General features: G+C 45.0%; 5 protein-coding genes across 7 annotated transcripts; 2 read left to right on the forward strand and 3 right to left on the reverse strand.

Moving 5' to 3' along the window:
- Positions 1-1,784: 1,784 nt before the first annotated feature.
- Positions 1,785-10,993, forward strand: LOC119448778 (uncharacterized). The gene is made up of 2 exons (XM_049666496.1): positions 1,785-2,963; positions 10,920-10,993. The coding sequence occupies exons 1-2, from the start codon at positions 1,829-1,831 to the stop codon at positions 10,991-10,993; spliced, it is 1,209 nt and encodes a 402-aa protein (XP_049522453.1). The 5' UTR covers positions 1,785-1,828.
- On the reverse strand, positions 9,891-34,242 carry LOC119450420 (nucleobindin-2-like). Of its 3 annotated transcripts, XM_037713860.2 has the most exons (14): positions 34,155-34,242; positions 33,850-34,116; positions 33,065-33,197; positions 32,838-32,939; positions 29,422-29,548; positions 26,805-26,902; positions 22,099-22,284; positions 21,572-21,662; positions 19,901-19,959; positions 19,733-19,825; positions 19,363-19,452; positions 17,597-17,771; positions 14,218-14,753; positions 9,891-11,356 (listed from the first exon to the last, which is right to left on the reverse strand). In XM_037713860.2, the coding sequence occupies exons 3-14, from the start codon at positions 33,194-33,196 to the stop codon at positions 11,267-11,269; spliced, it is 1,779 nt and encodes a 592-aa protein (XP_037569788.1). In that variant the 5' UTR covers position 33,197; positions 33,850-34,116; positions 34,155-34,242; the 3' UTR covers positions 9,891-11,266. The 3 variants fall into 3 exon arrangements, with proteins under 3 accessions (XP_037569788.1, XP_037569790.1, XP_037569789.1); XM_037713862.2 differs by lacking the exon at positions 34,155-34,242 and having other exon boundaries at positions 26,805-26,899; XM_037713861.2 differs by lacking the exons at positions 33,850-34,116; positions 34,155-34,242 and adding an exon at positions 33,445-33,796.
- An 11,819-nt stretch (positions 34,243-46,061) lies between these two features.
- On the reverse strand, positions 46,062-121,258 carry LOC119450421 (NPC intracellular cholesterol transporter 1-like). The gene is made up of 25 exons (XM_037713863.2): positions 120,995-121,258; positions 111,928-112,096; positions 109,211-109,374; positions 107,621-107,846; positions 106,180-106,470; positions 104,852-105,131; positions 103,788-103,920; positions 99,698-99,903; positions 96,341-96,541; positions 94,408-94,468; positions 92,932-93,060; positions 90,262-90,444; positions 86,217-86,331; positions 85,334-85,461; positions 82,492-82,635; positions 81,311-81,400; positions 79,021-79,211; positions 75,535-75,653; positions 73,675-73,798; positions 70,747-70,808; positions 67,722-67,869; positions 61,304-61,535; positions 57,925-58,038; positions 54,649-54,811; positions 46,062-46,659 (listed from the first exon to the last, which is right to left on the reverse strand). Exons 1-25 carry the CDS (start codon positions 121,037-121,039, stop codon positions 46,619-46,621), a joined length of 3,759 nt encoding a protein of 1,252 aa, XP_037569791.1. The 5' UTR covers positions 121,040-121,258; the 3' UTR covers positions 46,062-46,618.
- Positions 121,259-122,021: 763 nt separating this feature from the next.
- Positions 122,022-124,542, reverse strand: LOC119450423 (elongation factor 1-alpha). The gene is made up of 5 exons (XM_037713864.2): positions 124,518-124,542; positions 123,828-123,996; positions 123,494-123,673; positions 122,555-123,395; positions 122,022-122,486 (listed from the first exon to the last, which is right to left on the reverse strand). Exons 2-5 carry the CDS (start codon positions 123,969-123,971, stop codon positions 122,263-122,265), a joined length of 1,389 nt encoding a protein of 462 aa, XP_037569792.1. The 5' UTR covers positions 123,972-123,996; positions 124,518-124,542; the 3' UTR covers positions 122,022-122,262.
- Positions 124,543-124,729: 187 nt separating this feature from the next.
- LOC119450424 (28S ribosomal protein S14, mitochondrial) lies at positions 124,730-142,317 on the forward strand. The gene is made up of 3 exons (XM_037713865.2): positions 124,730-124,858; positions 125,157-125,318; positions 141,940-142,317. Exons 1-3 carry the CDS (start codon positions 124,796-124,798, stop codon positions 142,120-142,122), a joined length of 408 nt encoding a protein of 135 aa, XP_037569793.1. The 5' UTR covers positions 124,730-124,795; the 3' UTR covers positions 142,123-142,317.
- The last annotated feature ends 1,862 nt before the right edge of the window (positions 142,318-144,179 follow it).

Here is a 144,179-nt window from a genome sequence, read left to right on the forward strand (position 1 = left end):
ATTAAACAAAAGTAGCGCCATGTTTTGAAGATCGCCGCTTTCCTCCTCTCCTGCCCGTTCTCTCGGCGCTCGGCCCTCCGATTGTCCGAATGCTGTCATGTGCTTTCGCGCGCTTTTTTTCTTGCTTGTTTTTTGCTCCCGCCGCCATCGCGGTGCCACACCACTGCGAGCGGTGTATGGAGGCACCACGCAACGCGTCTCCTTTGCGCTTTTAAGGCGTAGTGTTCGCGATGACGTTTCGCTCGGCATTCGGGTGCAGAACACTCGAAACAGACGGCAAGCGACTCTTCTAGATTCCATCTGCCAAGCGAGACGCGGCGCAGATGAAGGTCTGGCTTCAAAGAATCAGCCGGGCTGATTTCAACCCAACACAATGGTCCCGGCTGTGTGAGGTAAGCGAGCGATTCTTCCGCAAAACGGTGCATCCAGTGCGTGGAAAACTACCTGGTGGGCACGGGACTCACCTGCTCGGCCGAAAAATCCGAATGGCTGCTATATAGACCGGTCAGAAAGGGGCGCCCACCTAAAGGCTACACCCCCCCGGAAAAGGAAGAGATCCAATTAACGGCATCAAACGGCCTACGTGGGGGAAATAGTTTGAAGCGCAAATACACAGACACAAAAGAGCACACGAGACACGGACGAGCGCAATGTACAACCAACAGGCCCAAATCGATGTACAACCAACAGGCCCAAATCGCTACAATTCTACGTGGGGGGTCGCCCTCCGTGATAGCGCGCGTCCCGCGCGCGCTTTCGCTCGCGCATACGGCAACGCGGCGACGATTTTATCGCCCTTGGAATCTATACGGAACCTCACGGCGACGACGACGGCAGAAATCCGGTTGAAGTGTCCATATAATTGCTATCGCAATAAAAAATTAGGGGCAGCGTCACCCTAGTGGTGCGAAGACTGGGCAAACAGCGAAGCTGCTGACGAGCCCACCTAGCTTTACCTCGGTTCCGCCAAGTTTTTGCGAGGTAATGCTTCGACTCAGCCACGTTTTGCGCAAGATCACCCCGGAATCATCGACAGCCCAAGCAGCAACGAACACTCGATCATTAAAGTATCTGGACGCTCAATTGCTTTAGCTCGGTTTCGCGGGCTCGTAACTCCGGATCTTCTGCGAATCGCCGACGTTTCGCAGCCGCTTCGGCGGCGCGATACTCGGGACCCGACCGAAGTCGTCTCACTCGCTCTCGAGTAGCGGCGCGGCGGCTTTCGCGCCGCGTTTCCTCTTCTTCGGCCACCCCATCTTCGCGGCGATGTGCTCGGTGCGGGGCTTTTGTGTCGCCGCGGCGGCAACGCGGGGCTATTGACCCCATAGAGTTTCTAAATAAAAAATAGTTATAGTAATATGAAACTCTATGATTGACCCTTTTCGCGGCGATCCCGTGGGCGCTGCCATGTTTGATCACGTGGCGACGCGTCCATAGCTTGCCTCAACTGCCTCCGTTGCCCCCTTGTTTACAATGGAACTGTATGACGCGGGCGCGGTTTAGAAAACCTGTTTTGGGAGATATAGTAGACGGTGACTGGGTGGCGTATTTCTATTTGCGCCCTATGACGCGGGCGCGGTTTAGAAAACCTGTTTTGGGAGATATAGTAGACGGTGACTGGGTGGCGTATTTCTATTTGCGCCCCCGTACAGCGCTCGACCGCTGGCGCCACGCTGCGCCGCTCGCGCGTACCGCGTTTTTAGGTGGTTGCTTTCGCCGAGGGCGCTCGAACGCAATCATATGGTTCGCATGATTGCAGGTATTGCAAGTGTGGCTGTATGGCCGAGGAGAAAGAAGAAGACGGCGTTCCGAACGGTCGCGTTTTTTCATGTTCTCCGCTCCAAAGGATTTATCGGCCCCTGGCCGAGGTGCTGCTCAGGCGTCAGCCAGCAGCAATGACTACCGTATTGTGCTACCTCGTCTTCCTACCGGTAAGCTGGTTGTGGACTCCGTTTTCCTGCATGCTGACTTAGCTGGTCGACCGTACAGAGCCCAAGACTTCAGAGACGCCCTTCGGAATGTTATTGACCTAAAGGAAATAAGTTCCATTGGCCAATTTCAGATGTCGCACGTGTGGATGGTGACGTGCAAGTCACCAATGGCAAAATCAAATCTAGTCACGTGCGGGGATTTATCGGTGAAAGGAAGACGCTGCATCGTCATGGACCCTGAGCCCACGGAAGTAAAAATGAAGCTTTTATGGCTACCTGAGCGTTTGGAAGACGCCTACATTCGAGATTCACTCCAGGCTTACGGGAAAGTGAAATCTATATCAGCAGAAAGCTGGAGAGTATCGGAGATGGAAGAAATGCGTACTCTAAATCGTGATGTGGTGTTGTCTCTTGCTGACGGAGTAGGTGTGGGTGACGTTCCACATCTACTACCTGTCTGTGGAGTGCAGAGCCTTGTACTGATTCCAGGCAGACCCCCGCTTTGTCTCCGCTGTAACAAGGTTGGCCACATTCGTCGCAACTGCAGAACTCCACGTTGTGAAGACTGCCGGCGCTTTGGCCACACAGCTGAAGAATGTGTGGTAACATACGCCGACAAGTTACGACATAGGACACGACCTCCTGACGAATGCGTGCAAGAACACATAATGGACGCCACAGAGGTTCTCGACGCGACCGGAGATGTTCCTTGTGCCGCGGAGACCAGTTGTGCCGGCAAGTCTCGTCTAGATGTAAAAGACAATGTCATCGCACAACCGCCCAAGGACAAGGAAGGTAGCAAAGCGACAGATGATCAGTCCAAGCAACAGTGCAATGAGGCGCCCGTAATCAAACAGCCAGTTCCTGCCCAGCAAGCTAAAGAGGCAGCCGAAAATGAATCATCTGCTTCACCCAAGCTTCTCGACACGTGCCCTGTGCTGGTAGAGGACAGGCGAAGTAACGCGGATACATCAATTCCGAAGCGCCGTGCGACAAACACATCGGAAACAAGCACGGACAGCGACACGAACAGTACCACAAGAAAAGCACGTCGCCGCAAGACATCGAAACACTCAGGAAAGTGCCGACGATCACGGTCCAGGAGGCCTGGTGGGGGTTCGGAGGGAGCCTCACCGTTGCCCTCAAGGACCGACCACATAGATAATTAGGTCCGTATAGTGGTTAGTCACCATGGCGCTGACACAGCAACTTCTCTTCGCAACTTTGAATGTACGGGGCCTTAGGTCTTTGCAGAAACAGGCACAGCTTCGCCGGCTTTTATCTAGGCATCGCCTCGACTTCGTCGCCGTGCAGGAGACGAAGATTGAGAGTGATGACGAAACAGAAAGGGCCTTGTGACCTTTTCTGACTGAATATAATGTCTGCGTTTCACACGCCCTTGGTTTATCCGCGGGCTGCTTCCTGTTTCTGAAAAAGAGCCTACTTTGTTCAGCATTTAGTTACCATGTGGACGCTGAAGGCCGATACATATACTGCGATTTTGTGTTGCAGGGTGTTCCATGGCGAATAGTTAACCTCTACGCATTTAATGACGCTGCCAAACGAATTCTTTTATTTGATACTGTGTCTAATCTACTGGACTGTGAACGCTGCATTGTGTTAATGGGAGATTTCAATTGTGTATGTGATCCGAGTGATCGAAGTGGGATTAACATTCAGCGAGACAGGAGTGGTGAAGTTTTGTCTAACGTGATAGAGAATGCAGGGCTCATAGATATAGGAGCGTCGGGACAGGGTTCTTGCTCTTATACACGAATTCAAGGTCACTCTTACGCCCGCCTTGATCGAATTTATGTCTCTTCATCACTCCTCTCCCGAAGACTGTCTTGTAGTACTATCCCAGTTTCGTTCTCTGATCATTGTATGGTTATTGCAAAAATTGGTGAGAAATCTGTAACCAATTTCCGACCACAGTGGGCACTCTGGAAACTTAACTCTGAGCTCCTAAATGATCAGGAATTTATCAATCGTGTGCGTATGGCCCTAACAACTTGTTTTTCTACAGACTTGCCATTATTTGCTGCTTGGGAACTCTTTAAGCAAGAGGTTCGCACAGTGGCTATAGAAATTGGGTCGGTGAAATCGTTTTATAGAAAGAATTAAGAAAAAATGCTCCTCAAGAGCCTAAGTAGCATTTACGAGATGGAATGCGAAATGCCAGGCACTTACATAGAAGATATGGAAAATATTAAATGTGAGTTACAAAAGTATGACGCACTACGTTACCGAGGTGCGCGAGTTCGATCTCGAAACAGCCGTGCTTTGCACTCTGAACAGCCAACACGTCAAGCTTTACTTGATGAGCGACGTCACGGTACTTCAAAAGTAATTTCGGAAATCTACTCCAAAGGTAGTCTTGTAACAAATACGAATGACATAATTTCACAATTTGAAAGTTACTACAATGCTTTGTTCAGTGCACCTCCCGAAGATCATGATGCAAAAGTCTTAGAGAGTTTTGTGTCTCTAGTAAAACCTTTACAGAATGAGGAGTGTGCATTCATCAGTGGTACTGTTACCATTCAAGAAATTGAGCAAGCTATTGATCAGCTGCCTTTATCGAAAACCCCCGGCCCTGATGGACTTTCAAGCGAATTTTACAAAGCGTTCAAAGGGATTATCAGTTCCATATTATTGGATATATTTATTACAAGTTTAGAGGTGGACGCCCTTCCACAATCTTTTTGCAAAAACCACACAGTTTTAATCCCAAAAAGCTCAGATAAGGAAAAACTGCGTTCTGTTGAAAGCTACAGACCAATCACGCTGTCAAACGTTGATTATAAAATCTTTGCAAAAGTTTTATCTAATAGATTACAGTTTGCGATGTCGATTCTCATTGGTTCCCATCAGACGTGCGGAATTAGAGGCCGATCAATTCAGACCAACATACATATCGCCCGTACACTTCTTGAGTACTGTTACGGTTCCACTGAGCAGCTTGCAATGCTCCAAGTAGACCTTGCTAAAGCTTTTGATCGAGTCAGTCATTCCTATTTATTTTCTCTTCTGGAACACGCCAATGTTGGCTCCATTGTGCTTAAAGGAGTTAGGCTTTGCTACACCCATTGTTCTACTCGTTTAGTTATTAATGGCCATCTGTCCAAACCCATTGCTATCTGCTCTTCGGTAAAACAAGGATGCCCGATGTCCCCACTACTCTTCGCCCTTTACCTGGAACCACTATGCTTAAGCGTAATTCAGTCAAGTTCCATCCATGGCTTCAACATACTGGGTAATGGGGTTAAAGTGTTAGCTTATGCAGATGATCTAGCGTTTTTCTGCACAGATAAGCCCAGTGTTGAAAAGGTTGTAGCTACAATAGAGAAATTTGGCAGCGTATCAGGAGCACAAATGAACTCCTCGAAAAGCTTAGGCTTATGGTTCGGCTCCTGGTGTTATAAGCCAGAACAGTTTGCAGGCATTAAGTGGACTCATGTTCCGCCAACGTATCTTGGCGTGCCGCTAGACGCATATAAATTAAGCGCGCACTATTGGAAAGAACGGGTTTCAGCCTTGCAAAGTTACGCTCAGACATTCGTTCCATACCGACTTTCTATTTTCGGAAGGGCTGAAGCCTGCAATAAGTTTTTAGCAACTAAAATTTACTACGTATTGCAAGTTATTCACTGTGCCAGGCTCTACATCCAACGCTTTCACCGAATTTTTGCAACTTTCATATGGTCTTCCACTTTCGAGCCCATGAGGAGAGACAATGTTTTTAGACCAGTTAGTGAGGGTGGGCTCGGCTTAGTGCATCTTTACGTGCGGCAAATAGTGTCCCGTTTCTTCTTTTTTCGCGATCCTTCACATCCTATAATTCGGTCATTCATGCAAGTCACACTTGTTGATGCTTTACCTGATTTAGTTGTTTCATCAAATTTTTCTTCGCCTTTATGCTTGTTGGGGTTCATGCAGGAGGTTTATTTGGCGGTTCGTTTCCTGACAGTTCGGTTTTCTACTGAATACTTGTACTCCGTGTCGCGTAAAAAGTTATACAAAGATTTACTGTCCATGCTTTTTCCACCTCCATTTTACCGATCACTATACATTGAATGGCCAGGCCACGATGTACTAAAACGAGTTCGTAAAATGTATATATCCCCATGCTGCAAAACATTCTTTTACAAACTTCATAGTGAAACTTTACCGGTAAAAACATGGCTACAGAAAAAGGGTATATTTGTGACTTCTGTTAATTGTCGTCTTTGTGATGTGCCAGAGACAATTGAACACTGTTTTATTGATTGCAAAGATGCCATTCTATTTTGGGACATCCTCCAACGGACTCTAAAGAAAGACCTTGAAATCAACCCCCATACAGTGCGATATCTGCTGCCGACCCATGATGACAGTGTACCTTTCGACGTGTTCTTTCTCATGGGAATGCACAGTCTGTGGAAGACGCGAATGATGGACCGCAACGCCGAACCGGTTGTACCCACAAGAGTAAATTTCATCCAGATGACTGTGCACCTAAAGAATGTTTATGATAGACTTGATGTTCAACCGGACTGGTACCCCATTTTGGTGAGGTGCTTAGCCTTACCACCCTTTTAAAGCGGAACAGTGCTTCTTCTGTTTTTCTGTGTGGGACTCATTGTACCCACCTTTCTATGACTATGCACAATTAGTGAATGTTTTATTGGATGACATGTTAATGTATTAAATACCATGAAAGAAAAAAAAAAAAAAAAAGTGGCTGTATGGCCGAGTGGTTACGGCACTCGCTTCGAGATTATGCGTGCGCGGGTTCGAATCCCCCCCTGGCTCTATTTTTTCTTTAATATCACGCTTTTTCTTTTGTTTTCCTCCACGCCACGGCGGAAGCCGTGGTGCCGGGCGCCGACGCGAAGCGGCGGTCGTTGGGGTGTTGCGGAGCGCAGCGTAGCAACACCCCAAATAAAGAAATACTGCTCCAGTCAGGTAGACTGCTCCCTCCCCGATAGTGAGATTATATTTGGATCATCAAAACAGTGATGCGTTTATTTAGGAATACGACCGATCCCCTAACAGCAGGCTAGTCACCCCCAACCCCGCGTGTTCTCCGTCAACGCCTCCTCCTCCGTTCCAACGGCGGCGGCTAGAAACATGGTACGCGCGAGCGGCGCAGCGCGGCGCCAGCGGTCGAGCGTTGTACGGGGGCGCAAATAGAAATACGCGACTGGGTAGACGACACGAAGCTTTGGTCACAGCTTCAGAGAACATGCAAAAGAGCTTTCGGAGCTGATTAAGCTGTGTCCAGACGGCGCAAGCAGCATATATTGTGCTTGTTCTAAAAGCGGGGCTAAATGTGTATTCCAAGCTATCCAAACATTCCGCTCATGAATTAATTGAATCAGGATTAGTATGTTTTGCTCTTTGTTCTTTATTTGGCAAATATTTTGAACCAGCGGCTTGTCAGTTCCTGACTCAGTGAAAGTCCCTAGGTGCGGCCCTAATTGTTTTCTGCCTAATCGCTCGCTGCTGTGCTCCGTTCCGATATATTTGTTCTTGCTGCGCACAAGACTTGAAACGTAGCCGTTTTGCACCTTGTAGCAAATATATATTACCGCTAGTAACTCGCTTACTCTTGTGGACCATCACGGAACATTCAGCTTCAACCATTCGTGCGCCATCGGTGTAGTCAGTCATTTATTGTGCGTATATAGTGCGCATATATTCAAGTGTGCGCTCATTCAGTTATTCTTGATACGTCGGCAATAGAGTGGGCGTAAGTTTTCCTGCCATTTGGGACAAACGTGCGCAAAACTTATTGTGACAGGAAGAGGCGCTAATCTCTTTGTCATTGTTTAACGAGTGGTACTTACTCTTACCAACATTCTGGATATGAAGCCCTTTCTTTGAAGGTTAGCGATACAAGGCTGGCGGATGAGCAAATTTCTGTATCCTCGAGGAAAGCCGTACATCTCGGAAGTACCGGTAACACGTTCGGACAGTTGCAGCAGCGGTCCGCGAACTTGGCCACACAGATTCATTCCATTCCTTAACATGCCAGTCACTATTTTTTCAGCTAACTACTGCACACGTCTTCAACCCACATGATTCAATCTAGCATGATTGGAGCGCAGTACATTAGCGAAAACTCAGTTGCATTTCCGACCGCTGATCGCACAGAAGCAAGGTAGAAGCGGTAATGGTTTCGTATTCATGTGCGGTCGCTGAGGAGATGTATGGCGCGCCGCCGTAAGCGCCATCTCGTTTCTCTAAAACAAACTGCTCCACGAAAAGGGTCAATATATCCCGTGGGTCGGCGCAGTGACGTCACGGCTTAGCTTCGCCTTTGCGCAGCCGCGGCAACCACTCCGCACGGCGCGGTGACTTCATGGCTCGCCAAAGCTAAGGCAAAGAGATGCGACGCGCGTGATGACGTGATGGCTCACGCAGCTGGGGCGAAGCGTTGCTCGGCGATGCGTGGTGACGTCATCGCTAGGTGGAGGTTTTGCGGCGTACACTCAACGAACCATCCTCAAGCTTAAACAGCTTCGCTAGTTCACAGGGGTATGTGCCATAGCACTTGGACCCTTTCTGCACAAGCAGCAGGATCGGCCCACATTTCGGCGTTATACCTTACTGCAAACGCCCAGGTTAAACAGCTTCGCTGTTAAAAATGCTGGCTGGAATGTTTTAGGAAGCAATAACATGCAGCTTTCCCATTGGAAGTCGCGCCCCTGATTCAGAAATAAATAACTCACATTCTAAAACTTTTCTTGTTAGCCAGGTAATTAGCAAATAAAAATTATCTTAAATTAAAAGTTATAAATAAAAATATAACTGAACACCGTAGGGCCTGATAATTATTTGCTCTATTCTTAACGCTACAGTGTTAAGGGCCCCGTGACGCAGAAAACCAGGTGTCGGCGCCATAGACAGCGTTGGCGTCCCATGAGCGAAGAGTGCCGTATATACTCCATGCGGCACTAAAGTTCTTTTTCTACCACTAACGTTGCTCGTACTTTGTCTTACATGCTTGAAAAAGTTATTCCTCGGAATTTTGACAATGACAGCCCACAAACAAATGTCATGAAACAAAACCCCGGCAGCACATGCCTTTTATGTTAAATCTTGTCAGACTGGAATATTAAAAGTGCAAAATAATAGCAGAAGACCGGCCAGCGCAAGACGCCGCGTTTCTACCAGAAAGGCCGCCTTCTTGCATAGCGTTCGTCGCCAGCGTTTCCCAGTAAACATTACGGTTACATACGCTGCAGTTGCCGGGAAGCGAGAGAAGCAGTCGGGGATCTTTGAACGTTTATGGTGTTGCACTCTTAAAGGTGAAGCTTAAGCGTTTTTTTTTTTTCTTTGCGCAACGTGATCAAGTAGTTAGAAGCTAAATTTTTTGTTTCCTATAACACTTCACAACTTTCTCAGAAGTTATGGCCTTAAGTTATTACTTGCAAAGTAGGTTCATTAAGCTAGACTAAGTATGTAATTAAGCAGACTACAAAAAATCGCAAGACTTGCTTCATACAATAACCAACAACATACATTTGGTTGTGTCCTCCTAGAGTACTTCGGCAGCTAAAGTTAGCTGGGGCACCTTGTATGATCACTGAGATAGAGAAGCTTTTCCAGCTCTGTAGTCACTTTTGATAACACTGGTATGTAAACTAAGTAGGTGCGATAAAAAATATGTATTGTTTCTGAAATGTGCTTCTACAATGCTATTTTTTCTTTTATCTTCTTGGGTCCTGAAGAGCAAGCATACCTTTTGAGTATTTCCGTGCAGCTCAGGAGCACTTTCAATGTTTGTAGAATATAAACTTAAGCTGTTTTCCTTTCATTATTGCTGGTTATGCAAACAAACATGGTTTATGTTTGTTTTGGTCACTTTTTTAGCTCGGAGTTAACAGGAACTGAACCATTTTTACTGACCCGGAACAAGACTATTTCATTTTGACACTCCGCTCATAACAGATCGAAAGTAACGGAACCAGAGCTGTGAGAACACATTTATTAAAAATTTAGACTTTAAAACAAACTTGAGAATTTGCATACAAACTTCAGTGGCACTGTTACACTGCACAGTTCTAATTTTGATCTTGCTGGCCTCATACCCTGCTGTGTTCGGAAGAAAAATTATGGGTATTTTAAAATGCCTAACAAATCTTGCATTTCTAAGAAAGCTTGTTATGACCAGACAATAATGCAGCTACACTATGGCAAAGTGTTAGCCCCCTTCATCAAAGTGAAAGTATTTATTTTTGGAAATAAGTTACTATGGCATGTCATGACATATTCCTTTCAGCCACTTGAGACAAACATATTTCTTCTCGCTCACTAGGACTATCGGACACCACTGTGTGTATAACTATTGTGATCTTACAAACCAGCACACGAGGCTTTTATAGGTCATGTTTAAAATTCAAGGAGGAGAGACACTGCTGTTGGCAGTGCCAAAGTCAATTCGTCACAACACTAACGAAGTCTATCTTACGTACCTAAAAAGTTGCACCACAGTCACAAGTCTGAGGTTTACAATGCAAAATCCATTGTGAACGCCACACAAATGTGAAAAGAATACTTTCCCATTTCTATTTACATTCCCTCGTGCAATATATATGTGCATGAGGGCTTTGCCCTCCTTACATTATCATCAAAGCCACTGCCACTGTACAGTCATCGAAGTGCATTAATAACATGTATAAGTAGAAATATATACAATTGGCATCCCCTTTTACGATTAGAGGAAGCAAAAGAGTTGAAGCTATTGCATGAACTGTAATCACATTAGTACTGTCACTAGAAGTTCAGAGCCTTTATGCAGATATCGGCGACTTTGCATCGTAAATGAGCCCCGTAAAATCACTATGCATTTGTTACTGTGACGTCACAGCAAAACAAAAGTATATAACCCTGCCGCCAAGTAATAAAAAGTGCAGCAGTGTCTCCCCTCCATTTCGAATGTAAAAAGAGTGCAGCAAGAACGTTGCTTTTGGTTCACACCACATTTACCACATTGTGCAGACACGGGGCAGAACGCAGCAAAAAGCACGCTCCTAGTGTCACGAGTTCAGACCCCCAAATCCAGATGTGGTTGACTGAAGCACACACCAGCCCATGTCGCAATTCATCTCCCCGACTCGGATGCAGGAAGATGTGCAGTGCGGTCCCAGTGCTGCAGTGAAAACCTCACAACCCAATGCCAAGTTGTGTGTTGTTGTAATGACGCCATGTCGCGGAAAGTAAAGCCCCCAAAACACCCACTACCTGCATCCTTTGTCTGAGGGTACCTGCACGGACAACAACAGCAACAACGAGTGATGTGTTCACTTCACAAGTAGGCAGTCCTTGAGTTTCTATCGACATGGAGCTCAGTGGTGAATTGCAGTCGGAGCTGCAGCTGCTTGTGCAGAGCCTGCTGGAGCTTGCACTTGCTGATGGTGCTGCTGCTGACTTGAGTCCTGTTGACAAAAACACAGTCGGCCATGAGAGGTCTTGAAAGCAAAGATCTCTCCATTACAGATCAGCTCTTCAAAGCTTCAACAGTAAACTGCGAGGAATGTATACATTTCAACTGCAACATATGTTAACCCTAACTGCTCACTGTTTAACCTACAACTTCCACAGTAGAAGCTCAGTAACACAGAAAGTGCATGCCTTAGTCCCTCAGGGAAGCTTTAGCTGATATACAGAATAGACCACTTATAACCTAACTGCTTATAGTGCAGGACTGGATATAATACGGCCTTTTCAGACTCCCGTTAATTTTACCATAGCACTCTATGTATACGCGTATCGCTTATAGAAGTTATAGTGCAGTTGCGGGAGACAAATTACCGGTTACAGTGCGGCTGCCTGGAAGTTCAGCAGTCAACCGAGACGGCGAACGCTCCACTCAGGCTACTGATATACTCTCGACGTAATGTGAGCGTCAAGCTCCACGACTTAACAGTGGCAAACAATCAGCGTCTGTACTCTAACGACACAATGCAGCCGGCGTGTCTGGCACTACTGGGCGCGTTCCAACGTTGCTGGCGCATGAATAGCTCCGTTCCTATTTCTCACACACCGCGCCGGCCGCACATGCCGGCCGTACATCCCAGCATTCCTAGTGCTGAGTGGGCAGAATGACGCGATCCCGCACGAAAGCGCGTCTGCTGCCACTCAAGCAAACATGAACACATCTCACTGGATGACCATGAAACTCACTGTCAAAACACTATAGTGAGGAAGCGTGGCTGCAGCAGTGAGCAAATTGACCTTCGTGTTGCGTCTCGCATCAACACGAACTAAGCCACGAAAACACAGCGCACGGCGGACTGTACCCTCGTTGCAGAGGACTTTCAAAATACAGTGGCCCTGGTAGACGCTCACAGCCGTCCGGAGTAGAATGAGCCCCTCGCGTCCTTCCCTCCCCCTGGAGCCATGCGCGTGACAGAAGACAGTGCGCTTCCTTCCCGCTTTCCTCCCTTTTGTGCGCAAGATTGAGCCGCGATCGCTGGCTCACCCTCGCAAGGTTTCATTTGCACATACAGCATATGGCACGCGGCAACAATTTTATCGCCCTTGGACTTTATACGGAATGTCACGGCAAGAGCAGAAATGCGCCTCGAGTGTCCATGTTATTGCTATCGAAATAAAATCATTGTTTTGGTTATAGTGCGGTACCGCTTCAAGTGCGGATATTCACGACTCCGGCGACTTACGTTATAAGCGGTCTACACTGTACTAGCGCTTGTCAAGAACCGATCAATGCCCGCATGCAATATTAGAAGGTCACGTGATCTCCTACGGGTGAGAGGCCAAGCACGCGACATCAAGCTGTGAAGGCTGGTGGCTTGATGCAGGCCATCTTTCCGTATGCTAATTGTTGGACTTCATGCAATCAAGCCCGTGTATCTAAACTTACACATGCATGGCGCATGTTGGATGCCACGCTGCAAGTGTGAGGGCGGAAAGCGGGCAGAGAAAGCTGGTGGGTTCACGCGAGCATTGGAGGTCACGTGATCTGCCGAGTTTTGTAGACACCTCATAGTTGAAATGGTGAAGACAGCACGGTACATATGCTTTTGGACAAGCTTGCACGCACGCTAGCATTGTGATGGCGAGTGCTCGCAGTCATCGGGTGAACTCTGTTTATGTGAATCTTTTGGCTCCATAATAGCATGCTTATTTAGTTAGTGAGTGAATGTTTACCGCAATTTATACTGGCCATAAAACTACAAGTCTTACTTTGTGTGATAGCCCAATACTTTGCTACTGCTATCAATGCTTCAACTTTCAGGTGGAACTGCAATGTTTTTTAGTGACTTTTGATAGCACTTTTTTTATGCTTGTTTTCACAGAACATATGAATGGGGTTCTACTGTAATCTGTGGTATGAAATATGTCAAACAATATTTCCCAGGTAGAGGCACATGTAATAAAACAATGTTTAGCAAGATTTGATGATGCAAATAAGCTAGCAGACCATTACACACATTGCGCGTACAAATTTATGACAGTTCTGCAAGGGAAGAAGAATCAATTGATGCAAGTGCAACTTAGAATGTGAGACAAGCACCTTAAGGTCTCATTGTAGGAGCCAACAGTTCTCACTGATGAATACAAACACTAAAAACCCTTACGCTACCTGAAGAATTGTGCAGTGAACCATGAGTGGCGAAAAGGCTGGCCGAAAGTCATCTTTGAGGACTCATGTCCCATCAAAAATAACAATGCAGACAGTTTCAATTTCTTTAACTGAGCCTCTGTTCTGACAATTTCAGTATCATTTTACCCATCTGGAGAAAGTGCCACTCTCTTGCTGTCAATAAGTTAAGCGCCCCCCTTTCAGGCGCTGTCCTCAATTTCAACGTAGCAACAGTGCATGCATATAATGGCTTAACCTCAATCACTAGGAACAGCAGTCATGAGCACTCAACACTTCAATATGATGAGGGGGACTAAAGCGATCCTAAGAAGGACCATCACTGATTCTGAAGGACTTTGGCAAAACTCCAGTGCTGCTTGAAGAACTTCTGGACAACCATAGCGATGTTCAAAAGCACAAAGTTGCTACGGGTTAACTCTTGCAGAGAAAGAGAAGAGGAAATATTAATGAGAGAAAGGTAAAGAGGCTGTCATGAGTGATGTGGCTTAAGCCTACTACTCCACGCTGGCTTTGTGGGAACGACAAAGACTGGGTAGGAAGATGACGGAGGGTGGCATGACAAAGATGATGATAAGAGCTGCACAATCTACAGCAAAGAAGCTACGACATGCCGCATGGTCACACGAGTGCCTGTCGATTCCCCGGACTATATGAAACTGCTGGTCGTACCTGAGGAATGACAACTCCAGGAGCCACTTGGGCCGCTTGGTGTACTCCAGCCGGCTGTGCCACGTGTGGCTGCACAACCTGCGGCTGAACCATCTGTGCATGCTGGCCCGTCGCAACATGCTGAGGCTGTGCAGCCTGTGGCTGTACAACATGCTGCTGAGTGGCAAAGTGCTGCTGCTGGGCTAGGTGTTGCTGCTGGGCTAGGTGCTGCTGTTGGGCTAGGTGCTGCTGTTGGGCCAGGTGCTGCTGCTGCTGCTGCTGAGCCATGTGCTGCTGAGCCATCTGGTGCTGGGCTGCGTACTGCTGTGCTGCGGCATGGTCATTTACATGCGGAGGAGGCTGAGGCACACCACCGCCGGCTGGATGCAGCTGCTGCTGCTGCTGTGGGTGTCCCTGTTGTGGCTGGAATTGACCCTGCTGAGGCTGGAACTGGCCTTGGTGTTGTTGGAACTGACCCTGCTGAGGTTGGAACTGGCCTTGCTGATGCTGGAACTGTCCCTGGTGCTGCTGTGGCACACCTTGGTGGTTAGGAACACCTGAAACAAGGAACAAAAGCATTGGATGCAGGATGTCTCAAGAAAGCTCAGATGTGAATGAGATGATGTCAGAACCAGCACAAACAGAACTGTTAAAGCTTCAAACTAAAATGCTCTAAGGCAATGGCCATATTTGTGGTGCACATACATAGCATGTGGGTTGTGGGAATGCTCACATTCAATACAGACAATAAGAAATGCAGGGCACCCCCATGGTACAAGTACAGGCGAGTGCAGTGTAACATACATAAATAATTAGGCCTGACTGTGGCACTTCTGATATGACGCAACGAGAGCATGTGCACAGCTACTGCACTAGGTGTAGATAAGAACTGAAGCTGTCGTTAAATGAAACTTACTGGAGAAACTCTGCCAATATTTTCTCCTGCTGACAATTGCAAGCTTTCAATGGTCAAAGGATGCTAATAGAGGATTTTAAGCATGCGCCTGAAACTTTTCCTTCTCTCCACCTTCGCGGCAGTCATTTCAGTGGTTCCAGCCAATTATATCAACAAAGCACATGGGTCTAGCTAAACTAACAGGAAGGTAGAATTCTTGACATTCAGTAAAGATCCCCCCCCCCTTTTTTTTCTTTTCAGGGCAAATTCAGTTACATAAAACAGGAATGGCAACTCATAACAAGGTATTGTCATAAGTCGCCGATCTTGTTGAATATTCTCATATTCAACAAGATCTAACGGTGCACAGACTAACCACTGCATAGTGAGATATGTACTTAGTTTAAATATCGATGTTTTTGGACAAGCAAGACACAATATTAAAGGTTTCGAGTAACACTTTCTGAATATGATAAATAAGCCTGCTTGGTCATTAGACAATGATGTCATGAACATTTGGGCCAAATACAGTAGAACCCCGCTGTTGCGTTCCCGGGTGCTGCGTTTTCCCGGCTGTTACGTCATTTTCGGCCGGTCCCGGCACAGCTCCCATAGAACTCAATGCATTGGTAACCCCGCTGTTACGTCGCAACTGTGGGACCGTTCCCGCATCATACGTTGCGAACTGCCACACCGCGCCGGCCCGAGCGGCCATTTTAACTTTTCATGTCGCTTGACTTGGTTGCTTGACGATGGCATTGGCCGCCCAAAGTGCCGGGGGCGATACTTATTACGTATTTTCGGTTTCCTGCTAGCAAAAGTATGGCCCTTGAGATCCACATTTGTAATCTAAAGATGGTGTCTATGATGCATTGCGGCCCTAAAATTGGTTTTAACTCATAGATGTTCCGTATAAAGTCCAAGGGCGATAACACCGTCGCCGCGCGCCGTACTGCTACATGTGTGAGTGAAAGCGTGCGAGGGGAGCCGACGACCGCGTCTCGCGCGAAAGAAAGAAAAGCAGGAAGGAAGCGTGCTTTCTTCCGTTGCGCTCGAGGCACCGGCAAGGCAACGAGGGGGGAGGGACAGCAGGCAGCATTGTGCTCTGGCATCATACTGCGCGGCGGCGCGCGGTCGCGCGGGCCGTATCTTGAAAGCGATCTGCATGGGGGCAGAGTCTACGCAGTGTAGGTGCGGCGGCGGCTCGTAGCTTTGTGCGTGCTGTGTGTTCTCGGCGCTTAGTTTGCTTTGAAGCGATAGACTACAGCACGAAGGTGACTTCGCTCGCTTGAGTGTGATGTGTTCATGTTTGCCTGTGGGCGCTGGCACCATGCTTGTTAATAAGTTAACAAGCCAATGTTTACAAGTTTATACGGACGATAAAACTACTATTCTTACTTTCTATAGCTTATCACAATCAATACTTCGGCTGTCAGGCGAAATTACTTTTTTTTCACACGTAAGCCTTAAAATAATATTGTGTGCAGTTCAACACTACTCCCCCCCATTTCTCAATTTTTCCTGTTTCCCGGCTCTTGCGTTTCCCGGCCCTTACTTTTTTTTTTTTTTTTACTGGTCCCAAGAAAAACATAACAGCGGGGTTGTACTGTAATTTATTTCTGTACATGCAGCAGGAAGCTCACCTATTGACTTGAAAGACCACCCGATCTTCCCATTAACTTCCTGAAGTCCCCTCCAGTTTTGCTGTTAATGGTTCAACACTAAAAACATGATGGCTTTTGCCGGAAGTTTCTTGGGCCACCAATAAGGCAACAGCACCACCTGATGCCGGAGAACTATACCACGGCATCAACAGCACAGCCTCCAAGGTTAAGCGGCATGATGAAGCGTTGCACTGCTCTATCATGGAGGCCACACCGAAAACAAAGCAGAGCGTGATAATGGACGGTGCATAGTAGGAATTGTTCCACTTGAACACAAACTTCATGCGCAGTAGGTGTGCCTTCAACTTACTTTCTGGTAGTAAAGAAATAAAAGTCAATTAATCAATGAACGACTAAAATAATCAGAAAGCCGTGAGTGTTTGGCAACAACAGCAGCATTTCACTGCTGAAAGCTCGACTTATGCAAGGCATACCGTATAGACTCATGTATAGGCCGCACCCCCAACTTGGCAGTCCAGAATTTGGAAAAAACTTTTCCAATGGTGCAGCAATCGCGTTCGGTGCCTCGATGCCGCGCGAGCATCGCCAGATAGCGGCGCGCGCATTGCCACATGCCGCTACTAGATGACGACAGCCGGCGTGTGCACAAGTTGCTGGCTGCGCTGATACCATTTGGACCAAAAGGTACGGTCCTATGTAAGGGCCACACCTCATCAAAATTGCGAGAAAAAATGTGGCCCTTACACAAGTCTACACGGTATGCAAAAAAGCTTTCTGCCTGGAGAAGATTCACAAGCTGTTCTCAATACCAGGCACATTCCACACCTTTAGAAAAAGGTGTTGCACGTCCGCTATAAGTGTCACCTAAACTGTTCCTGACCTTGGTACTGGGCTCCCTGAGGCGGCATATGCTGGTACTGGGGCTGTCCCTGGTACTGAGGGGGCATGGGACCGCCATGGTACTGCTGGTATGGGTACTGTAGCTGAAGGTCTGGGTGCTGCTGCTGGAACTGGCGCAGGTCATCTTCAGAGTACACCTGCTGTTCGTCCAGGCCCTGCAAGCAGAAGGAGAGAACAAGTGCACTGGACCATTGCATATCTCCTCAACAGTAGTGTTAGAGTGAGGAACAGCCACAGAAGCAGAACGTCCATGCAACTTTCACAGTGGCAGCTATTCCCTCCCTTGACTTCTCCAGTGACTTCGTTTCATGGCTGATTGCCAGGACTAGTTGCTACAACTACCTTGTAACTATGGTAACCTTATGCATAGCTCAGGCCCGAAAGAGCAACAGTTCCTGCTTCTTTGACACTTTATAAATTTCTTTTTTCCAGACTGGGGTCAAGCTAGCACACATCCAGAGTAGTTAGTGTCCTTCTACTTCACTGTAGCACAGTTACATTGCTTTCAAGATGGGCATGTATGTTCACTTCCATTAAAATTGTTGTGGGTACCAACACCCTGGAGCCACCCGTTTGTGCCACTCTTTGTGATCACTTTCACTGCAACACAGGGTTCTCCCCACGATGGGCAGCAAGGAAAATGCTGCCCACTATTCCGGTTCATCGCTGCCACTCCAGCTGACCCCTTTGAAGGGCGACAGGACAATTAGAATGGTGTTTTTTTTTTTCCAGCGATCCTCAGGTGTTCCCATGCACTGTGGCCATTCCATTATCAGGTGGGAAATATTAGAAGAAAAAAAATGTAATAACGCATTTCTAGTGTGCTGTTGACAAAAATTTGGCAGAAAATGTGCTTTGGGACGTGCATTGCACCGCAGACCATGACACAATGCCACCACCTTGGTTCTGCCATAAAGCCACCACCTTGACACCATCATAAAGATGGTGCAAAGAGGAGCTATTAGAAAGAGATCGGAGCTTTAGATAGTTGCAGCACCATATTTCACTGTGCAAAAATAAAAGCCAGTGAAAAAGTTAAACTAGCATCACACTTCATTACTGCTGGCACGTGTGCACAGGGAAGCACTCCTATTGGCTGATGCAGATTTAAATCCGAAATGCAAAATTGTTGAACTCGCCATTAAAAATAGCAGAATAGTCATATTCGAAAAAAAAAAAAGGAAAGAAAGAGCTTTGTTGCCTGTGTGTGGGCAAACCCACACACAACTGTGTAGATCACTACTGTTAATACTTTTAGCCATTACAGGTGTTGGAGAACCATTTCGACAACTTAATTAACACAACTACACAGGTTGTGTGCTACAGTCAACTTTCTTTATTTCACCCTTGACAGGAGTGACGAAATTTATCGAATTATCCAGCGAGTCGAATTAAAGAATACTAAAAAAAAAAACGTCCAAACATACCACCTGCTTTATTTGGCAGAATTTTCCCAATTCTAATACATGTCTGAATCTAATGCACACCTGGTTTTAATGGGTTCAAAGCAGAAAACTAACAGAAGGAATTGACTAGGTGAGCAATTATACTGATCAATTGGCAACCAATACAAATTTACCACAGAAAAACAAGATATCGTGCTTCTTTTCACTAAAAAGGTATTTCCTCTTCACTATGCAAATTACATGCAACCTGCACGTGTGTTAATCACACTTTTCATTCTGAATAATTACCAGAAAGTAGTATTCAAAAAAAGTTGTAGCCCAAACAAGGAAGTTTCTGTACCTTCCAGCCTTCGTCGTTCTCAAAATCACGACGATGGGTCATGTCCAGGAACTCCTGATGGCTTAGCAGGCCATCCTTGTTCGCATCTCCCTGGTTGCGAAAGACAAACAAACATGCAGCTCAACTCTATCCAACTTGGTGAGATACTGAAAGCTAAGGAACATACATAGTAACACAATTGTAAGCAGTAAAATTGATCACAAACTTCAAAATGCAGTTGGCAGATGATGCAGCTGAAAAAAGAACACTTCAGTGCTAAATGGCCAGTTGTAAAAAGGCTCACCTATTTGGCATTTCAAAAGTGTACGCAATCAATCTAAAAGTAACTCAGCATTTCTCTATGGCGTTCCTTAAAGAAATAACATCTCACCTCTTTAAGAACATGCTCCCGCATGCGCTCTATTTCTTCATTTCTTTCCACCAGGTCGGTGTCATTGTCACCAGGCTTGTAGATTTTCTTCACCTGAAAGACAATGCATGCCACTTGTTACAGAGTGAAAGGCACAGGGAGGTGAGATTCAAGAAGAATAAAGCCCACCTCCAAGTTCAGAACAGCAGCAATTTCATCCGAATCAAGGTATCCATCTCCATTAAGGTCTGCAAGAAACAAGATAAATAAGATGCATGAAAGCCAAAAATGACTTAGCGGCAAAAAGCGTGTATCAATGCTGATTTCCCTCGCTGCTTTCTGCCTCATTGTGCCCAGGAAGAAAGCCTCCATTGCTTCACCGCAGACCTTACAGCCAAAGTGGAAGAGGTGCCTCATAATTTCCAATTAATGCAGATCCAATACAGAAAGTGTGAATGGAGGCTAAATAATAGTCAAACGAAATGAATGAGACCGAAAAATTCCCAAATATGGAGCCCATGTGTCAACATGGAAACACATTCTTGCCACAGTTTCCTAGCAAAAAAAAACAAAAAACATGCACACGACGAAAAAAGAAATGCAGGGACCAAGTACACACGACAAGTACCAATAACACTGCTGAAGCCCAATCGAATTTCAACAAGGCACACAGTACATTAAGCCAAACACATATACTGACTTGCAATATATAGGCACAATCAAATCCAAACAGTACTGTGAAAACTTCAGTTACTATTTGGAGAAATGCCATGTACATAATAAATAATACATACTTTTTTTGCCATTCTAGCTCACTTCTGCTGAGGATTACACTTTTCTATATTTTTCCTTTTTTGCAATTCAGAGAAATAATTTAGAATAGAACTTTCAAATCAGAGCAGAATTTACAAATTTGCACATGCACACGGCCAGCTTTCAGAAGCACGTGCAGGTCAGTCTGTCTCTTTGTCAGCCAGCCGGTTTATCGTGTTCAGTGACCTAAAGCAACACCTGGGCTACGAGAGACATAGGTAAGGCCCCACATTAATTTTGACCACCCAGGATTCAGCCAGACCAGGCAATTTTTCATTTCATCCTCAATGAAATGCAGCCGCTTTCTATGGGAGTCAAACCCAGAATCTCATGCTTAGCAGCAATTCACCAGAAACAAGGAAGCTTCGCTGCAGCAGAAACAAACTGCACGAGCCACTGTCAGCAACTTAGCGAGAGTCACTAAATTGAGCAACTTTTTTGTCACATTAATGACAACTTTGTCGTTGTGGAGTCTTAACAACTTTTTTGCAACATTTTTATTAACATAAACAGCCAGTGAATTGCCCTGGTAAAATTCCTCAAGAGACTTTGGCTAAGTTCAATGCCTTACCCCAATTTTTTTTTCCCATGGGATATATACGTGCTTACATTTGTCCCTGCTCTTAAACACATACTGAAGAGCTTATTAGTGATCAGTCATCAGAGAAGCATCAGAGCTACTTTTCTAGCCAAAGCACAGTCTTGACATCTGATACTGTTTTAGAAAATAGGGGGTGGTTCTTCCTTTTCACATTCTGACTGTTGACTCAGAGGTAATGAAACTTGAAGCTATAGTTTTAAAAAGAACAAAAAAGACATCTAGGAGCAATTAAAACAAAGGTAAAATTCTTAGTCATTATTATCACCACTTAGTGACTTTAGACTAAAGATGGAGTGTTTTAGGCAGCGACCTGGCACAACTTTGTAAATAAATAAAAAATAAAATGTTACCAACCCTGAAACGAGCAACAGTTGATTGGTATCAAAAAGTGGAGAGCTGTACAGAGTGCATTGCAGCAGCATTGCAGCAGAACATGCGTAACTCACCATGCATGGCAAAGAATGTGTTAGGGTTGAAATCCTCAGGGTCCATGTGATCCTGCTCTTGCCACACTTCCTCCAGTTGAGGCTTGCTGCCCTGCAAAGGATTAAGCGCAAAATAGAGCTTAAAGGGACACCTAAAAGGAAATGCTACATAAACTTCTACTGATGAAATAGCCTTTCAAAACTCTACTTGTGTTAATTGGTTCACTTCTAGGCAATGGGTTGATTATGGGAAGAAAAAAATGGAGACCAAGGTTGATTTGTTGTTGTTGTTGCACCGGAACTTCAGCGCTCATAAGTCAGAGTTATGTCAATGATGTCAAATTATTTTGCCGTATTTGGATCCTTGTGGCTCGATACAATTTCTTAAAACTTGCCGAATTCAGTCTTTCATTCTTTAGAATTAGGTGGGAAGACAAAGCACCCCCCCCCCCCTCCATTTCTCTGACCTCCCACTTTTGTCACCAGTGTCAGCAGGCAAAAAAGAAGCAGACTAATCTCTCAGCGCTGGCACCAGGCTTGTAACGCACCGGCTCGTGAACAGCAGGGTGCTCCTTGTGCTTCTTGATGGTCTCATTGTGGTGCTGCTCCAACTTGACCCGTTCCTCAGCCGTCACATTCTCCAGGGCCTTACGGTACTCGAGCTCCTTGCGCATCTCGTACTCCTTGAATTCAGCCTTACGCTGCTCATCCAGTGCTTCCAAGTCTTTTGTCGCCTGCAGGCAAGAAGGGCAGCATAGTAGTCGCATCTGCCATGCACTTCCCAGCAAGAGCAGCAGGTCACTATTACAGCTAAACCATTACTGGCAAATTTCTATCACATAACTTTTGACAAAAATCAAATTGTAAGATTTCACATCCAAATGCAACATACATGTTATGAGAGACGCTAGAGTGGGGGAGCACTGGATTAGTATCCACCTCCTCGGCTTCTTTAATGTGACTAAGTGAACTAGTGAACATGTTTTGGGAGCAAATGGTGCTAAACACTGCGCACAGAACAAGAGGACACAGTGCCGCATTCTGTGTCCACTTGTATTTTGTTCTACGTTCCTTAATGTGCACCTAAATGTAGGTACATGAGTGTTCTTACGTTCTGCCCCAACAGAAATGCAGCTGTGAATCAAATCCACAACCTTGCGTTCGGGGGCTGAACATTGGTGCCAGTGAGCCACCACGGCAGATTCAATAGCATGATCAATCAAGCACAAGTTTCCTCAAATGCTTTCTTCAGAACACTACGTATGTGCTTACTATGTGTCCACCAACCCACCAATGCACATTTACTTGTTTAATGCGGGCACTTTTCAACAGCATGGCCTCCTGCCAGTTCATGAAACTGATCAACAATCCACTCGACTAATACCAAGCAGTGCGACATCTCAAAATGAATGTGCAAGTGACATAAGATGTGTAAACATGACCGCTCTGACGCACACATGTGCAGTTTAGACAGCCAGAACACGAGTCCTTGCAAAAAGGACAAAAGCTCGACTTTCGATGTTTCCACTCCTTTAAACTATTAATAATAAACCTGCCAGATCCCACATATGTAGTTCTGTGGTACCGTATTTATTCGAATCTAGGCCGATAGTTTTTTTCAAATAATCACATACGAAACTCTAGGGTCGGCTTAGATTCGAGGATTTAAAAAAACGCGCCAGTTTTTCACTGAAACTGATAAATATGGTGCATAGTTAGCGCCATCTAGAAAAGTCAGTATCGCAGCCGCTACTAGCCGCGCCAGTAGCCAACTTAAGTACACGAGCGACGTCGCCATTTTGACCTACGTCGTATCGGTAGTATCGGTATGGTGCAGCATCGGCGCGCGGTGTGGCGTTAGCGTAATGGCACCAAATGGGCGATGCCACTATAGTGCCGCTTTCTAAACGAATACTATATTTACTCGAATCTAACGCGCACTTTCAACACGACCCTAAATCTGTGTCGTCATTTCAAAATGGGCACCTCGCACGCGCGTCGAGCCTAGCTACCGTAGCATGCGGAAGCTTCCTCCGTGTGCTGCACTACACGTGCTTAGGCAATAGTCTACTGTCTGTCTTCACGTTCCCAGCGTCTGCTCTATCTATCAGCATGAAGTACAGAGTTCATCATGATGCCGCATTTAAAAGGAAAGTGATCATCTGTGCGGAGACGGACGGAAATCGGGCCGCATCACGGGCGTTCGGGGAATCCGAAACTTGCGAGCGGGACTGGCGCAAACAGAAGGAGAGGATTTTCGCCAGCAAAGCAATGCGGAACGGTTTCAGTGGACCGAAGCAGGACGTAATCTGCGACGATCCACTCCGGGGATACGATCGCCTTGGCCCTATCTTGAAAGCAATCTGCGACGGGTAAAGTCCGCCGCGTGCCGTGTTTTCGCCGCGTTGAAGTGAGAGGCATGCTAGCACGAAGGCGCGCTTCGTCTCCAGCGTTCTGACAGTTCGTTTCCGCGGTCAACGAGCGAGATGTGTTCATGTTTGCTTGTGCGCGCGTGACGCCGTGCTTGTTAATAGCGGTCTACTAATTTGCTATCGCATTCGATGCACCGCCTTTCGGGCGAAACTGCGACTTTTTTTTTTATTCATCACAACTTCAGTGCATCGGGAGGAAATCTATTTTTCCAAATGACAGAAAGTTGTATTTATGTTTGAAAGCATGAGGTGCGCGCTACTGGTAAAGGACTTTTTTTTCCTCATGGAAAACGGGTGCGCGTTACAATCGAGGAAGCGTGAGAATCGAGTAAATACGGTAGTTGTGCTAGCTGCAGAAGCATCGTCAAACGTTCAAGCCGGGCGGAACTTCGGCATCGGTCTGTCGCTGGAGGGGGCCACGGGAGATGGTTCTTGCATGCGCCGCAACGTGCGCTCCTTCCAAAAATGCAGCATCTCTAATGCGGTGGGTGGTACTGAACATAGCGCACTGTTTGAAGATGTCAGCAGTAAGCAAGATAGCGACGAGGCTAGCAGCGATGGTGACATAGAATGAGCTCGGCATGTTCAAATTTAATAAATGCTGTTTCATTTTGCGAATGCTGTCCTCGCTTTTTCGTTCGGCCTACATTCGAGGTAAGTTTTTTTTTTTTTTTTTTTGACTTCGAACTTTTAGGGGGTCGGCTTAGAATCGGAGTCGGCCTAGATTCGAGTAAATACGGTAACTGCATTACCCGAGAGCAAAAGGCATGCTCTGGACAGCCACTACAACATGGCCCCCAACGCAGCAACATTTGACCTAAACTTGAGTGTGAGCCTACGTGCTTGACCAGCACTTCACAACTGATGCCTGTTACGTCTCAAAATGGCAATGGGAATTCTTTGGGTGCTTCCCACGAAGCGGCCAGTTGACCAGCGCCCACCTAGACGGCGACGGAGCTCAGCGCTGGCTATTGATGGGTCAACAAAGAAGCTCCCTTTAAAGCGACAGTAGCTGCAGCACTCTGTAAAAGCGGTAACGACAGTCAAGGCCAGGGTTCCCAACTCACTACAAGCTGACCGTCACGGAGAGCCCACTATTGATGCAAGGGGCCAACGTTGACGACTTTCATAGGAACAGTGTCGACTTCAGATTCCCACATGCCATATGGTTGCTTCGTATGCGGGTTCGATCGCGCAACCTCAGAGCGCGGAGTCCGGTGGAATGGTGCAACGACATGGCTCGGATTTTGCAAACAGTTCGACCCTTATGATTGGCCGAGACACGGTCATCAAATTTATCTAGTTACTTAGGAAAAACGACTGTTTTAAAAGTGGACATCTTTGCTGCAATGAGGTCTGTGCTCATAGATGTAGTGAGATCAGACATTTAAAGTGCTCCAGTATGGAGTTAAAGTGCTCCGACGCTTAGTCAGCTTAATGTGATGCCCCTGTATAGCGCAGGCCAGCTACCACATTTTAGGCATTCCAGTGACATAGGCAAGCGACCCTCTGAGTGACGCCCGAGTCCAAACCACGAACCCTAGAACTGGATAACAACATACCATAGCAAATGCTATAGAAGATTCAGTTTTGAGCATGTGTCCGGATACTGCACACATTTTTAATGGGACACAATAAACAAAATACTGGTAAATAAATTTACACAAGATCATCGCTTTTTGTCGAAACATTTTGGATGTTACAGCATTGAGCACCTTCGGGTTGTTTATGAACAACGGTGATGAAGTTGAGCCCATTCACACAGAAACAGGCACACAACAACCCTCCTTCCCCCTACAAGCACACAAGTACTAGTACAACTGGCATCATAACAAGAGTACACACAGCATGCGAAACAGAACTGTCAAAACCGTTTCGACAACCTCTCTCGTTCTTCACCTGTATGCCAACAAGCTTCTGGATAAAATAGCAAATTCTGCTTTCCAATAGACTTTAGCAATCACTGTTAAATGTAATTTACAGCAGAAATGACCCCAAACGTTTACCTTTTTGCGCCAACTATTACTGCCCAACCGGCTTTCTATTTATTTATCAGAAAAGCCATGGACAGTGGACCGCTGATGGACATTGTCAAGCAATTGGTACTATGTCTTTAGTTAGCACTATAAGCAACACTATGCTAAAGAACTAGCACTGGCCCACTAGACGTTTCATACACTGTACCCTGTAGAACTTCTGTCAAACAGGAAATGCATTGTTAAATGCACACCTTGCATGCACACCTATTAAATGCACACCTTGCAGATTGCCTGCAAGGTATTTAGCCTGTCCAAATTTTGCTGACAGTGTAAAAAAGGGTGAAGCCCTTCTTTGCGTAGGAGCAAGCTTCGTCAAGAAGAAAATAATCAAGACCTTCACAGAAACAATGAACGCCTTTATGAAGACCCAGAAACACACATTATCTGGTCCATTACTTTCTATGAAGGCCTTCATTGGCCCAGAGACACAATCGACATCTGGTTAATCACTTTGACCGCTGCAAGAATATTGTTACTTATACATGTAGAGGTTGGCAAGCCCACCACTCCTACTTTACCATTCTGTTTGTTTCTTCAACTCACACAGCAGGTACATTTTATGGACAACATTTCACACAGATGTTACAGCATAAGGCTTGTTTGAAACACTGTTTTCATTGAAGGTTCCATACTGTAAAGGAAGCTCAAAACATTGCTTGCCTAAGTAATGAACAGTGCAGGAATAACCAACTTACTTCCTATGTATCCATGTATTTCAGCTTCCTCTCATAATTAACAATGTACAAGGCGAAAACAGAAAGAAAAAGAGAGAACAGTACTTACAGTGACAATCAGCTTTTTCAGATCTTCAATTTCAAAGGTATGTGGGTTCTGGTAATCAATATGGTGGGGCATCTTGACGTTACCACGGTCCAGGCCTGCTAGGTAAAATAAAAGCATGTAATTCGAAACATGGAGAAAGTAAGGCAAGCAAGGATGAGTCTGACATCACAGGCAGCCAAATGCAGCTTTTAAATATGTTTATGACAAAATTCTGCTATTATAACTTGTCTATCTTGTTGGCAGTACTTTTCAAATAAATACAAATATACAATACATTCAATGAAATAAATATTAAGCTAAAAGAGCAGAATGAGTAAATGACACAAAAACAAGTTTTACCAGACTGTGCTGTCATTTTACATACTGAATCAAAAATGTGACATCAGTTAGAGGCATGTGTAGCTTCAAATATTCCCACCACTGGGAAACTACAATAAATAGCAACAGCGTTCTGCCAAGAATGCTGTCGCTCGTGGATGCCGATGTGCCTGGTGCTAGTCACGCATTGTGAAAGCTGAGGTATCCACGAAAGTGATCATCCGGGAATACGACACACCTTTCTCGACCACTTGTGGAATCAGTCAATCATTTGCTGCTAAATCCGATACTTCAGATTTCAAGGCAGTCCCCTTCGAGTCCAAATCATCGGTCTGACTGCAAATCCTTTAGAGGCTGTCGTGCATAGTGTCTTTGTTTTATTATTTAACAGCATGTTTGTGCGATACATTTCCCGGGCACTACTTTTTTTTTTTCTCATGGACCTGTGGAAAACATATTGGAGGGGTTATACTTTAATATTAATCTATCCTAGTGTCCAAAATAGGGCTGAAAGTCAATGAAAACAATTCACCCAATCGTCCACCAACATGCTGTCATAGGCTGTCATTGTTGTCATCATCACTGTTGACTTACACACAACATATAAATGAACAAAACTGTACCTTTTGTGTCGGACAACTAGGCTAGTTGCTCATTAGATTTTACGTCACAAAATTTCATCCTTTATACAGTATAGACCACTTATAACGTAACCGCTTATAGTGCAGGACCGGATATAGCGCGGTCTTTTCAGACTCCTGTTAATTTTCCCGTAGCACTCCATGTATACACGATACGTATCGCTTATAGTGCAGCTGCCTGGGAGTACGGAAGTCAGCGGCGACGGCGAACACTCCCCTCAAACAGGCGCCCCAAGGAGTGCTCGAAGAAGAAAGAGAGACGAAGTGGAGGAGAAGGGCACGTGGTGCAAACGAACAGCCAGTGAGTCTGAAACCAGAATCTTGAGTGCGAGTCGTGAAACATCACGGCGCGCATAGTGAGCGAGGGCCACGAAACTGCCAACGCCGGCCAACACTTGCTTCACGATAACGGCAGTAAACGAAACTTCAGGGAGCGGGCGGCGCCGGTACGGCACGGCGAAGGGCACACACGGAGACCGTGGAATGTGAGGGAGGAGGGCGGCAGAGAAACGGATTTCGCCTCGGCAACTCCGCCGCTTCGGTGGCTCCCCTCGCCCTCCCTCGTAGCTCCCTCACTTGCGACTGTCACCGCGCGCGCCCGCCGCCGTGCAGGCGCCGCCGCTGCAGCCGGCCCGGCGCCAGCTCCCCGAAGTTTCGTTTTCTGCCATTATCGGGAAGCGGGCGTTTGCCGGCATGGGCAGTTTTGTTGGCCAGCCTGGGACAGTGCCGCTGCGTGCAAGGTCAACACGTGACTAGAAAGTAGAGGAAGCATAAAGGCGAAAGGAGGGCTCACTGCCATTTTCTACGCGTGGCTACAGTAGCGTGGCTGAGACGTCGGCATGTATACGCATGTTCCGGCGCAACGCAGAATCGGCGACCTTGCCATTTGAGAGAGGGTGAAATTGCCGCCGCGTTTTTTTTTTTCTTTCTTTTTTTTTGTTTTGTTCGCGCGCGACGTTGAGGAGGGTGTCCTAACCTTTTACTCTACAGCGGTGCCGGAGCAATGCCGGTCGGAGGCGCTGCCGCGTGATTTGGAATTAACGAGATTCGACTGTAAATTGAATGCAAACGTTCTAGCCGCATTCCTCGACTGTCGCATACGCATGGCGGCTCGGTGCACATGTTTTGCATATGTGCGGACCTTGAAAATTGTTTCTTTGGTTATAGTGCGGTACCGCTTATAGTGCAGATATTCGCGACTCCGGCAACTTACGTTATAAGCGGTCTACACTGTATTACATCATGGCACTAGCAAACAATAACTACAATCTATATCCTGCTACAAAAAAGAGCAGGCCACTTGCATTTGAAAACAATGCCAGGTCAACTGCATGCAGGACTTTAAAGATCACACAATTGGCTACTCTGACTCAGCCAAGTTAAACTTATGAACTAGATCAAAAGATTAGGGGTATTCATTTATTAGTGGAAAAGTTAAACGATCAAACACTAAGTTTATAACTTTTACAAGGACATTACATTTTCCTGCAGCTTGTTTCCAGACCAGACCACAGGTCTAACGTTTGTTAATTAAAAGCACTGACTGCAGCTGACACATCAGTTGGTGTCAGCTGTCATCAGAATGAGCGAACAAACACACAAGAATAACTATTACAACCCGAAAACCCATAAACAGGCAAGCATGTAGCGAAGCTCACCAAGTTCTTTCTCCTTGGCCTGCACAGTGAGCTTTCGCAACCGGTCCATTTCAATTCTTTTGAGCTCATCTAAGCGGTTTCGGACATCATGCTTCACAAACTCGAGTTCACGAGCCACACCGCCAGACTGTAGGAAGAGAAACAGATTTCTTGCTGCTGCCATAACCACCTACACGCATGCACCAACAGTCTACACAACAGAGTGCATGTCAGCCAAATATAATATTTGGCAGTACAGGTTGACCATATTCCACTGTGGTGCTAAAGACAGATCAGAAGAGAGCAAGAAGGTAGTGTTTGTATGTGTCTTCTTCTTGTACTTTGTCTTTTTCCTTACAGTTCAATATCGTCAAAAGAATGCATAGGATAGAGTAGTAAACCTGCTTAAATGCTCTTATCAAGACAACCTACATTTTTTTAAAGGTCGTTTTTCTCCCCGATATGCCCCATACTCTCGCTAGTGTTCACATAATAAAGGCCTGGATTGGTCTCTGAAAGTGCCCCAGATGCATCCCAAGTGCAAGCACACTAGGAAGCAGACAGAATATTCTACACCACGTCAGTTGGCTATCATGTTACTGTAAACTATCACCAACTAGATCACAATCATGAGAAGCATGCAACTGTGCTCCACCCTGCCAGATAAATCCTAATTAAATTAAATTCTGGGGTTTTACATGCAAAAACCATATTGGGGGACTCCAGATTAATATTGACCACATGGCTTTCTTTAACGTGCACCTAAATCTAAATACACAAGTGCTTTTGCAGTTCGCCCTATCGAACCTGCAATCTTGAGCTCAACAGTCCCAACGCCATAACCACCGAGTTGTCACGTTGGGTTAGACAAGTCCAGAGCAGGACAAACATTTGGCACATTAGCGTATTCTACCATAGTATTACCATTCTACCCTTTACTCTTACCGATGCTACCTGCCACCGCTACGCATTCACGCAGCTTACCAAAAATGCACAGTTGGGAGGAAGAGGTGGGATGGCAACCCTATGCTAATATACTATATCGTGTCGTGGAACAACTGCAACACCTCTCATGCCAAGTACATTTTACGACATCCGTATCTCCTGACCATGGAGTTTTACTTAAGTCTGTTTGGCAACTTGTTTAAGGAAGGTGGATGTATTCATTGACAAAAACAAGCCAGTGTACTGATGCTGGGCTTTCATACACAGTGCACAGAAATGTGTCACAACAGCAACAGCTTATGGCACATGGTGCAACCTTTTCTTCATGAATGTCCTCTTCATTTGGCTACTTAGAGCATATCAGCAAGTCTGCTATCCGTGCTTCAGAGTTTACTCAAATGTGAGCCTGTTTACCAGCATGGACAAATGCATGCTAAGAAATGAGCATCAGCAGAAGTACGCAAGATCATATCACAAATCAGTACCCTACACCTTGCAAAGAATACCCTTAATTGTAATTCTTCTCATGTAGTATCTTCATTTTGATTTCAAGGATGAGTACAGCCACAGAGTCAATACACACACTCTTCCCATAATAAACTCAGCTGAGATTCCAGCAATGTATTGCATCCTTTCTTGATTCTAGGTTTGCATGTATTTTATTCGCTGCCTTTTTTATTGCAGTAATATTGTGGTTTCAAAGGCAAATCATATTCAGAAACAAAAACTTCCCTATAATCACGTTATACAACACCTGTTGACAACTTTGAGATCTTTTGATTGAGTGCAATGGCTTCTGAGTGTAAGTCAATGAGATTTTCACTTTTCTTTATAAAGTGACAAAGCATGCAGGTACTGCATATTGCAAACATTGGTTAAAGGGACTGACAACCGATTTTTACGGACCTAGTTTTTTATGGCGCAACAAAAAGCTCACCCTCGGTAGTGTTTACATCTGCAACAGTTACTTCCAAAAGCGCAAGGATATTTTGTAAGCAGAATTTTTCGATCTGAGCAGCAGCCTCTAAAAAAATAAGAGACCCTCCTCCAGCAATGCTGAGAAGTGATAGCGATGTCGATAGCCAGCCTCGCAAATTGTGAAGGCGCCCATATTCCTGCTTTCACTGGAGGAAGTGCAACTGTGGTTAACCACCCATATTGTCACCTTTCCAACCACTTTTAAAGGTAAGCAGACTGGTACAATAAGTTTGCGCTGTTGTACAGACCTTTCTTACAGTTGCACCGCATTTTTCTCCCAACTACACGACTACGTCATGGCTGGCTGGCCCCCAGCATCGTTATTCCGTCGATAGACTAGGCAAGCCAACTCATCGAAAACGAAGGCAGCGCCACTTTTCTGCTCACTACAAACGAAGGCTTATCTGCACATTGTAAGTTAGAAAAAACTTATAATACAAAGAATGTTACTGCATTTCAATATTAATAGAAAGACCAGAAACCACGTACACTAGTAGAAGGTCATGTGGTAGACCTCATAAGTATGTTCATGTTTTTGCCACGTGGGGTGCCAAAGATAATTTTTCGCGACTTTTAGTGAAGAATTGAAAATATAAAATCACGTTTAATGAGAAAAACAGGGCATGTTCTAGCCAATAAAATAGACTATCTTTCCATCAGCAGGGTTATCTCAATTCATGTTCTGAGCGGTTGTCTGTCGCTTGAACAAAGCAGGCAATATTGATGAACGAGCAATCAAAAAAACAAACAAGGAAAAAAAATTGTGAATCGTATGTCACTTGACATGCCTTTTCCGCTGAGGCAAGACCTTTTCCAGTAAAAGGCAGCTTCACAAAAGAGCCCATCGCTCACAATAAGCAATCACTCACTGCCAATTGCAAACAAAGCACGATAGATAACTAAAATTAACTTAAGTTCTTTGTTAATGCAAACACAAAGATGAATCTACAGTTCAGATGAAATTTACATGCCACAAGCAAGATACTCCGAGGCTGCTTCTAACCAGAAAACAAATAACATAACTTATAGGCGTACTACATACCACCAAAAATTAGATTAGAGCAGCCTTTGTTACACTACTCTGCAGCAAGATGCCAGCCAATAAACAACTGCGCCAGTGCACCATGAATCACTTAACAGGCAGTCTAGAAATCAGACTACATGCACATGTGGTCAGTTACAATTTATTTTCAAAGGACTATGTTTCCAATCTATGGAATGACTTTGTAGAAAGATAGACAAGGCACATATAAATTAAGTCAGATTAAACAGTAAAAATTAAAGCAGTACTTCTGACGGCAGGCCGAATGAAAAACAAGCTTTGCTAAAGCCTCTTTCAAGGACATATTACCGACTCAAAAAAGAAACGTTGAGTTGGCAAGTGTGTGATGCAATCTGAACAAAAATGATAAAAGACAAACTAACAGAATGCACTAAAAGAACACATGAAATTATGTGTATGCTGTGCATAGATTTGGAAGAATTAATGATATACAGAAGATTAATGTACTTACCCTAATGTCATCTACGTTGACAGCTTTTAGCTTAGAAGAGAAATCTGGGTCCTCCTCAAGTGTTTGCACTACTTCCTGAAGGTAGCGGCTGTATTCCAGGCCCTGTTCGAACGACGAATGCAACGTTAGCGCAACCGGCAATTTGGTCAGGTAATTTCCGGACACGTTACTATGTCCGTTGGCAAAGGTGGCATGACGAAAAAGCTGAAGGGTTGGTCGATACGTACGAAATCAGGAGGCTCTTCTATGGTGTTAGCCTTCGCTGGATCTTCCTTTTTCCTCTTGTCTACTGGCGGACCAACAACACCTTGCAGAATAAGGAGCAAAAGGCAAGCTGCTTGGTACGCTTTTACAGCCATGCTGAAAACAAAAAAAGTTCGAGTGGTATATAGGTCATAGGGTCAACAAACGCGAGCGAAAACTGGAGCCTCACAACAATCACACGTGTAACAGCGGGATTCGAAGAGCTAAGGCGGAAGTTATGCCGAGGCCACGATCTGACAACCGCTGACGAGGGTTTTCACACATTACACAACCGATGGTTCACTGTCAAGGCGAGACACAAGCATTGACCCACAGACGCATTGACCAACCGATGGACACTCACAGAGAACTGCGCTGGCGTTCTAAACGAAGAGATTAGAACTGGGTGCCGACTATAAGGGCAAAACGACTGTACGAAGACCGTCGAGTGACAAGGAGAAATCGGGTCTGATGCCAGACGCCGATAACTGCAGGAGAAACTGGCGAAAACAAACCGGAGTTTCGTCCCATTTAGAGCGATCGATCGCTAACAAACGCGTCATAGACCGGTTTTCTCCAACGCAGGGAATCCCCAAGCGCCAACAGACGCTGACGACCTACGGTAATTGCGTTGATCAAGTCAAACAGATGCTAAGAGCTGAACAGCTGTAGAGCTTGAAAGCGCAGATAAAGATCAATGCGCGATCCGTCATGCGCATATGCATGTCGCGTGCGTGAGGACAGCTGTCTGAAAGAACGAAGGACTCACGTTTTACTTGAACTTTAACGAAGAGCGGGAACGGCGTGCTTTTTAAACAGCCGGCGGCGAGGACAGGTATCACGACTCGCCTCATACGCTACGTGGAACTAGCGAGCTTCGTCCTTCGCTACCCGCTGGATACATTGCAGGCAGGCAGGTAACAAAGGTAGCCGCCGGGTGTCGCCTGTCTCGAAATTGGTATCAATGCTTGAGGTGCTGCCGGCAAGACACAGAGCCTTTTCTGTACTATCAGGCGCATAAAGCGAGGATTAATCACTGATCTGTACTATAGTGGAGATCAGTGGGTATAATACCTGGTTGAAGGTACAATTACCTGATTAAAAGTACAAATTACGACAAAAATAAGATATATTGAGGAATTAATTGCTCATCTTATATATGTGGTCGTATATTCATGCGACTGTACTTACGTGTCCTTATTAATGATAATAAATAATTGTATTAACAGAATAGTAGCACAAAAAGTATATATAATTAAAGAAAGTCTCAACTATCGCTCAATAACATTCTGGGTTCCAGTGTTTGAAAGTATTCGTAGTCTGGGCTCGCGGTTTTGGTTTCGATCATTTTCGCGCACTTAAGGCGGTGGTCCCACTCTGGCGGCACGAGCCCCCCGTTTTCAGTACTTTTGGTGTAACCGTGGCGGCTCTTTTACTTAGGATATAAAGTTGTGGTATATACCATAAAAAGCTTAATTCTTGCAGATTCCAACTATATATAATATAAGGAAATTGATTAACGTGATTTAGAAATAAATTCTCAAGAACAAGCATGAGATACATGGTTTTTGCGAACTGTGTCTCAGTTGTGACCATATTTAGAAGAAACTACCGCAGTTACTGCATTGCGGCTTGCTCTGTAGCTTTAGGACATATTTATCTAGTTCCTAGACGTAGCAAATTAATGTTTAATTTTTACTTTTTGGATAATTTGCTTTTGAAAATTGGCAAATATTGCAATCTTCTGTTGTAAACAGCCCGGCAACTACATGCTCAAGGAAGCTAAATTTTGGACAAAGTGGAGTTCAAGGAATTTCCATTTAGGACACAAAATTTCATTCATGTAACTTTATTAGTTTTCCTAATAATTCGGCCGAAAATAAGCAATATTTAGAATTCTGGTTTTATTTTTGCCCATTTTTGCGGGAAGGTAATAAAGCTGCGAAGCTGCGCTTTAAAACTAATAAAGTTACATGAATGAAATTTTGTGTCCTAAATGGAAATTCCTTGAACTCCACTTTGTCCAAAATTTAGCTTCCTTGAGCATGTAGTTGCCGGGCTGTTTACAACAGAAGATTGCAATATTTGGCAATTTTCAAAAGCAAATTATCCAAAAAGTAAAAATTAAAAATTAATTTGCTACGTCTAGGAACTAGATAAATATGTCCTAAAGCTACAGAGCAAGCCGCAATGCAGTAAGTGCGGTAGTTTCTTCTAAATATGGTCACAACTGAGACACAGTTCGCAAAAACCATGTATCTCATGCTTGTTCTTGAGCATTTATTTCTAAATCACATTAATCAATTTCCTTATATTATATATAGTTGGAATCTACAAGAATTAAGCTTTTTTTATGGTTTATACGACAACTTCATATCTTAAGTAGAAGAGCCGCCACGGTTGCTCCAAAAGTACTGAAAACGGGGGGCTCGTGCCGCCGGAGTGGGACCGCCACCTTAAGGCCCATTCACACTTGCGACTAGGCGAAGTCGCGCGACCAAGTTGGTCGCAAAGCGACCAGTCTCAAGCACGACCTACTGAACTACGTCGTGGTCTCAAGTAGTCGAAAATGGTCGCTTTTCTCGAAATGCGACCATTTCGGGCCAGTCGCTCACTGCTCGATTTTTCAGTCGCGCGACCGCAGTCGCAGAACAGCTGAACCAATCAGATGCGAAGGAACAGGACGTCCGTATACGCTGACGCTTATTTTACGCGGCGATGGCATTTCAAGCAGACGTGAACGGCATATCGTGATACATTTCGGTTTAGCGACTCGTCGGTCGCATTTGTAAGTGTGAACATCATTCGTCTTGAGTAGTTTTCTGGTCGCCAGTCGCAATTGGTCGCGCGACCTCGCCTAGTCGCAAGTGTGAATGGGCCCTTACTGCCAACTTACTGCCAGCATATATTATTGTAGGAAACTCTACGGACTGCCAGCAAATGATACAGCCGTGAAACTACAAAAAAATCCAAGGTCAACTAAACACTTCTTATGAGTTCTTAATGCGAAAGCATTAACGTAGGGAGTCTACACGCAAGCGCTGTCTTATTGCGATAGCATATGGACACTCCAGGCGCATTTCTGCCGTCGTCGTCGCCGTGAGGTTCCCTGTAAAGTCCACGGGAGATAAAATCGTCGCCGCGCGTCGTATGCTGTATGCGCAAGTGAAAGCATGCGACAGTGGGCCGGCAATCGCGGCTCGCGCACGCAAGGGCGGGAAGCGAAAAGGAAGCGCGCAGTCTGCCAGTCGCTCTCAACGCGCCGGGGGAAGGGGGGGGGGGGGGGGTAAAGCCCCTCTATAGACGTCAGACTCTGGAGTTTTGCAAGACGCGTAGCGCCACCTGTCGGTGCGAAGAGGTAATAATTGAGTAGTGCAAAGTCCGACTCCCTTGCTAAGTTGCCTAAGCAGCTAGCGAGTGCGAAACAACGATTTAACTTAATTTTGGTTCATATTGCGAATGTTTTGCGCATTTAACAGCCAGAATGAGAGCTATGAATTTCTCCGCTAGTCGGACGTGCCGCCGAACTGCCGTAAAGTTCTGTATGGGTGTTCTGTGGCTCACTCCTTCTATGGCGATGGCGAGCACGACGGCAACCGCGACAGCTCCGCGCGCTACGAAGAAACGCCGCAATCGACGTTACTGTTGCGTTGTTAATTGCCATGAACGTGAAGGACTGAATAACAACGTTCAGTTTTACCGATTTCCATCGCGGTCGTATGAAGGAGAAAGGAGAGAGCGCTGGATACGGGCCGTTCGCGTGTTGGGTAAGCGAATTACTCGCATTCTCCACAACACAGCCGCTCACATGAGAAAGTGTGATAATGTTGTTCTGCTGTAATTGTGTTGCGTAGCCCTGACGGGGGACTATGGCAACCAAGCGAAAACTGAGGAATCTGCAGCCGCCTCTTCGTTGGCAACAGAATAAACAAAGTTGTGAACCATCCTGCGTATGTGCCATCGATGTTTCTACCTGTTTACACACGTCCGCCTCCACTTTACTCAGCAAGTGGAACGGAGAGATGTGGCAGGTCAGTTTAACCAAACATTTTGGTTCCTTTATGAATTCAAAATCATGTTCTAGGGCATTGTGGTATCGCGAGCTTATTTCTAGTTTCGGTTTTTCGATACAACGAGCACGTTTCGCAATGCACTAAGCCCTCTTGACAGCGTTTTTTTTTTTTTTTTTTTTTGTGATCTGAGCATTAAAGTTGCTGTGGGAGCACTGGATGAGTAATTGCGAAGTAACGCACGTGTTTAGAAAAAAAAAATGTCGTGTTTATTTACATTAATTTGTGCGCGTGTGTTGTTTTAAGCGTCTGCTGGTTTGTTTTGCCTTCGGTTGTAACCCGCGAAAGCGGACACGCACGTATCTCCATTTGCAGTAAATACAAACGGAAGACAACCGTGAAGAAAACATTCGAAGATGCGCGATAACACGCCCGAACGCCCAGGAAGCGAGAGCTGAAGCGAGAACGCAACTGAAAAGGCGAAGGTCGCCAGGGCCATTCGCCCCTGATAAAGCGAGCTTTGCACCACTGACCGTAAGCTACAAAGCTAACTGACTTAATCATATATGTACTTCATCGCTTTCACATTATGTACGTACCCAAATTTAACACATTTAGGCGCTAGAGAACGGACGTCGGAGTGCTTGACGTCGACGTCGTACGATGCTCGCTGTACTTTCGAGTTGCAGCGCGCCGAAATAACACCTGAAAGTTCTTTTACATTGTACACGTACTTCGCTCTGCTCCCTTTCCGAAGCGTGGATGGGCGGAAGAAGCTTTCCAGGTCCTTGATATTTAAGAAACCGTGCCTCAACACAACCGAAAGAGGGGCCTCCACCATTGTGGCCTATGCAGCTTCGCTTGCGGACAGCTCTCTTTGCACTACTCAGTTTGCGCCAAGGCTGCGATGGGGGCGCTGGTGGCGGGTTTTTCCGCAGCGCCGCCTGGGCAGAGTCTGAAGTCACGAGGGCGCTTCCGACGGTCTGGCGTGGAGAGTATGTGTCAGTGTTGCCTGTTCGGTCTGGACTGTGAGCTTGCCTTGCGCTTGCATTGCGGAGTGGTAGCTTTCCTTCGATCTTTCCGTTTATTTTTGTCACGAATTACTTACGCTCGTAAATAATGGCATATATACTCATCAAAAGGCTACAGGCCATCACTGTGCAGTTTATGGGTGCACAAACAACCAGCGGAAAATAACGATTTTGGGGACTATAATATAATTATGTTGTGTCCACAACACAGCACTCCGCGAGACCACTGCCGATGTGATATGTTCACGTTTCGCCGGTTTCCTGCATCACCTGAGGACTTGGCATTTCAGTCTAATGTGAACCCATGCACACATCAGTAAAATAACGCATTTTGGTAAACCTTTTTCGGCACATTTCCCAATAGGTTGCGAGAATTGTCAGCTCTTCGATGCAATATTTTCTCGTATGTAGTGGCAGAGGCTACATTTGTTATTCTTTCAAACACGACTTCATTCCACTGCCTAATACGGGGGCCACACGGCGCACTTTTGATCGTGATCGAGGCCGATCTGAGTCGAATTTCTTGGTCGCGATTGGCTTCTTTGCTCAATCTGCCGAAGGGAGCCAATCGCGGTCGAACATTCTGATCCAGATCGGTCTTGATCGCTATCAAAATGGCCGTGTGACACCAGTATAACACAAATTGAAGCACTCTGCTAGAGAACTAGTCGGTAAATACACTTCGCAACGATCTGGAAAAATCGTGTCCTGTGGAAGATGTATGCAGACCCTGTGTCCACCAAAACATTGTCTCTGCGTTCACACGCACCCTGCGCGGCCCTGCCCATAAATTAATAACTTCAACAGTGTGGTGCTGCATCGAGCTCACCCATCTTTGAGCGTTGTCTATGTGCTTGGGCAGCAAGAGAATGCAAAAAGGAACGTGTCAACCTCATCAGCGTGGCCTAGCGCCAGTGCGAGAGTTCGGGAACCGTAATGCGCTAACTGTGCATGGCGTAGAAACGCGCTAAATGAGCCCGCGCAAGTTAGAACGTAAAAAATGGTATTCGCATGGGTACGCGCGGACAATAGCATCATACTTTCAAGAATAACAGCAAAGAAAAAAATTAATTATTCGCACAGTCGATCAAGTGAAATACTTACGTGCATGCAGTGACCACTTCGCTGACCACTAAGCGCTTTTCACTCACGGTCAGTAGTGGTTTACAATCATATGCATATGTATTTATTCGACAATTGTTAAGACTCGACATTACTTTATTATGAACATAGCACAGTGAGACGGTGTAAGGGAAACAAGAGAAAGAGCAGAGATGGCCCTAACGCTGCAATATTATTGGCTTATTTCGCTTCAGAGATAGCGCACACGAACAATTCTTGCCGTACGTGATATCTTCAATACAAACTTCGCGCACGATTTACGCTCAGGTTCACCGTGAGCGAAGCTTGTTCCAAATTCAGACATTCGAAAGAAAAGCCATTCCAGGTAAACAAACGTAAAAAAATAGATAAAGAAACGTATCTTTATAACAAGTGCTGTTATAATCCCTATTTGGATTGACAGTATGTATAAATAAATAAATACTAAAAATAAAAATATAGCACCTAGGCTGTATCAGTTGCGCTGGCATCTGTGATCACTGTCGCGCGTCGGTTCGCTGCAGGTACCGCGCTGCTCGATCGCCACGCTTATGCTTTGACATTTGGTTATAAGCACCCTGCACCGCACCAGATCCAATAAATTTTGCATGATTGAGCTGTTCAGTTGCATCGGAAGCCTATGGAGTAACCACCGCATATCTACCAACCGCTGACACGCGTTGTCGGGTCGCCGGCGCCTGGTTCTAAGCATTGCCCGACAGCTACGTACGCGCCTGCTTTCGCTAAATGAGGCAACCCTCAACCGCGAAACGTAATGGTGGTCATATTCAATCGACGATACGGTCACATGTGCCCAGCAATAACAATGAAATATACCGCTGATTAGCACGCCAGGCCTCGACGAAGCAGACGCGGCTGCTGCCGCTACCGACGACGAAACACCACATCCACTGGCTGGGCTTGGTGTTGCCATGGCACACTACACTGAGCGCTCACGCGAGCACTTGAAACATGTAACAAGTCAAGCGGCAAAAGACAAGCGAAGCGGAAGAAAACAATCGAAATAATGCGCGGCGAAGATCACACAACCGAAGTGCGGCCGGCCTGCTCTCGCAAGGCGCACAGTCCAAAATGGCGGCATAACATGTTCTGACGCTAGACGTCGCCCGTGTCGGCCAATGGCGCTGATGATAAGTGGTTCTTGAGGGAAAGGGAAAGGTTGGCGCCATCTTCTGCAGCCCTTGAGGGAGCACGGCTCAGCGCCAGAACCAATGGCGCTGCTCAAACGTCGGTTTGCGCCACGCTTTCAAGAATGCCGCCTCCTCGCACGCGCTGTCCGAGGCGGACGCCGCGTCGGTATTGGCCTAATGGCATCACGTGGGCCGCCGCGCCGCCGCGCGCTGGCTGCGTTTGTTTACGATCGCGCTCCATCGCCATTTTCGCCCGAGAAGCATCTACCATAGCCTCCTATATATTATATAGGAGGCTATGCCTCTACCGACTGGCCAGGAGCACAAGGATAGCGGCGAACACAGTCGGCGATCGTCGAAATCTGATCAGCGGCGAAACGCGTCTGCTTTTATACACGAGTCATCGAAGGTTCGACAGTAATCCCTGGTGCCCGCGTGTCTTTCAGAAAGTACTACACAATTCGCCACACTCAAACAATCAGATTCTATAAGCGTCGGTGACAACAGAGCAGACAATGGATGGACGCATCGATAACGTTCGAGAGAGAGAGAGAGAGAGAAACAACCTTATTTATCACATCTTAAAGGGAAAGGGGCTGCGAGAAGAAGGCGAGAGAGGTTGTCCTACTCGCGGTAGGCCGCCTCTACCACCTCAGCCCACCTCAGGATAGCTTCCTGAAGTTCGGGGCTATGGCTGCGCATGGCAGCCTCCCACAGCTCCCGACTACTTAAAACTCTACAAAGGTGAGGGGGTGCGAGTGGTTCTTGTATTGCCACATAATGTGGTTTAGGTCCGCTCTGCTAGCGGGACAAAACTTGCAGGCTGAGGTAGGGTATATTCCAGGGTGAATTTTGTGACGTAAGGCAGGGGATAGAAAAGTGCGAGTCTGCAGTCTACGCCATAGCACTTCGTGTATGCGTGACGACCGACACATTAAAGGTGGGAGGGTTCGGCGACCTAGGCGGTAATGCCCGCAAATGTCGTGGTATGAAAGTAACTTGTGAATGAATGAACTGAATGAAAGAACTTGTGAATGTATGAAAGTAACTTGTGAAGTAACCAGTAAAAGGTGAATGCTGGAGGTAGATTATTGGCGTCTGAACCGTCCCCTAGCCTAGCCTGCGCTCGGTTCGTGAAAGCTCGAGCACTTGCGTGGGCCGTTTCATTAACGATTAGGCCTGCGTGAGCAGGTGTCCAGATTAAACTCAGAAGTTGGGATGGCGAATTATGGGATAGGATGGCTAGGGCTGTCCTGCAAACCCTACCCGCTCCAAAGTTGTATATGGCAGTTTTTGAGTCATTTAATTACTATGACAGAGTAATTGGGTATTGTTGCGGCGAGTGCCACCGCCGCCTCCTCCTCCGAAGAGGCTAGAATGGATGCTGCAGTCGCAACACTGCCAGTGGAGTCAACGGCTGATATGGCGAATTTGTTTCCACACGGATACTCTGCGGCATCGACATAGACCACGTATATTTAGTTAGATAAGTTTTTCTGTAGGGCTTTAGCTCGTTGTTGCCTTCTATGTTCGAGATGAACAGGGTGCATATTCTTAGGGAGAGGAGGTATATGAAACTGCTCATGAATCGGGTGGGGAATATTAAATTTCTCATTGGTCATGGGTGCTGGGGTAATATTTACGGAGTTTAGGATGTGCCTACCAGTGTGGGTGTTCGATAAGCGCTGGTATTGAGCTGTCAGGTGGGCTTCTGCGAGCTCACTAAATGTATTCAAGGTACCTGTAGCCAAAAGTCTCTCAGTGGAGGCTATACTTTGCACTCCAAGGGCAAATTTGTAGCTTCGTATCAGTGCGTTAACTTTATCTTCCTCGGCCCTGTTAAGGGAAGGGAGAATGTGATTTTACTAACTGAAAACGCTTGTACCAGTCTTAGCAGTTCTGCTTCACGGAGACCTCCATGCTTATTAGACACGTCTTCCTATAAGCCGTACGTGTGGTGTGGTCTACGCTGGCAGTAACCGTTTGAAGTGTATAAGTATTGAGTCAGTTAGATTGAATGTGCATGCCAAGTACACGGATTTTGTCGACGACGTAAACTTGCTTCCCGTTAATATTAATCTGAATGTTGGGCGTATAGCGTTTATTTGCGGATAGAAGTAACAGCTCAGATTTAGCGGGCGAGCACTCGAGGTTCATGAACCCGCGGCTCTCGTAGCCACTGCATCTGCAGCCGCTTGCAAGGTATCTTGAATGTAGCCATCCGAACCACCCTTAATCCATAGGGTAATGTCGTCTGCATACAAAGAATATTGGAGATCCGGTATTTTTGCCAGCGCCCCTGCAATAGACCTCATACCTAGGTTAAATAGAAACGGCGAGAGCACAGATCCCTGAGGAGTGTCAAAGCTACCTAGGGTGATGGGGGGAGAAGTTTGATCATTGAGAGTAATGACGGCTGTACGACTGGTAAGAAATTCGCGGATATAGTCATGCATTTTTCTGCCACAGTTAATAACATTCAATTCACGTAAGATGGATTCATGATCTATGTTGTTAAATGCACCGCGAAGGTCGAGTCCCAAGATGGCTTGGGTGTCTTTGCTACCTGTAGGTGTAAGGAGGTCATGCTTGAGAAACTTCCGATACATGCAGGCGCGTCCTGCGCCGAGCGACTACGTTTAACATTTGTTAGCCGCTGAAAAGCGGTCAACGGTGAAAGATAAACAAGTGCACGTTTCTCGAGCGGTGTAGGCGGCGCCACGGTCGAGAAAGGAGCGCGAAAGAAAGGAGAAACGACGAGGAGGGAAGGCGGAGGAGGAGAGTGTCGCTACGGGGACTATGTGCCGCGAGCATGCAGAAATATGCATCTTTTCCCAAGCGTCAACCTTTCCCTTTCCACAAGAACCACTCTACTACTCCGCATTCTATGGCTCCGCCTGCGCGGCTGTATCTTGAAAGCCGTCTGCGGCGGGGGTAAAGTCCGCCATGTTTTAGCGCTGCTTTTTACATCATGAATGCATACCAACGAGCTCGCCTTCAGACCATTTCAAGCTGCCCTCCCTGTGTTTTCGCGGCTAAGATCGCGTTGATGCGAGCGCCCGCACGAAGCTCAATTCGCTCGCTGCTGCTGCAGCGCTGACTCACTCCAGCGTTTTGACAGCGAGTTTACGCGGCCATCGAGTGAGATGCGTTCATGTTTGCTTGTGCGCGCGTGACAACATGCTTGATAATTTAGTTTGTGTGCCTACGTTTACAAGTTTATACTTCGGAGAAAACTACTATCCTTACTTTGTATAGCGGACCACTAATTTGCTATCGCAATCCATGCATGCTTCGCCTTTCGGGCGAAACCAACTTTTTTTTTTTTTTTTAACAGAGCTTGCATATGTAAATTGAACGCCGCTGAGCGGTCCTTCGAGTTATGAACTTCTCTCGGGCAAGCAAGCGCGTTGAGACGCTTGGCGCGTTTTGATTTGATCTTACCGAAGCGCAGTTAGAGCGCAGGCGAGAGCTTGCGCGGACAGGGGACGCGCGGATTAGCAGTATGGAAAGGCTTTATAGGTGTGCCCTTTCGCCCACTCGGCTCCGTCGAAGCACGAGCCAGCGTCACGAGCACGTGGCGTCGCAGCCAATGGGAACTTATGTGTCCTTTCGATGCTATAAAGCCCCTCCATCAGCTCATGGGGTGGTAGTGCTATGGAGGGGCTTTAGCTGCTACAGACGCCGGACGCCTACTTTTACACTCAATGAACCATTTGACGCTTTCGCATCAATAATTTTTTGCCATTCCTCGTTGCATTCATAACTGTGTAGACCACGATGTGCCAATTTAGAATGACCAGGTGAAGTTTCGCTCTAGGCTACAGGTGTCCACTGCCTGCAACCTAAACTGCGATTACACCCGTTGTCCAAGGTTGTGTCTACACAGGGCCAACTAGGCTCCTCTCATCGGTATTAGAGATGGAGGAAGATACTTTTGATCGTTTTCCAGCATGACCTGTTCGAAAGCCTGTCCAATCTCACCTATGAGGGACCGACTTTAGGTCGTTAAATCGCCCATCTAATAAGCAATGAAAGATGGAGGAGGCAGCACGAGGGGATTGCCAAGTTTAAATCCCTGCTATCTCTGTTTAAATTAGAGGAAGGGCGGAGAGATTGGCCAGATGAGTAGGCACTCCGAAGCGTGGCAAAAGGGCAGATGGAGGCAACTAGAGCTTCTGCTTCCCCAATAAGCGGTGCAAAAGGATTGACCGGTGCCAAATTCAAACGAGTTGGAGCAAGATACAGCATGTTTATTAGGAATCCCTACGAAGCAGGCCAAACGTCGATCCCGTGTGTATTTTGCTCCGTCCCAGGTCGTCTTAATTTGGCACCAGTAAATCGTGTTTCCTAGTAATCTCACCAACAAACCCAGCTTTCTTGCTTCACCATCAGCACAGTCACACAAACAATGCCTTGGGATTTTGTCCAACTGTGTATATGCTCATGGATACACTGCTTGACATGGAAGCAACACGTCAATAGTGACTTTGATAGCATCACTTCCACAAGGTGCATCACATGTCGAGATATGTAATCGCACTGCTATGATGACCCTAGAAGCGTTCACTCATCATAAGTCTATGTAGTCAACAAAGATATTAGTCACGATTCCCCTAAAGCTGCAAGGCACACACTGCGACAGGCACTTTGGCAAGAAACAAAGATATTGTACATAGAACCTGCATAGAAGTTCTGGCAGTTCACTTACAGTCGAACCTCTTTAAAACAAACTGCTTGGAGCCTCCAAAGTCATTCGTTATACAGGTCACCTTATTGTAAAGGTCGCTCGCCGTCAACTTGCAATGGAACCGGGACATAATTATTCCTTCGTTATACAGGTCATTTCGTTGTGGAGGCACTCGACCATACCAGGGACATACATATTTCGCTTGAAGTGTCCGACAAAGATTTTACGCTTACCGCTGTACCGTTCTGTTCAAATTTTGCAGAAAGATGGCATTTTGGAGTCTACGTCATTCAGTGTAACACTTTGCACAGTTAATTGCCTAATTTTCAAGAAAAAAGTACAAATTTGTCTTCGTTTATGGGGATGCAAGCTGCTGCAACGACGGCACAAGAATAAACTTTCATCAGCGCCTACTGGCAGCTACAGAAAACAGTGTTTCGGGGAGGGCTGCCGGGTGTTCCAGAAGAGCGGGAAACACGCAACAACCCACCTTGACAGGGTTCTTTATACAGCTGCCGGCAGGCAGCGACACAAGTTAATGCTTGCGCTGTCGCAGTAGCAGCTTGCATCCTCATAATCGAAGGCAAGTTCGCACTTTTTTTCTTAAAAACCAGGCAATGAACTGCGCAAAGTGTTACACTGAACGATGCAGACTCCGAAATGCAGTCTTTCTGCAAAATTTGAGCAAGAACAGAGCAGCAGTAAGCACAAAATCTTTTTTCGAACAATTGAAGTGAAATATGCACTTATGTGTCTCTGTATTATATGCATACTTTAACTTTGCCTAATATGGCTAGTATGGCTATAAAATTGGACAAATAATTTGTTTAGGTTTTGTAATTGGACATCTGCTTCTTGATTAACTTATGGCATATTGCCAGATAAGCTGGTTCAATCATGCATGTTGAACCACATCTGCTGTCAATACAATAAGCTCAAAGCAGCACCAGCTCTGACATGAGGTCTGATGAACCTCGCATGGTAGGAAGCCAACAAACAACAGTTCAACAATTTTATTGCATAAAACACCATTCAAGTCAGTAAGCAAACAAACAAACCTGAAATTACGCAACAGAGGAGCCTTGAATTTTATAAAAGGATGATTCCATCATCAGTACAAAATCCAGTGATGCCTAGAAAAACACCTTGGCTTTGCCTCGGTATATAAGGCACATGCTAATTTTCACTCGGCTATTACAGTGAACAATGCAAATGAGCTACCTGCACTGTCTTAAGTATGTGTATACAAAATGTGCCATCACACGTTATTGCACCTCAACAAGCAAGGATGTTTTACACGGGTCTCCTATATCAAGTGAAGTAAAACGTGTCACAAGGCCTGAGATCTTTAAAACGAAATTCTTTTATCATAGATCTGTTAAACAAATGTAACAGAACAAAATGGCAAAACAAGCGCTCAGATGACATTTGCTGCCATTGTCATGGTAACAGTAATTCAATCTAGCACACACATATATATATATGTAAATCCTTTGTACAATAAAAACCTAACTTCCGCGTGTAGTGGCAAGACAAGACTAAGACAAGTGGATGTTCAGTGTGATCTCGACACCACAGACTTGGCTTTGAAGGGCCCTGAAACAAAACAAAAAGAAAAACAGCCCAGAATTTAGCAGAGAACATGCTAAAAAGATTCAACAAACACTTGGAATGGTAATCTGGCTCATGAATTGGGAACAGGTTTACGACCACCCTGCGAGACCACACAAATGTAGCTGCAATAAGTGGCGATGCAGTTTTCCAGAAAAACTCTCGCGAGTTGTCCCCTCTCCACGGGCCTTAAAGGACACTTAGGACACTGTTGGCTTCTACTATGCCAACAAATGCGTTCGCGCCTGTGCCGGCTGTCGGTGTTGTCGCTCGCACCGTATCTTGAAAGCGATCTCCACACGGCTCTGACCTTTGTATGCGCTGTGCTTACGCCGCTCAGTTTCTGTTGAAGTGATAGACCGCATGAACCTACACTCGCTGCGGCGGCTGCGTTTCCCCACGCCCGCGTTTTGACAGTGGTTGTCTGCGGTCATCGAGTCAATTCATATTTGCTTGTGCGCGTTGACACCATGCAAAGTTAATTTAGTTAGTAAGCAAATGTGTCAAGTTTATGCAGCTGATAAAACTACTATCCCTACTCCTTATAGCTATCTCCTAATTTGCTATCGCAATTGATGCTTCGCCTTTCGGGCAAAACAGACATATTTTTAAATTATTAATTTGTCTGCTCCATGCGAAGATCGTGGGTACTTGGACATTAACCTTTCAACGTTCGTAAATTTAAATGGATGCAAAACTCCCAGTTGCACGGTTTGATTCTCGGATACGCGCGGCTGCTTGGTCTACATGTTTTGCATACATGCAAGGCGTTGTTTTGGTTATAGTGCGGTACCGCTTATAGTGCAGATATTCACGACTCCGGCGACGTATGTTATAAGCGGTATACACTGCAGCAATCTTTTACTATAACAACGTTTCTAGGACATCATAGATAGCTTTATTGCACTAGAGATACAAAAGTTATATCGGAAATGTCCAGATTTGATCACAAGTTCCCAACGAAGCATGAAAAAAGCAGTGTAAACACGTGAGGGGAACCTGCACCAAGCACCAGTGTCTCTTGCTCTCATCCACTGTTGGGTTTTCCAGTTCAACACAAGTCACTGTATGAAGCAGAACACCTGTGCACTGACCGCGTGAATTTTTATACGTAACATTGTTTCTAAAATGGGAATATTGCCAGGTCCACGCTGATCCTCCATAGTGGTTGCATCACATAATTTTACATTGTAATACTCAAGAAATTCGAGGGTTTTCAAGGGAAAAAAAGCTATTCCGGGACTTTAAAGGGCCTTGAAAACATATTCTTCAAGAAACTGCTACTTGTGTTTCAGCTTGCTCACATTTTGTATATAAAAATCAAAAAACACCCATTCGTGCATTGGTCTTGTTTATTCCTTTGTTCCAAATAGTATGTCCCAACACATGCAGCTTTCACTTAAAGGACCCCTAAACCGCCCGATATTTTTTAAAGATTTCAAGTAAACACTCCCATTGAGTTCCGAATGCTGTCACAATCAACAATGCCAAACGCTGCAGCGCTGCATGCCGCGGGCGCGCCACAATATAAAAAAACAATGCCATGCTCCTCTCCAAGCCGTTCCGGTTTCCCCAGCGGTCGTTGTGATGTCACCAGGGTGCATCTGGCAATGTCAACGGGGGCGACGATGTCAATCGGTCGAATAATAAATTACGACTTCCAGTTAGTCTGCTAGCAGGTATGCGCACTCCCTGCTCTTCCTCGTTGTGTTGCTCACTTGTGTGCACTTGCGAATCCATAATTACAGCCCGCAACGCAAGTGCCAAATCACACAGTCGTACTTAGCGGTCTGATTAGGTGCGCGAATAGAGTGTGACAGTGTTGGCCTTTCTAGACGTGTGCGCAACATAGGATCCATAGTGGCATGCTTCGCATGAACACGGGCCAGCACAGTAGCAACAGCGGGTAGCCGAGAAGCGCTGAGTCGCGGCTAAGGCCCGTGCATGTTACCGGCACGGTAACTCGCTGCACGCCGTTCGTGAGCCGCTGTTCGCGAGCCGCCGTTCGATGACGGTTTTGCTCGCGAACGGCGAGATTTCCTTGCCGGAGAGAGGATGAGACCGGGACCCATTTGTGCGGCAGCCTCACCGCTGCTGATCACTCGACGGCGCCAATATCGTCGCTAGGCCTTCTCCAGTTCTCTTCAAAACTAAAGCGGACGGCGCTTCGGAATGAATCGCCGACGCTCACAAGCTGCAATATTTTCTTACCATTGTTGCTCTTCACAATCATTGTACAAAAAGAAGAAAATAGGCTGATATTAGCGGTGCCGTCAGCTGCGATGCGAGCACATCAGCTCGCATCGCAGCCGGTCGTCTGCCGTTGGTAGCAGCTGCTGTGCACTGCAGCTGAGCTCCGCAAGTATCGGAGCTCTAGTTCCTGTATAACGTATGACAGTGGATATCGTTTTTCATAAGATGTACAATTTATGTATCGCTTTATCTAGTCGAAATTATTTTGCTTGGAACAGAAGCTGCAGCCAATGTTTTTGTCGCCGGCGGAGGAGGCACGCAGCTTCGCGGTCGTCAACTGGCCCGTCAGTCATGCGCTGAGTGGTGCGCCGGCCGAACTGCCATCTACTTTGGACACCTCTTGCACGGCAGACGTTCTACGGCACTGGAGGCCGGTTCGCCGTCGGTATATTTGCCACTAGCATGGACGTGCCTTACGTCACATTTGGAGGAGCACTCGGCGAGGAGAAGAGACCGGGTGACGAGGAGAACAGCGAAGGAAAGAGTGAAGTGAGTGAGGGCCGTGTTTCAATCATCAAACGCGCGTGTAACTCCACTATTACAGCACCATTTCGAAAAATTCTCGTGGCTACGTGTTCGTTGTAAGCTCGTGTATAACTGCAACCCCACAAATAAATTTTGACCTCTGGGTGGTTTAGGGGCCCTTTAACAAGCGTTTAGAATCACGGGCCGACACCACCAAATTGCAATGCAGAGTTTGCAGTCTACAAGAAGCTTTCAAATCCCCCACAATTTTCACATCACAGACTGCTCCCCTTTGCTGCTACCCAAACAAAAATTCTCGGGTTTTACGTGCCAAAATCAAAATACATTATGAGCCGTAGTTGGGGAACTCCGGATTAATTTTGACCCCTGAAGGATCTTTAATGCGCACCCGACACAGGGCACATGGGCACTTTTACATCTTGCCCCATCGAAATGCGGCCGCTGTGGCCGGGATTTGATCCTGCAATGTCATGTTTTAGCAGTGTAACCCCACAGCTGCTAAGCCACGTCTATCCAAATCAAATTGTGGGGTATGATGTACCAGAGCAACAATCGGACTATGAGAGAGAGAGAGAGTAAAAGGTAAAGGAAAGACAGGGAGGTTAACCAGAGGTTATCTCCGGACTATGAGAGCAGCCCAAGTGCAAGGGCAGTGAAGAGGAGAGGCCACAGAGCAATTTCGGCCACCTCGGTTTCTTTGCGTACATATCTAAATTTATGCACATTTTTAATTGAAACATAAATTTAAGCACATTTTCCACCCCTCCATCAGAATACGGCTGCCAAGGCTGACAATCGAACCCACCTCGTACTCAGCAGCAGAATGCCATAGCAATTCTATCGAAAAATAAAACAACCACATGCCCCGTAGCCAATGGTCCCATATACACCGATAATACGATCACGGCTGGTAGGAATTTCGGTGTGATACAAATCGTAACATTCCCCGGCCGAAATACATTGCTCTTAATACGAAAAACATCGGCTGTTACGAATGCATTGCCGCGCCATTGCAGATCATACGAACGCGTGAGCAACAGCGGAGGTGGCGGCCGAGCCAGCGGAGCAACCGGCACAGACAAGCTGGCACAGCGGGATCTGGGAGGGATCCATAGTCGCCAAGCAACCGGCTGCGTCTCGTGGCTGTGCAATCTCTCATTGGTCCCCATGTCGAGCGGACCAGACCACATCACAGCCTAGCTGATGCTTTGACCAGCAAGAAAAAAGACAAGGACCGCTGCAGCAACAATGACCACGGTAGCAGCCACGACGGCCAAAGTGCTCCCTCCACTCGACGTGCTGAGGTGTTCAGTGACATGCGAAAACATTCACGAGATCACATTCGCGCACTTTTAAGCCTTCCAGAAGGCGATGGTTTACGATTTGGGCAAGAAGAAAATGCATACGAATAGTAGAACCCCATTAATACATTTTTTCAAGGGACCGCGATAAAAAAAATTTCTCAGTTTTGCTCAAACGTGAAGCAACGATTGCGATAGCAAATTAGTAGACAGCTGTAAGGATAGTAGTTTTATCTGAACTTGTAAACATTCGCTTACTAACTAAATTAACAAGCACAGTGTCACGCGCACAGGTAAACACGAACCTATCTCGCTCGACGACCGCGGGAGCTCGCTGTCAAAACGCTGGAGTAAGCAAGCACGGCAGCAGCAGCTGTCTCTCGCTTCAACGCGAACTAAACGTCGAAAGCACAGGCTATCTGGCACTAGGCGCACTTTGTAAACATCGTAGATCGTTTTGAAGATGAGGCCCGCGTGGGCGTGCACTTTGCACACGTCGCAGATCGCTTTCAAGATATGGTCATGTGATACGGCGCCCACGCGGCCGCGACGTGTCGGTCGCTTGTTGCAACACACCGGTCACTTGTTGCAATGTAAAAGCTGACTGCACAAATTTACGTGACCGCCACATTAAAATGCAATGCAAGATGCAGGAAAATTACAGATTGGTGAGATATCACGGGGAACTTAATACATGGAAGTCAATGTAGGATTTAGGTCGGGACCACGAAAACGCGACGTAGCAGCTGGGAAAACGCAGCAGCGAGGAACGTATCAACGAGGTTCCACTATTAGGAATTTTTATTGCTAAAATTTATAAATTTTTTCTTTATTTTGTGTATATTCTTATGATACGAATTTCGGGTAATATGAATATTTCATGCGACTCCGCGAGATTTATATCACCAAGATTCTACTGTAAAAACCAGAGTGTTTCCATATGGAGTAGACTTCTGTTAATTTGACTCCTGTTAATTCGATCCCGACCGAAGGTCCTGGCCGATGCCCATACATTTCTATGGGACTAAACTTATTTCAATCCTGAAATTAGCCTTTGTCGGATAATTTGAACTTGGCTAATCATCATGTGTACCCAACTCAAATGGTGACCGCAGCAGTGTCCCTCTCAACGGTGCATAGGGTACAGTGAATGTGATGAACACGCATCATCTTCCATCAAAAACGGCTATTCCCGGCTTGCCTCAAAAAGATTTTAAAGCGAGAATGGTAGCTCACAATGAATTATTACAGGATTTACCCCATTCTAATGTGCATCTTCTTTTAACAGAAAATTTGTTCTGAAATTGCTTGGCCGGTGCAATCTGATACGAAACCAAGAACGCATTCGCGACAGCCTACTGTCAGCACCAGTCTAGCCAGCATGCCCATCACCATTGCCATCACAAGATGGCCGGCATGGATGGCAACAGAATGTGTTCTTGCATAGCATGACAACAATGCGATAGTTTCAGTCTGATTATGAAAGCACATTTAAACGATGAGTTAATCCTTATTTTGCATGTTAATTCTTATTTTGCAACAAGTCGCAGCACATGTTCTTGGCTTTCTGGAGAATTGCATACGTCGCAGGACAAACTAGGGAAATGGGTCATCTAGGGCCACCATCTTGTTTGCGATTGTTGGGGAGTCGTTCGATAAATGCAGAATATCAAATGCGCTATGGAAAGTACGGAGGACAACGTATTGTGGTTCAAAGACAGCAATAAAGTGCTGTCTGAGAGTGATAACGAGCTTATTTACCTTATGTAAATAAGCTCCCATTCTGTGATGGTAATGTACACTGGTTTCGTCTTTTTTTTTTTTTTTTGCCAGAATCGGAGGCATGCAATGTTTGTGTAGCTAAACATCGGGTGCGCATTTCGATTTATACTTGTTTCGGAGCTCTAATGTCATTTTTACATTAGTTTTCCACTTTGAACCCACAAAAAGTGGGTGAATATTCGATTCGGGGATGTGTTCAATTTGGGGGCAAATACTGCCAAATGAATCAGCAGTGTGTATTCGTGTTTCTTACGACTCTTGTTTAATTCGACCCACCTAATAATCGGACCAATTTTGTCGGACCCGTAAGCGTCGATTAATGGAAGCCCACAGTATCAATACAGTGGAAGCTCATTGATATAATTCTGCATAATAAGTTTTTCAAGATACAGTGAAAGCTCGATGATACGAATCTCACGGGGTCACGAAAAATATTCGTATTAGCCGAAATTCGTATCATCGAAACAATTAAAACTACAGTCGAATCTCGATAATTCGAACTCGAAGGGGCCCGAAAATTTGTTCGAATTAAAAGGACGTATTTTTGAAGTATTCGTGCACCATAGCACGATGCATGAACAGTGCGAGTCGTTAAATATCGCGGCAAGCAAGCGCATAGCAAGCGCGGGCCACGAAACTGCCCAGGCCGGCTAACGGTCGCTTCCCGATAACGGCAGAAAACGAAGCTTCAGGGAGCGGGCGGCGCCGGCACACGGGTGCGCGCGGAGACCGTCGAAGGTGAGGGAGGAGGGCGGCAGGGAAGCGGATTTGGCTGCGTCAACTCCGCCGCTTCTGTGGCTCCCCTCGCCCTCCCTCCCTCCCGCTCAACTCCCTCGTAGCTTTCTCACCTTCGACTCCGTGCGCACATCTCCGTGCGCGCCCGCCGCCGCGCTGGCGCCAGCTTATTTTAGCCGCTCCCTGAAGTTTCGTTTTCTGCCGTTATCGGGAAGCGAGCGTGTGCGGGCGTGGGCAGTTTCGTTGGCCCGACTGCGCCTCCGCCGCTGCTTCCCTCTGCGCTGCTGCCGCAGCGTGCAGGGTCAACATGCGACTAGAAAATAGAGGAAGCATATAGGAGAAGGGTTCACTGCCATTTTATCCGCGTGGCTGAGACGTCGGCACTAGTGTGTGCTAGAATACGGTTGTCTAGAACACACTAGTCGGCACGTACACGCTTGTTCCGGCGCGATGCAGAAACGGCGACCTTGCAATTTGAGAGAGGGTGAAATTTCCGCCGCGGGTTCTTGGATGGATGGTTTAAAACAACGCTTTCGAGACCTTCCGCGCCTCTCAAGGACACAATGCACCATTGGACGTGAGGGAGGAGAACTATATTTTGTTTTCTAAGCAGTTCACTTTTTTCCCGTCAAGAGAGAGAGATTCAAATTTTATTGGTGCCAGCAATTCACCACCAAGCAGTAATTTTTGAACGTGCTTCAAAGTTTTGCAATTGTCAAAGTAGAAAGCAAAAATGGCTACCTCTGAGAGAGGCGCGCGCACTTCAAAAGAGAGTAAATCTCGCGATTACGCTGCGTCTGCGGCTGATTTTATCGATGGATCGAACAGCAGCAAGTCTGAGCATGCTGCCTTTTCATCAGACTTTTACTCTGAGAGCTACGACGATGCAAACCATCCCGGAACATCGGCAACCACAGCCCGCTACAGCCAACTATAGTGCTTGCAGTAAATTTTCACAGTGGAATATCTGTTCAATAAAAAATTGATTTCTTCAGAGACAGTGCTTATTACATGGAAATACATTTCGAATCTTATAATGTTTATTACATTTTTTCTTGGTAGACACCAAGCGTGTCTTTACAAACTTTGTTCAATTTTATCCCACAATCTTGATTCTGGCAATTTATATCTTTTTTATGACATACATCTCGTTAATAAAACTTATGTGTGAAAAGTGCACTGATTCTGCTTTTTGTTTATGTATTGCGTAAGATATTGAGCGCAGTAGTTCCTTCAGAAAAAAAAAAAGTGGTGTAACCTACAAAAAAAAAAACCTATTTTCCCCACGGTAGGGAAAGAGTTAAAACCTGCTTGTTCCCATTTATCATATGGGATGCTCCTACATGACATGTGGGAACATAGGGGTTTTCTCAATAGAACCTTAAGCCATTGCAGTGGGTAATACACCGATACCCACCTATGTAGCTGAGCAGGACGGGAAGGAAGATGAGCCCATGTGCAGCGCCCACCAGCACAATGGACAAGTACATGCGGAAGTAGAAAACCCGAAACAGCTGAGACTTCGAGAAGGCCAGCACTACAACACCGCCGAACTTGGTCAGCGTGATGCCAGACAGCACCTGCGAATGCCACATGCAAATGCACTCATTCACTGCCAGCAGCGAGAATCAGCAACTCACAAGAATCACAACTTGCATTACGCCACATACAATGGTAAAGAACTGTCAGATTCATTTGTTAACAAAAGTAGTGACAAGACTTGAATTCACTTTAGTGGTGAATTCACCTGCCATTTTGCAAAGGCTTAACAAGCTGGACAAGATATTTTAGTCAGGGCCTTCAGGATTAACACTGTCAAACATTTAGCACTGCTTTAACTTTTCCTTAACTAAAATTTCACTAATTAGCTGCCTTAATTACATTAGAGAACATATTGTAACTGCACAAGTGAAGATGGTGAGCACTTAAGGCATGTATGCATAGTGGGAAACACCAGGACTACCACCAATCACATCCACAAAATGTACGAAAAAATACAGTGATGTTCCACACAGTTGTGCCATGCAGGGCACAAGGAAAGCATTGCGGGAAACGCCAATGCATTTTGCTGCAGGTGTCAGCTGGGATACTTGGCACACTGACTTGTCAACACATGAATTTCCCGATTGTTCACACCCAATGCAATTCAATGTTCACAAGAAAATTAACAAAAGCCAAAGAAACAGGGCAAGCTGGTGCCAGTTCAGGATTGTAGACAGCATGCACAAAAAACAAGAACATACAAGAATTCAAACAGGACAAATGCTCGTCGTGTTCCAAGTTCTTCCAGGCTCTTCTTTTATAGTACCCACAAGCATGAATCACTGAAACCCTTTGTCAAAGCAGAAGTGCACTGTGCACTTAGCGTTATTGGTATAGCCTGTTTCACAATACCGTAAGAACCCAAATACAGTGTAGATCTCTTATAATGTAAGTCGCCGGAATTGCGAATATCCGCACTATAAGCGGTATATATATACCGCACTATAACCAAAACAGTGATTTTATTGCGATAGCAATAAAGTCATTGTTTATTTATTTCTGCTGTCATTGTGTAATTTCTGCTATCATTGTGTCTTTCTTTCTGCAGTCTTTCTGCAGTCTTTCTGCTGTCACCGTGAGGTTCCGTATAAAGCCCAAAGGCGAGAAAATCGCTGCCGCGCGCCGTATGCTTTAAGTGCAAGTGAAAGCATGCGAGTGTGAGCCAGCGATCGCGGCTCAATCTCACGCAAGTAAGGCAGTAAAGCAGGAAGGAAGCGCACCGTCGCATGCAAGGCTCTGGGAGGAGGGTAGGGAGGGGAGGGGCACGTTCTACTGGGGGCGGCCGCCTCCGCCCGCCGGGGCCGCTATTTCTTGAAAGCCATCTGCGACAGGGGCACAGTCTGCCATGTGCTGTGTTTTTGCGGCTTAGTTTGCATTGATGCAAGACACAGCACGAAGGTCAATTTGCTCACCCCTACTGCTGCGCTTCCTCGTTTTGACAGCAAGTTGCCGCGGTCATCGAGTGGGATGTTCATGTTTGCTTGCTAATGTGCAGAGAACCACGACGGCGGACGCGCTTTAGCGTGCTCTCGCCATCGCGTCATTCTGCCTGCTCCACGCGAGGAATGCTGGGATGCGTGGGTGGCGCGGTGCAGCGGGCAAAAAGGAGGAACGGGGCTATTCACGTGCCAGCAATGCTGGAACGTGCCTGACGGCGCCAGACACGCCGGTTGCGTAGTGTCGTTGGAGTAGAGATGCCAGTTGTTCACCACCGTAACGTCGCAAAGCTCGACGCGGGCGTTATGTCGGAGTATATCTGCAGCTTGAGGGGAGCGTCTGCCATCTCAGTTGACTGTCGAATTTCCAGGCAGCTGCACTGTAACCGGTATTTTATCTCACGCAACTGCACTATAAAGCCATGCGCGTATACATAGAGTGCTATGGGAAAATTAACGAGAGTCTCAAAAGACCATATCCGGTCCTGTACTATAAGCGGTATGACAAGGAAGTCTAACACGGCTGTGGACGACACGAAGGACGCAGACAGGAAGACACAACAGTGTAGGTTTAGCCAGACGCACCAGGAACAGCGTCGAGCCCGAGCCCCACTTCCGTTGCGCTGGCGATCCGTCTGCGGAGCTCTACACAACACACTTCTTTCTTACAGCGGTTACATTATAAGTGGTCTATACTGTATAACACGAGGGACAATTTTAGGACCGCAAAAAGGAAAAAAGTTGTATCTTTATATGTCTGCCAAATAACATGCTTAGATAATACTTTTTTATTAAAGGCGCGCTGCTGCCTGCTCATTCACCATCATTTTCCTCAGATGACACATTGCGGAGAGGAATAACCAGAGGTGCCGTCAAGAGTGTTCAATATTCAACTTCTTAAAGACATGCATGATATAAGCCAGTGCGGCTTATAAAACAGGCAGTCCAGTGCCTACTAGCCTTAGGCGTCCATCGCCAGTGCAGTGATACTCTAAACGAACTAGCACACAAACGTGCAGTGAAATACACAATCGGGCATTAAGGTGTAAGTTAGGAGGCATGGTCTGGTGCTTAAGAATGAGCAGACTATGCTCTGACACAGAGAGAACACAAGGTACAGAGATATGGGACATTCACGGAGACAACTGCAGTTCACGAGGAAAAGATATGAACATACAAAGGAAAACAAAGCAGAAACAAAATTGCACCCAAGCATGTGATACGAATCAAAATGATTACAAGTGCAGCATACACTTTTTAGTCACTCGACCCCAACATCAATCTGTTATTAGAATGAAGGCCTAATATTTGCCTTTTTCTATTTACCTTTACATAGAAAAATAATATAAATTATCCATCTTGGTTACTAAGCGTAAAGTTATGCCATAATTATACTTGCAGTTAGGTGGAAGGAGAGTTGGTATTCATGCATTCTTTGTATCAGCGTGGAAGAAGACGGCACCACAAGAAGGAAAGACATGGGACGGGAGCTGATAAAATGATAAATCTAAGACATCAAATGATGCCTGGCATACTAGTCAGCTGTTATTAGCCCACTTATTACAGCATTTGTGTTGTAGAATATGAGTGCAACATGTTGTGGGTTGCCTTTTCCTTCCTTTTCTCTACACGCTATCTTACGCCCGTTTTTAAAATCCTAAAGCATATCTTTTACTTGGTAGGCAAAACATAACTTAGGATCAACATCTACTCACGGAGCTTCCCATGGTGGCAAGAGCTTCTTCAGACCGTGCAACACGACAGGGTTGTCCACTCATGAGGAAAGCCCGGACAATGTGAGAGCAGAACTCCACAGATATGCCGACAGCCTGGGTTGTTACAAGACAAAAAATGTGAGTGTGTCAGCTGCAACAAGCAACACATTACTTGCCAAAAATGAGTAACATCACTGAATGCCAAATCCGCGTTTTTAATTTTCCTGTGCTGCCCTCTGCCACATGCCGCTGGAAACGTTTTGGAAGGGTGCCAGGGCTTTCGCCGGTTGACTTGTGAACCTGTGCCCTTGTTGAGTGCGCATCGGTTGTGCGTTTCGTGGATCGCGAATAATTATTAATGGCTTCTGCAGGGCAGCATGTCGTTCCTGGAAGCCATGTAGCACTCACCAACTATATATTGACACGTATACATGTTTATCTTTCACCGGTGGCCGCTTTCCACCGGCTAACAAATGTTAAACGTTATCGCTCGGCGCAGGACGTGCCTGTATCGGAAGTTTCTAGAACGTTATCGATGCTTCTTTTCGTTGCCTGTTTTCACCGACGCTTATGTTATCTGATTGTGTGACCGACACGAATTGTCTAGAACTTTCTGGAAGACACGCGGGCATCAGGGATTAATCTGGAACCTTCGATGACTCAGGTATAAAAGCCGACGCGTCACGCCGCTGATCAGATTTTGACGATCGCCGACTGTGTTCGCAGCTTGCTTTTGTGGGCACAGGTTCGCCCAATAAAGAATAAGTTTTGTCATACACAGTTTTACGACTGTTTACTTCAGCATCACGACTACGTGGCAATATATAGGGTGACCAGGCGTGAGTGCGCTGTTTTGTTTAAAGTGTGGCCGATAAAGGCACGCTGAGTTCCCTCTGCCGGCGCAGCTGCTTTGGAGTTTGCCGTCGCTGACTCCTGCACTTGCACCTCGCTTTTTTTTTTTCAATTCTTTTTGTACATTCTTTAGACATTTTGCATAAATAAGAAGTTTTCGAGTGCACAGCCTTCCACGTCGGATTTAGCAAAGCGGTGCACTTGTTTACATCGACATCTACAGCCACAGATCGTTGTCAGCGTCAAAAATTGGGGAAAAGGTTCATCGCTGATATGAAAAAAAAAATTTTTTCAAAACGTCGAATGAAACACACATACCTGCTCATATGAGTCGCGTTATTCCACCATGAGACGAGTCATTATGAGCACCTGAGCTACTCAACGGAGGCTGTGATCCAGTTACAAATATCAGGCTGTTAATTACTGATTCTCGCTTTGCTTTAACTTCATCATACTTAGTTTGCACGTGTCATAAAGCATTGTTAGAGAAAAATGTGCTCACATAAGCACTCATTTAAAGGCCGTGTTGTTCTCCTGCAAAAACGTGGATGCCATCGCTGACACTATTAGTGTATATATATATATATATATATATATATATATATATATATATAACTGTGCGAGGCGACTGTTTATGCTGCTGTACCGAATGTACCGTCTCTTGTTTTGCGTTTGACGCAGAGATAAACCGTACATCTCAGGAATTAAGAAATGCGTCAGCATACCAACACGTACAGACCCACCCATCTACGTTGCGAATACAAGCGGCAGCCTACTGGAACGGTGACGTACAGATGTTGGCACAGCCGTTGAGCACAGTGCTGTGCCGCCGCTTGCAGCTTATTGTGTACATGCCGTGCGAAGCGAAGAGTATAGTTTATTTTAAATCGCTAAGACCAGAACTAAACTATAAATGAAGTTTCCTTCATCCTAACTTGCTTACGTTTCAGTATGGGTCCGCCGCTAGCGGGTGCACGAACTCGACGGCGCCTGGCCTAACCTTCGCTGAACAGGATCAACATTGGCTCAAACTTCATGCGCACGGCTTGAGAGGGTCGAAGCTTGCACATTTCAACCTTTCAAATTCGTAGGCATGTTTTGACTCACTTTGAGCGTGATTATTTATACCAATGAAGGCATTGCGGCTATTTCGTTGATCGGTTCGACGGCCCATCGCGCGAGGTTCGGTCGAACGATGGTAGGCACGGCGATTTTATCGGTGCCGTGGACAAGAAAGCCTGTTGTAGTACCAAAGCCAGTCTGATGCTACGCACGCTTTCGGTACCGCACCGACGTCGAGCTACCAGTGGAGTCACAATGCGGTACACAGCATGAGTTGGCAGTAGCGCGCGTCCACGTGCTTTTTTTTTTTTTCGGGGAACGTTTCCCCGAGATGGGCCCGCACGGCAACGCGCGCGACCCTTCCAAAACGTTTCGCGACTGATCCGCCAGGGCAGGGCGCATGCACCATCGGGTCGTGAAAAAGGCGGATTGAGTTCAGGATAAGCTGCTGAGAAAGAATGTTTGAGCTAGTGAGAAATCCTAGTTATTGCCCTCACTTCCCATTTTGTGTCGTAATGCAGTTCACTACAAACATATGACACAGAGGTTTGGTGTGCTACAACGTTGTCCATTCATGGCATGTGGCATTGTGGGCACAGCTAAAGCGTGTCTGTTGTCACCTTCTAGAGTAAACCAAAAAAACCAGGAATAAGCAACAAAAATTATACTCATTACTTGATATGCTACATTTTAGGCGCTCTTCAACTGCACACTTGCAAAGCTATCCTGCTACTTGTAAACTAGCCCTAACCAGAGCACGAAGGCAGTGCAACTACACTGCTACTGTCTTAAAACTGATCAATGCAGAGTCACCTTATTGCTCATGCTAAACCATTCTCACACAGACACAGAAATGGCAAGTAAGTGGCACTTTATAGTAGTGCAGCATAGTGTGGTAACATATCTGCATGAATATAAAATGCCATATTTTTTTGTGGAACTTCCGACTCAAGAAGGCATTTTATCTTATATCCTACTAACACAATCTTCATTTTTTTTTCCTTTCTCTTCAATGCATTGCAAGCTCGGCCACCAATTGCCCTATCTGTCTAAGAAAGTAAGCCTCTCACTATATGTAAGGAACAATGCATGGAGAAGCTGCACATCCGCAAAGATGCAAAAGCACAACAAAACGAAAAGTACATGACAGAGACACGTGCCTGCATTCAGTTACAAGGGCCAATGCATTGCAACCCTTCTGGGATGTCTTTAGCACAGCACGATGGCAATGTATTATAGCAATGCATGCTGGTTCACATCTCCTTAGCAGACGCTACATCAAGCTAAGCAAAAGAACATTCTACTCAGAGTCTACGGCCCTACTGTCAACATTAACCACAATACATTGTGGTTAACATCATTCACAATGGCATTTTATTACCTGGCTTGTCAAAATGAGCTTCTCACATCACATCCCTGCAAGTACGCTAAGTGGGTGCTCTTCACCAAAAAATGGGGTGCTCACCATGACGAGGTTGACTAGAGAGACAGCATTGAGTGCAATGTCCCAGAAGTACATGATGCCCAGCAGGTCCACAATGATCATGACAATGGTGAGGCAGACGATCGCAGCCGCCTTCAGGTTCAGATCGAGCAGCAGAAAGGTGATGCCAAAGATGCCCACCAGCGAGATGCTCAGGTGGATCGCGGACTCTGCCTCGATCGTCAGGTACTGCTCGTAGAACACGTGGAAAATGCTGGAAGCATGCGCAGGAACAGGAGGCGGAGACACAAGTCATGAGTGACACACACACACTGGCATGAAAGAACTGGACCTCAAACTGACGGAGATTTGCAACAATGCTTGAAATTCGGCCAATTGGTGAAGTTCTGTGTTATTGCACTAGCTTAAGGAAACAACTCAAGACAAAGAATAACAGAGCTGAGAGACTGAAAAGGTGAAGCAAGATGAGAAATCATCACCACCATGCAGCAATACACAGCCAACACCAATGCTGTGTCAAAAATATTGGACGAGTGGTCCCCGTGCTCTTTGGTTCTCAAGGAGCTTGATACAAGTAAGCTGCAAAAGCATTAGTGGCAAGAACAGAATATATATATATACAGTGGAATCTCGATGATACGAATCTCACGGGGTTACGAAAAATATTCGTATTAGCCAAAATTCGTATCATCGAAACACAATTAAACCTAGCTAAATTAAGGTGAACTCACTCAGGCACACACACGTAAAGAGCATTTACAGTACAGACCACTTATAACGTTACCGTTTATAGTGCAGAACTGGCTACAACGCGGCCTTTTCCGACTCCCGTTTACCCTCCAATAGAACTCCATGTATACGCATACCGCTAAGAGTGCAGCCGCGTGAGACGAAATACCGGTTATAATGCGGCTTCCGCGGGAAAATCTCGCTGACAAGGGCGGTAGCGAGCACGCTTCTCAACGAGGTGCGCCCAACGATGGGAGAGGAGATCAATGAGGGCGATGCGGAGACATGCAGCATGAGTACAAGGGCGATAAAATCGTCGCCGCGTGCCGTATGTGCGAGTGAAAGCGCGCCAACGTACAGCCGAGAGCACGGCTGTACGGTGTAAGTGGTATCTTGCAACCGGTCGCAAGGCTAACTGGTGACGCAATCTCCCACGCGAAAGGGAGAGAGAGAGGGGGGGGGGTGGCTTCTAATCTGCCAACAAATACGTTCTTGTACACTCGGCCACAAAATATTGTGGGGGAGGGGGGCGAGTGCGTGGCGAAGCGGTCCTCCTCTCCTTCTAGCGGCGCACCCCAGGTGCCGAGACCGACGCTTGCGCGCATGCACGTCCCTCTGTGACTGCAAGCGTGCATGTTCCCGCGCTTGCTCTAAGCGCCGACGATATCTGAGTGTAATCGCGAGGTGGCGGCTTTGATGGGCATAACTATGTGAACAGTGAGCTGGCATGCATAGCTGTGGCCGCTTTATGTCGTGTCACGAGCGCGGATCTCCCGGTTGCGAATGCAACACCGCAGTTCTTGTTTCTGCACTGCGCCTTTTCATGACCAATCTTCGCTCTTTTTTCTTTTTACGAACGGGGCGTTCTCCCACAGAAGAGCGTGTAAGAAAAGGCGCTCTATAGAAAGTGACAGGCAAGATGAAAATAAACCTATTTCCGTTACATCCGCTAAGTTTTGCACGTCGAAGCCGCCACAGTGCCAATCGCAAGAGGGGCACCTCGCGGCGACACTGGGATATCGTCGGCGTGTAAGGAACAAGCGCGGAAACATGCACGCTTGCAGTCACGGAGGGACGCGCATGCGCGCAAGCGTCGGTCTCAACACTAGGCATGCGAAGCTAGGAGAGGAGGACCGCTTCGCCACGCGCTCGCGCCCCCCGCAATATTTTGTGCCCGAGTGTACTTTGCGCCTGTGCCGGCTGTCGGTGTTATCGCTCGCACCGTATCTTGAAAACGATCTCCACACAGCTCTGACCTTTGTATGCGCTGTGCTTACGCTGCTCAGTTTCTGTTGAAGCGTTAGACGGCCACGCTTCCCCACGCCTGCGTGGGGAAAAGGACAAAAGGAAAACCATCAAAAGTGCCACCGCTTCAAACTCTTCACACCCAGTCGCGGGCTCCACGCTGTCCGGTGCCACGTCCGCGCCTCCGCACCAAAAGAGAAAGGGAGAAAGCACGTGACTGCACGCTGTTCTCTTTTGCGGCCGTCGGTGGGGCAGCGTTTATTCGTATCAGCCGACACGGGTCGAAAATCGATTCGTAACAACCGTTCTCTAGCCAGTTGCAAAGTAATGGGGCTCGGCCGGGACCACAGAAAAATTCGTATTATCCGGAAATTCGTATTAGCCGCGATCGTATCATCGATATTCCACTGTATATTACATGTAAAAAATAACAATGCTTGTTCCATGCCAAGAGATAACTAGGTAGCAAATTAGACCCCTTGCCAGATTTGCAAGTGTGCTTCTCAACAATGAACATTTTCCCTACTAATGGCAGCACTGGTCATGGTTCGCATGAAGATGAAAAGCTAGTTGCACAATCATGGTGTCATAAGACAAGCAAACTGTGCTCGTACATGCTAGCTACAAAAATGTCTATGCCGCCATTAGCTCGGCAAGATGCCTTGCAGAAAAGCTAGATTTACAATTATGAAAAGGTTCTATTCCTGCACAATTACATTCTTTTGCAATAGAAAGAGACAAGCATAAGTGAAGTAAAACACATACACAATCCAGCAATAGGAATGGTAACATGCAGCATTCTCAAAATCTATTATGCATGTAGGCCTATAGACTCTAGAAACTCAAAAACGGCAGATATAGTCGACTTCCATTAATTTGACCCTGACAGGACCGACAAAATTGGCCAAATTATCTGGCAGGTAGAATTAAGCAAGATGCATAAAAAATGCTAAAGCACACCGTCAATTCATTTGGCAGTATTTGTCAGAGTGTAACATGACCCCTAATCAAATGTATGCCCACTTGATGTGTCCAAAGGAGAAAAATAATGTAGAAAATACAGTAACGCTTCTAAAAAAATTGAAATCTAACACGCACCCTATTTTTAAGCACGAAAAAATATGCGTGTTGCACAATGGCAGCTGGTTTACTAAAGTCAGCTTTGCCGCACTGTTTTTAAAGTCAGCTTCACTGCAGCAGATTTGTGTTGTGTGTTAAAGCATATGAACACCATGAAGGCTTTTTTTTTAATCCGATTGCACTGCGCAGGCTATTTTCAGCCAAATTTTCCTTCAGAGAAAAAAAGTGCATTTTAGAATCAGGTAAATACCGTAATCAGACATTGTGAGCTATGGTTATTGTAGAAACGATGGAACCCAGCCTTTAAAAACACCAGGAGAGAAGTAGACGGATACACGCTAAATTAGCAACAAGTTTAATGAAACAACCACACAGAAGGTCGCAGGGAAGCCAGAGCGCGCATGTTTCGTACAGAAAGAAACACAGAATGAAATCTAGTACCCACATTTTTCTAAATACGCTATTTCTTTGACAGCTATAACGAGGGTACACTAACACATTGATTGTGATCATGTTTTAGGATATGGTACGCTTCAATCAGTTCTCGTTTGTATCGTGTGGATCCCGTGCCAATAATTTGTGCGTCTTCTAGAACTGGTGAATATCCGCACACTCGGCAATGAGCAGGCAGGTTTGCCCCTCCTCCCGACGTGACAGACGTGTTGTGTTCTTTTAAGGGGACATAAATACAACGCCCCGTCTGGCCCTATATACACGCGACCACATATCAATGGTATGCGATAAACAACACTTTCGATGCAAGTTGTGAGATTATGGCTGGAAGTGCAGGCACTCCTAGGTTTACAATTTTCCATCCTAGCACACCGACTTGAAATCTTGCATGGCGGCGAGAACACGACCTGAACGCCATGCCTTGTGGTAACTTTTTTTCACGTTGTGTGAAGCATTGTGGATATACGGCATGACTTCCACTCACTTACAGTCCTCATTGGCAGTGCTATGTGCTCTGCCTTCTGTTTCAACTTTTCCAGTTTTGTCTCGGCTACTGCCTTGAGAACAGTGACAGGAAAGCCAGCCACCTGTAGACGCTTAATCTGCTCATAAAAAATTTGCTCCACTGAATAATGGCAGCTTCTGTTCAGGGCATTGTTGATGCAAAGGGTGGCTATACTACACTTCACTAGGTTATAGAGTGTGAGGACTCGAATGATAGAAGCTGTTTCTGGGTACGAGGCGCATACATCCAGCAGACGTGACCATTGTCAGAGAAGGATAGGATAGTTTTAAGTTTAAAAACCTAACTGCATTGCCTGATGCCAGTTCTTTTGTAAAATTTAGAGCCTTCGTGCATGCTCTGAATGAGCTAAAAATATAGATTGGAACCGATTCTAGTTCCAAAGGGTCCTTCAGGTTTAACAAGATCAAAAAATCATCAACATACCTGAAGACCTTGACTACCCTATCGTCAATTAAAGAGCTGCTCAGAGCTTTGTCAAATTTTGAAAGAAAAATGTGGCATAAGACGGGTGCTACACTGGACCCTATGCACATACCATTCTTTTGCACAAACAATTCATCCTGAAATTCAACAATCGTCGACGATAGGTACATGGTTAGAAGTTCTAGGAAAGAATCAATAGGAACACCGCAGGCGTTCTGGACCGGAACTACCCCGTTTTCTTTAATGAGCTCCCGCACAGCTACAAACAAATCAGCATGTGGCACTGAATAAAACAAGTCCTCTACATCTAACGAGAATGCCGTGTTGGCAAAGGGCTGTTTTTCACGCAGAAAGTTCACCACAGAGTCCGAAGAAGTGACAGAAAAGGATCAGCTACAACGAGTGTTTTTTAGCCATCGTTGCAGGTAAAGGCCTACCAACTGCTGCTCGGTTCCCTTCTTAGTCACAATGGCTCTAAACGGGCAGTCAATCTTATGGGTCTTAGCTGCAAAGAAGACAGTCAGTTTGTCCATCTTTGTTTTGCATACCTCCTTTACTAATTTACCCATGTTAAACTCACTGAGAAGCTTGATAGCGTTCATCTTGAGTTTCGCGGGTTTTTGGGTTACCTTTTTAAAGTTCTTTGCAACTGCTTGCATAGCTTTTTCTGATAAAAGTTTGGGGGGAAGCACAATAAACCCGCCTTCTTTATCAGCCTGTAGTAAGCTCTGCTCACGAAAATAGCGAACAACGGTGTGTAGGGAGCATTCGCCGCTTCTATGTGGCCTCTCACCAGAATGCAGAAGGCAATCCACACCTTCAGATATGCAGCGTTCCTTTTCTTCCGACGACGCCTTGCTGGCAATACGATGAACCGTTGCCAAGAGACGCGATGTGGGCATGGTGGGTTCCAAGCTGAACTTTGGTTTGCGTCTTAAAGGCTGGGTTCCATCGTTTCTACAACTACAAGTATGTACCAACAAGCCCAGCAACAGGCTATTGCTTAAAAATCATCCTAGGGCTGGTTGAAAATATGCGCTTTCGATGGGTAATGTGTGTTCAAACGCATTCACTATCCTCTAAACTCCGCCAAGACAAACACTGCCACTAAAGGGGTCGATACTGGGGTCACTACAGTGGTCAGGCACGTGTGTGCTGACTGGCCAAGTTTGAATTATCCAGCAAAGGCCAATTTTAGGATCAAAATAACGAAAGTTTGGGCCCATAGAAATGCATTGGCGCTGGCCGGGACCTTCGGTCGGGAACAAATTAACTGAAAAATTGAATTAACCGAAGTCGAATTAACGAAATTCTACTGTATAACCTTCTGAGTGGAGTTACATTGAAAGCACTGGCCTAGCACTTTCTGTTCTTAAAGTGCATGATATTCCAGTCTATCAAGCACTGTGCATACCACTTGCCTCTCGGCAATATAGCCTGGGCAGACACAAAGGAGGTTGGTTTGTGAATGTCTCATCACAGCTGTGTCGCATGTGCAGCTGCCGGCCATTCCAACGAGGAAGGCACAGGAGTTAGTAAATGTGACAGCAAGCCACAAACTGTACAACGCGGTCTGTTTGCGTTGTGGTAACCCAGCTGGTAGACTAAGTTGTAGGTCAGGGGACACCGAACGTAGGCAAGACATATTGAAACCATTCGAGCCCCATAGCAGCAATGCATATTCACCTTGGAATATAGCATACATGACTGTCTTCATAGGTAGTAATCAGCTAGCCCAATATCAGCATTTTGCATCCCTGCCCCAAGAGTATCAAAGCACAGCACTTCACCAGTAGATGTTCACAGTTAGGCCTACCCAAGTGTCAATACTATACACAATGAAGTGCATTTTGCGAGAAGCCTTTTTCTTTCAGCAATACAGACTTCCAACTACTGCCCAGCTACAGGCAGCAGTACACAACACATAGCTGTTTCTTAACACTCGAGTGTCACAAAATTACACACACAAAAAATTATACAAACCTGTACGGAAATACTGTGGCATTATGAGCAGAAGAGGAAGTTTGGAGTTCGTGTGTGACATTGTCAGCCACGAATCGTGCCATCCTAAGTGCACGTGTGAAATCGTTGGAGTCTGCCAATGCTGTGTGGTAAGTCATGAACTGCGTTGCTGGGAAAAGGAATAAAGGTAGAAAGAATTCAGTTGCTGAACCCAGACAAAATGAGAACATGACAGCTTAACTTCCTTCAATTTCGTTCACACTGGCGTCTATCTCTCAAATATACTGCTGTCAACTTTCATAGCTTTTACATTGCTTACACTAACCTTCCTTTCAGGCTCACAACAAAAGTTCCGAAAGATATCCATGCTGTTTAAATGTGCCCTTGTAAATTTGTTTCATTTTTTAACATTACATAATTTTAAATATCCTGCCAGGAGCCAATCAGCCAAAGTTACCTGCCATATAAACCAGAATATAGGTCAAAATGTTTTCCTTAAGAACAGCAGCTAAAGTTGCTCCTCATCTTACATAGCGGTCTTTATAGCATATTGTGAATCATATGGCCAAGTCGAGGTCAGGGGTCGACCTAATTTTGGGCTGACCTATATTCCGGTTTATATGTATGGTGCCCACTTTTCAATGATTGTCCCAAACTTAAAGGAAATCATGATAGCCAGCTATGTTAAATCGAAGTTAGGTAACTGATGACTAAGCCACGAATACTAAAATAGAATGACATATTTCGGGTACACAGTGAACTCTGACTCGAACTCATATCAAAATATCGGTTCAGTCGAAGTTTTTTTCAGCCATAGTTTCAACCCAAGTGTATTTCATCTCGTATCTCGAAAATGTTTTGTGCTGGACCGCGGATAACTCAAAATCTCGACTACCAACATACAAGATAAAAGGCAACAGGACAGCATCATTTGCACCTGCTTTTTACCCGATGGCAGCTCGCTAGCCAAGCCAGACGCTGTGCCGGGCTGTGATCTCCGCTTATCTTTTCCCTGTCTTATTTTTTGTGCTCACGAGGCTTTCGACGGGAATTTAGGGTGCAGGCACCTTTCCCAAGCATATATCACATGAAGGAAGCCGAAAACTAGGGCGGGGTACACTTGTGGCCATTTAAAGCAGTGGGTGCCCGGAGGCGGTGGGAATTGAACCCACCACCTCCGGCAGCCGAAGCAGGCGCTCTACAATTAGGCCACGGCTGCGGTCCCAAGGCCCAACCAGCTCAACCCTCAGAGCCAAGCCTTTTCCCAAGATTACGGATCCGTTTTGCCGGCTTCCCTTACCAACATGGGCACATGAATGACCACTCGAGGAACTTTGCATGTATTCGCAGGCTTCTTCCACGCTGAGAAAAACACTTTTATGTAGAAAATACTGAGTAACGGAAAGCTGTTGTGGGAGTTTTTCATGTTGCTCTACAATTTTCTTATTGACACATTTAATCTAATTATAATATATGAGCAGTTGATTAATTAAGACTAATTACATAATTAGGCGGAATTCAAAAATAATTTGAGTATCTCCAAGCGATGGCAAACAACATTATCTTGGTTCTGTCCAGCTACGTGGCATTTGCATACTTTTAAATCTTGATGCATGATAGTTGGAACACCCTGCATGTGTATGTGTGTGCATATATATATACAGTTGGGCATCACCGCAAAATATTTTTGTTCTAGTTAGTAGTAAAACATAAACAGCCCAGAAAGTGGTTGGGAAAATGGTGCCGTGGCAGCTCAATTGGCAAGAGCATCACACGTGTAATGCAAAGACGTGGGATCGTTCCCCACCTGCGGCGAGTTGTTTTTTCATCGATTTTTAATTCCATTATTCTATCATTTCTTTAATTCAATTAGTAAGTATAACTAATTTCCCCTATGTTGTCCTTGGTGTCTTTGTTTGTTGGCTTCTTATGATATGATATATATATATATAAATCAAAGAATAAAATGGGGTTGGAGGACATACAGCAGGCATTGCCAAATCCTGACTGGGAGCTTACCACTGTCGTTGAAAAGAAAAGTGTACAATCATTGCATTCTACCGGTGCTAACATATGGGGCAGAAACTTGGAGGTTAACAAAGAATCCCGAGTACAAGTTAAGGACCGCACAAAGAGCGATGGAACGAAAAATTCTAGGCCTAACGTTAGGAGAAAGGAAGAGAGTGGCGTGGATCAGAGAACAAACGGGGATAGCTGATATTCTAGTTGACATTAAGAGGAAAAAATAGAGCTGGGCAGGCCATGTAATGCGTAGGATGGATAACCGATGATCATTAGAGTTACAGAATAGATACCAAGAAAAAGGAAGCACAGTCAAGGATGGAAGAAAACTAGGGGCGATGAAGTTAGGAAATTTGAAGGCGCAAGATGGAATCAGCTAGAGCAAGACAGAGGAAATTAGAGATTGCAGAGAAAGGCCTTCGTCCTGCAGTGGACATAAATATAGGCTGATGATGATAATATTAATCATATAGCTGGTATGTATATACCAGCTATTCCAACTAATGTCACTAAGAATAAAAAATAATTGAGGGCCTTACATGAACTGCGCCCACCGAATTTTGATAGGCATTCACACACACTAGTCAACATCTTTTTCATTTCTTTTTTCGTTTACCAAGTATACTTATTCAAATATTCTTAATTTCCTAACTTGAAATTATTTTAAATCAATCCATAAGCTATCAAAGCGGAGGATATTAATAAACGTCCAATAATGGCATTAAATCAACCTACATCTTAAGCGTTCTTTTTTTTCTGACAGAAAAGAAAGCCTAGGAAGTTCTAACACGTGACAATGCATCCACAACCCAGCAAGAGCAGTGGTCTGAAACATAAACCTTGTCATTTGGTACCATCTTACGCATGTTCAAAGCCAGGACTGCATTTGATAAGGACAGAAGATACGTGTCAAAAGCTGCTGACGCGGTGGGAAAAGAGCGTGGTCCCTTGTTCCCAGTGCCACATAAGGTAGGCCCATACTAATTGACAAAGTGCTGCAAAAGCGGCCAGAAAGAATACTTACCTCCAATTTGAGAACTGTTCTTGTTATAGATCTGCACTGCATTTGCATAGGCAGCATGGCCCCTAGATGAATGGGGAAAAAAAAAAAAGTTTTCTTACTCAATTTATTGTATGCAGTTTGCACTACATGTACTCCATGCCATGGAAAGAATTACAAAAAAAAAAAAAATTGATAAAGGCATGAAACTTAAATACGAGAGAGTTCTGTTAGCCACCAACACTATTCGATTGAGGTTTATGCATTTCTGCAGCACCAAATTCCACTCCACGTTTACCAAAATGATTCCCACTATACCTAAGCATTCCTTGAAGAAAAAAACAAAGTCAGTGGGAATTTGATAGTAGTCACTTTGTTGGAGTAACTCTGGCTATCAATTGGATACCTAAAAAAAACCAGCTACGGCCCACAAAGTGCACATGCATGCTGTCGAGTTAGTGACGTAACGATGAAGCACCATTGCAGCCCGCAAGGATGTGTTAAGGTTATCACTCAATACCGGTTCACTTTGTCCTACATTTGAATACCTTGCAATTTTTCAAGAATTCCTTAGCATTTGGAGGAAGAAAATCACGTTCAACATGATAGTGACGACAAATGACAGAACAAACAAGGGAATTACACATGATTTGAAAGGACCAGCGGATCTGTCCTGTCCGTATCACGTGTCCTGTCGTCTGTACTGTTCACCCCGTTTAACAAGGGAAGCCACTGGCTAAAGCCTGTGGCTTTCTCGTTTGCACACTCTTGATAGCTTCAAGTCCCACCCACTGCGGTTGCTCAGTGGCTATGGTGTCGCATTGCTAAGCTCGAGCTAACAGGTTCGATCCTTGTTGTAGCAGCAGCATCCCAATAAAGGCAAAATGCTGAAATGCTTGTGCGCTCAGACTTAGGTGCGTGTTAGAAGAACCCCGGCTGGTCGAGATTGATTCAGACTCCTCAAAAATGGTGTGAACGTCATACTCAAATCGTGGTTCTGGCATGTAAAAAAACAGAATTATTTTTATTTAATTTTATTGCTTCAATTTCTGCCTTCCTGTGAACCCTTCTCTTGCCTGTATTGACAATGACAGGCACTTTGGAACACTGGCACAGAGAGCCACAGACAAACAGGCACACGAACTGGTGAACTATCAATGAGCAGGAGGGTAAAGAAAGGCATGGCATGAGCACATGCACTTGCCATAGTATAACAGATGTTGCACACAGTGCAGCATGTACAGCACGTGGTATACCAACTGTTAGTTAGAATAGCTATTTATAAACCACCCGTGACATATAACGCAATTCAGTCTGTTCAGAAGGATTAGCTCAACAGGCGGACATTACTTGCACAACAAATTGAAATGTCCAGGACGTTAATAAAACTAATTAACTCTTTATTTATTCACTTTAAGGGACATGTTGCAGTAGCAAAACTACATGCTTTATAAGATTTCTAAACAACTTCTTCATAAAAAAAAAAGGATGCACAATATACAGGACGTCTGCAAAGATCTCAAACGGCAATGAAAAAGCAATGTCATCATACAGCATTAAGAAACCAACAACACTGCCAGCTCAGGGTGGCTGTTGTCTGTTTGCAGTGACGTGCCAAACTTTCCTTGCAAGATTCCTTACATAAATCCTTACAAGATTTACTACAGGATCCCTCACAGGATTCTCTCTTGTCGAGAGCAGCTGGCCTGACAAGGCGGCAAGACAGAAGTGCTGATTCTTATTTATTACCACATTCTACATTACATAAATAGTTCCCTTCATCCTAGTCCACGAAGGAAGATTATTTAGGAGTAGAAACTCCCGTCAGCGCGGGTGCTCGCGTGCGACCAGATAACGTCACATTAGTATGCGCCGACGGGGGCGCATGCAGTGGCGGCCGGCGCCTTGCGGCACGTCATGCAAGCAGCAGCGAAAAAAAAAAAAGAGCAGCAGCCCAGTGGTGCTGCTCGGGCGCATTCTCTGCGGCAGCGCCCGTGTCTCCCGGTCTCCCGCTCAAAGCAGACGACACGGGCGTTCGCTTCAGCGGGCACGCCTTAACGTTGTTTTTGTGGGTTTTTAAGTGAAACAGCAACTGTTCTTGACGGCGTCTGTTCGAGGGCCGTAATACGTACAGCGCCGATACATGCAGTGTACCCTTGTTTGGAATTTGCTAGCCTAAGATGAGGGACGCAGGTGGGACGCGTGCGTGCCCTCAGTAGAACTTGTGGAGGCGCGCGGCCGAACGGGAGCAACGTGCGCAGCCACGAACAGGAGTAACACACGTGAGCCCTGGCCCCTGGCCCTGGCAACCAAGACGGCAATAATTTCTTTCTCGGCCGCCAGCATAATAGTGGCTCCGCGGGCTTGTGACATTTTCTGGTCGCCGCAACTGGCGGAGTTTCCACTCCTAAAGGTTTCTTGCTCCATGTCCTAGTCTACCCTTTCTTCGAATCCTCTCTCCCTGTCCCTTAACCCCCAACCCCATGCACACCCACTGGTGACAACTATTCAGGTGTCAGTAAACTTAGCTAGACAATTACAATGCAGTCAGTAGTAATTTTCCTCACTCTCCTTTTCATGTTATCAAAATAAACTAGCAATTACTACTACTAAACCACACCAGAGCCTCAGTATAATCTTTCACATGAACAAGCAAATTGCAAAAGGCCACTCAAAGGGAAACTGTAAAAGCACTTGGTAAGACAGCTTGGCAACTGAAAATTCATTGTTTAGAAAAGAAAAGCAAGCCTGTTGCTCGCAAGGTATTCCCGAGCAGAGGTACAGTTGCAAAGGTGTTTGCAAAGTTCTCATGCGTTCTGCATGGTAATTTAAAAAATAATAAAAATAATAAAAAAAGAAGGTGGTACTGAAGCAAGAATAGCTATAAAATAAAGTGCAGAAACAAGTAAAGAAAGAAAAGGAACACTTGTCCCATGTCGCTCTAGAACATACCCTTTGGGGCATGTGACATCAGGGTTGTCATTCAGGAAATCCAAGAGGAACCTCTGAAATGTGTCACCAACAGGGCGTTCCTGGTGCTTTTGCTTTGACAAGCAGGGCACACACGTCTTTGGCCCTAAAAAATGAAGGAAATAACGACCTTTACTCTTGCTAAAATTTGGAAACAAAAACTCATTTCCCAACAAATCTATTTCGATAAAGCAAAACGAAGCAAAACCAAACTACTTGGAAAGCAGGGCTGAAAGAAGTCAGACTGCATTGCCACAGAACTTGCCAATTTTCAGGGAGTACACGGAGTTTAGATGAATAATGGTGACGAAACAATAATAAAGAAGCCACGTCAAACACAACTGTGACGTCTCTATGTACAGCGTATGAAGTGAGTTGAGCACACTATGTACAGCGATCTGCATTTTCCTCCCAGGGTTCTCCACACGGTGGGCGGCGGGAGTGATGGGCAACAAAACCACCGCCGCCCACCGTGGGGAGAACCCTGGGAGGAAAATGCAGAACGCTGTACATAGTGGCGGTGGTTTTGTCGCCCATCACTCCCGCCGACCGCCCACCTCTCGGGCTTCAAGTTTGCTGTACTCGGGGACAACTTTCTGTGCCTATGCAGTGGAAGCTACGAGCGCGAGAGGCCGGCTTGAAAAACAACATGACCCGCAGTGCCACGCCCCCACTGTACCTACTAGCAATTGTAAAGATGCCGGTCGGGCGGGAGCGCGCGGCGTAGTACCCGGCCTCCCCTCTCCCTACCCTCCCCCCGGGGTGCGCGCGCGGTCGCTCGGGCAGCGCAGAGTAAAACACCCCCCCCCCCCTCCGGAATGTTGCGCGCGACGAAGACGGCGCACTTCCTTCCCGCTTCCCGCCCTTGCGTGCGCGCGATTGAACCACGATCCCGGTTCACCTTCACTCGCACGTAGAGCATACGGCGCACGGCGATGATTTTATCAGCCGAGGACTTTATACGGAACCTCTCGGCGACGGCGACAACGGCAGAAATGCTCCTGAAGTGTCCATATAATTGTCGCAATAATAAAAACAAGAGAAAGTGCCCTCCCGGTCTTTTTTTTTTCTTTTGCTCCTCCGGCACTTTCAGCCAATCGGATAAGGCGACCTTGCGTTTTCAACAAGTATCCAGAATAGCACCTGTAAGCTGCACTTGCAGATATAAGTCTCTTGCATTGTTGCGTTGTGTGATTGTGCTCGAACATCTGTTGTGTTGTCATTATTCAGTATGTGTCTGCTGTGCCCCCCCCCCTCTGGTCCTCAAATGTCCACCTCTCAAAATTTTCTGGGGACAAGCCTGCCTCCCAAAAACTTTTCAAAAATTTCATGATTACTTCTGCTTTGATTCTGCTAAAATTTCACAGTGAGATTGCATTTTATGGCACGGATTGTTCAACATGACCTTCGGCACCGTTACACGCTTGGTCTGTCAAGAAAATAACATGAATTTGCCTTTTCTGTACCTCTCTCGGTGATCAGATCGCACTTTCCAGCGACTCATGAAAAAGAATCTCTAAGGCCATGCTCTGCCATACTACAGATGCCAGAAGTCGCAAGGTAATGTCATAAACGCCATGCTTTAAACATCACTAACTGCAAGAGGTGCAGACAAAGGCAAATTTGCATTTGTTTTCTTGAAAAGTCACCTAAGTAATAGTGCTAAGTGTTATACCGAAAATGAGGACTACCAAATGTGATATTGCTGCAAAATTTGTGTAAGATCAAAGCAGAGGTAAGATCTCTATACTGTTAGCATTCTAGAAATACATTCAGCATGCACAGCTGGCAAAATGCAGGGATCACAGTGGCATAAAATACTATGGACATACTGCAACTTACTTGTGTGGTTGCGAGGACAAAAGGCCATCGTAGTGTTGTCCATTGCACAGCATGATTGTGTCTTGGTCCACGTGACATAGTCGTCCAGCCAAGACATAGGGGGCTGGGAAATGGTTGTCCTGTTGATAAAAACAGAAGACATGCTGAAATCAGGTTCATTTTAAGCAGCCCAGAGCAAACAAATGCAAAGAGCAAAGAATTAAACAGAAACAGCATTAGTTGGCCTGATTGTGCTGATTTTCTATTTAATTCCTTGTCCAGCCAGCACACCCGCATTGATGGTATGGCAGCTCAACACACTGCCTCAAAGCACAAGCATTTAAGCCAGAAACTCCAATACAAATCTTTTGACAGCCAGTCGGCCAAAGGCTTGTTAACGGTGCATGTTATGAAAACATAAAACATCCTTTTTCCTTTTCATGTTTTGCTTTTTACCTGCATGCATTTCTGGGAAAAAGCTCATTCCCCAATAAAAAAAGTTTAGAGGAGCAAGTGCGAAACCAAAAATTGAAAATTTGTCAGCTCTCAAGCAAAAAGACAGCGTAATGTTGTTTTATTTTGCTTTTCACAGTTTCCCCACAGTACTGCTTTCTCAAATGTAATGTTAATTTTTTTTTTCGCTGCATCGTTTGAAAGTGGGCGTCCGCAGCCTGCCTGTACAATGACACTAGGTTACTGTTCGCTTTTATTTTAACTTTCACAATTTGTAAAAAGTACAAAACTTCCATCTGAAAAACGCATTTAAGCGTAACAGCTGGTTTTGAGTGCCACACATTGCTCTTAAGATTTTTTGACCAGAGCACTACCACTTCAGCTAACTGCTCATTTTAATGCTATGGAGTTGCAGACATTTATAGCATTTATCAAGTTACCTATACCTGTATGACTGCCTTCAAAGTGGATTTATATTCAAATGATGCTCAGATGCAACAGCTGCCAAATGAAGCCATTATGATTCTAGTAACTAACATCCTTCAACTAAGCAGATGCGACTGGCTGAAACAACCTGTAAACCACAAGGGGAAAAAAGCTAGAAAAAAGATAACCAGGTAACTTGCGTAGAGGCTTTCATAATGGTTAAAAATAAGGTGTGCATTAACTTAGATTTTTTTTTTCTTTTGTCAATTTGCCAAGAACATAGGTAACTATTTATTACTGAATAAAAAAATGTAGCAGCCTTGTTTTATTTCCAAAGCCAACCCTGCATACACCATCATCTCATCAATGCATCATGAAATAATGTGCAAGCATGTACGATTACCATATGTGCGAAATTGAGGTGTATTTTTTTTTTCTTTCCCCTTGTAGAAATGTTCCTCATTCTCATTTGCTAGACCTACACTACAAATACACGATGCCTATTCACTAATGTGTAATATGTGGCCTAAAATAACATTACACTGCAATATTACAGCTACAGTACATAGTGCAATGTCCCATTTCAAGCTATTATAAGGCCAAAATAAAACAGCAGCACAAGAGATAGATGCACAGCAGTCAGCCCCCTGCAGTTGGCTCTCTCTGCATTGCATGAGATATGATGATGATAAATCTTTACATAGAAAACGAGTGGCCCTATATAGGGAAGTGGGGTAAATAGGAGGGAAAGACGAAGATCACAAATGATGGTCGTATATTACTGAAGATCAAGCTTATTCATAAAGACATTACCATCAATCCATACCCCCTTTGTATAATCTGTCTGTCAGCACAGAGATGCGCCAGTAGTTGAGGCAGTATGATCAAAGAAATGGCTGAACAAAGAGTCACTGTGAAGACCTGTCTCATAAAGAAACTGCAAGAGCCTATAAACTTTTTCAAGGCATGAATAGCCTTTGTGCAGGCATAAAAAAATAAAAATGTAAAGAAAAAAAATGGCCTGGTCAGTTGATTGGTGTTTTTGTTTTTCGGAACATCTTACGAAGGAACCACTAATCTATTTTCTAGCCACAGAATGACCAACTACATTAAAGGCGCCGAGTTGAACTTGCCTCATACCACAGCTTTCGTTCATGCTACAGGTTTGGCAATGGTCATAGCTGGTCCCGAAAAATGCAATAAGACATCAGTTTATTCTATCAACCACTGTTTTGTGCAACAAACTAGCCGATGTTTGTGTCACCGGCGGCAGCAACATGCTCTGGCCGGGCGGCTAGCACAGTGGGGAGCTGGCAGGCCGGCTTGCCGCCATTGTGCTGGTCATTGATCTTGCCGTTATGTAGGTGTATATATAGTGCAGTGAAAACTGCCATCAGCAACCTGCGTCCAGGAAACCGTGGACAGTAAGGCGCCGTGTCATGTGGTTGCACAATTACTGCGTAAAGCTGTTTATCTATTTATCTTAATTTCTATGTTTTCATCGTTTTTGTGATCACCTTTAGACAGCAGTATATGCAATGTTCCACCATTTCACAACATCATCATCATCAGCCTATATTTATGTCCACTGCAGAACAAAGGCCTCTCCCTGCGATCTCCAATTACCCCCATCTTGCGCTACCTGATTCCAACTTGCGCCTGCAAATTTCCTAACTTCATCACCCCACCTAGTTTTCTGCCACCCTCGACTGTGCTTCCCTTCTCTAGTATCCATTCTGTAACTCTAATGGTCACAATATATCACAGACCTAATTTTGGACAGAAGGGACTTCAGATATAATGAACCTTTCTCGCTGGATTATGAATTACGGTCCGCTGTAACAAGCGTCGACTGTACCACAAACCAAAAACCATTCCTTTCATGATCTACCATGAAATTGCCAGTGGCCACACTCTGTAATACTATTAACGTACAATGAACAAGGTTGCCACAATTCAGAATGAGTGGCAGAATTGAGAATAAGTGGCAGCCTTGTTCTGGACGAGCAAGATTCACCCTCAGCATTTGAAGATTTAAAGGAGTGTACTGATACTTATTTTCAGAGTTGTAAAACATTAACTACATGCTTCTCACACATGAGAGGATGACATTTAGCAAGTATGAAGGCAGGGAGACACTTAAAACAGTCTTTAGGTTAATACTAAAAGCTGGTCTCGAAATGCCAGACCAGGCATCATCAACATGATTGACCCGTCATAACACAGCAAAATTTGCCTTGTGCAGCAATAAGGCTCAGTAGGACGGTGTTGCTCATAAAAGAACTACTAATAAGAGTGTTGTGCACGTTTCTCCCGACTTTGCTCGGGTGTGGCAGCTGCATCGATCACAGGAACGGAGCCAAGCCCGAGTATCATGACCTCATCACAAATGCCCCCCCCGAGTACTAGCAGTGAAACACGTTTGCAGAAGCAAGCATTGTAACAAATTACTTGGGGTGCTCCAACACTTGTCAGCATTATTTCTAGGATTTAGAGGGCTTGAACGTTTGTTTAAAGCAAAAATGTTGGAAAAAGTTTCAAGCTATCACATTAGTCCTCATTTAATGCTATGCCTTCCCGACATAAACCGACGAAACAACATGATGAAACAAGGAGATGTGCACTCACAAGTTGTGGTAGGCAGCGGCCAAGCTGATCTGCGAGTACAGTGACTGCGAGCTGCACCCAGGCAAGCCGCAAATGAGATCCTGGTCCTCGAAGCGCGTGTAGTTGTAGCCCGGCCGGACTACAAAATACAGTGGTGGCCCAACGGCCAGCGCAGTCTTCTGCATGTGGAAGTACCCTTGAAGGTAGGAATCCTGCATAAGAGAAATTAACACAAAAGAAAAGTAAAAAGTAAAATCCGTCAATAAAACAAGGAAGTTCTTGCCTTACTGGAGCTAAAGAGATTTTTTTTAAATTTATTTATTGCAGCCCTCCTACACAGCTTGAAATTAAGAAGTGCAGCATGGAGAGGCAGAGACAAGTGAAGAGCACGTGTTTACTCTGGGCTCCTTGCCCAAAACTGCTCTTTTAGCAGCCAAAGCAGTCTAGAAATTTTATTTTTTCTATACCACACCTAGGAGTCTATCACAAGTCATTTTTGTTTTAAGGATTCCCGAATTATATGAAAATATAACATTATCTGTGGTTAGAGTTTGTGGAGGCAAACTTACATCATTAAAGCTATAAGCACAATTCATTACAGCAAACAGCTATGCACAGGATGTTGTGGACAATAGACGCACATGATCACATTCCACGTTTACTACAACAGAGCCATATTTTGAGATTATAAACATCACTGTAGGAAGCAGCAGTAAAGAGAAGTGGTGAAGTGCTGAGTGAATGATGAACTCCTGTCACAACAGAGGAGTGCTTTACAGTTTAGCCATACGTCAAATGCACCACACGTGCATATTAGCCTCAATATATCTACAGCCCTGTTAGATGAAATGCATGACTAATGAGCCAATCGTAACAGCAAGTGGCATGGTGCATAACTGCATCATACTTTACATACAACTGACACCAGTGAGAAAGCCGCTTTTGTAAACTTTATCCCCATGCATTTCTGAACAGACAAAGAAATGCTATAAGTAGTAGGTCATAACGGCATCCTGCTTCTATCAGAACACAGCAGTAGTACAGCCAAGACAAAGGACAGTGAAAAAAAAAAATGCATACATGCGAGACAAGGCAGGGACAGTACGACTACTTATTTTACTAGTAGCACAGTTTATAGCAGCTTTTGCGTAAAAAATTAAAAGTTTTTCAAGGACTTTCAAGGCATTGACAAAGCATTTTTCAAGGACTGACCAAACCTTCAAGTGCACTGGCTTTTGTAATGGTACTGTATCTAATATCCCATGGAGGTGTCACAATTGATGTTGCTATCCGTGGAGGAGGTACGGTTGGTTTTTTTACGTGCCACCTTCTCACCCACAGCTTTAACATATCACAAAAGAAACTTTGCCCACAGCCACCACCGAGGATAAAACTTGCAGCCCGATGCACTAAACATTGAGCTATCACAAAACTTGCATGCTTTTCAGTTTGTGCAGGGGTTTGTAGTGTGCTCGGTGCGGACTCAAAAGGATGGCAGTGCATGCATTTTAAAGGTAACAGCAGGCAATTCGCTTGCACAGCCTCATACGCTCACAGCTGGTGCATGACGGGACAGCAGTTCGCAGTGCAGCTTTCAATGTAGTAGTCATTGTCAGCATTTCTCTTGCAATGACAGCTCTTTGCTGCAGCTGACACACCCGCAGCTGTCACAAGTACAATTCTGTCACATGTGTGAGGAGCCCCATACATGTTATTGTTCGCCTATACATGCAGGGCTAGCACCAAGCACCATAGCAGTTCCACAAACACCATGTGCTGCATGCTTCATTATTCGAAAGCTCACTTTCAGAATCATGAAACCAAATAGGGGACGTATTCTGAAACGTTCCACTTCGGCGATATTTCGCTTTTCGCCTTCAGGCGATTGGCTGGTTGAGCAAAACCGAAAAAAAGTCGCGCCACCTAGTAGTTCCGGTGTACGTCATTTTGACGTCACGGTGTCATTGGGTGCTCCCTGCATATATTGAATAAACGAACACGCCTGTGTCCTACTGCGGCCAGTACATTCGAAAACAACACACCGGAGCCGCTCTATACTCGCACGGTGCGCCCTCTCGTGTGTTTTGCGAAGCGTTCGAGTGCGCGTGTTGGTAGTGCATGCCGACGTCACAGGTAAGCAGCTGGTTGATTTACTGAATGCGACTATCGCCTAGGCGAACTATCGTCGAAATGGAACTTTTCAGAATAAGGCCTTAGGTTAACTTCTCTAACATACTGCCATTGAACTAAAGCTTAAAAAGAACGAGCCTATTTGAAAGTATCATGACTCCACCAACAAGATACAACTCACAAGAGGCATGGATATCTCTTGATCCAGGCCTATCTTAGTGTGTCCCAGAAATGCAAATGATAAGCACATCCATCCAACAAACACCAACATCTGCAAAATACAGTGAGAAGAGGAAAAAAATAGAAACATTAAACAATTTAAAAAGTAACTGCACCTATGTTTTCCAGTCTGTTACAGCCTCCCAATGAACTATGTTAAGTAAAACCATGAGCACAAGAAAAACTCTTATTAAAAAAAAAAAACTCAAACAATCAAGATATTCATTCTGTCAGAACACGAATAAAATACACAAAAGCCAGAAATTAATTTTTCCCACCAAAACTGTGGCAATTTTCTACTTTTGCACTGACTGTGAAAGGAAAGATATCAGATATCTTGCTCAATGTTCAGCATTCTCGTATAAATTTAAGTAACATCTATTGCAAAAAAAGAGATATGCAAGATTGAAAACTTGCATCCATCTGAAAACAGCACAAAGCTAAACTGAGACCGAAACAGGTTCCTCAGATATCGCTTTGCAGTTGAAGAAAAATTTATCCTGGGGCTGTATTTTGTAATGAGCCTTCATCGTTTACACTTTTTGTCCTTTGCCACTGGCTCATGTGAAGCTAATCTAGCCAAGTACTGCCAATCTAGCCAAGTACACGTGAAGACTGTCGATCTATCCAAGTACACATGAAGCCATCTCGTGAAGTAAGTACTACTGTTAGACCATAAAGTCTCTGTATTGCAAAGTTTAATTCCACATGAACTTACTGAATAACTGATAGAGGTTGTGAAAGGTACTAGATTAATTTTAACTACCCAGGGTTCCCTAATGTTTCCCTGGTGCTGTATACACAAGCATTCTTGCATTCCAAACTCCCTGGAACATGGCAGTCATGAGTGCGAACCAAACCCATAACCTTGTGCTTTGTAGAAGGATGTCATGCCATTGGCCTACTATGAGGGAGGACTCCATACGTGCAATGACCTGTTAAAGTTCGATGGATGTCTAAATTTTAAGGAAAAAGGTCAATATTCCGAGACAGCTAACAAAAATTGAAAAACGAAAAAATTTTGGCCCCGTCTTTAGAAACTCTGCAAAACATTTCCAATAACAATTGTGTAATCAATTACACACACACACACACACGAAGGATATGCTATATATGGGATAAAGCAGCCTGCCTAACACTAACCACTGTGAGACGAATTGGTTCCTTCATCAAGGCAGGGGCGTAGTGGTTTTCAAAAAGCCTGTACAGAAATCCTTGTGATGGCTCATCCTCGATCAGGATTGTTTTTGATCCAGAAATACAGCAGCATATGTCCATGCGTTGCATCTGTGAAAAGAAAAACGGTCGCTGCCTGAGAACAAAGTTGGGCAAACACACCACTTTTCATAGAAAAACTATCTCAGATATATGTGTGTGCACATGATAATGAATGTTGAGGCAGAGTGATGGAACTCGAAGGGCGGACAGTGGAATGTTTTGTTATGTGAAGTCTAGAGAGCCGAAGACGAGCAAGTAAGTTCCTTTTACGCATGAGTATGCATGCCGTCAGGTAGCCCAAGCATTGGAACACTCACATACTGCATAGTTACAACACTGACTTCCTCCAAGCATACATGCATGTGTATGCGGAGAAACTGGATTCCAGGAGACATGAGAGCCATGTGGGAAAAACAACATCAGGGGACACGAAAGAGTCAAGCATCCCCGCAGCTGTGCCTGTCCTACTCTGCTATATCGGAAGAGGCCACAGCCCCCTTGTGTCTGTTCTTTATGTTTAATACACATTCGAGATGTTCTATTGTAAAAATTAACTAGAAATTAACTAACGAAATACTGTCTTTTGCAAGACTACATGCCTGCATGTGCTCACACACAAGAATGTGGGCATGTGCCATGATGTGCATTCTACATTGAAATGAGCCTAGAATAATTTGCTACCTGTATCCGTCACACCGCTATTAATAGTGCAAAAGGAACAAATAAAAAACGTCATGGTACATGTTAAGTTAGTGACCCAAGAAAGGTAAACCCCCCTTAACAATATTTAACACAAAGCTACATAACAGACCTGAAGGCAGCCTGAAAAATTAGACATCATCTAGACAATGCAAGCTATAAAAAAAAAGTAGAGCAACTACAAAGCTGGTTAGCAACGCTACATAGTTGCACAATTGCACTGCAGACGTCTGATATGTTGACAACTCGGTTCGCTTCAATCGCTTCATTTTCCACAGGATTTCTCTCTGTGTATGTGCCCATTTTAAGTTTGATCTCACTTGCATAAATGACTCAGACTCTAGAACAGGTGCAAAAAAAAGTGTTCACTATTGCAATGACGCAGCTTTTGCGTGCCAAACAGAATGATCACAAATGTAGCATAAGCTATGCTAAAGCAGAGAAAAGCAGCATCATACCGAAACCCCCATATAACACTTGCATTCAATGGCTTGCTGCCATTGGTGTGTGAAATCCTGCACTAAGTGTTAAGATGTAGATGACCGTTTCCCCTGAGCAATGTGCAAATGACCTTATAGGCATAATTAGCACAATTACACAATCATTTGCTGGTCAAACTGCTTAAATGGCAACAAGATTATTGCTTAGAGCACGAGTTTACAACAAAGGTTATACAGTGTAGACCGCTTATAACGTAAGTCGCCGGAGTCGCGAATATCTGCACTATAAGCGGTACCGCACTATAACCAAAACAACGATTTGCAAGCCCTGCACTTATGCAAACATGTAGACCAAGCATGTAGACACGCTTTGTACTTTTGCGCGCACATCTCGATTAGGTTTTCGTCAGTGAGCTGGCGGAAACATAATCGCGATGTAGCCGGTGCTCGTTAAGTTCGTCAGCTTTGCACCGAGTCAAAACGAAACAACAGTTTGCCGCAACCGCTACGGAAAAGCTGTGACTGCTATTGATGCGATTATGAACAGAGACTTTGCGGTGCTGAAGGCACGCGCCCGACGCACACACCAAGTCTGGACGAATTAACTACCATTCGCTGCAACAACTGGCGGTCGAAACTGCGGTCGCCATCTATGCGATCATCGATGGTGACTACGCAGTTTTTTAGGCACGCGGCCGACGCGCGTACCGAGTAAAAACGAAACTACTGTTCGCCGCAACCGCTGTGGAGAAAACAGCGGCCGCTATTGACGCGATCGTGGATGACAACTACGCAGTTACGAAAGCCCGCGGCCAACGCGGTGTTATGCGCAGCGGTAAATGCAAGAATACAGGCTTTAAAGACACAAATAGGCTCGAAGCGTTCCGGCGTTGCTGTCATTCATGTACGTTTTCAATTGATGGCTGTGGCGATGCGGACTCCACCGGTTCGTTTCGGTTGGACGCTAGCACCGTTCTTGCTCTTTTGCGTCACACATTTGCGGCGCTCCTCGAGCTCCGAAAGTAGTCGGAATTAACTGATGTGCGGCCAAATAAGTCGAATTAACGAGTTTGACTGCATTGAATAATGCACACGCCGGTCGAGAGCCCACACCTTGTTGAGAAGCGTGCTCGCTGCCGCCCTTGTCGGCGAGACTTCCCCGCGGAAGCCGCATTATAACCGGTATTTTGTCTCACGCAGCTGCACTGTAAGCGGTATGCGTATACATGGAGTGCTATGGGAAAATTAACGTGAGTCTGAAAAGACCGTACTATATCCGGTCCTGCACTATAAACGGTTAATTTATAAGTGGTCTATACTGTATTGTACAAAGCAGCTGAGGGCATCACAGTGCCTCTATGTCTGCACAACTGTATGCAGAATATTTCGGCAGTAAGTGTCATCATGCATCTGTAAACCATAGCAGTACAATAGGAACAGGCAGCAAAACATACCGCTAGTTTCTGCAGCCTGTGGGCATGTTCGCTTATTGCGTGTGGATACACAAAGATATTGCGAGAGGCCTGCATGCACTGCTGTCACGTGTCAATTTGCTACAGCCAAGCTAAGTGACATTCGAGATTGCTTCAGTGATTTCTAGACTTATAATAAAGCAGACGAAAACTTACCCTCTGTCTCCTTGCATCGAGCGTAAGCAGCGCAACAAAGCAGGTCATTTGAAGCACGAAGTCGAGGAGAAGCGCGACGCCAGCATAGAGGGCAAACATCCTCACAGCTGGCATGGTGCTCAGGCCCCCTGCAATTAATAGAAAGTGCTTTGTATGCCAAAGGTAAGCTGGTATGCAACAACACGAAAACAAGGAGGTGTAAGAGTTTTGTACAGAAAGAATAGCAAATATTTACTTACCAGCGCATGAGTACAGCCTTGTTCACAGCACAAGTTAATATTTAGCATGTGAAACCTCATCTGCTAGTAAGTGTAAGATAGTATAGCATAGTAGTATAGTAAGTTGTCACTGCACAACGTTTCAGATGTGTTTTGAGTGTTAGAAAAAAATGGCAAATGTTTATTTTCACATGTATAAAACCAATGTTCTCGTAAGCCGTCAAATCTGAATTTTCAGTTTCTGCCAATTTCACCAGCAAATGAAGCTTTCCCTGTGGTGGCTTTGACAGTATATCATCACGTGACATTTATATGAGTAGTGATACCAGAGATGCTAATCTGTGGATGAATGAGGGCAATGATGATGTGCCTCAAGTGGCTGGTCTTCCATATTGCCTGCTGTATCCCAGCAAGACATTTCACTTCATTCTTTACATGTTACAATATACGAGATGAATTTTTTTACAGCGAGAGTCCATTGCAATGTAAGGAATGCTTAGCGACGAAGCCAAAAGCCATATGAAGGTCCCACAAATGCCCGGAATCCATGCTCTCCAGTGCTCGGCAAGCACGCACATGAGATTAGTGACGCTTCTTTTTTACTGTGACGACAAATAGGACACGAAATACAAAAATTATCATGAGCAAGTGTTGCAAGTTCTTACCTAGAAGAAAGCAGGTAGACTCTGAGAAGCTAGCCAGGAGCAAAGATGGTCCAAGGTTTCCAACCACACGCGCTACCTTGTCTTCAATGGGCTCTTCTTCCGAGCCATCATCTCTCTGCGCAAAGCAAGAAGACTCTCATAAAATGGTTCGTTGTGACAAGGACAGAGCCATTAAAGGGACACTAAAGAGAAACAAATCAGTTTAGATAGGTAAGATACAGTCAACGACCGATTTTTCTAGTGCCCGATAATTGTAACGCCTTCACGCCACCGCCATGTACTCCATAGAGCCAATGTATAAGGACGTCTGAAATTTAGGATGCTGAAATCCTTCGCCATTTGATATTCCGCACTTGTTGCCATAACCACAGGTTCAAAACAGTATCAATCAAAGGCACTGCCATCGCCATTTTGACAATCTCACGGCCACTAACCAGAGCTCTCGCATGCCGATCAGCTGGCAGCCATAGCCACTGCGGCCTAGCTGCTTTGACGTTCGCTACCAAGCTTCCTGCTTTTCGGTTCCATGTTTTTCATTGCAAGAATTCGCCGCTGTCAGCAATGGTGCTGACTCCACCCCCCCACCCCTTTGTCATCTTCGCCGATTACTTCAAAGCGCAGGAAGCATGACGTTGTACCATCCCGATTACCAAATGTCAGTTTTGCCACAATGCAGTGGTGTTACGCGGTCAAGCATAGACAGCATATTGCGGTGAAGCATACCAAGAGAAGAAAGGGGCCACTGTCAAGGGACACAGTATGTTTTCTTTAAGTATACATGCGTGCACCTATCTCCTGTCACAGCACGAGCACTGATAAGCCTGATAAGAGCACTGGCAGGCCTTTAGAGCTACAGTTAAACCTGCTTATAACGAACCTCCATATAATGAATTCCTGGATATAACAAAGTTTTTCTATTCCCCGCCGTTACTCCATAGAAGCACATGTATTTGAGACATCTACGTAACGAAGTGGCGATGGGAGACCCCCTCGAAGTAAATAATTTTCCCGGCCGGCAACCTAGAGATTTTGCCCCAAATTTTGTCATTTTTGCGCCAGCAGCAACTGGAGGCACCTTCTCCGCCGCGACAGAATGTGAAGCGGGGCGTCGCACTTGGCGCGCTCGAATTCATGGCGACTGCAAGGCGTGCGAGCGTGCGCGAGGCAGGCCTGCATCCCTCGACCCGGCGATCTTGCCGCCACGGGCATGACCTTTCCCCCTCCCTTCATTCAAACCTGATCCCGACGCTTGCTGCAGCTGGCCTAGCCCGCCAAGCCGGCACTCTCCTTTTCCAGTCGATGTTGCAGAAAAAAAAAAACGTTTTTTTTTTTTCAACGCGCTGGCAGCGCCACTCTTTGGTTACTGCGCAAGTCTCTGCGCTTCAATCAACTAACCTGACACTAGGTGACACTATATGACGCTACGACGCCATCGTGTCGCTTGCTCTTCGTTTCCGACGCCTCGCGCTTGTGCGAAACGACATGTGTCCACGCATCCAGTACCTGGTGTGACATTCCAAGGATGAGTGCTTCGACGAAGAAACGCAAGATATTGACTGTTGAGGACAAAATGGCCATCTTGGACGGCGTTTTTGGAGGCCAAAAAAAGAAGGATGTAGCTGCCAAATTTGGCATCCCAGCTATTTGTTTGTCCACAATTTTAAACGCAAAAGATGCGATTCGCAGCACTGTGGAGCGTGGCACGGACGGCAAGAAGAAGAAGTTGAAGTCATCAACATACGCCGACGTCAACAAAGCTGTGTTCACATGGTTTATGGACATGCAGGCACGAAACGTACCCATCAGCGGCGCTGTTTTGCAACAAGAAGCAAGGGATTATGCTTGCATCCTGGGCTGCGATGATTTAAAGGCAGTAACGGGTGGCTCGAAGGTTTTAAACGCAGGTACAGGATCGTCGGCAAAGTGATCAGTTTCTTTTTCGAATTTTTGTGCCGAACCTGCATATAACGAAATCCTCTTTATAACGAAGTTTTTCGGGAATTTGTCAATTTCATTATATCCAGGTTTAATTGTATTATAGACGTGCCTGCAGTGAACTGAGCCCTTGGGGGCAGTAAAAGGCATAGATTTATTTTTTTGGGGCTGCCCTATTTTTCAGATGTTTTAACGGCCCCTAGGGAGTTAGAAAAATCGGACGTTGACTATTTTTTCAAAACTATTTGTCAGTTTGTATAGTAATAAGTTGATTATTATAAGAGAAAATTAAGGTCAAAGTTCCATTTGATGAATTTCGCAGTGTAGTTCGCCACCGGTACATCAATGTGATTATCACATCACAGGCCAGTGGACCAGTGCAGCTTAGTAAAACTTCCTGAAACTTGCTAAGTTTATATCTTTACTCATTCAAAATACAATGCAGTCCATCTTTACCGACAAAAAATTAAATGTGCCTGAGCCATTGCTGTCAAAATCCATGTAACGGCGAGCTCGTTTGGTAACTTTAGGTTGTCGTTGCCCGTCTTTCCTTTTTGCATTTTTTTCTTTCTGGCCAAGCCTCTTCTCACGGCAAGAGTTACTGTTTTTGGTATTACAGAATGATAATAATATAAGTCAAATTTTTTTTTCTCTCTTTAGCATCCCTTAAAGATTGGCCCAAAAGAATCAACCCCATGCAGGGCTTTGCTTCACATACATACTGTAAACAGAACATACATTTAGTAACGACTACAGTTTTCTATCACATAGAAAAAAAATGTACACAAAATAAATCTTCATAGGTTAGAATGCAATGGCCAAGAGAGGAAATACAACACAAATTATTTTATAAGGTCAAATTGTTTAAAAGTGAAAACACAGCGCAACTCCCTAAGCCTCTTGAACAATGTCCCAAATATTTTCCACACATTTGCACAGAGGCACTTCAAGGGATACGTAGAAAAAGCAAATGTTAGCTCAAGCTAAAGTGGTAGATTATCGATTTAAGGTGACTAAATTCGCTTTACCTAAGAATGCATCGACCACGAGCAAGAAAATTATGCAAACATATTGATACGGAACAGCCACCACAGTGTGGCTGCACTGAGGAGAAGGAAGATGACGTGTTCCCGCTTGATATAGCATCACCATCTTGGCCTCTGTTAGCTTCCCTGTAAACAAATTGTGAATAGCCTTGGGCATCAGCTACACGTAACAGTATTTGGTGGAGGTGCTGGATTGGCACCACAAATGTGAAAACATGCTATTGCCTCTCACAATGTAATATATCTGCACCCCTGCAATTGGGTCTACACACAGTAAAACCCGATTAATATGAACCCACTTAGAACGTGCTGGCTAAAATACAGTTGCAACGAATCCTCAACCCTATCTCCATAAAGACTAATGTATTGGCTCATGATATGTAGTGGCTCATGACCGGTTAGTGCTTACCACAAAATTTTTGGCAAGGAGAGGCTAACTGTGCCACCTGAACTTGCAGTATGGCTGAAGACATGCTGTGCTGCAAAAAATCTTCCGCTTTTCTTGTGAAAGTTCCTCACAGAGCATACAGCCTCCCAATTTCTTACAGAAGATTTGACCAATTGTTTCTTATATGCATAACAAAATTTGTTGCCCACAATTGTAAAATTTTGCAGCTGCGAGTAAGCACTATTGTCATTTTGCAATGTTCTTTCGAATGCATTCTTAGCCAATGGCAAGTCATGTGTACTTACCTTGCTGTTCAGTCACTAATTTCTCTGCTGCTAAGCCACCTCTCCATATAAAACAAATGCGGAGAAAAACTTAGAACAGCAATCTAGTAATCTAATAATCTACATTCGTTCAATGCATTTAGTGACCCTATTCAAGTGTTCTTTTCCTTAATAGCCCCACCTCAAGTGAGGCATGACCACTATATATCTGAGAAACAAAATCCCACTGATGCTTGCAAAATTTATCCTCATGCTCAAACTATGTTCAATAACACAAAGTGGCCATGTCCTTCGTCGTAACTCGTCAAGAAGCAGCAAGGGCAAGCCTTGTTTCAAAGGTAGCTTTACTGAATTGTACAATGCCTGCACTTGCAGTATCACCACAATCTTACCTGAAATCCCTGGACAAGAATGAAGATGTTGTCCACACCGACAGCAAGCACAAGGAAAGGGATGACTTCGATGATGATAAGGGTGGCTGGCGTTCCAAAGTAGCTGAACAGCCCTAGTGACGAGGCCACTGAGGCCAGGACTATGACAACCCCTGCCAGGCCCAATGTCACCTGAGAATCCACCTGGAGTTGCAACAAGAAACACAACGTTGCCTCTACTTAGCTGGGGTTACACTTTTAGCACAACAGAGGCGGGCTTCTCTAAACATAAACAATGGGTATCTTCGATTTGCCATCCCAGACTGCCTGGACAGCGCAAGGCACTGCTTTCAGCCAATAAGTGTTGTTATGCGTAGTTTCTCAGACAGTCCTGGGCAGCCCAGGACCACAAATCTGTGTGTAGAGCTGTTATTTGCATGCTAAAGGTTTGGCACTGTAAGACACAGCGTAGGTTTCACATTCGAAATAATGTCATAAAGCTATCAATCACCAAGGCACATGCCTTTTTCCCTCTCTCAATGGGCTGGCGAAGCATTTGGTTCCGAATGGCACATTCGGCAGGTCATTTTAGAGTGCTCCAAGCATTCTGGCGGCGTGGCACGCCTTCCATTCGGCTGGTCTAAATCGAGAGCTCGGGACACGTTCAGCTGCAATCACACTCAGCTGTTTTTTCAGAACCCCATAGTGCAGCTCAGAGCACTCGGAGGCGCGCTACCTTCGACCTGGGAGTGCAATGGAGACCTGGCAGAGTCCTGGTCACGTGGTTCCTATAGCTGTTGGTGTGCAGACCTGGCAACCTTCACGGTTGATAAATACTGCAGATGAAGTAAAAAAATACTAAATTTTGGTGAAAAATACTAAAATTGTCTGAATAGTCAAGATGTAAACTGTGTATTAAAAAAAACGTCAGAGCCTTTGTTCGCAAAGGATACTGTAAACTGGAAAACTGCTGCATATATTAAAGAAAGAATGGTGTGTGCCAGGCAAACGGAAATGTCCATGAAGTATTCATGAAATATTCACAAAACAGAAATTTCAGTTTCAGTTGCCGTTATACATTTATTTATGAAAGAGAATGGCACTGCTGTGCTGGTAGGTCAGAATAAATGAGTGGATTGGAAAACTAACCTCCAAGAAATCAGTGGGTATTTGTATTCTTTTAAAAATGGGTTTCACCCTAAACTAGGCACGAATGAAAAACTGTAAAATTATTGGTGTCAATAGAGAGTTTTAGAATAGGGGCCCCAAAAGTTTGGGGCCCCAAAGAGCTTTGCGGGTGTTAGCGTTGGGGCATGCAGGAGTGAAGAGTTTTAGAATAGGGCTTTGCTACGGTGTCAAATAAATACGATTATAAATATTAAAATAAAGTCTACCATTTTATGATAAGAAGAGTAATTTTGACTTTTGTGGTTTTGTGTTTAATTACAATTGAGAGGTTATTCGATTAGCAGCAAACGATTTGTTGCACTTAATTTTGAGTAACCAACTTCAAGTGCCTTCACAAGCCAAGCTAATCCACGTTAGGCCTACGAGCCAAAAAATCGACAATCGAATTCGGAATCAGCGGCGTCTAATGAATCAATCTTCATTACAAACGTTAGTTGAGAGAAAGCGATAACTGCAGTGACTTCTGCTAGCTTGCGCACTTTACGCGTTACCACGAATCGAGCCGTTTGGTACTCAGAGCCGTCGCTTCGATGGGTGCCGCCATGTTTGTTGACGCAAAGCTTTCGGGGCAGCTTTTGGGGCTCCCGCTAAGCTAAATCAGTGAAATAGCGTGCCCAAAGCAAAACCCAAACGCAGTTTGCGTCTCGCGCATGCCCAGTGGTGTCGACGCTATTTCTTTGGGGCCCCAAAACGTTTGGGGCCCCTATTCTATAACTCTCTAATACGACAACAGTAAACAAGCTCTATAAATAGGGTATTTTAAGGTAAAATCGTGAAAGTTGGCAGGTATGGTTGTGGTATCTACATCTGCAGTGATGGAACAGGTAGGTGTCTCAGCGCCTTGTTTGTTTACAACAGAAGCCCTGATGAGTTTCCTCTTCCGGCCTCAGGTTGCTCCGGTGATTGGCTGCACATACGGCTCAGGCACACTTTCTCTAGCTCCAATCTAGAGCGAGCTCTGCATCATTGCAATCTCGAGTCCGAGTGTGGCATGAACCAGCCAAATTTACCATAAGACATGGCAATAGGCCATGTTTAGAAATTTTGAGCCTACTTTCCATTCACCTGGCTTGCCTACATGGTAGTGACACCCCCAAGTGCTCTTGTTTATTGTTTCGAGTTTTAACCCTCCCAAGGTGTGTGCGGCTCACCTGCTGCAAGACAGCAAAGACAGTGATGATGATAGCATGATGTCTTCATGTGCAAATCTCAAGTGTTTGGTGGGCAAGTCAGGCAAGTTAGGCAAGTGACAATCAATGCTATCATTGACTAGGCAAACGTGCAATGTGAAATAGCAGCAGCCACTGCTTGTCGATATGGTCCGACCAACACCAGAGAACATTACATAACTTGACCCCAAAGACTAAACTGTCCTCCAACGTTAGCCCCACCATCCCAAGCTCTCTCATATTGCACATGGCAGGATAGCTGCACAAACTAGTTCAGAGATGCATGTAAGCATAGAAGACGTATTCAATCGGCAAAGAAAGAGGCTCTGCTCACCAGCGCAGTTTTGACGGAACGGTACTGGCCCAAGGCAAGAGACACGTACACAAACATCACAAAGTAGCTGAGCAGGACTGTAAACACATCAGACTTGCTCTCTCTCTCCAGCTCATCTTCTATGGAATTCTGCGGAAAAAGAAAAATGGTGGCAATGAAAACAACAATTTACCTTGAGGCGATGCTTAGTAATACAGAAAAGGAAAAAGAAATGTGGGTGGTGACGCCATGACATTAATTTCAACAGCGCCTGCTCGAGTCTAGTTAATTCTTTATTGGTAATGATGGACGACATGGTATTCTAAACAAGCCAGCAATAAAACTTTGCAAATTTAGAGGACTTTTGCTGTATCAAAACAACTGAAATACAAGAAAATACTTTGAATTTCATGACATCACATTGATGTGACAGCACTTGGGCTTTGGCATGGAATTCAAAACTAAAATTGTGCCCTAATTTTCTGTAGCTCTTTCTGCAAAACTAATCAAATAAAACAAATTTTTCGAAGAATACTTTACCAGTCAAGACTGATTTAGTGTCTCTTAAGTATGAAAAATTGTAAAATAAAAGATATCATCAATGAACCACAAAATTACTGAAACTTGATGTTTCATTGTCTGTACAGATACCTTGTACACAATGCATGTCCACAATGAGATCAGCTGACCATGAATAGTGGATGATAAGAGTCACAGAATTGAGCGGAAGGCACCACTACAAAATCACATTCCACGACTAACCACTTCGCTAGTTTGTACTGTGGTGCATGCAATTCTCAGCAACCCAAAAAACATGTTAAGCGATTTTGTTACTGCTAGTTTAGCATGTAAAATAATGTATCCATTAAGGTTTTGTAACCAAACACTGAAAGTGGCGTGTCATTGTCACCACCCTACGTGAGTACGTGTTCTGTTGCCATTTTGTGATGACAATGAAGATGACACTGGCTCTGATTGTAGGCTGGTGCAAACACAGATTTGTACCAAACTGCTCCGTGCAGCCAATTTTCGAACCAATTGCCATGGAAAAAAAAGGGGTACATTAGAAATGAATAAATACGATATTCATTGAACTGCTGTTCTCACTTGAAAATCTTGATGAAATATAGTGTGTGACGCATCCACTATCTCCTAGCACTACCAAAACAGACAATGCAGCCATTGGGGTCACCATTCGGGTCAAGTGCATTCGTGCTGACCATTCAAGGTTGATTATCCAATGAGCGCCAGTTTAAGACTTGAAATAACCAATGTTTTGGCTCGTAGAACTGTATGGATGCCAGCCAGGATCTTCAGTCAGCATCGAATGAACAGACAAATCGAATTACCCAGAGTCGAATTAACGAACGTCAGCTCTAAAGCTGCCAAATGAGAATCTGAGCCATAAAGTTAGAAATACTAACCAAGTGTATTGCATGCACATCTTTCACATTCAACACAAACAGGTGCAGCATAATTTTCAGAAGCAACTCTCACCTCTGAAAGAAAGGCGACGCTCATGTTTGCATTGGAAAAGTTCTTGAGAGTCTCGATGAACCTGCATGAAAAAAAATTGATCCCACATCATGCTTCCATACTGCGCCCATGAGTTATGCGAACGAACACCTTACTAAACATTTGCCTTATATTATTTCACTGTGGTAATGAAAGGTTTCCTGCTGTTGGAAATACCATTAAAAATTATGGGGTTTTACGTGCCAAAACCACGATCTGATTATGAGGCACGCCGTAGTGGGGGACTCCGGAAATTTGGACCACCTGGGGTTCTTTAACGTGCACCTAAATCTAAGTATACGGTTTTTTTTCAGCATTTCGCCCCCATCGAAATGCGGCCGCCGTGGCCGGGATTCGATCCCGCGACCTCGTGCTCAGCAGCCCAACACCATAGCCACTGAGCAACCACGGCGGGTTGGAAATACCACGAAATGCACCTTAATACATGCGCTTTGATCATCCTATTATCCCAGAGAAACAACAGCTTAATGTATTTTTTATAATGCTAATGCACTTGTGTATCTATTGTTTGACTTTCTGATTTTTTTTTTTTATACTTCATTAATTTATACGAGGGTCATCCAGAAAATAAAGATTGTGTAGTTATAGAAAATGAAAAACACAATATTTATTGGAAAAAGCAATTCTGTTACATACATGAACCTTCCTTCACTTCTCTACATGCCGTATTTATTCGATTATAAGGCGGTCATGATTATAAGGTGAGGGTGCAACCTGGGGGGGGGGGGGGGGGGGACCAAAGAAAAAAAACCAGTATCCACACCAATATAAGGCGATACAGAGTAGCCAACGGATTATCGAGATTCGGCGGGGATCGCCTGAAATACTGATTTGCTAACACAGCCAAAATGCAAAATGGCAACCTTGAAATGGGGGGGGGGGGAGGAGGGAGCTTCAACACGCGGAGTGCGGGTTATGTGCGAACTTTGTCTTTAGGTGTGGCTTCACGGCAGCGCAAATTTCTCCTTATGGTGTGGCTTCATGGCAGCACGAGCCACACTGTAAGGCGAAATTTAAGCTTCCGTGAAGCCACACCTAAAGGCAAAATTGCGTATAAGGCCGGGGGCTGACTTCGAGGCTTTTAAAAATTCTCGAAAAAGAAATGTCGCCTTATATTCGAATAAATACTGTGATCACCTCCTATATTTAAACATTTGTCGTATCTGGTCACGAGCTTTGGAATTCCCATGTTATACTTTTCTGCCGCCAGTTCATTAAGCCAGGTCGAGTTTCATCGTGCACATTTATCCGTCCATTGTTAAAGATTTTACATAATTTTCTCACATTTCTTTCGTTCATTACATTATCACCATTTACTGCTTTCATTTGTCGCTAAATTTCTGCATGTGAAACATTCCTTACCTCACAGTTGGCGGGATTTTTAACCACGCAGTTCATTTAGACCATTACACCAACTGGACAAGGGCGACTTCTTGCAACTTCCACTCACAGCGTTATGAGCACAGCTCTTAGTTAAGCCAGTTGACCCTCAAAAGAGAAAGTATGTATGTAACAGAATTGTCTTTTTCTAATAAAGAGTGTTTCATTTTGCATAACTCAGCAGTCTATTTTCTGGATGACTCTCGTACTTCGGGGTAATATGATCATAAAGTTTTTCGTATAGTATTCGAGCTTTTTATACACTAGCAAATAATGGATCGTTAATGTGAAGGTTATACTTTTTTGGTGCCACTGTTGTGTGACCCACATAGCAAAATTAGCTAATGGAATGAATAAATGATTACTCGGTTCATTTGTGCATTTAGTTTCGAGCGGTCTTCTCGGTCGTTTTGTTGCAAGGCCTCCTTTTCTCTAAATGCATCTGTACAGCTGAATTGAACAAAACTCCTTAAATTTTGGGCAAAATAGAGCGAGGCTGGAAAGAGAGACTCACTTCCGCTCCCAGGCTATCGCAGGTCCAAGAAGCGACGGGTCCACATTGTTGTTCACAAGAATCGTGATGACAAGGGCAGATGCCGAATAGTACTGGTCACCAACGATGCCGCCAAGACCGACATAAGGGAACACAGGCCCTCCGTACTGACCCAAGCAAGGCATACCGCCAAAAGCTTCATCACTAGGCGACAGTGGTGAGCTGGGAAAAGAAGGAGGCTAACTTGAGCATTTCACAACAGCACACCCGAACAATCATAAGTACAGTCGCTTCTTTAACCCTTTCAGACGCCGTGAACACAATTGTGTACACCAAGATAGTGCATCAACAGCAAAAGGAATGATGAAGGTAATGATACTATCTTTAAACACTTATGATTGGAACTGTGCTGCAATTTTGGATAACATGTGCAAAATGTTTTAGTAAAACGAGTGGGAAGGTAGACGGTTGGGTGTTTTTGCTTGGTGTCATTATGTCGTTGTATGTAGTGGGTTCACTTTGTTCATTGTTTTTCACAATGTCATGCACCAGGCATAATTTTCAAGCAGCTGGATAAGTGCTTTTCAAGCTTTTCAATAACCAAAATAGTTGATGATGTGTGAATGCGCGACTCTCGCGCGTCCCCTGATGTTTTCTCCGCATAGCTCGCATCTCCTGTAGTCCGGCTTCTCTGCGTAGCTAAGCGCCGAAGGCGGTCGTAGTGGTTGCGGCGCGTTGCGAGAGACGGCGCGAGTGTCGCGATGCTAACGCCACCGAACGGCGGGGTGACTTGGAAGAAAAAGGTCAAAGGCGCTTCCTCTTTGGCTTGGGATCAGCGACCAACACGCACGAACGCTTCGCGTGTGCGCCGGCCCGCTTCGCGGGACTGTCTCGCGAGGCTAAGAGCAGGACACCGGTATGAACACGGATCGTTCGAACGCCTAGGCGATGGTGTCATAGCATGGGGCGAACATATTCGCTCGCTATCGGGTCACGGTGAGTCGGACTTCCTTGATTTGTGGTGCGCCCATGTGAATGTTCTAATGGTAGTAATTCGGCTAGTGTGTATTAGTGTATGAAAGGTGCAATAAATGCCCTTTTGATTGTTAGCACTACTGTATTGTCGTTCCTTTGTCCCAAGAGCATGTGCGAGACCCCACAATGTTCTGATATTTGATGCTCATGTAGCGAGTTTTCGCATGGAGTCTACATTCTGTAAACTTGACCAAAACTCCCTAAAGAATTGAAAACTGTGCAGATGTCTACTTTCTATAATTCTGAAGATGCAAGAAATGTGGTGAAAGTAAGTTTTCAATCAACAGGATAAAGTGGCGTCTGAAAGGGTTAAGGAACCATGCAGAAGTTTCATAAACAACATACTTTATTGCAAATATCATTCTTGGCATTGTCAGAACAGTTTTCTTTCTGGCTATCTAGCTATCCCACCCCATCCCGCGCCAATTTTAGTTACAAACTGATTTTGGCTCACTTGGGTCTTTTGACTCTGTGTGAAAGATTGCTTGATCGTGACACCATATTTCTATGCCAAGTTGCGTGAGGTGACTGACTGTTCCACACTGCTCATGTCCTTGCACTTTCACATATCATCTGGTAAAATTCCAAAGTGTCTGCATACATTTTATCCCGACATTCTTTTACCATGCCCAATGTCACGACTGCAGGAAACATACGATTCTGTTTCTGAACAGTGATCTTTTCCTCTGACTTCACATGAAAGCTCGCATGTATTCTGGTTTCATTTTGTAGTCATACGATTCAAGGTCAGCTTTGTCATCGCATTTCTGCATGTCCGCTGTACTATTACTCACTTGACAAATGTTTTTCTTTTTTGCATTACTCTTTTCCCATTGTGCAAAAGATGCGACATATATGACATAGTGAGCTGTTGGCAAGGCCTGCTGATAGCCACGACTTCTTCACATCCGTTGAGCTCGATGGTGACAGCTTTAACGCGATAGCGTTAAGGGCCCCATGTCACAGAAAATCCGGCGTCGGCGTGGAAGACATTCCTATTACTGTGCTCCTACTGTCAGTCTATGTCTACCAAAATCAAGAATTCATATACGGTTACTTTTTTTCCGTGTTTAGGTGGCCAGACAATCTCACTTGACACCACACATGATGAAGTGATTTTCCTGCATCTGTTCAAACTGAGACACCTAACCAAATAGTAGTGCATAACAAGAGTCAGCACTCATATGTGCCTAGTACTTCCCAATGCTCCAACTGTTAGTTAGCACGCCATGATAGAGTTAACACATTTTCAAGCTGTGCAAGATCACATAGCGTCAAGGAGAGGTGCCGCTACTTGTGAACAGTAGCATGAAGTTTGTGTAGGCATACGAGTTGCTTCAAATATCCAGTCATTCACTGAACAGGCCTCATAAGCCACAGTTAAGTTACCTACCAACAAGGCACTTTTTGTAGCCTACATTGGCCATATTCTCGCTGCTTCGCTGTGGCCGCACCGCGAGCTGAGCCATTGCCTAGCAACCGCTGCAGCTGGCAGTGCAGCTCAGCCGCGCCATCTGGCATGACGTCAGAGGAGAAGCCGGTGAAACCGCATTGCAACAGAGGAGGAGCCGGCGTTGCATCGTATATATAGAAGGGGCGGCTCAATGGGATTCGTCGGCAGATATGGAAAGTGAGAGACTGAAAGAAGCTAGGCTTCGTCGTCGGAACGAAACCAAGAGGAAGCAGCGAGCCGAGGAAACGGTGGAAGAACGAGCCTCACGCCTCAAGAAGCACCGTAAGTACGAAGCGGCCAGGCGAGTGGATTCAGATAAGGGTAGCACCCGAAACGTGTTTAAGTCACTGGACGACAACCCCTTATCATCCCGCCTCACTGACCATCGGGCCATCTTTGTGGCAAATGAGAAACAACAAGATGAAGACTTTCAAAATAAATGTGTTACACTTTCAAAATGTCTAGTCTTTAATGTAACCATAACTTAACCGAGAGGTAACAACCAAACCTAAAGACTCATACGTACGACGCTAAACGATAAAGATGTAACCATAGAGAGAACCAAGCTAAACAATAAGATTAACCGTACCTCTCGCTACGCACACCCAGGCATAACTGAGTTAAGCCACAGCCAATTTTTCACTATGCGAGACAAGACAAAAAGTATTAATTAGAATACACCTGCCACGAACATGCAGAGAAACAAAATTTTACAGCAACTTCTGCATTCTAATATATGCCCCAACTTGAAGCTCTTCCTCAACTACAACCAGTTTTTTTACATCTTTCAAGAATCAGCAGCTTGCATAAGAAATAGGTGTATAGGAAGTGCTGTTAAGAGGGGAAAAAAAAAGAAGAAAAATACAAGAATGCTGTTGCATGCTCTTCACCTGAAGCAGAAGAAGAGGTGATCCAAGTAGGTCTTGTTGTTGTATTGCTGGTCCAAACGCGAGGCATTGTTTTGGAACCAGTTGAGAGGTGACTGCACCATGCACTTTCCGTTACTGAGCGGCGAAAAGCAAATGTCTTCCAGGGTGACCTTTCGACCATCATACTCTGCACTGAGTCCCAAAAGCTTCTCTTGCAGTGTAGCCACCTACACATCAGCAGGAAGGATACTCTTAAATTATTATATGAAAGACATTGCTGGACACAAGATTCATTCTTCGATTCATTCTAGCAACCCAAAGCAACGCTGTTGCAACACTGTTATGGACACTGTAGCCCCCCCCCCCCCCCCCCAGACGGCTTCAGAATAAATTCAATCACCATAATATACTTTTCAGACCATCTGTATCTAAGAATACGGCCCACTGTGGCCATGAAGCAAACTTGCACTCTCATGACACACATTGCATTTGACCATAATGACTAGCAGGTGGAAAAACATTTGATAGGAGATGATCCATATTCAAACCTATACCAAGGATATTAGTTTTTCTCTGCAATAAGCAAAGCGAATCACTGTAGTCATAACCACTGTGCTCTGTCAAGCTGTATGTAGCATGCCTTTCAGCAGATCGTGAAGCACACACGCTAATTTCCAACGCAATTCCACTGCAAAACCCAACTAAATACCGTATTCACTAGCATAATAAATGCACCCCCCACTTTTCCAATGAAGAAAACATTAGCGCAGCTTGCACTAAGTTGTGCAAGGCTGGAGAAACAGCGGAGCTGGTGATCACCTAGCTTCTTCCAGTTTCGCTAGGCTCGGCTAAGTTTTGCTACGTTCGGCTAAGCTTTGCTAGGCTACAGATGATACTCTGGATGATACTCCGGATGAGCATGCAATCACCGCATTTGTTCTCGGCTGACGGCACGACGAGCTTCCAGCTGAGCGGCTTCTTCGGGAGTCTTGTACTTCTTAGGTCGCCCCATGTTACATTTACTCAGTGTGAAGTCTACGAGAGTTGTGTGTCGCAGTCGCAGGTGACATCATCTTTATAATCAGTGTGACATCATGGCCAAGCTTCACAAAGTGTTGCGATGACTAAGCAAAGCAAGAATTGCAGTGTGAAGCAATGACATGGCAGGGCGAAGCTGGGTAAGCGATTGCTAGGCGACCACATTGACGGAGCGGGTCTGCTGGAAGGCGGTGTCGTCGTTGCAAGCTGCACTATGCAAAGCGCAGTGACGTCATCACTGGTGCAGCGGTGGAGGAGCTTGGAGAAGCGAGGTGCAGCTATGGCAGGTGGTTGCTAGGCAACGACGCGCAGTGACGTCTTCGCTAGGCGAGGTTTTTTGTTAACGCGTTGCGGACTGACAGTTGGCTTAAACAGCTCCGCTGTTAAATGGATGGATGGATGGATGTAAAACTTTAATGAACGTGCTGTTAAATGTGTTTTTTTTTTCCTCCCATAATGATCGCACCCTGAACTTGCTGCCGTGAAGTAGGAGAGATGCAGTACGATTCGGCGTCTGATATGGCATCCGGCAGGTACGAGATTGTATCGGATGTCGTATCGGACACCGAATTGTACCGAGTGTTTCCTACTTTTATTGCGATAGCAATCATATGGACACTCTAGGTGCATTTTTGCTGTAGGCGCCGATGATCGCGGCTCAATCTTCCGCATTAAATCAGGAAAGCGGAGAGGAAATGTGCCATATTGCGTCACGCACATGGCGCCGAGCGGCAGCGCAACAACTGCACATTGCGCCGCCGTGCACGCATTATCTTGAAAGCGATCTGCGTCGGGGGCTGAATCTAGGTGCAACGACGGCTTATACCTTAGTGCATGCTCCGTTCTCACCGCATAGTTTGCATTCATAAACATTGTACATTACATTACGCTCCTGGCATGATGTGATTACCAGGCAATGTCCACATTTCCTTTAAATGGAGAGACATTCTACTTCCTATTCCAAACATTTGTATTTCGTTCCTAAAGCTGCTTCTGATATTTATTACATTATCATTATCGCAGGGGCGGAGTGGATGTGAAAGCGTGGCTGGAATTGCTTCGTACCGCCCATGTGAAGATATTGTCGACCCCCCCCCCCCCCATGGCATGAAACCATTTTTTTCATTGCCAAAAAATGAAAAAGTTAATTTTTTTCACATTCCAATTTGCTTTTTCCGATTGCCATGGCAATTTGGTAAATTTTGAGGCACCTTCTGCAATAAAAAATACACCGGCAACTGGTTTTGCATATTGCATAAAAGGCTGAATTTCAATATAATGAAGCAAATTGCCAACTTTAAATTTTACGTGTTTTACGTGCCAAAACCACAATCTGAATATGAGACACGCTGTAGTGAGGGACTCCGAATTAATTTGGACCACCTAGGGTTCTTTAACGTGCGTCTAAATCTAAGTACACGGGTGTTTTCTGCATTTCGCCCCCATCGAAATGCGGCCGCCGTGGTCGGGATTTGATACCGCAACCTCATGCTCAGCAGCCCAACACCATAACCACTGAGCAACCACGGCGGGTAAATTGCCAACTTTACCGACTTCGTTATACAGTACAGACCACTTATAACGTAACCGCTTATAGTGCAGGACTGGATATAGTGCGGTCTTTTCAGACTCCCGTTAATTTTCCCATAGCACTCCACGTATACACGTATCGCTTATAGTGCAGTTGCAGGAAACGAAATACCGGTTACAGTGCGGCTGCCTGGGAGTACGGAAGTCAGCGGAGACGGCGAACACTCCCCTCAAACAGGCGCCCCAAGGAGTGCTCAAGGAAGAAAGAGAGACGAAGTGGAGGAGAAGGGCACGTGGTGCGAACGAACAGCCAGTGAGGCTGAAACCAGAACCTTGAGTGCGAGAAAATATCACGGCGCGCATAGCGAGCGAGGGCCATGAAACTGCCAACGCCGGCCAAGGCTCGCTTCACGGTAACGGCAGTAAACGAAACTTCAGGGAGGGAACGGGCGGCGCCGGCGTAGCACGGCGAAGGGCGCACCCAGAGACCGTGGAATGTGAGGGAGGAGGGCGGCAGGGAAGCAGATTTCACCTCGGCAACTCTGCCGCTTCGGTGGCTCCCCTCGCCCTCCCTCGTAGCTCCCTCACTTTCGACTGTCACTGTGCGTGCTCGCAGGTGCCGCCGCTCCAGCAGGCCTGGCGCCAGCTCCTAGACCTTTCGTTTTCAGCCGTTATCGGGAAGGGGGCGTTTGCCGGCGTGGGCAGTTTCGTTGGCCGGTCTGGGGCAGCGCCACTGCTTCCCTCTGCGCCGTAGCCGCAGCGTGCAAGGTCAACACGTGACTAAAAAGTAGAGGAAGCATAAAGGAGAAAGAAGGGTTCACTGCCATTTTTTACGCGTGGCTACGGTAGCGTGGCTGAGATGTCGGCACGTACACGCATGTTCCGGCGCAACGCAGAATCAGCGACCTTGCCATTTGAGAGAGGGTGAAATTTCCGTCGCGTTTTTCTTTCTTTTTATGTTCGCGCGCGACATTGAGGGGTCTCTCCTAAGCTTTTACTCTATGGTGGTGCCGGCACGGAGCAATGCCGGTCGGAGGCGCCGCCGCGTGATTTGGTTCGAATTAACGAGATTCGACTGTAAATTGAATGCAAACGTTCTAGCCGCATTCCTCGACTGTCGCATACGTGTGGCGGCTCGGTACACATGTTTTGTATATGTGCGGGCCTTGAAAATTGTTGCTTTGGTTATAGTGCGGTACCGCTTATAGTGCGGATATTCGCGACTCCGGCGACTTACGTTATAAGCGGTCTACACTGTATTGAGGCTTAACTTATAAAAAAGTTTTGTAGCGAACGGCTCATTGTGAACAAGGGAACTGTACAGATCATGAAACGTCATTGTTTCTTTACATTGATCACAGACCTTTTGTATTTATGATGCTTTTAGTTGACCAGACTGTGTTGCATGAAACTCTTGATTACATCACTACATTATCCATTCTGATAAATTGGCTGCTGGCTTGCAGTGTATAAGTAGCACTTGAAATCTACATGCTCTGCATACGCAGAAGAAACAACACAGTAAGTTAGGACAGGTTCTCACCTGATGGAGAAAATCCTTGTCGAAAACTGCTCCAAAATTGATGGTCAAGTTGTACCGCTTCAGGTGAAGTGTGTATGGGAATGGCTCGCCACCTTTACGTGTAATGACCACCTGTTCAATTCTGTAGAAGGGCCTGCACAGCCAACAAAAAGCCCAATGTCCAGTCAGAACACATTTCCACAGAGCCCTGAGAGAGTGCTCAAATTTGATTGAACAGGGAGATGCAACACATTGACTTCAAACAGAATAAAACTCACTCATTATTATCGAAGTTAATTATCAAAGAGCATAATGTCTGCAGGAAGATCAGTGCAGGCAAGAAATCAATGGGAAAAAATGTTAGACGTAACCACCACATGATCAAACAATATTTGCAGTGCAGAAACAAAGGACAGCATATGACATGGACACAACATATCAATTTTGCTATCTACAGAATCTTTACCTAAATTAATCAGGTTATCTGTTACCACATTGTCTATACATCCAGCAGCTGACTGCACCAGTAAGCTGTCGGTTGGTAGTCAGCATTATATTGTGCCTTGCTCAATGTCTTTGTCCCAAACATTGAGATGCTTCCAATTTAGTAGTATTCCTTAATCATTAAACGTGTCAGATGAAAGACAATATTTGAAGCATGCTAAAAAATTTCAAGATTCCAAATCTTATAAAAGGTTTTGGGGAGTGAGGTGCACCCCAGCGCCTTTGTGCAGGCAATCACCTGTTTCGTAATCCCTATGCCACCTCCCTTCCACTGCAATGGTTATCGGGGGTCGTTTTTTTCATGGACCGGTTCACGGCAGTGGCGCCAAGAAAGCCTTCTCCGGGACAGCACCAGGTGGACACACATTTCTCCTCTCGTCCACCAGCCCCTCTGTTTTTGGTATCATAGGGACATGAGCTCGTCTACGTTCCCTCCACCCATGACAACCGCTATCTGGTGTTGCTCCTTTTCCGAACGCTAAGCTGAGGAGCGGTGCCTAGAGCTCATGTGTGGTAGTACTACACAGAGGTTCAGCTGATAAATGAAGTAAGCGCCGTGGCAGCCACATAAGCACACCCACCCAAATTCTTGGTTGAACTGTTCCCGCTCCAGGCGTGCCCGGCTCTTCGGTGCAGACCACAGCTCAACAGGATTGGAGCGAATCGTGAAGAAGGTGAGGCCAGCGCAACAGGTGGTCACGGCAAGCAGGGACATCACAATAACCGTCAGCGGCCAACGGGCACACAGCCGACCCCAGTCGGCAAAACGGGCCACCAGCTCCCGCTGCAGGCGCCCGCCCTTCGATGCGGAGCCATCCTTTGCATACAGGGGTGCATCATCAGCAGACTCAGACAAAGTGCCTGTGGACAATGCAGAAGGAACAACGAAATGTTATAACAGAAAAAAACAAAAAAAAAAAAAGGAGCGGTAGCAGCATGCTTACTTCTACAGCAATAAAGCCCATAAAAACCACTGCTTCACCGTGGCATAAAATTTAGGAACAGCCTTCTGCGAAATTTCTCAGTTAAATACTGAACATACATGTGAAGCTGCAAGATTCAAGGTGCTTTTGTCAAATACACAGTCATGTGTCTATTGAGCCAGCACATTAATTAAAAAAGTAAGGGAGTTTCCCAATGACCACTGAAGTGGGCCATGTGGTGGAAGCATGCACAAATGGCCCTTCAAATTTTGGTACCCACTGTCTACAAACTCCATCTAATACGCGTACACAAGGTGTAGCCTTCTTGCACTCGACATCATGGCTGTACTGCAACTGCAATATACATTAGAGTACCAAGCTCCAGCAAGTTAGCAGAGGGAGGCATAAGCCACTGAAATCAAGAAACATAGGAGAGCAGAAACATAACTTTAGTGGGGCGTTCATTCTATGTTATTTTGGTTCAGATGGAGTTAAAGCTACAACACGCTAGAAGAAAAAAAAACTGAGAAATAAGCAGTGTCGGGGATCAAACCCATAATGCTGCATGTCATGTGCAGTGTCTCACCAACTGAGCTATCTATCACCAGTGGCAGTCATCCATTCCACTACTGTCGATATTTACGTTGGCATACACACTCCATTAGTTTTGGTTAGTGGGCACAGCCACTACGAAAACACGAGACTGCTGATATGCATACTTCATGGCCTCTGCATGTGATGAGCTAACTGCTGGCTAAACAGCACACACTTCAGCACTACTACTTGTGGTATACACATTGACTGCACCACCAAGCTCCCTGCCGTAGAAGCAGTAAGAAATCTTACATAAGTTACCAGCCCTACATGGCAGCCCCCAAAATGCTCGAACGAGAATCAGCCACACGCAGTTTAGCCCCGAGAGTGCTGGCCAGCACCACTCTTAGTAACAGCAAGCAACACTGAAAGAAAGCAATCAGGCTACTCACTCTCATTCACACAGCCACCAGGTGCGCGAGAATTCCTGCAACGTGCAACGAGGTAGAGTGTCATGACGACCACAAAGAAGACTGCGTAGACGACGGCTGCCAGCAAGTAGAAGCCATTTATTCCAAGTATCTTCCAAGGCTTATGCATTTCTGGGTAGTCTGAAGGGACACACGACTCCCGGCAAGTGGAGCAGCTGCAAGGAGCAACACCAGGTGCCCCTGGCTCGGAGCATTTTTTGTAGGTGGCATTCATGGGTATGTAAGTGTGTCCGTGCGAGACAACGGGAGCGTCTGCGCAAAATTAACAGCATGCTCTGGCACAAGGCTGCAAGGAAACCTGCTGGTGCTGCATCACTGTACAGCACTTTTAAACACAGCACACAATGCAAGCTACAGGAGGGGTTGCAGCTATGTGGTTGGTTTAACATGTCTGTTTCAGGTATGCGAGCACAAACACACAGTGGAAACCACACACATGCATACAAAGAACAATTACATAATATAACTTGTTCTTGGACCAGTTGGTTGCTAGCTGAAGCCCTTTTAGTGTAAATAAAACAGACAAAACGAACACAAGACCGGCGCCCGTGTTGTCCGGTCTTGTGTTCTTTGTGTCCACTTTTGCTGGCGCAACAGTGGCCTCACAAAGAACTACATGCGCGAAGTAAACAAAGCCTGAATGCTTTAAGCCGTGACATCACAGAGGAAGGGCCAAGAGGCCAGTGAAAATAATACAAAGCACCTACACACAAACATATAAGATGCGAATGCAATGGCACATGAAAGTGCAATGGCACACACAAAGGCAGAGATGTCTGTTTGAAGATGGCTACCCAGGGAAGTTTTCAGAACACATAAGCTATGCAAAGCTGAAATATAATATTATTTTGTCGTGCACATCTTTCTTAAGTGGTTTGTCCAACAGAAGAGTAACATAAAAGAGCTTGCAACATGAACTGCTAGGCGAGCCTAAGTGGCAGACAAATATAAAAAGGAGCAACGTGAAACATTTAAATGGTTGGTATTTTGACCATGCAAATAGCAGATGCATTTATCTATGTACTGTCAAGTGTTAGGGGACACACACACAGTATGTAGCAGCCCAAGGGCCATATGATGTGTTGGAGAGTGGTAAAAGGGCAGATTTCCCTAAAGCTAAATGCAGTTCAGGAAAGGGAGCCTAATATTCCCGAGAACATGCTGCGAGCCCAACTCAAAGGCTTCACAGGTCACATGTTTGAGATTCCCAATACACAGGGCTGCTATACAAGTAAAAGAAGACATACTTCACACACAAACAAAAAAAAAAAAGAATAAAATGCACTGCACAGTTAACCTGAATACAGACAGAATGATCTATTTGATACTGCACAGCTTTCAAATTCTAATTTCAAAAGGACACTGTGAAGTCGATTATATAAAGTGGAATTAGGGTCCTCACCACTGAACACAAAGTCCATCTGGAATGGCGAATGGAGCGGGTCATGCATCCCAAGACCCATGAAGAGTGTCTCAGGGTCACAGTCGTCACTAAAGCTGCCACAAAGTGCACCCAAGGTTCCAGAGTCTAGCCCCGAACACGACGAATATGCACCCACAGCATAATGCCGTGTCATATAATAGTTGACCTCTGAAATTCCTTTGGTAGACTTATTGAACTGCGTAACCTGCCAGAAAAAAGCAGACATTTATTTACAGCAATGTATACAATACATTCACTTCCACTGAAGAAACAAAGTTTCTCACTGGAAGATAAGCACAAGCAACTTGAAGCATAAAGCTTTCATTGGTATAACTGTGGTCCCTGCACCATGCCAAAAAGAATTTTTTTTTTTTTTATAGAAGAGAATTGTGCACTATGACCAAGTATACACATTTTTGCTCAATAATAATCCAATGCTGCCGCAGGTAGCACAGTTGTACTGATAACTCGCAGGAAATTTATTGTGCTAAATGCAATTTGCAACATGTTCAGCGGATGCTGTGGCATTTGGTTGACTGTACGAGAGTTCCAGGCCTGGGAGATGTCAACTCAGATTGCTTTTACAAAGGTTTATTACAGACTTCTTTTGAGGCAAGTCAGAAGCACAGTCAGAGATTAGCTTTGATGGTACCCATGCAAAAAATCCGTAGCTTCCTTCACAAGTATCAACTGCGGCTGCATGCTGCAATTCCCCAGCATGTTTGATGCTGAATAGTCCCGTTTCAGCGACACCTACCTAAGCCCCCGTCAACAGATGCCACTAGAGGCATGTCACCACAATAACCTTGTGAGGGGCCTTTTAAAGTTATTGAGGGGCTCACCCTGGAACATATTTCCTGGGGCCCCAGGGCTGCAGCCCCTTTATTCCATAGGTTAATCCAGCTCTGTTTACAACACACATGAAAGATTCTCAAAGAAATAAGGCTTAATTTGTCATGCAAAGAAAAAAAAAGAAAGAAGTGCCTTGACAATTCAATAGGTGGAACACTGCAACCATTACTTTGTGCCAGCAATTACTTGAACTCTCCAGCGTAGGGAAAGACTTGGAGGAAGCAAACCTTTCTTTTGCTTGGGACTCCATTGAAACATAGAAGTTTTAGAAACCCTTTACAGCAAGAAATTCATCAGGTTGTCTTCTTTCCAAGCCAAGACATTTTAAATTTGTTAAATGTTTTGGGGCCCCTATGTCACACATATGTACCACATCGAGTTTTTCTAATACGAGTAAATTATTTAGGCCTTCCAAGGTATACGATTAGGCACCTACACAACGACTGTATTTGAATTCATTTTAGAGGTGTTGTAAGGCCTCAATTTAATGAGTGACATCTCCATCGTTCAATGACTACCATTTGTTTGAGGAAAAACTTAAGCTTCAAAGAAGTGCCTGTTAGTTCCTTTCTTCAACTTGCTTCAGCACTCTGCAAAGCTGGCATAAGAGATAAGCAGTGCAAAGAGGAATGCCAAGAGCAATATTCAAAAAGTTACATCTCCAGAGGGTATTAGTGCATAAGGTTATAAGGACTTAGCATAGAAAAAACATCATACCTCAAGAAACTTGTCCTGGTGAGGGGAACATGTCACCATGCAAAATACACGTGCCAGGTTGAAGAAACAAGATGGGCAATTCGTGATGAGCGCACGCATAATTTCAAGATTTGTGCCAAGAGCAGTGACCTGGTCATCGTCGCAACACAATGCTTTCTCTTGACCTGCGAACAGAATGTGGGTGCTTTTATTTTAGTGTTTATCTTACAATGCAGAAAATTCTGCAGACTTCAGCAACTCTTCCCATTCTGAATTCATTTATTTCAACAGAAGTTACTCTCCCCAACTTCCCCTAAGCCCCCAACTTTGTGCACTACTACTACAACCTCGTGAAAACAACCCAAACTCTAAGCAACAATACAGAGCTTAAGCCTGTTCGTAAACATATTACTACTTACAGTATACCGTGTTACCGGAGCCGTGGAATGGCAGTAAAAATGCTGGTAGCAACATCCCTTGTGACACTTTATCCAAACTTTATCCAATTGTCTTCAAAAATGTTTTTGTTAAATTAGTTATCATTGAAGGAATACAAAAAAAGCAGAATTAAAAGCTTAGTTAAAAGCTTAGTTGCTGCCGGCTCTTTAAAGCAGTACTGACAGGCAATGTTTGTCTAGATTCTATTACTTTACTGGATAGACATTGACCCAATAATTACGCTATGGAATCTCATTTCCCCTAGAGTGCAACAAGTAAATAATTATGTTAACTTTTAATGCAACTAGGTCAAAAAGTCCGCCAAAATCAGTGCAGCTTCAGACATGAAAAAGGAGACTCATCATATCACCGAAACCTGCTGTGGTGGTTTTGTGGTGCCAGATACCACTGATGCGAACATGTGCAATGTGCCACGAGGCTGAAAGCTGTGTCAACTGCACACTCATAGGGACAAGTGGGGAGAGAGTGTCCCCCTGCGTTTCCAAGAGAAGTGCACAATTGTAAGGGCCAATGGCAGCTTTTGGCGACACGGTCATACTATGACCTTCAGCCATCCCCCCCTCCCCCACTACCACCACCTCTGGTTTCGCTGACGTAGTGGGTCTCCTTTTTTTTCACGCCCGAAGCCAACAGCACTTCACACACATTTTGGATGGGTCATACAAAGGGTGCTGTATTTAATTATTTGCAGTGCTCTCGATGAATTGAAGCTTCATACCGTAACTACAGAGTCGACGGCTACCCAAAAGGAAAAATAAAAGCAGGACACAAAATTTCTTTGTCAGTACTCCTTTGGGCCACCAGCTAAGTATAATACGGTCGGTCAGCACAATCATAGTGCGGTGCCCTCAATGGTTAAACTCTGCACCAAAAGATGGCACCACCAAGGCTCAAGTAAACATCTATAGCAAGCTGGCATCCCGTAACCTGTGATATGCTTATGGACAGGCTAAAAATGTTACGACAACATGAAAACGATGTTGACAGCATGACAATGATGACATACACTACAGCATAACGTCCTGTATGGGTGGAGCCAATCCTGTTTCAAGCTTTACATTGCTGTTGCAGTAAAATAATTTCCGAGGTGCTGGGAAATATTCAGGACAAGAATAAGAAGCATGACACTGACTGCTACTTAACAGAAGGGCAATGTACAGCGAAATATTGCATAACATCCCTCTCAACCATTACAGTACTTGAAGTATACAACGCTGCTGCTTTGTTTAAATAGGTTACAGATTATGAGTAAATATAGTACCCACAAAAAAGTTCCGATTAATTTTTGATTGAGGCATAAACAAAAGAATTTTTTTTAATGTTTTAACTAGAGTAATGCACAGGCTGTTTTTCCATATGTGAAATATACTTTCTAAGAAACACTGTTCCAGAACACCAACTTTGGACAGCTTAACCTAAAGTAGCCCCGCAACACTTCTTTAATGACACCTTTTTTTTGCCCTAGACCTTTTCATGGCACGTCAAGGAACTAAGAGCAATAATAATTATGATAATGCATGAAAACCCATGTTATCGGTAGCAAACAGTTCAAAATGCTATAAGTAGAATGACATTAACATCAACTCGATTTTCAGCAGCTCTGGATGCCCCATTTCACTCTTCCATGATGTAGTAAGGTGGTGCACAATAGCCGCAGAGCATTGATGTTATGTAAAGGAAGTTGGCGTCCCATGATTGCCAAGCCTGCTCAACTCATTGACGGCACCTGCGATCGGGCGGTGCATGGTCTGATCTCTAAGGCCACGGCGTCACTTCTACGGTTACAACAGCTTCTGCAAGACGGCAGCTGGTGCTCTGCACATTGACATGCCGTTGCCATGGTTGCAGCGTTTTGCCAATGGCTGTATAATTAGGCGATATTTGAAACAGTTGTAAAATGCAATGCCGAAGTTCTCTTTTTCTTTTTTTCAGTACCCACGATATCTTGTACATGTCAATCGCCCTCTACATATTTAACCGAACATCACAGTGCCACTCATTGATGCCCCTTCCATTTCACAAAGCACACAACATCACCGCATCGTGACGCTGCTAGCAGTGCTGCCCAACAAGCTTTCTTGGGCGTGTCGATTGTGCTACCCAGCCAATTTCCTCACTCACCATCCTGCTGCACCATGGCACACTTCAAAGTACAGCACAGCATCCCGCTTCTTTATTTATTTCCTCTCTTGGAAGGTAAAAGAATACCTTAAGCAATGATTTGAAACATGCTCTTCTCAATGTTTTGAAAATGGTTCAGCCTAAGAACACCCACGCACCTGATACCAGGTCTGGACAGATTCCCCGGAGCGTTTCCCAGGACTTGGCACTGACTGCTTTGGGGGGACCAGGGTCAACACAGGGCATGGGCTTATCCGTCACTGGGTCTATTCCACAGGCCCCCCTCATGACACATTGTGGGCCAACATCTGCAGCATCGGCCAACATCTGCGCGAGAAAAAGGAAGTTTGGTGCAACATGTCCTACAATACTCTTGCCAGAAGTCAAAGTTTTTCCTTGTTTAACTCTTTCTGTACCGCTGACAAGCACAGTTGCCACAGGATTTTGGACAAGGATAGCAAATGACAAGTATAGTCGTGACGAAAACATATACCACGGATTGTGAACCAATGCCGAGTATATCCGTCAGCTTGCTTAGAATTGCAGTTTTCATCGCTAGATGGCAGCGAGTGTTTGTCAATGATAGTGGTGTTGTGTGGTGTTATTCTTTTTTTATGGGCTGCTTGAATGCTACCCATTACATTTGTGGGAAATTTTATGCCATTTAATGTGGTATGGAAAGGGTTAAATCTGCATTGTACTGCATAATCAATATTTGCTATAGTAAAGCATTGTATATTTTTCATTTTTATGTGCATTTTTTTGTTCTTGTATATGCTGAACATCAGGAGCCTACTCAGGAGCCTCAGGAGTACAATATGTGCTCTTATAATAGCTAGGGCCCAACTCCAATGCCACCTATTCAAATGCATGTAAAAACGCAGATATGCTTTTCTGAAATAGCTCCTGGGCTGATTTCAATAGAATTTATGGCATCCAAAGGAGAAAATTCTACAGACTGTTAAAAGCGAAATATCGAATTACGCCCTAACTTTTTTTTAAGAATTGCAGAAATATCGGTAAGTACGTATGAAAATAGAAGCATGATGTTTAAAGAATAACTCTCCAAAAAGAACAGATATTGCAGTTCTGCAAACTGTACCTGTTAGAGCATCCCTATATATATTAATTTATATTTTGTGTGAATATGTTGTAAATTTTTTCAAAGGTACTGCAAAAGTTCCAGCATATTACTGGTGTAGACAAGAGCCATGTATAATACATAAATTCTGTTCGTTTTAGATGTACTATTAGATGCAAATTACAAAATTGTGATATTTTTTTATTCCCGAGCTAGAGTTATTAACTTGATAGTTTTGTTTTCTAAAAATGTGCAATTTTCTGCAACTTTTACCAAATAATCAATGGCCTAAATCAAGAATCGGCTTCCAGCAATCACTAGATTTTAACTATTTTTCTTTTAAATGCAACAAGCATCATCGAATTTGGTGCAGTGGTTGCCGAGAACGAATTCTCTTTTCCGTGTATTTAGATAGGAGCCCCCGAGCTAAAGCTTCCTCTTAAGGTTCTTAGGCCTAAAAACTCCCCCCTCCCCCCAAAAAAAAACATTTTTATAAAACTGCATGTTTGGAATCTGCATCTACTAATCTCTTTATCTGCCAAGTTTCTTCTCTTGTATGTATATATATATCAGCCAAAATATATTAATTTTAAAGCTCTAGAGGAGCAGGTGATTTGGTTGTTTTCATTTTCTCAAAAGACTAATTCTGCACACCCAGCAAACCCTTTGCTTTGATACATCAGTACCTATCACAGAATAATGTTTTTGCAGTGTGAAGAGCTAGATGTTTGGAGCATACAATTTAGGAAGTAGATTTTTACTTTAATATGTCTTGTGTGACCACTGCATGGCCATGTTCAAAGCATTGGAGTTCAGTGTGTTATAAAATAAAAAATAATGACCCAATCATAAAAGTTCTACCATCATTGTGCATCTTATGCTTTCTAGTAATGATCCATGTGTCATAATTTGTGCAGTAGTTATTGATCTATTGTTTAAAAAAATGGGTATGTTTTTTAAATATCTTATGAAATCATAACCCACAGAAAAAATAATTATATTTTTAGAATAGGCAGAAGAAACTAAACAACATGCCAACTTTTATCAAATTTGGTTCAAAAATGTGTAAAGCTGGCTTTAACACTCATGTGCCCCCTTAAAAGGAACAACGAATTATCTAGTTAATAAAATGTATCATTCATGTCCTAAAAAAAAGTGCTTGGTGTGACATGTTTGACAGGCTTACAATGAAAAAAAAAATGAAAAAAAAATTATTGACAATGCCTCTGTGTCAAAACTTAGTTTAATCAGTCCTCAAATACTAATTTGGTGTTCGTTTCAACAGTGCACCACTGTGTACATTAGCCGGCATCCTTTAAAATGCCCTATTTTATAGATTGATGGTATATAACTTTATATACTGCAAAATTTGATACTGCAAGATTAGGGCTTTGCTGATCCAGCCAGAACTACTGAAAATTAACTTTCGTGCCTTTCATACACAGAAATAACGGGTTCGTCCCCGTCAATCCCAAACACAAATGTCCAAAATTCATGGGCCCAATGGCAGTGAGGAGCTGTTACAGTCAAGAAACAGGAATTTATAAGTAACAGCAGCATTCACTACAGTGTATAGTAAGGGAACAAGATTATGAGGCAGGAAAGTTCAATGATAAATATGATAAATAGGGGGCGGATGCCAATTAAAACTGAAAGCCAAGTAACCACCACCATTACTATAGAGTTTAGCATCGTAAAACTACACAGTGGGTCAGTAGCACACCCAGAATCTCTGCCAAGGGGGTTGAAATTTTGTGTGTGTGTGGGGGGGGAGCAAGCACTTTGCATAATATGCAATTTCCTTGCTTTAGCCAGAGGAATCCAACAGCAAATAAAATGCCTAATAATTATTATAATATAATGACACCAAGGAAGATGACGATGTTTGTTGCTTCGGAGTTTTACTCAAAGTAATTTAAGAGTGAATGAATAAATACAAGACAGTGATATAACTGTTTGGGTTAATCAGGAAAATTCGACCTCAAGCCACCTCCTAAATTTTAATGACAATGTGAACAGAGCACTGAAGGTACACGTTGGACTGGTGGGGCAGGACGCGTAGGGGGGGGGGGGGGGTTACAACATCCGAGACCCCCCCATCGGTGCGCCACTGCAGTGGGTTATAAGGGACATAATAATGGAAGGCTCTGGATTAAATTCGGCCACCTGTGGTCCTTTAACGTGCACCTAAAGCCAAGTACACAAGCATTATTTGACTAGGAATCGATACAAGAAATTCATACTCGATCGACAGCAGAATGCCATAGCCATCGTGGTGGGTCACCAGTCCTATAATCGATCAGTTAATTATATAACTGGTTAAATTGATTACATGATCACCAGCTGGAAAGCACAAAACCACCATTTCGTTACTAAAACAGTCAATCTGAAATAGCATTCCCAGCTAAAAATGAAGGCTGTGGAAGCACATGATGTTCTTTCGACAAGACAGCTACTTTCTTGCTGCTCAAAGCACCCCCATGTGTCATCTAGTTGCATGTCCATAGGCAGCAATTAAAAATTTTCTTTCCATAGCTTCTATGTAACATGTGCCAATCCGATGCTACACAGAAGAAAAACAAGAAATGGAAGTGCACAAAGAACAATAATTTTTCTACAAAGATGAGGACCTCAATGACAAACCACTGTGGGCCTACTTCACACTGAATATGGGCGTTCAGAGCTTTAGGTGCACATACCCTACTCTAACTTAACTGTATTGAACAAATTAAACTGGTTTAAAATGTTTGTAGTTAAAGCAAAATTCAATTCAGTGCCGTTCACTGATCAGTTGCCCAGGAGGAAAAAAATTGTCAAAAACAGGAATGCCCCGTAAAAACTGTACACAGCTCTCGTAATACAACAATACCATACAATGGGCCAAATTGTAGCTAGCAAAACCAAGAGTAATGTTAAGTTACATTGGTATACCATAAGCAGCTCTTCCAACAGATTATACCAGCAGAGAAGAGTGGACTGCCTTAACAGTTCGGCCCCTAAACACAATATTACAAAATGGCAGACCCAAAGAAAAAATGCTGTTGCCACAACAAGAGCATTCCTTCTAATGTAAGGGCCCTTGAAGTCATACAAAAAAAAAGACTATCCTGAGCTTACTTAGGCCATGCATGTTGTATTTTTGACGATAGACTCCTTATCAAATAAGTAAATGATCACACTCCACGCAGCTGTGTCATTAGCTTTGAAAACTTGCTATTCAGATTCTGACCAATTTTTACACAATAAAAATCTAAATGAACATCTGCAGCTACGAATAAGCTGTGCAAGCAAAAAAAAAAAAAAAAAACAAGGGAGGATTGCAAAGGGAGGAGTGACTATGACCATCAGCTGTAGCGGCTAAGATGTTTCACTGCTGAGCATAATTCGCAGCTGTGGGAGCCACATATTGAGGCGGAAAGCTCCATGCAATTATTTGGGAGGCATTCCAGAGCCCTTCACTATATGGCAATCCCCAGTGCCAAGGTCACAGCTCTAAGACACAAAGACACATAACAGGATTTTTTTTTAGAGCCTACAGATTTTTAAATATAAAGTAATGAGTGCAGCGAACATAGTGTTTTTACAAGCAAGTTCCTAGGCAAGGTGGACATACTTTGCCGCTAATAGCGTGAGCTTCAGAAATTAATTAACGTTTTTATTAGTGCCTTGGGGGCAGTTGTCTAGATGGCAAATTTGGAGGCAGTGACATTTGCATGCACACATTTTTTAACGATCCTGAAAATCGCACTTAATTCATTATGAAATTCCAAAGCTCAATCGAGGCAATATCGAGACCGAGCGCGTCCCGCTGCACGTCAGATAGCAACGCCCCGCAAAGAAGTGTGGGGCAAAGTTTGAATGATAGCATGCCGCAGCAAATCCTGACCCGACACACAGCCGCACATGCTTGCCAGGCAAAGCGAGCTGTACGAGTAGCTGCCACAACTGGCCGAGACGTTCCATTTCAAACTTTCCCGCGCTTTTTGTCATGGGGTGTTTCCGTCTGACATGATAGCAGGGTCGCCTTTTCTGCACTACAGCGGTGCTCGGCTTCCATATTGCCTAGATTTAGCATTGAAATTCGATAATGAATATCTCAAATTAGGTGTGGCTTTCAAGAATAATAAAAAAATTATGGTACATTAAAATCCGACTGCCTTCAAATTCGCAATTTAAACTGCCCCTAAGGCACTAATGAAACGTTAATTATTAAAATTTTGTTAATTAGTCTTCTGAAGCCCATGTTATTTAGGGTGACGTATGTCCATGGACCTCACCTAGGAACTATCCTGCAAAAAGACAACATTCGCTGTGCTTATAGCCTTTTTATACAAAATCTGTATTGTCTAAAAAAAATACACACTGTATAAAGCAAAGGCCAGACTGGCCTCAGCAAAATGATTAAGCCCTTCATTCATGCCCTCAATTCTACAATGCTCATACAGAGCCTGTCCAAAGGTCAACAACAGGAATGTCCTTGAAGTGTTTTTTTTTCCTCCAAGTGGCTCAGGCCTCCCCTAGCTGCTTATCTCAGCAAATTATGCTCGCTTGTGAGAGCTTGTCGAATGACTTGTTTGCTCACAGACAAACTTTACACTGGCTCAGATGCCGACAAAACCCCTTTTGCCAGGCTAACCTAATCTTTCTTGTACTCTATTTGTTTTGTCATACACGATACTAAAGACAATGGTTGTCAAGGGAGGAAACAGGCAACAGCAACATATCTACACAGGCTTGCCTTCTTATGAATGAAGCAATTCTCTGATGAACAAAACAGCAACTGTGGAACAATCAGATATAATAATCTTGTACTTGCAGTGATCACAGCGACCAGCTCTAAATGAAATGCCCAGATATCAAGGCACCTATGCATGGAAACTACATATACCAGGCAACAACTTAGAAATTCACAGAAGACAAAGCTAATGCTTGACTTTATTACCACAGTAATTTTGCTATGATCACTATATATAAGCAACATTCATGGAAATAAAAATTCAGATTAATATAAATGCCAAGGTTTCAGTTGGTATGAAATGTTTTAAAAACTCATTAAATGAAAGTCGTTAGAGATATTAGTTAAAGCTATTTCAGTTCCCAAATCAGTCGACTGAAGGACACTCATAAAGCATCAGTAATCAATTGATGCACACTGAAGCTGCTTTGTATGTCAACAGCTGCAGCAATGCTAGGTGTTGCCATAAATGCCACTGGATATAGGTATTAAGATCTGTTCAATCAGAATTGGGCTCGCATATCTTTGTAATAAGCCACAACTTAGCACCCAGGACCATATCTTATTCAACTTAAGTTAATTCAAAAACAAACCTATGGTCTCCAGGAGTTCAAATGAATAAAGTAGACCACTTGTCATAAAGCCACATTTTCAGAATAAGTTTCATGAAACATGCCACACAGACAGACAGACATAGGCACATCAAACTCTTCAAGTTTACCACTCCACATAAAGCTCTAACAAGATATGGCTCAATGCAAACATTGAAAAGGATGCTTATATGCGGTTACAAGCCATGACACTTAATTGACTATTGTCATTTTCTAATGTTAGTGTTTCCATTAGGTAATTACCCTTCATCAATGAAAAAGTTATCTTTGCACCACGTAAGCACAAAGACTCAAAAAGAGCCTGTACAACCATTTATTTTCCTACCTCACCAACTCTGAGCACCTGCACTAAAAGCTACAATGCATGTCAGCAATGCAGAACCAAGTTAGTGGTAGGTGTTCTCTGCTAGAGCCAGCTGCATGTCTCAAAGGATGATAGCTTTCAGGCTGTCCGATTACTAGCACTTTCGCGAGCCCTCTGTATAGCAAAAAAGACAAGGGTTCACAGGAACATGTAGATTTCAAGTGACCAACAGTGACCGAACAAGGGAAGCCACAGCTTGGAGCTTGTAGAGAAGGCACTGCCCTGGAATCCTGGCCAGCAGGCCCCCAGCCCAAGGCTGAAGCGTTACTTATCTCTTCTGCCACTTGCCATTGTCCCCACATTGCCATTCCCTCTGCGAAGGCAATGCCACCGGCCCGCACTTACCCGGAGCTGCATCCAGTGAAGCGACAAGCAAGGTGCTACCTGGTGGGACACCATACCATCGCTACAGTTGCTCGCGGGCCAGCACCATCAACTTTATGGAGGGAGGACTAGCGATTCGGTGCTATGTGTAGCAAGATTAGACAACTCCAGTGCCACGGAACAGGTTCTGCTAGCCTGGGCTTCGGGGCCACAATTTCGCCACAAGCTTCATGCTGAGGCCTCCCTTGTTCACCCACTGGTGATCACATATCTGGCAGTGTCAAGAACAGGAAGTTCAGCCACAGAGGACAATAATGAACAAACCCTTATCCTGGGCCTGCATATTGCAACATTCCATTTCCCTTTGAATGCTTTCCTTATCATGCGCTGCATCAAGTGAGCAATCTCGAAGATAATGGCAGCACCTGAGCTACATCCAAGCCATTGACAAACAGTTAAAGCAATGGAGAATGAAATGGATCGTTAAAAAATGAAGACCATAGCTCTCATTCTTCATGGCTAATGCAACACATGCCCTCTGCTATGCTGAAACAAGTTCGTGAGACTGAGTACAGACGTCAAGTGGGAAGTTCGTTTTGTACCTTAGGCACTTTCTTCTGTCCATCTGACAAAGTTACCCAGGTACTCCTACATGCAAAGTTAAGAAAACTCCATATACTGTGACAACAAACCCTTGTTTATTCTTAGGAGATGTTAGTTAGGAAGAGAACGCCACCAAAAGTAACAGTACAACAGCATCCTCAGGTGAGGCATGAAAGCAGCTAAAATTGTTTGGCAACTTTGTATTGTTGTGCATGGTTGCGTGGAGGAAAAGATGCTGAGTGCAAGTGTTTCAACAAGGCATGTAAAAGGCAAAGAAAAATCAAAAGTGCATTCCTAGGGCCGTACCAAATCGTTGTATCTTTGTAGAACTTTCAACCTGTTAATTACTTTTTTGAACTACGCTGTGCTCATTTGAATGTAGAGGATGCAGCAGCGCTAACAAGGCTTACAGCTTCAGCTTCAATTGAATACCCAAGAAATAATGCAGGACAAGAAAAAATTGGGCACGTTAGTGGCCGTCCATTTGTAAAGATAACTTCTCCGCACTTATTAGACTTGCGCTCAATAGACCACCCCTTGTACCAGGGCATGTTCTGGCTAGGCTCGAGCATGTTGCCACCGATCGTGATTGTTCTCGTATTAATAGTATGAAGTCGCAGCTGCTACGAACAATCAAGAGCCTTGTTTATGATGCATTTGAACAATAGCAGAGGGCTATTTGAACACGGTATTCAAAAAGCTTCAGAAGTCTGAGTATGCAATAGAGGCTTCGCTGACAGCAGCTGCTGCAAACTCGCACTGCCATATAAATAGGGCATATTGCGGAAAAGAAATCACTCATCCCCAGTGACATGTGGCGTGCACCGAGTCAGCTGGCGTCATTCTTATCCATCGAGTCACTGGAAAGTAACTTTCCGTTTACAGGAGCTTGAAAGTTTGAGTCTGCCAACGACAATGACCAGATCTGATTACTTAATTGCATCCACTGTTCGATGAAGGCCGCATGCATCCTACAGCGAGCGCCCGGAATGAAATGCGCGTGATAAAGAACGACGCAATTTTTATGTATCCCCTTTTCAAGAATAACCTCCAGGGCGAAGCGGCACGCTGCTCTCCGAATGAAACTTAGCTTTCTCTTCAATTTTTTTTTTTCCCGACTTTCTAGAAGGAAAATAGCGAAACGGGTAGTAAATAAAAGCTGTCTACTACTCGGCAGGTGGACGCATTGTTGTCGATTATGACAATATTTCACGCCGATGTTGCAAAAGTAAGGGGGAGGCATGAATTGCGACTCAATCGAAAAGCTCAAAAGAAGTGCGACGAATGAATATGAATGGCCGACAACAGAGAGAAGGCGGCAATTTTTTTTTTTAAGAAACAAAAGCAACCTGCGACGGAGCAATATACACGCCCCCCAAGACATCAGTCTCCTGCGATTAAATAAGTTTAGATGTCCCGCACACCACATAATGTCAAAGTGTGAAGGTACGATACCCCTTGTTTAGCGGATGTGGGAATGAATGGAAATCCGAAACGGCCAACTTACGCGGCAGGTAAACACTGCCAGAGTGCAGGCCACGAGCAGACGCATTTTCCCGGTGAGCACAAGCAGTCGCAAAACTCGATCACACTGTGCGAGCAGTCAACGCCTGCTGGACCACCGACGTCCAAACAGTACAGTGCTACAAAACGACCATCGCCGAAGTACAAATGTTATCGGAAAGTTAATTACGCAGCTACAGATAACCCGACGCACGCACACTCCATCGCTCGACTGCAGCGACAGCGACGTCATAGAATAAAGGCGACGTCTGAATAGCTCGCACTCGTCCAGCACCAGACCAGTCATAGCACTCACGTGATAGGCCCGCGTCACATGACTCACCTCCTCCGACGGTTCCGCCACCACGCGGCGACTGAAGCAACCGCGAGGGTGAGCGATTGTAGGCAGATGGAAACCACATATTCTATGACCACATCGCGAATGGACGCAACGTCGGCCGGGCCTGCGCTGTAGTGGCCACCAAAAAGCGACTGAGTGGTGGACCAGTGTGCGCCGGATGCGAGTCGTTTGCATAGTTACCTACGAAGTGCACATTTCCTTCGTTTGTCTTTCCTTTTTTTATTTATTATCTTTGTTTAAACCCTCCAGGCCAGGACATTGCGTGTGTCCACCCGTTACAAAGGGGCTGGCCGCTACTAAATCATCAGGTCAATAAACGTGCTGAAAGGCGTTCTCGCACTCCCCCAATAACAAAAAATTGATAGATGTTAAAGATCAGTAATATTTGCCAGATATCTTCCTGCTTGGGGACAATTGAATGTAATGCAATTGCTGTGGTACGATGGTCCTCTAGAACAAGATTTAAATAAATCATCAGGGTTCGCACTCAAGGATCTTTCTGGAGCAGTATGCGTTGGCGCATTTCGAAATATCCGATATCCACGTTCACAACGTACGTGCTAGGTGGTGTATTCACAAGCATTTTGCAACCGACGAAAGTCTGTGCTTGCAGTGACACTGCATGCATGCACCGTGAAAAGCTTGAATGATCGTGCACAACAAACGAAACTTCTTCAGGGTGGTACAGCTTGGCTTTATTTGCGTCACTTTAAAATAGAAACACCCAATGACACAACATCTCAACAGGTAGGGGCACAGACGTTTTTCCTCCTGAACTCTTTGCGGTGACATTGACACAGCAACCAAATGTTGAGAAACAGGGTAACCAAAAACTGAGCCAGGAGCTTTTTCCCAGCTGGGGGCCAGCATGCGTGCTGCTGCTCTTCAGAGGCCCTGCCAAGCAGCCATAGTTATTTCTTCTTCTGGGCCTTCTCAGCAGCCTTGGTGACCTTGCCACCTGATGCTTCCTTGGGTTTGACAGACTTGATGACACCGACAGCAACCGTTTGCCTCATGTCACGGACAGCAAAACGACCCAGGGGCGGGAAGTCGGTGAAGGTCTCCACGCACATGGGCTTGGAAGGCACCAGGTCGATGATGGCAGCATCACCAGACTTGATGAACTTGGGGTTGTCTGCAAAGACAAAATGAGAAGACTCATGAGAACCTTCTGCACAATAATCAAACCACAACACGCCATACCTTCTAGCTTCTTGCCAGAACGACGGTCGCACTTTTCCTTGATCTCCCTGAACTTGCAGGCAATGTGAGCTGTGTGGCAGTCCAACACAGGCGTGTAGCCGTTGGCGATCTGGCCGGGATGGTTCAGCACAATAACCTGGGCGGTGAACTCCTCCGTGGACTTGGGCGGGGTGTCCTTTGAGTCTCCGCACACATAGCCTCGGCGCAGCTCTTTCACAGACACGTTCTTGACGTTGAAGCCGACGTTGTCACCGGGCACGGCTTCGACGAGGGCCTCGTGGTGCATCTCCACGGACTTGACCTCAGTGGTCAGGTTGGCAGGGGCAAAGGTGACGACCATGCCGGGCTTGAGGACACCGGTTTCCACACGGCCGACGGGTACCGTGCCAATACCACCAATCTTGTAGACGTCCTGCAGGGGAAGACGGAGGGGCTTGTCCGTGGGCCGGGTCGGAGGCTCCATCGCGTCGAGGGCCTGAAGAAGGGTCTTGCCCTCAGACTTGCCAGACTTGCGCTCAATAGACCACCCCTTGTACCAGGGCATGTTCTGGCTAGGCTCGAGCATGTTGTCACCGTTCCAGCCAGAGATGGGCACAAACGGAACAGTAGCAGGGTTGTAGCCAATCTTCTTGATGTAGGCAGACACTTCCTTCTGGATTTCCTCGAAACGGCTCTGAGAGAAGGGTGGCTCTGTGGTATCCATCTTGTTCACGCCGACAATCATCTGCTTCACGCCAAGGGTGTAAGCCAGCAGGGCGTGCTCTCGGGTCTGGCCGTTTTTGGAGATACCAGCCTCGAACTCACCGGTACCGGCAGCCACAATCAGCACAGCACAGTCAGCCTGCACAAACACACACGTTCGTCAAACTCCGGAAAGCAATATTCAGGGGCCAATCCGGCCACTAAATTGAAAAATGCGCAAGATACACGTGAACGAACCTGCGATGTTCCTGTGATCATGTTTTTGATGAAATCACGATGTCCGGGAGCATCAATGACAGTCACGTAGTACTTGGGCGTCTCGAACTTCCAGAGGGTGATATCGATGGTGATACCACGTTCACGCTCGGCCTTCAGCTTGTCCAACACCCACGCATACTTGAAGGAACCCTTGCCCATCTGCACAGAGGAAAGAACACACCGGCGGACATGTTAACGACCCGAGTCGACCACGCCGGCCGGCGCGCCGGGCAATATGGCGAACACGCGACGCCAGCAGAAGCACTCATGCAAGGGTTAGAAACTGCGGAAAAGAACTCGACAAGTCACTGACCTCCTGGGCTTCCTTCTCGAACTTCTCGATGGTACGCTTGTCGATGCCACCGCATTTGTAGATCAAGTGTCCGGTAGTCGTAGACTTTCCGGAATCGACGTGGCCGATGACGACGATGTTAATGTGGGTCTTTTCCTTTCCCATGGTCGCGGTTTTTGCGTGTCCCTGTCTGGAAATAAAACGCAACAGCCGCGCAACGGCAAATGCAAGTGTTAGCGAGAAGCCGCGCAATGACCGTCAAAGTGATCCACCACCCCACGCCCCAGAACACAGCCGGCGCCAGACAAAAGCACGTCGGAATGGCGTGCGGCCAAAATGGCGACCGAAGATTCATTACCACGAGGCGTCAAATAATAATCAACTACCAATATTACGCTTTACACGAACGACAGAAGCAGTATAACTAAATGCAGGCAAAATTAAGGGTCGGATCTCGGAAAACTCGGAGCACGTAGGAAAAGAATCAACCGGCTCCAACACGAAGGGCCTATCAGAGCGCCATGATTAACCGTTTCACCGGCAACCCTATGAACTGTGAAGCCTTTAGACGCGCTAAAATACACCACATGGGTTAAAATACTGCTAAAGGACGTAAGAGAAACCATCAGGCTACAAAATCCCCCCAAATTTTCTTACGGATGACACTTGCGAACGCCAAAATCGTGCGGATGAAAAGCAGCCGCAACTCACCAACACAACCGACGGAGAGCGAAGAGGAATGACGGCGATGGGTCACGTGCTATATATCGACTTGCATATGACGTCACTAAAAACTCTTAAAAAGTATTTTTTTGTTACAATCTTAATATTTTTATTATAATAAAATTACAAAATATTTATTGTTTGTTTTTGTAAAAATTAAAGTTATGTTTAGTTTCAATTATTTGTCTGCGGACTTAAGTTTTGCACATGTGATGGCGGCGTACATGTCGTTCATTTATTGATCCGACGCCCAGTTTATTCTCAATATGGCAATGAATAAAGTCATTAATACCGTTAAATTTATGTTAGGCGCCAGGTTTCCAAGCCAGGCAAGTTTCACATTTGTTCAGCTTGACCTTCACTCTTTGCTTGACACCTCTCCTGAGTCGTAGACGCCGTGTGGCTCAGCCCTATCGCCGCTCATGAGCGCATCGGAAGATGCGTCTTGAGAGTTCGACTTGCCTCTCGATAAAATTTTCTTTCGAAACTTGTCGCAAGTGTTTTATTGCGTTCCAGTGATGGGATATACACGTTCTAACAGCTTTTATTCTCACTTAAACTGCGTACAACGCAGTTGTACACTTTTTCTTGCAGCCAAGTTAATGATCCACTTGCTACGCTTTGCAGAATGCCACGCCACTGGGGACCTTAATGCCCTGTCGAAACATGTACACCGACTGGCGAATGGCTCGAGACGCCAAGAGGAGAAGAACGGTCAAAGAGTACGCGCGTCTGAGGTTAAATATCAACTCCATGAGAAAGAATGACATCCTGCCGAAAAGTTTGCAGGTACTGTGGCACTTGTTCTGTCTTAGCCGCAGTGTGACCGATGGAACTTTTTTTTTTTTTTTATTTGTACGTATTGGCCACGCCCGCATTGTGTTGTGAACGACGCGTTCGTGGAAAAAAAAAAATGAAGTAATCCATGCTTGGCGCTAACAGTACCGTCTCGGCGTTTGTTTCAGGTAAGGCTTTCGTGAGAACCGTGTAATCTCAATAATATTGCCGTCTTAGGGCCTTATTACCGTGCGAATAACGAAGTTTGGTGCGGAGTAAGTGGAGCAGACGGTATTATTGACTTTCGGAAAGGCCGCCGCCCCCTCGCTTTCTTTTTTCCGCCGCCGCAGACGCTTCTCTCGTGGCGGTCTGTCGGCTGACGCGGCTCGCCACGTGAGACACGGATGTGCAAGCGTAGTACGCTGTCGTTCCGCGAAACGTTTATTCGGTTTGACAATCAAGCGGCACCGGCGTTACCGCGTCGTTGTTAAACCGCTGTGATACGCCGCACTACTAATGCATTGTGAAGCTAGCGTGCTGCCAAAAAAGAAAAGAACGGAGACACATATTAAACTCTCCATTCATTGCGGATCGCTGTGGGTGACCACGTGTGAACCTGGGGACGCATTCCCGGATGGTCACTTTCAGTGCGCGCTGATTGACTGGCTGAGCACTACGTCACGCGAAAGAGATAGTATCGCCGAAAATGATCGGCCGAGAATAGGCACCTTGAAGAAAACGGATGCGTTCCCATCGTCATCTGGTGTTCCCATTGAAAAAAAAATTTTTTTTTTCAATTCCCGAGACGCCCAAGTGACAGGTGACAAACGCTGTCAACGGCCGTTTGCTAGCCGCTCATTTTGTTTGAATGAAACAGGCCAGTAAAGGTGTTTCTAGAAGCTCGTAGTGGTCGCTTATGAACATTGCAAAGTCATTGACTAAAGAAGGCAAACGAGCTATGGAAGCCATCAAGGTCATCCGACAACTAAGATGAAGGGGAAGAAGCCCGTGATCTTTTAAAACATAACACAGCACATCGCTCTCACAAATAAAGGAAGCACAAGCTAGCATATTTATTTCTTGGTGGGAAAAAAAAGATAACTTTTTACATGTACGAAGATAGAGTAGCCAGGCACCAGCACTGACTCTGTCTCCATCCATGTAAAAAGTTGCAGCTTTTTTTTTTTTTTTTTTTATGTGTCATGATTAAGAGGCTCAAACTTGTAAGCGTGAGAAGCCGGTCACGTGGTAGAAGTAGAGAGGGGAATTGCAACTGACAGCGGTTCAGAGCAGACCGCCGTCAGTTGCACTATATGTGTGTGTGTGTGCACGCTGGCACACTTTGCTCCTCAGAGAGGCAAGACACGTGTCCAGTGAACTCCTGAACAACACATTGCAATGTGGTGAATTCTGTTTAAATTATGTATTCGGGACCTCAAAGAGGTGCGCCATAATGCCGCCGAATGCATTTCTCTTGCATTTACCGCTAAATCGCCACTGAATTTTTTTCTATGTATCTATACCAACTCAGCCAACTGTTACTCTCATAAACATGTTTATTTCTCAGCCAAACCTTACAAAATAGTGTCCTGCACACACAAGCAGCACTCACGGAATAAACTTTCAAGAGGCCAAAGGGATTGCTTGCTTTTGAAAAATGATGCAAGCCTTCACCGATACAGTTAAAGAAGAATGAAATTCAGTTATGCAAGCTCCTGACCTTTGTGCAATGCTTTAGGGCGTGGTCACAGCCGTGCAAGTAACACATGGACACTCAAAGAATTCTCCTGAAACAGGCTGTTAGTGAAAACATCATTGAAAACATCTTCACTCAACCAAGAATGTCCTCAAGCACTTGCTTAATCCCATTTCCTGCTGTACTATTACAGAACATTATTACCAGCTGCGGTGACTCAGTTAGCTAAGGCATTGCGCTGCTGAGCACGAGGTTGCTGGATCGAATCCCGGCCGCAGCGGCCGCATTTCGATAGAGGCGGAATGCAAGAACGCCCGTGTGCTTGCGTTGTAGTGCACGTTAAAGAACCCCAGGTGGTCAAAATTAATCCGGAGCCTTCCACTACGGCGTGCCTCATAATCAGAACTGGTTGTGGCACGTAAAACCCCAGAAAGAAGTATTACAGAACAGATATTAATAAAAGACACAGCAAAGAAGACAAGCCAGATTGGTCGGGGTTTAGTGACTAAGAAATTGCTTGAAACAAGCCATTACATCCACAACACATTTACCGCCTCCACGTGTGTCGATGCGATTGTGTCTAGGGGATATTCTGTCCAAATAAATTTTAGTGACTAGTGTAAGCTTGCTAGGTTAATTAAGTAGAATTTTGTTGAGTGCCTGCATGTTTACGACCATTTTCTGAAGCATGTGATGACTGTCAGGATCTCGCATAACTGCATTTGTTTCTTTGCCAACTGTACCAAACTACCAATGTATGACCTGTGCTTCATAGCTCCAGCAAATGCCAGCTGCATGATCTTATTCTGTACTGGGTCTGCATTCTGTTGGCACTAGAACTGGGCATCGACGAAAAACCTTAGGCCAATAGATTGGAGCATTTTAATTAATTGTTTAATCAGATTTTGGGATTTACATCCAAGAGCTAATGAATAAACTTCAAACAAAAAACAAACCATGCTGTTTAAAAAGACAGTTGCTTTTAACCCATTACCGCTCAGGGGCAGATCCAGAGCAGCCTCCATGGGGGGCCCTGATCAAAATATACAGAAAAAGAGGGGTGAGTGGGTGGGGGGGTGTTGGTTGGTCGATTGCTGCATGCTATGCTTAGTACAGTCATTGCTAAAGTGCCAGCATTCTCGGGAGTGACCCAGCCTCCCCCCCGCCCCCCTTCTGGATCTGCCAGTGTTAGCATCCAGCGTACTTTTTTAAAGTACAGCAACACAACATATTGTTTTTTCTAGGATACCATTTTGCTAAAGAAGGCCTTGCCAAGAGTACCACATTGTAGTTTTTTCTCAGCTGTTTGATGTCTTTGATTCATTCATCACTAAACTTGGAGATAGGCTGAACATGGCAGGTACTGCTCTGCGTGCAGCTTGTTCATTGTTTATGAAGCATAGGGTTTGCTTCAGGAACCTGATTTTCGTGTGAAAGTTTTTTAGAAAAGAATCCCGTAAAGTATGAATGCATATTGTTGCATTTAGTAAGCATGTTTATAGTGTTGCAAGAAAAGGAATGCAGGTGTACTTTATAGAGTACGCTGGCCTCATGTGTGTGCTAGAACAGCTTGATTGTTTTCAAAGCACATATGACGTTTTTCGACACATGGCAACAAAATATTTTTTGCTGGCTCCTAAAACTTCAGAGACTGTACATGTACAAAGAGAGAACAAGGATCTCATCAGCATTGTTATTATTCCTATTGGTCCCTTTTTCCTGCTGACAAAGATGTCAATGCTCTTGTCTTCACAGTGAATAAAATGGCAAACATTGTTACAGTAAGTAAAGATAAATGAAAAACAATATAGATAGAAGTATTTTCTACAGATAGAGAGAATTTATGCGTGATTTTGACAAAAATTGGAAAATAAGTGGAAGGAAAGAGAAAATGACAAAGGCAATGCATGTTCCTCTGCCAAGCGAGATTAGCTATGCAATAAGAGTAAGGTAACCCTTAATCTGGACCCAGAAGACTCATAAGAAAATACTAATGGAGATGTTAACAAGCAAAGGATGCGATAGGTTTCTCATGCAAGAAATCAAATGTCATTGCAAGAAAGACCACCATGTTGTATATTTCAACCACCATTGAACAGAATGATGAATACTTCATTATTGTATGCCTGCATTCATCATGAAATTTCATGTCTTCATTTTTCCAAATAGAATATGACTGTGTAAGTCTGGGAAAGCAACATCAAAGCCGCTCCTTGTGTTGCCTGCTGTAGTCATATGTCATGCATACTTAAATTGTAAAACAACTTCATAACAAAGAATAATTGCCACTAAAATGCAAATTGTGCCATCAGCAGACTAAGTGGGCATATATGAAGTTTGACTTGACTCTTCGTTCTATGCGTTTCTGTTTTATGAAGTTCCAAAATATAACATACCTTTTAGGACCTTCGTCAGGCTTTGCTCCCGTGAAGCCACAGCGAACTTCATAAACTTCATACGGTGTACTTCATAAAGTGCGCCGTTGCATTTAACAAATAAAGCACAATAATTAAAACTCTCACAATGTGTTAACAGTGTGAATAAAATGTTTCGGTAAAACAAAAAAATCAATGAAATCTGGTTTGTAGATTTTTTCTTGTGCCTTAATGGGTTACTATCACGTCAGCGGCACCTTTCGTATCAAAGCTTATCAAACTCACACTGATGCAGTCATCCAAGTTCAGTTGCAGTGAGGTTATTCGCTTGACCACTTGCTTGAAGTATGCGTGCATAGGCAGGTTTTGACTGCATATACATGCAGGTGTTCTAACATTGTAGCTCAGCCTGTACACATTCCGTTCCTTGCTGTTGAGAAAGCGAAGAGAGATGTAGGTGCTGACATTTGCCTGTTTTTTCTCATGTGACTGATTAAACGCAATCAGAAAAATATTGCGATTAAAGCTTTGCTAAATTAATCGGACTTTAAAGTGAAATCACGAGCCTTAGTTGGCACTTATGTTCTGCATTTTGGGCACACCCTTGAGTAAAGGTGCACTCATCTCGGGTAACATGAAAAAAATTTGTCTGCATCAACGCGTTGACATTAGTTTGCCCAACTAATGACATGGCAGCATCATAATGGTTGAAATGCAGATGAAAAAGCTTGCACATTATTGATGTTCTGTCACATCAGCTGGCAGATGTAGAGTACTCTTCTTGAAGGGAACACCTAATTTGTATTCAGACCAGCATAACTTCAGTGTGCAATCAACTTCATAAAGAAAGTGCTTGATGTTGCATGTTAAGTAAACCTAATAGCCTTTAAGTGAAAGCTGAGCTGTGATCGCACCCAAAATACTAACTTTGTTTTCTCATTAACGGTAGCCCATACTGCACATACATACAACCTCAAAGTTTCTAATACTGTCTCCACCTGGAACAACAGTTAGGGCACTGTTTACTATGCAAATTAAAACCTTTGTGAATGGCAGGATTTTCCAGCTCGATGGGCAACATCACCCTATTTAGCAAACTCTTTTTTTTTTCCCCCTTTCTGCCAGAGCTAAATAAGCTAAGCCTGCACAGGGGTGTCAAACATGCAGGCTACAGACCTCTTTTGTGAGGCCCAGATGGCCCAGCTGAAGTTTCAGCCCCTCCCTCCTTTTTGAAGTTCTCAAAGCCCTATAACAGCTTGCCCTTTCTCACAAAATACTTTAAAGGGGCCCTGAATCACCTTTTGAACATGGTAAGAGAATGTTGCTCATCTGTTAACAAACCTCCTGTGAACACGTGAGCCAAATATTATTGCATTGCATGCAGCAGGGAATTCACAATCTCGTGTCAAAAGCAGTGAAAAATCGCTTGCTCTCGCTTCTGCAATGTCATCATGCAGCATCATTGCAAGCAGCTGGACTCACAACAGCTATTGACTGATTTCGTGATTGCGAGAACATTCTCAGTAATACAATTATAGGTCATTTGAGTTGAGTAAATGAAAGATATATATGTCTTCAATCTCGAAAAGACAGAAAAACCATTTCACCTTTGCACACTGCCGGTCTACACACGGCAGTTGCTGCATCTGCTGTGCTAGGGCCTCCGAGAGGAAAAGTGTTGTATAGATACCGGGGCTGCCACATGCCGTCTCGCCAAACCGTTCAACCTTTGGGCGGGGCATTGCTCTCTTGCGCACCCGCGCCGTCTCACCTGTGTAGCTTCCAGCGCTAGTGGAAATGAAAGAAGAGAGAAAGCCACTGATCGGTCCGATAACTACGCCTAACTTCACTTGTGCTTGAAGAAATTGAAAAATTTTGCGGCAGGACATTCATGAGGTAACATTATTTAATAGTGATGTCATTCTGTGATTAGTTAGAAAAATGTTTCAGGGCCCCTTTAATGCAGCCTACTGGAAATCGTGTGCTTTCTTGGTCGGTACCTACCTTGAGTTTGAGATGCCTGGTCTACGGGGTGTTTTTATTTAGCTGCTCCAAATTTTTCTTCAATTGCCTGTGGCAGATAGCACAATTCTAACCATTGATCTAAATTACTCGATGAAGCGGCCATTACTTCTAGTAGAAATCAAAATACTGAATGGAATAATTAACATAATTATGCTAATGAACTTTTGCATTAATTACTTTATAGCACATGTTTCAATTTAAAACTTGTAGTTAGCGAGTATGCAAGGCATATCGACTTTGGGGCGAATTCTCAGGACTATGCCAGTTTCGAGATATCAATTTTCAATGTGTCCGATGAAATGCATTGGTGCTCCAGTTGCTTTCGTGCTTCAATGTATAAAACAGCGTTTTCTTTAAAAAGTAAATGGAACAGTCCATTTTTACTGCAAGTTTGACGGCGCATATCTCGAAACCGGTGCCATCCTCAGAATTTGTTCTAAGTCGATATGTCTTGCATGCTCACTAGCTATATTTTGTAGATTGAAATATGTGCCATAATGTAATTAATTAAAAAGTTAATTGTTTTAATTATGTTGATTATTCCCTTGAGGATTTTGATTTCTCTTAGAAGTAATGTCCTCCTCACCGAGTATTTTATATTAACAGTTAGAATTGTGCAATCTGCCACAAGCAATTTTTAAAAGTTTGGTGCAGCCATAAAACATCCTATATATGCGATGGATGCAGGCAGGAAACACCCTTAGGCTTGCTTTTGCACTGTGGACTGCTTCACCATGACCTTTGTCCAGCTAGTCATACATTGCAATGCTAAACTTCCTAGCAGGAACAATGCTCGCAAAAGGTGCTGCAATACTTTGGGGGCCGTGTGGGGGCTCATAACGAATTAATAAATGTGAACAATGTTCCTTGCACTCTGTTACGGTACATCTATGAGGTTAGTCTCTAATAAGAAGTCTACAAAGGAAGTGTTTAATGTTTAGTCCTGATGGCCAGGTGCTTAGATGAACCACTGAAATATAATCTTGCGTTAATTTTGGTGCAATTAAGAGCTGGATATAGTTATTCTAGTAAGTTAATGAAGACTTTAATAATGGTGTTTTCTTTACTATGTAGAAGTATTGCCTGTCAGATGCCAAGTTGTACAGCACATGAGACATTGCTGCAGAGAAGTATTACTTATTCTGTTAGTATTAAAACAGTACAGCACTTGATAGATGCGATCAATTGATATATTGATTATCTTTAAGCAGAGTAGTTGGGAATTTCTTTTTTCTGTACCTCTTACATAACTGGATACCATGTTTGAGCTGTAGGTGAAGTAGAAAAAGGTTAACAGAGGGATCATTTTAGAAATCTGGGATGTCTTGCTTAGATCGAAGAAAAGAGCAAAAGGTTGGTGCGACAGCGCACCAAGAAAGACATAGTTGAGCCTGTTTTGGTAGTGCATGCACTGCTCATATGCATTACCTCAAACATCTTGCTTCATCACATAGGCTGGTAAGCAGCAGCACTACCCTGCTAGCACAATTGCTACATCCATGTTGGTCATAACAGATGGGAAAGAGAGATAAAATTATCCTTGCTAAGCCTCACATCTCTCTCCTCATGCCACACTGAGTCATTAAAATTCCTGCATTGTGTTAATATTGGTTCTTGTCGTCTGCCTAACATGAAATACTTAACTGCCAGATCCTCTGGGACAAGGAATTTCCGTGAGCTGTATTTCATGCCTTTCTTTGTGCATACTAATATCTTCAAGTAGTTTCTTTCTGAGAACCATTCATCATTCGAATTCATGATCACTGACGCACATCCCGTATCGCTGGACCATCTTTTAGACACAATTAACCATGTTTAATTTCCTTTTCTTCTTTTTTTTTTCAATTTCTTTGTGTCCGTGTTGATTACATGCCTGTACAAATGTGATGATTTCTTCCTTTCTGTACGTATGCATTCCACTACTGCTATAGCTCTAAAATTGTCTGCAGTAAGCAAGCTAAGAATGGGGCAGCCGAGTCTACACATTCCAGCTTCTTGTTTGTAGATTCACTACGTCTCTATAAGCCACTTCTGAAAGTGAAGTATTAAGATAATAATACTTTGTCCTGCCTTTTCTTCCTCAATACAGTTTTTCCACTACTTTTCATCACACTCAACACTCTGTATGGGAAAAGGTAATGAAAATAAATCTGCTTTGAGCGAGATTCAAACATGGGCCTTGAATGCAAAATGAAAATGCACATGCTTTTTGTGAAGCTTTCTTTAAATAAGCCATTTCAAAGGCAACTAAAATGAACGTCTTATCATACAGTTCACTTATGCTAATTAAACCATCTTGGTACTCGATTATCCATTGTGTAAATTAAACATCAATCTGAATTCACTGTGAAGTAATCATATTTCCTTGGAAGCTGGTAGTGTAAGACCCTATCACACACCGGGCGCCATATTCTGTGGGTGCGAGTGTGGGTCGGGAAGGATGGTGGCTTGATGCGTGTCGTCTTCCCGCGCGCCCAGTATGGGAGGTCGCGTCTCTGTCCTCTGCCCGGTCGTGGCGGGTGCAAAGCCTAAGGGCGAGTCGAGATGTCTGGTGGCTTCGCACGTGCTGTGCTCACACTCGCCTAGTGTTGGAGGTCGCGTTGTCTCAAGTTTCCGAGACGCGATGAAGCGAGAGGCAGCACGAAGCGTTCGCTTCCCGGTGCCGGCGCTTTTCATACGCCAGCGTTGTGATAGCGAGTATTCGTTGTCATCGGGTGAGACCTGTTCATATTTGCCTGTGCGGGCGTGACGTCATGCTTGTTAATTTAATTCATAAGCAAATGGTTACTGCAATCTATACGATCGATAAAACTGCATATAAACCGTACTTCATGTAGTTGTCTAATACTTTGCGATCGCTATTAGTGCTTAGCGTTTCGTGCGAAACTGCGATTTTTTTTTATTGTAGTGTCAGTTCACTAGTGTCAGTTCACAGTAGTCAGTTCACATTTGTTCTTGGACTTCACCTATCACTAGATGGCACCACTACCCTACCAGTTATGATCATGTGCTTTTGCTTCTGCCACGTGCGGCGCATGGGCAGTTCGATGTCAAGGAACATCACGGGTGGGAAGAGTTAATGTTCATCCACAACCATGACTTGGGGTGAATCTACAGGTCATGTGGAACTAGACGCGGGTGAGAAGGTAGATGTCCTCCACTCTCTTTTTTCCCATCCCCCAACACCGTGGCTGAAGTGTCCACCTGTGTGTGAGACAGTTAATTTCCGCAGTTTTCTTCTCTATATAGCCACTTCCTCCTCCTGCCAATGGCGCATTGTTTTTACTTCTGCTCAGCAGTGCGGAAAGGTGGCGCGGGTTTTAAAAGGTTGAAGGTGGCAGCCTTTGGAGCAATATTTTGGGCTCTGAAGTACATTCACACGAATTTTAGGCATAGGTTTTTATGAAAACATTATCTGGCAACCAAGCAGTTTTTTTTTTTTTTTTTGCCGTATTAAAAAAAAAAAGCTTGCAGGGCCCTTTCAAGTTGCACGGTGAGAAATCACTCAGCTTTGAGCAGTGCCAGACTCTTAATAGAAGAATCACAATGAATATGCAGCTCTCGTTATACAGGAATAGAATTAACTCTTTCCTTACCACTCCCAAAGTGAATCGGATCATATATGTTCCATACGCGTCACGCTAAAATTTGGAACTACCGGCGCTTCTGGAAAACTTGCTGCGCCATCTATAGTTTGTCTAAGAATTAAAGTTTTGATTCCTGAGTAGTATTTTTTTTTTCTTTCTTCCTTTCTTTCCTCTTTTTTTTTTTTTTTTCACGGCGGCGAGTTTTAACGGCGGTACAAAGGGCGTGGTTCGTATCGTAAAATCGCGAAGATGGCAGTCGCCTCAGTCGCTGGACCTTCGCGCGAACGACGTCGTTCTAGCTATTTTTTTTTCTTTCTTTTTTTTTTTGAGAACGTGGTTCTTGCGATTTCTTTATTTGATTTTATTTATGACATGCTGCAGACCAGAATTTGGTACTTGCAGGACGCGCACTCACACAGTTCATTCTGTTGCGTCCTCAAGTGATTGTTTGGATGCATCTAGCATCAGGGACCCTGAGGATGAATGGAGGTCATCAGAATTTACTACGGACAACGGAGGAGACCCTCAAAACCACTAGGCAGTTTCCACTAAGCAGAAAACATTTTGCTTTTTGGTTGCTCGTGTTCCTTATGACCTAGAACGTTGAAACTTTCACGTGGTAATAGGCAATTGAAGTGGAGTCATTCTTTATATTTCAGATTTTCCCCTTTGTTTCATCTCTCTGTTATGAACGCAACGATGCAAATGTTTTATCCATTTCTCAGTAAATCGTGTTTTTCACGAATGATATTACCTATTCGCCCCATCGTATGTTTATAAAATTAAAATCTTTAGACAGCACCATTATTTAGCTTTTGATTGATATTAAGCAGGACGTTCCAACCATGATAATATTCATGAAGAGATCATTACTAAAACCTTCACAAGGTGCCCAATTTTCCCATGGTAAGGAAATAGTTAACACCGAGAAACATTCAAAGTATGATCTGTCGTGCACATTTTAACACAAAGTATTAAGTATAGAATTACATGTTCTCCCGCTCAGGGTACGCCATATGCTTTCATACCGCGGTTGCAGAAAACGGGGGCTGACGGGGGCCAACAAAACTAAAATCTATGACTGCTTTTTTTTTTTTTTTCCTTTTTTGACTCCCTGACATATTTGCACACGTGACCGCCTGACCTTGTTCCTGCACACTAACTTCACCACTGACTGCCTCTTTATGGTCATTGCAGTGATACCCTCAAGTTTTCTCTTGCGAATGCAGTCGGTTGCTGCACCTCGGAAAGCCTGACCGCAAAAGCAATTTCTTTAGCCCACATTCGTTAAGATGCAAGAGGTACAGCTACTAACTTTCAACATGTCACATACGGAAATGCGTTGTGGAATAAAGTGCTAGCGTCTAAATTACATGGGTTCGAATCCCACGGGTACCACGAAATTTTTTTTTCTCCGGTCCCTCTTTCTTTTTTTTTTTTTTCTTTTTTTTCGGATCATATGAACATATCGCCAACACGGCGCAGGCTATAGAACGGACACAGACGGACGCTTCCACAGGCCTTCATCGATTCCCGACGAACGCAGCCACGAGCTACGCACTTTTTTTGTCGCAGCCCAACGGCGGAAGGCAGCATTCACATCATTCATTCTTCCGTTGCGCCGCTTGGTATGCGGTAAATGACGCGCTTGATCGAGACTGGGCCAACGCACGGTGCATTATAGGCCGCAGAGTGTGTCGCCGGCGTTTCCTTTTTTTCTTATGCGCTCTCTTTTTCTTTTCTTCAAGTCCGGCGAAACAGGTTCAAGTTCGCCGCCGTTCGAAGTAGGGCGTGTCAGTGCCGCGTCCGCCGGCGAGTTTTTTTCTCTCTTGCCGTCCGTGTTTATGGAAGGTCAGGAACGGATTAAGTATAGAAAGCCGGCACGTTCGTAGCGGCCGCTGTGCTGTTCGAAGTTGCACGGTGTGGCTGTTAGTGCTCCCCATTGCGCAGCTGCTTGAATTATAAGCTACCGTGCAATTAGCGCTGTCGTCCTATAATGCGGCTGAAAGGGCGGACAATAATTTGACAACGTGAGGCAACTAAAAGGAAGGCACGGAAAGCAAAAATGGACAGGATTTCATTCTCTCATGTCTTCTTTTGACCGCTCCACCCGAGCAAGGTTGTTATACAGTCGAACGCCTTTATCCCCTTCAGTCACGAATTATGATCGACTGTCGATAAATGTATGAAATTTACATAATGTTATGTCACGGTGCTGCAGACTCCATTAAGAGCAAGTCAAGGTGGTAAAATGACTTTCCGCGTGCATTTTATGATGAGTAACCATAATTCCAGAGTGATTAAGTATCTAGTTATTGTGCACTCAGTAATTAATGATACGTTTCTTCATAAAAAAAGGAATTGAATCGCTAGCGCGAATTACTTGTATAAGTTAATTATTGATTCTAAGCATTATTAGAAATAATTTTTAAAAATTTAACAATTGCTACCGAAACGTCCCACGTCACACCTCCCGTCAAACACTGTAGTGCCTTCTTTAAAGCGGTCTTCGGTAGTGATAGATTGCCGTCAGAAGTGAAGTAAAAGTACTTGAGGCAAGCAGAACGTTCAGTTTACCCTAAGCTTAATTTTTATGGTATATTCCTTGCCACAACTACACAGAAATGACAAAAATAAGCCGCGTTTACAAATGTGTACACCGTGACTGACGGGGTTATAACGAAGAGCTTGGGGCCTCCAATTCGCTATATAGGTCATTTCGTTGTAAAGGTCGCGCACTGCTCAGATCACTATATAGAACCGGGATAGAATAATTCCTTCGTCGTACAGGTCATTTCGGTGTATAACGGCGCTCGAATGTATACATTCGTTCAGACGTGCGAATTTCTTCCCATCCCTTGTGCCTTCAAGTGCTAGAACCAAGAAAACGGTCATTTAAAAAGAGGCACGTTTTCCCTCTGTCTGCTCTCTTCCCAAAATGAGCTGTAATGGCTAGACGATCCAGTTGTTCCTACTGCACGTCACCTCGTTGACACCAGAGCGTCAAGGCGGGTTAAAATTCTCAACTGCGGGCTCGTATATGCTGCAATTAGTTTAACACGCCATTGTTTCGGTATTGGGGTCTCAGGTATACATGAACGTGCACGTTTCGCTTAAAATATTCGAGAAAAAAAAAAGATTTTGCGCTTACCGCTGCACGGTTCCGTTCCTGCTCAAATTTCGCATAAAGATCGAATTTTGGAGTCTACGTCGTTCATAACACTTGGCGGAGTTACTTGTGTAGTTTTTAAGAAAACTGCACAGTTGCCTTCGTTTATGGGGATGCAAGCTGCAGCCGTTCGGGAAGAACTGCCGCGTATTCCAGAGGAGCGGACACCTTGCGGCAACCCTCCCTGAACGGCTGCTTTCTACAGCTGCCAGCACACGGCGACACAAGTTTATGTTAGCGCCGTTTCGGCAGCAGCTTGTATCCCCATAAGCGAAGGCAAATTTGTAGTATTCTTTCTTTAAAATCTAGGCAAATAACTGCGCCGAGTGTTACACTAAACGACGTAGACTCCAAAATGCGATCTTTCTGCGAAATTTGAATAGGAGCAGTGCTGCGGTAAGAGCAAAATCTTTTTTTTTTTTTCGACGATTTTAAGCGATATATAGTATACAGGGTGTTCCACGTAACTTGGGCCAAACTTCGAAAATATGCAAATGCCACGTAGCTGGACCGAATCAAGGTGATGTTGTTTGCCGTCGCTTGGAGATACTCAGCTTATTTTTTGCATCCCGCCTAATTGGATAATTAGTCTCAATTAATTAATCAACTTATCAATTGTTATGATTCGATGAAAAGTGTCAATGAGGAAATTGTAGAGCAACATGAGGAACTCCCGATACAGCTTTCTGTTGCTCAATACGTGCCACATAAAAGTGTTTTTCCGAGCGTAAAAGGTGCCCGCGAATGCACGCAAAGATGCCTCGAGCGGCCAGTCGCGCGCAATTTTGCATGCATTCGCGGGCATCTTTCACGCTCGGAAAAACACTTTTATGTAGCACGTATTGAGCAACAGAAAGCTGTATCGGGAGTTTCTCATGTTGCTCTACAATTTTCTCATTGACACTTTTCATCGAATCATCACAATTGATAAGTTAATTAATTGAGACTAATTATTCAATTAGGCGGAATGTAAAAAATAATCTGAGCATCTCCAAGCGACGGCAAACAACATCACCTTGATTCGGTGCAACTACGTGGCATTTGCATATTTTCGAAGTTTGGCCCAAGTTACGTGAAACACCCTGTATATTCACGTCCCGGTATGAGTCGATCGGTGCTGTCGGCGAGCGTGTTGCATTCAGGGGACAAGGGTAGGCGCCCTATACGTTGAACAAAATAAATGAAGTGTAGAAAATAATCAGTGTGCAGAAAAATACGTTTGAATTTTGTCGACTTCGCACGTCCTCGTGCTCAACGGGCTGTGTTTTACCCTCCGTCCTCGTCTTTTAAGCGCATTTACACGTTCATAATGCTCAGCCAACTCGACCAACTAGCTGTATTGTCCCTATGAGGGCCATATATGCAGGGACTCTAGCGCAGCGGCGTTGATGGCGCCATAGCAACATAATGGTTTATGTACGGCACTTTTTTTTTTCTTCTTCATCTAGAACACCCGTGCAATGCAAAATATTTTCTAACACGTCGGGACTGATCAAAGCGTATCGCTATGTCATGACCAGCCAGAGCTGCCGTGCTGCCCTCATTGGAGAAGGACTTCCGTGCACGTCTCCCACCTCTATAATTGTATTCGACGAGGTCGATTATTCAACAGTAGTGCCACTTGGTATATTTACACCGCTCACGTTCGAACTCGCCGTAGGGAGCAATTATCGGTTTTGTGTTAATTTTCTGCCTCCTTTAATGCGGCGCGCAACTCTGAATGTGACATTTCTCCTTTCTCTCTTTTTTTTTCTTTTTTTTTTGCGGTATGAAAACAGTTGAGAATTTCCCTTTTTTCCATTGGCTGTTTGGAGTAATTATCAGTGTGTCGACCACGCATGTTTAACATATAGCCATATGCGGTTATGCGCACGTTACGCGGATATCATGTATTCACGCGCAGTTCAACTTTTGTACATCTTGACGCTGTTTGGCCGTACCTGGCACTGTTACCATTAAAATTCGTAATCATCTCTGAAAAGCCAACCTCACTCACTCACTGACTCGGCTTCCTAGAAGAAACGAACGGCCGCTGACACTTCGCTCATTTGGCGATACGATAGGAAAAAATACAAAACGCGATAGAAAATACAAAGAGTGGGAGGTCGGTACGAGCGGCACTAGCGACCGTTCGTGCGATGAGCACAACACAGCGTAAAAACAACACGGGCTTGCGCGGAAGGGTGCCAGTGTAAACAGCGTGAGCTTTTCTGTCTGCACATTTGTTGTCTTAGCTGTCTTTTCCTTACTTTCTCGTGCCTCCGTGCCGCGCAAAAGTTATTGCTTTCGCTGACACGGATCGCGAGATGCGTTCACTACATGGCTTTGTAAATGTGATCCGACAGATAGGATATAGCGGATGACATACACCGAGGTTACGTATTGCGCGCGTGTAAACACGCATAGCGCATATGTGTATATCGTCTTTTCTTTCGTCCACGTCTCTCGAAGGGCAACTCCGGCGATTTTTCGATGTTCACTGACCTTAATAAAATTTCGAATATACGTTCTCGTTTGCACTCTGATTATCTGTGCCAAACGATATGACTGCAAGCCATTTAGTTTTCCTGAAATTTAATTTTAAAGATCGGTTGCGTCTTCCCCGACTGATGCGCACGAATGTATGGCATTTTACTGTGTTTGTGACGTCAGAGACTACACACCGCCGCTTCGGCCAGAAACGACGAAGCTGGCTCCTTTTTTCTGCGAGACGACGGACGTGACAATCGTCGTTTTGACAGACCTGGGGTGCGATCTTGTACGCGTTACAAAGTGGAACGGAGGCGTTCCGTTCCATCGAGCCGCACACGATTGGTCAATTTGAACGTCGCGGTTGAAATTGACCAATCGTGTGCGGCTCGATGGAACGGAACGCCTCCGTTCCATTTTGGAACGCGTACAAGATCGCGCCCCTGATAGCCGGTGCTTCTCTTCGCCTTGCCGCCGCACAATGCGTCGAGCTTGGGCACGTCAGCTGTCTCGCGCGGCGGCGCCGGGTCCAAAGCACGAGGCGATCCTTCAGCGCTCGTATCGTCGCTGAAATCGCCGCTGTCTGTAGTTCGAAATAAGTTCGAAAGAGCTGGAAAAGCTCCCCGTGTCGTCAGAAGACGTCATCGGCTTCGCTTTTTTGCAGTTAGCACCTCGTGTACTGCGTGTTTAGCACGCGCTCTGAGTGTTTGCATTACGGTAGTGTAGGACCTGACGTCATCCACTCATCTTGACCTCACACGAAGCAGCTGTATACCCGTTTCGGTACCTCGTTTATTGGTTATTTAATATTATTGGCGAGTTTCTAAGCTGATTGAACCACCCTACCGGTGACAAAACTGTCGATATGCCATTTGGAAATGACACTGCCCTAAAATGGTTTTTAAAAAAAACGCCGCCGGAGTTTCCCTTTAAGCTGGTTTGCACTCTCGCAATGCTCAACGAACTGAGCTCTGTTGAAGGTTAAATAACGATTAGTCTCTCTCTCTCTCTCTCTCCCTCTCTCTCTCTCTCTCTCTATATATATATATATATATATATATATATATATGCGTGTGCGTGTGTGTGTGTGTGTGTGTGTGTGTGTGTGTGTGTGTGTGTGTGTGTGTGTGTGTGTGTGTGTGTGTGTGTGTGTGTGTGCCGTCATATCTATGTGTATATATCACAAACTGTCGTATTCCGTCAACATCGCCGCCAGTATCGTCAGTGAACGCTAACAGAACAGAAAGATTCGCATACATCGATTCCCACAGTGTGCGGGACCTGTGTAATTCTTTCTTCTTCAATTTTGCAGGAAATTGCGGACAAGGAGATCGCGGCCCTGCCGTTGAACAGCTGCTACACGCGCTTCCACGGCCGCTGCGTGATCACCTCTCGGGCGAGAGGCTTCGTGCGGCCCTGGCGGGTGTCGCGCATAATGTTCCGGCACCTGGCCGACTACAACTACCTGTCCGGGGTGCAGAGGGCCATGTGGTAGACCCCCGCGATATACGCTACAGGCCGGACCTTGTCGAGAGATTGTTATAGTTGACGTGTACAAATGCATGGTTTCCAACGCGAGGTCTTCGCCGTTGTACGGCCCTTACAATCCTTGCACCGCACTGCCTAAAAAGGTATGCAGATAAGTATATCTCACGTAGACGTGCCAGGAATAAAGAAGTTTAGAATGCCACGATTATTACTGTCTTGTTTTCTTGCGTGTATAAAGGGGTGGCTTCGCTGTCTGTCGCGATCAGACAGCGCAGGCAGGGGCTTGCAGTCTTTGTCGAAAGCTTCAATGCTACACTGCGCGAAGACCGTATATTACTTGTCGAGCCTCGTACTGGGGCATTCATATAAAATGCTGTTCCAAAGCCCTGGAGATTAAGGCGAGTTTCCTCCCTCTCCCGAGCTTCGGCGCGCGCCAGGAGGCGTGTTACAGCGACACTGAAACAACTGGAACCGGCGACTGATTATGCAGTTCTGGTAATAGCGGACACGGAGTCGGGACAGTTAGCGTGTACAAACGTTACTAGATTCCCAGTTGACGTATACGAACGTTGCTAGAAGCTCATCTAGTAACGTTTGTGTATGCTATCCGCCCAGCGTACACGAAAAATTAAGCGGAGTCTGGGTTCTATACGCATGCGCAATGTCGCTGTGCCTTCGAAGCTTTTTGCCAAGCGGGTTCAGTGGGCATCAAAGGCTTATGGACCGCGGGATCTAACACTGAATTAAACGTTGTGGGAACGCCGAGATGATTAGCGGCATATCAGAGCCAACTGTGGACGAAGAAGACGGACGCGCGAGTACTGGCGCGAGGGACGTGCGAGCTGCGGCTGAGCGCCCTTGGGCGCAGCCTGGACGAGACTGGAGCCTGCTGGCGTGGACTGTGGGACCGCACCGTTTCCCACATTGGCGCCCAACGTCTTATTGTTCGTCGATTAGACAGGCCAATTCGAATTGTAAAAGATACTATGACCCGGAGGACCAGCGACGACTGGTGGACAGAGCAAGGCAGACCGCCGAGGGCCATGGCATCTTGGACTAAGGAAGCGACCCACCTGAGGCCGACATACACAAGATCGCCGGCTTTATCTTTATTGATAAAGTTTATTCCATCGTCATCATCACACCCCTATTTGTGACTGTAACCAGTAAAACCGTATAAAGCTGTGTCTTGGCATGTGTACTACTATAGTAGCGGCTAAAAATCCGGATGCCAGGCTGTGGATACATTCGGCTTTTTCTCAGGTCCCGCGGTATGTAAATTATTTATGCCGACTGCGCGGCGTGAAGAATGTTAGTTGTCCCTTAATGTTGTGTAGTCTCATGTGATCTTTGGACAAAGGAACAACAACACAGTAGTGCAAACAATCAAAAGGGCATTTATTGCATCTTTTATACACTAATGCCTGCTAGCCGAATTACTACGCCGATGGGCGGGCGACAAGTCTAGGAGGTCCGACTCACCGCGACCGGATAGCGAGCGAATATATTCACCCCATGCTGGACACCAACGCCTAATCGTTCACATGCAGCCGGCATAGCATGGACAAATGCCAGGGCCTTTTGCATGGCGAATGCTCATCGCCGGTGCCTGTGTGCGGTAACGTCCACTGGTCAGTAACACCTAGCCTCCACCATAGAATCCCCCTCGACAAATATCGGGACACGGTCGAATGTTGGGGGTAAAGAACGCAGGAATTGGGCACACACGATAGTCAGGCTGTGACCTGTCAGTGTTTGCACGTGTGACAATATTCAATGTGTTCCTGTTGTCGATATTATGGTATGTCCTGCAAGCTCTATTCACGCATGCGCATGCGTAATTTTGATGACGCTCAACCTTCCCCTTTATGAGTGGAACGCGATATCATTCAAAGATCCCTGACTGATTCTCACGTTTCCCGGCAACTGCAGCTTATGTAACCGGAAACGTTGGCGGCGACCGCTATGCACGAACGCAAGCTTTCTGTTAAAAACGCGGCCTTTTGCGTGGGCCGATCCTGTAGGTAGCACTCAGCCGCGCCAAAAAGATTACATCATTTTCAG

Source organism: Dermacentor silvarum, chromosome 4 (assembly GCF_013339745.2).
Source record: "Dermacentor silvarum isolate Dsil-2018 chromosome 4, BIME_Dsil_1.4, whole genome shotgun sequence".
In the NCBI taxonomy this organism is placed as follows: Eukaryota; Metazoa; Arthropoda; class Arachnida; order Ixodida; family Ixodidae; genus Dermacentor; species Dermacentor silvarum.

Bases quoted from the DNA above. Each gene is read 5' to 3' on its own strand.
- LOC119448778 (XM_049666496.1), top strand. From the start codon at position 1,829: ATGTTCTCCGCTCCAAAGGATTTATCGGCCCCTGGCCGAGGTGCTGCT. The intron at 2,964-10,919 runs GTACCACAAGAA...CACATTGTGCAG, and splicing joins CACGGACAGCGACACGAACA to ACACGGGGCAGAACGCAGCA.
- LOC119450420 (XM_037713860.2), bottom strand. From the start codon at position 33,196: ATGGCTGTAAAAGCGTACCAAGCAGCTTGCCTTTTGCTCCTTATTCTG. The intron at 26,903-29,421 runs GTGAGCTTCGCT...TATTTTACCTAG, and splicing joins GGCCAAGGAGAAAGAACTTG to CAGGCCTGGACCGTGGTAAC. The intron at 11,357-14,217 runs GTACGACCAGCA...TTTTGTCAACAG, and splicing joins CTGGAGTTGTCATTCCTCAG to GACTCAAGTCAGCAGCAGCA.
- LOC119450421 (XM_037713863.2), bottom strand. From the start codon at position 121,039: ATGCGTCTGCTCGTGGCCTGCACTCTGGCAGTGTTTACCTGCCGC. The intron at 99,904-103,787 runs GTGAGAACCTGT...GCTGATGTGTAG, and splicing joins ACAAGGATTTTCTCCATCAG to GTGGCTACACTGCAAGAGAA. The intron at 81,401-82,491 runs GTTAGTGTTAGG...TGTATTTTGCAG, and splicing joins AACCAATTCGTCTCACAGTG to ATGTTGGTGTTTGTTGGATG.
- LOC119450423 (XM_037713864.2), bottom strand. From the start codon at position 123,971: ATGGGAAAGGAAAAGACCCACATTAACATCGTCGTCATCGGCCACGTC. The intron at 123,396-123,493 runs GTTCGTTCACGT...GTGTTTGTGCAG, and splicing joins TGATCACAGGAACATCGCAG to GCTGACTGTGCTGTGCTGAT. The intron at 122,487-122,554 runs GTATGGCGTGTT...TTGTCTTTGCAG, and splicing joins TTCTGGCAAGAAGCTAGAAG to ACAACCCCAAGTTCATCAAG.
- LOC119450424 (XM_037713865.2), top strand. From the start codon at position 124,796: ATGGCAATGAATAAAGTCATTAATACCGTTAAATTTATGTTAGGCGCC. The intron at 124,859-125,156 runs GCAAGTTTCACA...TACGCTTTGCAG, and splicing joins GCGCCAGGTTTCCAAGCCAG to AATGCCACGCCACTGGGGAC. The intron at 125,319-141,939 runs GTACTGTGGCAC...TCAATTTTGCAG, and splicing joins TCCTGCCGAAAAGTTTGCAG to GAAATTGCGGACAAGGAGAT.